The 144,179-nt window shown below is 40.3% G+C and overlaps 9 protein-coding genes and 2 pseudogenes across 11 annotated transcripts; 2 read left to right on the forward strand and 9 right to left on the reverse strand.

The window, feature by feature from the left end:
* The first annotated feature begins 787 nt into the window (after positions 1-787).
* Positions 788-1,705, forward strand: LOC308643238 (olfactory receptor 7A5-like; annotated as a pseudogene). The gene has a single exon. The product of its transcript is annotated as an olfactory receptor 7A5-like (transcript).
* An 11,607-nt stretch (positions 1,706-13,312) lies between these two features.
* Positions 13,313-24,827, reverse strand: LOC308643239 (olfactory receptor 7A17-like; the record flags this gene model as incomplete). The annotated part of the gene is made up of 2 exons (XM_081283149.1): positions 13,313-14,077; positions 24,624-24,827. The coding sequence occupies 2 exons, from the start codon at positions 24,825-24,827 to the stop codon at positions 13,313-13,315; spliced, it is 969 nt and encodes a 322-aa protein (XP_081139275.1).
* A 9,925-nt stretch (positions 24,828-34,752) lies between these two features.
* On the reverse strand, positions 34,753-40,951 carry LOC308643240 (olfactory receptor 7A10-like; the record flags this gene model as incomplete). Its single annotated transcript, XM_081283150.1, has 2 exons — positions 34,753-35,469; positions 40,712-40,951. 2 exons carry the CDS (start codon positions 40,949-40,951, stop codon positions 34,753-34,755), a joined length of 957 nt encoding a protein of 318 aa, XP_081139276.1.
* An 8,825-nt stretch (positions 40,952-49,776) lies between these two features.
* Positions 49,777-50,733, reverse strand: LOC308643241 (olfactory receptor 7A10-like; the record flags this gene model as incomplete). Its single annotated transcript, XM_081283151.1, has 1 exon — positions 49,777-50,733. The coding sequence occupies one exon, from the start codon at positions 50,731-50,733 to the stop codon at positions 49,777-49,779; it is 957 nt and encodes a 318-aa protein (XP_081139277.1).
* An 8,981-nt stretch (positions 50,734-59,714) lies between these two features.
* LOC308643242 (olfactory receptor 7A10-like) lies at positions 59,715-60,671 on the reverse strand (the record flags this gene model as incomplete). Its single annotated transcript, XM_081283152.1, has 1 exon — positions 59,715-60,671. One exon carries the CDS (start codon positions 60,669-60,671, stop codon positions 59,715-59,717), a length of 957 nt encoding a protein of 318 aa, XP_081139278.1.
* An 8,932-nt stretch (positions 60,672-69,603) lies between these two features.
* On the reverse strand, positions 69,604-70,560 carry LOC308643243 (olfactory receptor 7A10-like; the record flags this gene model as incomplete). The annotated part of the gene is made up of 1 exon (XM_081283153.1): positions 69,604-70,560. The coding sequence occupies one exon, from the start codon at positions 70,558-70,560 to the stop codon at positions 69,604-69,606; it is 957 nt and encodes a 318-aa protein (XP_081139279.1).
* An 8,927-nt stretch (positions 70,561-79,487) lies between these two features.
* Positions 79,488-80,499, reverse strand: LOC308643244 (olfactory receptor 7A10-like; annotated as a pseudogene). The gene has a single exon. The product of its transcript is annotated as an olfactory receptor 7A10-like (transcript).
* Positions 80,500-98,801: 18,302 nt separating this feature from the next.
* Positions 98,802-99,821, forward strand: LOC308643245 (olfactory receptor 7A17-like; the record flags this gene model as incomplete). The annotated part of the gene is made up of 1 exon (XM_081283154.1): positions 98,802-99,821. One exon carries the CDS (start codon positions 98,802-98,804, stop codon positions 99,819-99,821), a length of 1,020 nt encoding a protein of 339 aa, XP_081139280.1.
* Positions 99,822-110,779: 10,958 nt separating this feature from the next.
* On the reverse strand, positions 110,780-111,706 carry LOC308644080 (olfactory receptor 7A17-like; the record flags this gene model as incomplete). The annotated part of the gene is made up of 1 exon (XM_081284775.1): positions 110,780-111,706. One exon carries the CDS (start codon positions 111,704-111,706, stop codon positions 110,780-110,782), a length of 927 nt encoding a protein of 308 aa, XP_081140901.1.
* Positions 111,707-134,273: 22,567 nt separating this feature from the next.
* LOC308644070 (olfactory receptor 7C2-like) lies at positions 134,274-135,233 on the reverse strand (the record flags this gene model as incomplete). The annotated part of the gene is made up of 1 exon (XM_081284764.1): positions 134,274-135,233. One exon carries the CDS (start codon positions 135,231-135,233, stop codon positions 134,274-134,276), a length of 960 nt encoding a protein of 319 aa, XP_081140890.1.
* Positions 135,234-142,362: 7,129 nt separating this feature from the next.
* Positions 142,363-143,301, reverse strand: LOC308643246 (olfactory receptor 7C2-like; the record flags this gene model as incomplete). The annotated part of the gene is made up of 1 exon (XM_081283155.1): positions 142,363-143,301. One exon carries the CDS (start codon positions 143,299-143,301, stop codon positions 142,363-142,365), a length of 939 nt encoding a protein of 312 aa, XP_081139281.1.
* Positions 143,302-144,179: the final 878 nt, after the last annotated feature.

Raw genomic sequence — 144,179 nt, forward strand, 5'->3', positions numbered from 1 at the left:
GCTTAGTGGTCATAGATTCTTCTAGTTTTTGCTTTCTTAGAAGTTTTTTTTTTAAAGTTTCATCTTCAATTATAAGATTGGTTTTGCTGGATATAGCAGGCTTGATTGGCACTCATTGTCTTTCAATGCTTGGTATATATTATTGCAAGCCCTTCTGGCTTTTAAAGTCTGTACTAAGAAATTTGTAGAAAGTCTAATAGGATTACATTTCAATATGATCTGCCATTTTTTTTCTTTTGTGATGTTAAAAAGTTTATCCTCATTTGGTATATTAGACACTTTAATTATAATGTATCTTGTAGTCAATATTTTATGATCTTGTCTATTTAGGGTTCTTAAAGTTTCTGTTTTGGATTTTCATCTCGTTCCCAAATTTTGAGAACTTTCTGGTAGTATTTCATTGAAAAGATTATAAATTCCTTTAGTTTGTATCCTTGTGCCTTCTCCTTTGTAAATAATTTTTTTTAAATATCTGGTCAAGGATATTTGCCTTTCTGAACTGTTCATACATTATGAGTTCCTGGACCAAGGTTTACATTCAATTTTCAGTCTTCAAATATATGAAGGAATTTATAATTATAGGATACCTGACCTCTTGAGGAAAAGACAGAAATTGAAAGGAATTTGTAATTGTAAATGACAGGATGATCCATTAGAGGGGACAAGATTCATTCAGGAAATATAAAAATAATTTCTTTATCGTAAAATACTAATTCAACATTTCTGAAAGGTTATTAATATATGTCTTTCTATCTTTTTCTATCATTTGGGTAGCTATAGCAGCCACATGGAACCAAGGAATGGTACACACATTTCAGAATTTATTCTTCTGGGATTTTCAGAGCAACCTGGATGGCAACCCTTCCTCTTTGGGATTTTCCTGTCCATGTACCTAATCACTGTGTGTGTAAACCTGCTCATCATCCTGGCCATCACCTCAGACTCCCACCTGCACACACCCATGTACTTCTTCCTCAGCAACCTGTCTTTTTCCGATATCTGCCTTACCTCCACTACTGTCCCAAAGATGCTGGTGAACCTGCAGACACAGAGCAAGGCCATAAGCTTTGAAGGCTGCATCATGCAGATGCACTTTTTCATAGTCTTGACTGGCTTTGAAAACTTCCTTTTGGCCGTGATGGCTTATGACTGCTTCGTGGCCATCTGTCACCCCCTGCACTACACGGTAATCATGAAAACCCGGCTCTGCATGTTGTTGGTTCTGGTGTGCTGGATGCTGAGTGTCCTGCATGCCCTGTTGCAAAGCTTAATGGTGTTGTGACTGTCCTTCTGCACAGACTTGGAAATACCCCACTTCTTCTGTGAACTGAATCAGGTGGTCCACCGTGCCTGTTCTGACACTTTCCCTAATGACATGGTAATGTACTTTACGTCTGTGCTGCTGGGTGGTGGCCCTCTGGCTGGTATCTTTTATTCTTATTCTAAGATAGTGTCCTCCATAAGTTGAATCTCATCAGCTCAGGGGAAGTACAAAGCATTTTCTACCTGTGCATCTCACCTCTCCGTGGTCTCCTTATTTTACTTTATGATCCTAGGAGTGTACTTCAGTGCTGCTGCAACCCATAATTCACATTCGAGTGCAACAGCCTCGGTGATGTATAGTGTGGTCACCCCCATGCTGAACCCCTTCATCTACAGTCTGAGGAACAAAGACATCAAGAGGGATCTGAAAAGATACCTGTGAGAAAAAGTATAAAAGGGCCATTTTTTTCCTTTTCCTGCAGTACTAGGGATTGATCTCAGGGCCTCACACATGCCAGGCAAGTGCTTTACCATTGAGCCATACCTCCAGCCCCAAAGGCCCAGTGTTCACGGTGCCTCTTTAATTGCAGGGTTCTAATCCCCAAAGGTAGTAATTGTGATTTCATAATTAGACCATGGAAGTAGGTCTTTCTCCTTCCATTATATTCCTAATGTTTTGGTTTCCATGATTTCAACTTCTTTTGTGTTTTAAATAATTCCATTTACTTAAGATTTCTGCTCTTTCTGCTATTCAATGGCTTTTTTCTTTGGTCATTTTCTTACTTTCCCCAAATTTTTAACAGATTATATTAGAAAAATATTTGAGACTTCTATTTGTCTGATATAATGATGAATTGTACTAAGGTGGTATAAGCTACACTAGGCAGTTGAGGTCATTTGTATAACTTTATAATAGGAGACAATCTGAAACTACAGTTTTTTACTTTTGCTTTCTTTATTCCTTGTGCAGTCTCTACAGTAACTACTCTCTCTGGTAGCACAGACCTGAACATACTAATAGATCTCACAGTGTTGTGGTATTTTATTTTCCTCATCATGGTGTTATTTCTTATTCAGATCAGAGTCCATAGTGCATCCTATGTTACCCTCATAGTGATGAAAGGCAAAGAGTATTTATCAAATACATTTTCCAAATGCAATGTACACTTGAAGACATTTTCATTTATTGGTTGACCTAAGAACCTGGGATGAGCTTAAATGATATGGAGCAAAAATTCAATGATACACTGAATTACTCTGAAAGACTTATTTTTGATGATGTATGTGTATATATGTGTATATATATATATATATATATATATATATATATATATATATATATTTAAAAAAACTGTCCCCTGTGTATGAAAACCAGCCCCCAAATGCTGTGAGATTGAAAAAAGAGAGGCAGAGAGATCCAGATTACACAGGGTATAATTTATTGGAAATTGGCGTACTGGCAGAAGCATGTTCCCGGGCCACAGCAAGACCACGTGGATCCCTGTAATTTGGGTCAGAAGAAGGAGTACATTTAGTGGTTAGGACAATGACTTCACCTGAGCCAGAATGTAGCTGGTTTAGCTTAAGCTAAGAATCAGGTGCATCCCTGAGCCAGTTCCTATTGTAAAACTCCACATACCACTCTAATAATCTTGTTTATTTATAGTTTCCTTGGCAACTAGGCAGGATAATCCAACCAGACTTACTCTGGAGCAGCCATGGAGGTTACAACTCAATATGGCTGTGGTCTCGTCAAGCTTCATCCATCCACACAGCCAGTGTTGAAGTGTGGAAGCTTCATCTCTGCACCATGGGGGTTTATTTGTTATACTGAAGGATTTGGTGTGATTTTCTTATTTCATTGGCTCACTTTTTCATCTATGCTTAAAAAATTCTAGGCATATTTGTACTGTCTACAAATATAACTCCTTCCATCATTAAAAATCAAAATAACTCCTCCTCCTATTTTTTTGCCATAGTCATTAAAATGCAGGATGAATAAATAACCTAAACATTGTTTATCATGGATTTCTCTCTCTATATTATGCACTAAATTCACTTAAATCCTAAGATCAAAGGGTGACTCATCTGAGACATTCAATAACAGGCCCAGTCAGGCCTCCGGGGATGAACATGTGGTTCAGGCATATGAGATATGCCTGAAAAAAATTAATAATGTGTGTTCTTACAATATCTCCCTGTTGCTTAGAAGGGATTCTCAATGGTAGTTTTTTTCAATATAGTTATGTGAAAAAAACATGAAAATCAAGGTTATTATGAATGCTATATCCAAATATCAGGAAAAAGTCACAAAAGAATCATCAAATTATTCTAAATAAACTCACTGTATCAGTGAGCTTTTGCTGCATAAAGGACTATTCAGAAGGCAAACAGTTTAAGGTCATGTTTTTCTAATCTCATAGACGTCTCTGTTGTTGGGATGTCTTCTGGTCTCTATGGATGTCTTCATGGATCTGGGGTCATCTATGAGTCAACTCTAGGTGCTTTGACAGTCTTGTCTGAATTCTCTCACATTTGAGGGCAGGATGGTTGTAGGCTGGGATCTGAAGCCATGGTCAGGCCACCTAAGCTCCCTCCCACAGATCCTCTCCTCCAACAATGGGCCCTGAAAAACTTCTTCTTTTTTTTTTTTTTGCAAACCCTCAGTCTTTTATTCATTGATGTTTGTATACTGATAAGGGCAGGAATGTTTTGTTTCTCTTTTTTTTTACCCTCAAATTTATATTCAGTACAATTGGCTTTTTTACTGTGCAGTTTTATCAACTATAACACATTTAACACTTGAGTAACTAATACCACAATCAAGATGCCAAATATATTTCAGAAACTTTTTTCTTGTTCTGCCTCTTTGTAGTCCAGTCATTCTACCATCCCTACACTTGAGAACCACTGATTTGTTCTCCCTTCCTGTAGCTTTGCCTTTTTCAGAGTCCTATGCATAGAATCATATAAATCAACTTTTAGAGGACTGGCCTCTTTTGCTTAGTACAGTGCCTTCGAGATTCATTCAGTTTAGTATATCCAGTTTGTTCCTTTTTATTGATAAATGGTATTCCATTGTAAAGGTTTATTACAGTTTGTTTTTCCATTGAACAACATTTGGGTCATTTCCAGGGTTTTTTGTATGCTTATTTTGCATTAATGAATATAGCTGCTATCATAGGTTTTGTGTGAGCATGACTTTCTGATTCTTTAAGGTAAATATTCAGGAGTTGCATTGCTAGATCATATGATCAGTATAAGTAGAACTGTATCAGAACCTGTCAAATCCTTGTCAACTCTTGATGTTGTCACTAATTTTTAAAAATAAATAGGTATGTAGTAGTAGCCCATTGTGATTTTAATTTGCATTTCCCTAATGATTAATGGTATTGATTGTCTTTTTATGTGCTTATTTGCTGTCTCTGTTCTTTGATTGAGTCTTTTCAAATCAATTGCCCAATAAAAATGGTTAGTTATTAAAACAATTATAGTTGTTTTTTATTGTTAAAGTTGAAGTTGTGATTTTCCTGGTTCTTGGTTTGATGAGTGATTTTAAAAACTGTCTCCTGCACTTTGGAATATTATGTTAAGAATCTTGATCTTATTTAAATCTTTTATTTTAACATGCTACTGATGGCATCATGACTCATGACATCATAAGGGTCACCTTATTAGTATTAGAAAGCCGTGGGAATCTAACCTCCTAATTTGACTTTTGCTGATAGTGCATTGAAGGGAGACTGAAGAGGTTTCAACTTGTTGTAGGTAGAGGTCTAGGATTCTTATTCTGTTTTCATTAACTTGGAGTGCAGGACTTCTAATTGTTTTCCCCCAGTGTTTATGGCTGGATTAGGGTAGATCAACAAGTTTTCTTTCTGGCTTATCTGATTTTTTTATTGGTTGTTCACAACATTACAAAGCTCTTGACATATCATATTTCATACATTAGATTGAAGTGGGTTATGAACCCCCAATTTTACCCCAAATGCAGATTGCAGAATCATGTCGGTTACACATCCACAATTTTACATACTGCCATATTAGTGACTGTTGTATTCTGCTACCTTTCCTATCCCCTATTATCCCCCCTCCCCTTCCCTCACATCTTCTCTCTCTACCCTACCTACTGTAATTCATTTCTCTCCTTGTTTATTTTCCCATTCCCCTCACAACCTCTTATATATAATTTTGTATAGCAATGAGGGTCTCCCTTCATTTCCATGCAATTTCCCTTTTCTCTCTCTTTCCCTCCCATCTCATGTCTCTGTTTAAAGTTAATCTTTTCTTCCTGCTCTTCCTCCCTACTCTGTTCATAGTTGCTCTCATTATATCAAATAAGACATTTGGTATTTGTTTTTAGGGATTGGCTAGCTTCACTAAGCATAATCTGCTCTAGTGCCATCCATTTCCCTGCAAATTCCATAATTTTGTCATTTTTTAGTGCTGCGTAATATTCCATGTTGTATAAATGCCACATTTTTTTTATCCATTCATCTATTGAAGGGCATCTGGGTTGGTTCCACAGTCTAGCTATTGTGAATTGTGCTGCTATGAACATCGATGTGGCAGTATCCCTGTAGCATGCTTTTTTACGGTCTTCAGGGAATAGTCCAAGAAGGGCAATAGCAGGGTCAAATGGTGGTTCCATTCCCAGCTTTCCCAGGAATCTCCAAACTGCTTTCCAAATTGGCCGCACCAATTTGCAGTCCCACCAGCAATGTACAAGTATACCCTTTTCTCCACATCCTCGCCAGCACTTGATGTTGTTTGACTTCATAATGGCTGCCAATCTTACTGGAGTGAGATGGTATCTTAGGGTGGTTTTGATTCGCATTTCTCTGACTGCTAGAGATGGTGAGCATTTTTTCATGTATTTGTTGATTGATTGTATATCCTCCTCTGAGAAGTGTCTGTTCAGGTCCTTGGCCCATTTGTTGATTGGGTTATTTGTTATCTTATTGTCTAATTTTTTGAGTTCTTTGTATACTCTGGATATTAGGGCTCTATCTGAAGTGTGAGGAGTAAAAATTTGTTCCCAGGATGTAGGCTCCCTATTTACCTCTCTTATTGTTTCTCTTGCTGAGAAAAAACTTTTTAGTTTAAGTAAGTCCCATTTGTTGATTCTTGTTATTAACTCTTGTGCTATGGGTGTCCTATTAAGGAATTTGGAGCCTGACCCCACAATATGTAGATCTGAGCCAACTTTTTCTTCTATCAGACGCAGAGTCTCTGATTTGATATCAAGCTCCTTGATCCATTTTGAGTTAACTTTTGTGCATGGCGAGAGAAAGGGATTCAGTTTCATTTTGTTGCATATGGATTTCCAGTTTTCCCAACACCATTTGTTGAAGATGCTATCATTCCTCTATTGCATGCTTTTAGCCCCTTTATCAAATATAAGATAGTTGTAACTTTGTGGATTAGTCTCTGTGTCCTCTATTCTATACCATTGGTCCACCCACCTGTTTTGGTACCAGTACCATGCTGTTTTTGTCACTATTGCTCTGTAATATAGTTTAAAATCTGGTATCGCTATACCGCCTGATTCACACTTCCTGCTTAGAATTGCTTTTGCTATTCTGGGTCTTTTATTTTTCCATATGAAATTCATGATTGCTTTATCTATTTCTACAAAAAATGCCTTTGGGATTTTGATTGGCATTGCATTAAACCTATAGAGAACTTTTAGTAATATCGCCATTTTGATAATGTTAGTTCTGCCTATTCATGAACAGGGTATATTTTTCCATCTTCTAAGATCTTCTTCTACTTTTCTCTTTAGGGTTCTGTAGTTTTCATTGTATAAATCTTTCACCTCTTTTGTTAGGTTGATTCCCAAGTATTTTATTTTTTTTGAGGATATTGTGAATGGAGTATTTTTCCTCATTTCCGTTTGAGAAGTTTTGTCGCTGATATACAAAAATGCCTTTGATTTATGCGTGTTGATTTTATATCCTGCCACTATGCTGAATTCATTTATTAGTTCTAGTAGTTTCTTTGTAGATCCTTTTGGGTCTTCTAGGTATAGAATCATGTCATCCGCAAATAGTGATAATTTAAGTTCTTCTTTTCCTATTTTTATGCCTTTAATTTCTTTTGTCTGTCTAATTGCTCTGGCTAGTATTTCAAGGACTAAATTAAATAGAAGTGGTGAGAGAGGGCATCCCTGTCTTGTTCCAGATTTTAGAGGGAATGCCTTCAACTTTTGTCCATTCAGAATGATGCTAGCCTGAGGCTTAGCATAAATAGCTTTTACAATGTCAAGGTCAGTTCCTGTTATCCCTAGTTTTTCTAATGTTTTGAACATAAAGGGATGCTGTACTTTGTCGAATGCTTTCTCTGCGTCTATCGAGATGATCATATGGTTCTTATCTTTAAGTCTATTGATGTGGTGAATAACATTTATTGATTTCCATATATTGAACCATCCTTGCATCCCAGGGATGAATCCTACTTGATCATGGTGTACAATTTTTTGATGTGTTTTTGTATTCGATTCGCCAGAATTTTATTGAGGATTTTTGCATCTAGGTTCATTAGAGATATTGGTCTGTAGTTTTCTTTCTTTGAGGTGTCTTTGTCTGGTTTCGGAATCAGGGTGGTGTTGGCCTCATAGAATGAATTTGGAAGAGCTCCCTCTTTTTCTATTTCCTGAAATAACTTGAAAAGTATTGGTATTAATTCTTCTTTAAAGGTTTTGTAAAACTCCACTGTATACCCATCCAGTCCTGGGCTTTTCTTGGTTGGTAGTCTTTTGATGGCTTCTTCAATTTCATCCATTGATATTGGTCTGTTCAAATTGTGTGTATCCTCCTGACTCAGTCTGGGCAAATCATATGACTTAAGAAATTTATCGATGTCTTCACTATCTTCTATTTTATTGGAATATAGGTTTTCAAAATAATTTCTAATTGTCTTCTGTATTTCTGTAGCATCTGTTGTGATATTGCCTTTTTCATCCTGTATGTTAGTAATTTGAGTTCTCTCTCTTCTTCTCTTCATTAGCATGGCTAAAGGTCTGTCGATCTTATTTATTTTTTCGAAGAACCAACTTTTAGTTTTGTTAATTTTTTCAATAGTTTCTTTTGTTTCAATTTCATTGATTTCCGCTCTGATTTTAATTATTTCTTGCCTTCTGCTACATTTGCTGTTGTTTTGCTCTTCCTTTTCTAGGGCTTTGAGATGAAGTGTGAGCTCATTTATTTGTTGGTTTTTTCTTTTTTTGAGGAATGACCACCAGGCGATGAATTTCCCTCTTAAAACTGCTTTCATTGTGTCCCATAGATTCCGATATGTTCTGTCTGTATTTTCATTTATCTCTAATAATTTTTTGATTTCCTCCTTTATGTCTTCTGTAACCCATTGATAATTCAGTAACATATTGTTCATTTTCCATGTGATGTAGGATTTTTCCTTCCTTCTTTTATCATCGATTTCCGGTTTCATTCCATTATGATCAGATAAAATGCATGGTATTATCTCCACCCCTTTTACTGAGGCTTGCCCTATGGCATAATATATGGTCTATTTTTGAGAAGGATCCATGTGCTGCTGAGAAAAAAGTATATCCATTTGATGATGGTTGATATATTCTATATATGTCAGTTAAGTCTAGGTTATTGATTGTGGTATTGAGTTCTATAGTTTCTTTATTCAACTTTTGTTTGGAGGATCTGTCCAATGGTGAGAGAGGTGTGTTGAAGTCACCCATAATTATTGTGTTGTGGTCTATTTGATTCTTGAACTTGAGGAGAAATTGTTTTATGAATGTCGCAGCACCATTATTTGGTGCATAAATATTGATAATTATTATGTCTTGTTGGTGAATGGTTCCTTTTAACAGTATATAATGTCCTTCCTTATCCCTTTTGATTAACTTAGTCTTGAAGTCGATTTTATTTGATATGAGGATGGCCACCCCTGCTTGCTTACGAGGACCGTGTGCGTGGTATATTTTTTCCCATCCTTTCACCTTCAGCCTGTGTATGTCTTTTCCAATCAGATGTGTCTCCTGGAGGCAGCATATTGTTGGATTTTTTTTTAATCCATGATACCAGCCTATGTCGCTTTATTGGAGAGTTTAAGCTATTAACATTCAGAGTTACTATTGATATATGGTTTTTACTTCCAGCCATGTTTGATTATTTATCCTTTTTTTAAAAAATTTAGTTTGTTTCTCCATGATTATTTTTCCCCTCGCCCTCTGTATTTACCAAGGCACTTCGCACTGATGGTTTTGGTTATTGTTTTTCATTTCTTCCTCGTGTAGTGTTTTGCTCAAAATGCTTTGCAATGCTGGTTTTCTGGCTGCAAATTCTTTTAACTTTTGTTTATCATGAAAGATTTTTATTTCGTTGTCATACCTGAAGCTTAATTTTGCTGGATACAAAATTCTTGGTTGGCATCCATTGTCTTTCAGTGTTTGAAATACGTTGTTCCAGGATCTTCTCGCTTTCAGCGTTTGTGATGAAAAATCTGTTGTTAACCTTATTGGCCCTTAAGGTTTCCCCGATGTGTGGAGAGGGAAGGCTAGGGAATTACACACCTGTAGCCACAGGTTTCAATGAAGTAATCTCCTCCGCCGCAGTCTGGTGACGTCAGTTCTCTGCCATGGTGGTATCTCTTGCAAATGGCGACAGTTCGTTTCCCTTTGCCGGGTGACCAATGCAACGGGTGGGTCCTTACTGTCTCTCCCAAGCCCCGTTTCAAACCTGTGGCCACTACCTATGAAGGCTTGGTTGGCATTTACCTCCGTAGGAACAGAAGGGCCGACCAGTTGTTTCAGCCGGATGGATTAGTGCTGAGTCACAGCTGTTTGTCTGCGGGAAGCAGGCGAACGGGAGCTTGAATTCAGCCGATCTGGGCTCAGTGTGTGTTCTGAGAGGCCCAGACTGATTGCCCCAGATCCACGTCAGTTCAGCATTGCCTAGTGATCCTGAGCAAACAGAATTTAGATTGTTTACGACTCCCTATGCTTGCACAGCTGAAGAGGTCAGAGACTTGATCTCTCTGTGCCCGCCGCCATGTTGGAATCCCCCCCTGAAAAATGTCTAACCCTTGACTTTCTGAATTTGGCTTATTTCACTTAGCATGATTTTCTCCATTTCCATCCACTTACTGACAAATGCCATTTTTTCACCTTTATAGCTGAATAATTGTGTGTATCTATCACATTTTCTTGATCCAGTCATCTTGACAGGCATCTGGATTCATCGCACAACTTGACTATTGTGAATTGTACTGCTATAAACATTGACATGGCTGTATCACTATGGTATATGCTGATTTTAGTTCTTTTGGATAAATACTAAGGAGTGGGCTAGCTGGATCATATGGTGGTTCCATTTCTAATTTTCTGAGGAATCTCCACATTGCTTTTCAGAGTGGTTGTGTACCAATTTGCAGTCCCACCATCAATGAATGAGTGTACATTTTTCTCCATGTCCTTGCCAACATTTTTTATTGTTTGTGTTCTTGATGATTGCCATTGTGGCTAGAATGAGATGAAATGTTAGTGTAATTTTGATTTGCATTTCCCTGGTTGGTAGAGATGTTGAATTTTTTTTCATATATTTGTTGATCATTTGTGTTACTTATTTGGAGAAAGTTATGTTTAGTTCTTTTGCCCATTTATTGATTGAGTTATTTGTCTTTTTGGTGTAGAGTTTTTTTGACTTCTTTATATATTGTAGGTATTAACCCCCTATCAGAGAAGTAGCTGGCAAATGTTTTTTTTCCCCTTATTCCATAATCAGAAACTTAAATCTGAAAGTCATGTTATGTTAAGCTAATATTTAGATATTCATTAAATGTCTGATGGGCAAATGTGGTAGACATTTCTCAAAAAAAGAAATATAAATAGACAATAATATGGGAAACATATTCAACATCTCCATCAATAGGGCAAGTGCAAATCAAAACTATACTGAGGTTTTGTCTCACTCCAGTGAGAATGGCAATCACCAAGAATACAAATAATAATAAATGCTGGTGAGGATGTGGGGATTTGTTCCCATGGCAGACACAGGGCTACAAAAGAGAGAGCAACAGAAAATGCCAGAGTCCTTGGAGGGACACTTTCACTTCCATCACATTCATTTGACCAGAGTAGTTAAGAAATCCTAATTCTATTGCCTGAAATAGTTACCTTTTATCTTTGGTGGTCGGTGCACCCAAACTCTGATTTCTTAGCAGAGTTACAGTGTGTGGTATAGTGATATTAACCATGGTCCTCAGCAGACATCCAGACTTATTCAGCCTACACAGCTCTGTGCACCTTGACCCGTGTCTCCTCAATCTCCAAGCCCATAACCTCCTAGTCCCTCCTGATAACCACAGTTCTGCTCTCTGAGTCTATATACATTCTTCTTGTATCTATGAAACCAGATCCCTCACCCCCCTGCCATTTTGGAGCACTGACTCTGCACAACTAGAATAGGTGTTTCTCCAGGTGGTCACCCTCACTTTGGCTTGAATAAACTTGGTTCTCACGTTTGGTTCCTCAACTTGCCTTTTAGTTGACAAGAGCAATGCAGGGAGCCATATTTGTAGACAGCACCAGGAGTGTGTGTGTGTGTGTGTGTGTGTGTGTGTGTGTTAAACATAAACAGGAATATAGGTCAATAATTTTAAAAAATGGACATGTCACTCTAAGCCTGACTCCCAATGAGCAAGCCCCTCACACATGGACAACAATCTTTCAAACTTCAACAGGTAGATTATGACATATAAAAGAAATGTTTCACATTATAATGGAAGATATTAAATGTGTGATGTAAGAACTTGCTTTGTCCAGTTTAAAGTCATCTGTCACTCACAGGACACATCAGGTGGGGCTTCTTGTTCTAATTTTTCTTTTGTGCCAGCTCCACTTGGAGACACGTCATTGATTGTTTCTGCCAGTGACTGTGGAAAGCCCTGTGGACATGGTGCTCAATAAAAGCACAGCACCCTCACAAGGAATAAAACTCCATGACCAGTCTTGAAGTGTGCTGTTATGCTAAGGTCTGCATTTCAGGAAGAGCAGTTAAGGGAGCAATGTAGAAAATCATGATAGAAGTGCATGTGGAAAAGCTGGCCTCAGATTTTCTTGTATCGTGAAATTACATAAGTGTTAACCAAGTGCAGATTTTTCCCCATAGATGTAGTAAAATTCAAATATTCCTATAGTAACACCCAAGAAAAAATTATACACCATATGCTATATCAGAAGAAATTATTCTTAAGAAATTCGTGTTTTTCTATTATTGAGCTATGTAGGCCAGGAAGGCATGGTGATTCCAGATATCTGTTGTTTCTTATTTTCATTATATAAAGTTTTCTTTAGTAGAATATTAACACTTTTACGACTTTCAGACTTTATTCTTCTCAGCCATAGAATGATGATTGGCTGAATCAATCAATCAATCAGTTTATAAATAAAAAAATTTCCACTAGTCCTTGAAAAAAAGAAATTCATGTTGCATTATGACATGAATGGAAATTTCCACATACTTCTTTCCCAAGGCTGAGAATATTTTGGGAAAATAAGAAAATGACAAAGGAAAAAACTTTTACATATCAGAAAAGATGGAAAGCCCTAGTTTGAAAAGCCTAGTTTGGAACAACCTACTATATGTTTTATGGAGAAATAAAGGAGAGGATTTTAAAGGCTCCAAACACACACATCCACACACACACACACATGCACACATATACATGTACACATATACACATGCACGCATGCACACACACATACATACACACTCACATATGATAAGGAGATGGAAAGGCTAATTATCCTGATTTGATTATTATATGTTGAATTACCATTCTGTACCCCATAACTATGTATAAATTATTAGGTGTCAATAAAAAGAAAAATATAAAGTTAAAGATAGGAGAAAATACCATAGGATATATTGGGAAGTTGATACACAAATTACCTTTCTGGAAAAATGAGTTAATTAAATTATATAGAGAAGGAAACACATAGAAGGAGCAATTTTGCTTGCCCAATCTAATCACAGAATCATAATTATTGTCTCCAAAAGATGGAGCCCTGCAATCATGGGCACTTCTTCAGTCTCAGTACAATTGGCACTTTTAGAGTCTCCTTCCCTAAGAGTGATTTCAGAGAGCTCTTGATGTCCTTGTTCCTCAGACTGTAGATGAAGGGGTTCAGCATGGGGGTGACCACCATGTACATCACAGAGGCTGTTGCAGTTGGGCGTGAGTTTTGGGTCACAGCAGAACTGAGGTATACACCAATGCAGGTGCAATAAAACAAGGAGACCACAGAGAGGTGAGACGCACAGGTGGAGAAGGCTTTGTACTTGCCCTGAGCTGATGAGATTGCACGGATGGAGGACACGATCTTGGAGTAGGAGTACACGATGCCAGCCAGGGGGCCAATAGCCAGAAGCACAGCTGCAAAATATATCACCATGTCATTAAGAAAGGTGTCAGAGCAGGCACGGTGGACCACCTGATTCAATTCACAGAAAAAGTGTGGGATTTCCATGTCTGTGCAGAAGGACAGCTGCAATACCATTAAGCTTTGTAACAGGGAATGCAGGGCACTGATGATGCTGGACACCAGCACCATCAACATGCAGAGCCTGGGATTCATGATGACAGTATAGTGCAAGGGGTGACAGATGGCCACAAAGCGGTCATAGGCCATCACAGCCAGGAGGAAGTCATCTAACCCTGCAAAAAACAATAAAAAGTACATCTGTGTGATGCAGCCTGAGTAGGTAATGACCTTGCTCTGAGTCTGGATGTTCACCAGCATCTTTGGAATGCTTGTGGAGGTGAAGCAGATGTCCACAAAAGACAAGATTGAGAGGAAGAAGTACATGGGCGTGTGCAGGTGGGAGTCTGAGATGGTGGCCAGGATAATGAGCAGGTTCCCCAGCACAGTGACCAGGTACATGGAGAGGAAAAGCCAAAACAGGAGAGGTTGAAGTTCCAAGTCCTCTGAAAATCCCAGCAGTAGAAATTCTGACATTTGTGTATTATTTCTGGGTTCCATCTGGTGGAAAGAGAAAAATGATGAATGCTGGAAATAAGGAGGGATATATTGAGTTTGAAGGATGTGACTACGGTTAAAGAGAATAATGACATATCTAATATTCAAGATAGATAGATAATTAGAACCATAGAAATGCCATGATTTGCATTTTGCGATCAAGACATTGGTTTGTGTATTTCATGTAGGACCTGGTCCCCTTTGGAAGATTCCCCATCTTATGCATTTTCTCCTGTCCATCCTCACCATCCTCAGCCAGGAAGTCCCTCTCCTACAGTGCTGTGGAGACAGTCCATTGGCAAAATTGAGAAGCATGTACTTAGAGCCCACTACCTTCCTGGGGCCATTTAGGGAATGGGTAGAGGTGCTGAAATACAAGAATTCCTACAGTCTGATGATGGGGGACAAATACAAGCACGTAAAGAAACAGCCACATAACTTTCAGATGGAGATACGTGTGCTAAAGAAAACACCATCCATAGAAGGAAGGGGAGGATGGTGGGTGCTAATTTTATGGGGGCCAGGCAAGAGCAGTAATCGGGTAACATTTGAACCCAGACCTCAGACAGAACAGGATCCATAGGTAAACTGAGGAAGTGTGTCTCCCGCAGGAGGATCAGACAGTGCAAAGACCCCGAGAAAGGTGCTTGTGCCAGGTGCTCAAGTCTGAAAAGGAAGCCAGTGTGATGAGAGGGATGAGCCAGGGAGAGTGATGAGAGAGGGTGCCAGGGCACTGAGGAAGAGGTGATCTCACTGCTGATGAAACATCACCATGCAGGGGCTCCTCTTTCACATGCTGTGCCTTGCACTTGATCTTGTTTCAAAGGCATCCTTCAATCTAAATACATCCCTCCATATTTATGTCATCTGGTTCACATTTGGACATCTGTAGATGAGTTAGATTATGGGATATGAAACTTCAAGCCACCTCATTCTTAGGACTGGTCACTCCCCACAAGACACACACACACACACACATACACACACACACACCACCTTCCACGGTGCATACTAAGTCGATGCTACTGCACATTTTCTCAGTCTCTGCCATACTGATTAGAAGAAGGACGGATTGCAAGGCAGCTGTCAACATCGGAATATATTTCCCCTTAAAATAGAGACAGAGTCCTCAAATTCCAGATGGTATGCAAATCATGATATGACCATTTTGTGCCCTGGATTTAGGGAGACATAAGCCAACAATCTGCTCAGTAGACAGAGAGTGCTGAGAGGGGCGTAAGGGATGAGGAGTACTCACCACACCCAGGGTCCCCAGAGTCTCTGGTGAAGGAGGGCGTCCTTGGTGCTGGAGGTTTGCTTTTCTCTTCTTCATGCACAGAATGAGCAGAGAGGCAGCAAAGCCCAAGTTATCTGAAAGCGAGAGGAGAGATACCAGCACATTGCAAAAACGAGAGAAGGGACTCAACCGAAAATCCACAATAGAAATACACAAAGTGTAACAGTGGTAGGGATGAAATGAGAAAGGGATTTTATGCATAATATTAAATATGGAACTTCCAGAATCAGATAACCAGGTTTTAAATATTGTATGGATCAAATAGTAGCTACTGGAACTTGAAGCCAACAGAGGGATTATAAATGTTAGTCTATTCACTGGTGCATTGGGGATAGTAGGTTTCTAATTCATGAAGTCAACCTCACAGAAGTAGAGGGTCGGATAGTGATCTTTAGAGGCTCAGAAGTGGGAGGTAAGAAACACAGAGGAAGGCTAGAGAACAGGTACACAGCTATGGTTAGAGAGGGGGAGCGAGTCCTAATGTTCTGCAGCACATTAGGCTCGTGGCTACACTTTGCTGCAGAAGGTTACGTGTTTTATAAAGACTGGAAAACAGCAGTTTGAAAACTCCCAACATGACAAAGAGATAAATGTTAAAGGTTGATGCATTCTCCCCAACTAGGTCTATAAATACAAAGAATGCAAAATAGTGAACAGCAAGGTTGGCTAAAAAACAACCAATCAACCAATCAACCAACCAACGAACCTTCCAGTTTTTATGTTTGAAAGAATCCAATCATCCATTGGAATAAAAACCTGCACATCTACCACACAAGAGCAAAGAGTTTGCACAGACCTCTTTTTTAGACCTCATATCTAACAAACCCACAATATATGCAGCCTCATGAGAAAGGGAAAACTTTCAAAGAAAAGCTCATAATTATATGCTTTTCACCTATTAGATATTCTTTGCACCAGCATATGCAGCAACACAATTTGAGAAAAAAAAAAAAACGCAGAGTGTGTCATTCATCAACGGGTCCTAAAGCAGAATCAGCAAGCCACACATTGACCAGATATTTTTAATGACAAAAATATACCCAATGCTCCCAATATTAAGAAATTAGTTTTGCAACATCTTCATATACCTCCTTCTTGCTCAATTTTCCTCCCCCCTTAACCAAAAAACTTGAATATGGCCCAGTTTTGGTAACAGTTCCCAGTGCTTCCCATTCCCTCCACAGTCCACCATTTGGACTTCTGTTCCCATTACTGACCTGTGAATAATCATTCCGGTGTTGCTGAGTCTTACATATATTTTTTTATTTTAGCCTATGAATAAATTAATGATGATTCGTTAGTCAACCAAGCAGACAGGCACAGCCATTTCTTGTCATTGGACTAAGCTGGATTTGACCTTAGGTGATCTCACGTTGATTCTCTCTAAACCTTTCCTGCTGAGAATGCCCAGGCTCACCTGGATGGGGGTTTCTGAGAAGAAGGTCTCTGTTTGAAGCTTCAGTCCTACCCTGGGTGGTTGGTGATGGAGACGGAAGCTCTGTCCCCAAACAAGACAGAAGGAAGAAGTGAAGTATTGGAGGCCATACCAGATTTAGGACATCAAAAGCAACCACAAGGTCTTGTCCATCCCCAGGTTGCACACGCTGAGGGACTATTGTCCCTCAAGCAGAAGAGATATTTACAGCTCCCTATATCTACTCATTAAGCCCATTTATCTCTTGTTATTCCAGTTCTGAGTATGATTTCCCTGTTGGGCATTGGTCTGGGCAGAAAGAAAATCATTCTTGTGAATTTTCTCTTCCCTTGTGACCAGGTTAGAAGTCAAATGAATCATTTTTATTACTACTTCTCTGTAAGCTCTCTTGACTTCCAGAGGAATCTCCTGCACACCGGGGAGGGGGTTTGGAGCACAGGGGATGCTGCCCACCACATGGAGATCTGGCCCTGAATCTCAGCAGTGCTGAGGCTGAGAAGTTCCAAGTTAAAAAAAATTCTATATTTTCCAAATTTATAACCATCTCCAGATGTTTTCCCCCAAAACTTATGATGTTTCTAGCAAATTTAGCATCCACCTTGGGCAACTATTTAAAAAGTTCCAAACTAGTAATGTGACAGGTTTAAATTTTTTTTTTCCAGTCCAGAAAGTTTGAAGGACAATTTAGTTGTTTTCTTAAAATTCTACTGATTTGGAGCAAGTATCCAAAAATCTGGTCACTATTTTTATTGGCTGATTATTTCTATATACCTGTTTTAATACAGTCTTCAGAATTTCTCAACAGATATTTACAGATGGTTATTCTTCTGTAGTCTTTTGAAAAAAATAATTCTGTCCATAATTTAAAACATCTTCTATGTTACATAGATGTCTATCTTCTTTCTTCTGAGTTTCTTTCCTAAGTTTTAAGATGGTTTGTACACAGGTAGACTTATATGTTGCTTTCTGCAGATTTAGTTAAAAATATATTTTTTACAATTCAGTGCAGGTTTAGTCCCTTATATTTTTAAGAAATAAGATGTGTGTATTTATGGGATAAATGTGATGTGTTGATCTATATATACATCAGAAAAAGACTCATTTAAGCTAATGATCTACCAATGGTCAATTCTTCATTCATTTTATTTCAAAATTATTATTCTTAACACATGTCAATCATGCACATTGGGGGGGGGGTCACTGTGACATTCCCATGCAGGCATACATTGTGCATTGAGCATGCCTAGCCACACTTCTTCCACCAGTGATCTCTTCACCTTGCCTCCTGCACTCTCCCCAGTCCTAGGAATCCTTCTTCCATGACCATTTTTTTTTTTAGTTTGACACCATCCCTTTTATTGATTCTTGATTTTATTTCTTGTGCTTTAGGGGTATTGTAGAGGAATTTGGTTCCTAGGCTGACATGGTAGAGATTTGGGCCTGCTGTTTCTTCTAGCAGGTGCAGGGTTTCTGGTCTAATGCCTAAGCCCTTGATCCACTTTGGGATGAGTTTTGTGCAGGATGAGAGACAGGGATTTAATTTCATTTTGCCACATATGGATTTCCAGTTTTCCCAGCACCTTTTGTTGAAGAGGCTACCTTTTCTCCAAAATATGTTTTTTGTGCCTTTTTCTAGTATGAGATAACTGTATTTATTTGGAATTGTCTGTGGGTCTTCTATTATGTACCATTGTCTTCATGCTAATACCATGCTGTTTTTTTTATTACTATAGCTCTGTAGTATAACTCAAGGTCTGGTATTATGATGCCCCCTGCTTCACTGTTCTTGCTAAGGATTACTTTGGCTATTCTGGGCCTCTTATTTTTGCAAATGAATTTCATGACTGTTTTTTTCTATTTCTATGAAGAATGTCATTGGAATTTTAATAGGAATTGCATCAAATATTTATTTCACTTTTCGTAGTATGGCCATTTGAACAATATTAATTCTGCCTATTCAAAGACATGGGAGATCTTTCCTGGAATGGAACCACCATTTGACTCAGTCCAGCAGGCAGATTCCTGTACTGGATCTGTTCTTCCAGTGGACAAAGACCTCCCTAGACCATATTCTGTAAAATTCTGTATACACCATGATATATCTATCCTTCAAAACTGATAACATTTTTTATATATTTATCCTTGAAGACAGTAACTAGGCACACAATGGATATAAACCATTCCTAGGTTTATACCCAAAACACTCAAGATCAGCGTACTACAGTGATGTAGCCACATCAATGCTTGTAACAGCTTAATTCACAATAGCTAAGATATGGAACCAACCTAGGTACCCTTTAATAGATGAATGAATAAAAAAATAAGGTATATATACACAATGGAATAATACTTAGCCACAAAGAAAAATGAAATTATGGCATTTGCCAATAAATGGATGAAACTGGAAACTATCATGTTAAATGAAATAAATTAATCCAAAAAAACCAATGGTCAAAGTTTTTGTCTGATATGTGGATGCTAACTCACAATAAGTGTGGGCTTGGAAGAATAGAAATTCATTGGATTAGACAAAGAGGAATAAAGAGATTTTAGGAGGAATGGGAACAGCAGACAGTAGAATGAATTGGACATAACTTTCCTATGTTCATTTATGAATACAGCATCAGTGAAACTCCATATGATGTACAACAGCAATAATTGGAAGTTCTCCTCCATGTATGTATAATATGTTGAAATACACTATACTGTCATGTATAACTAAAAAGAACATTATTTTAGTTTATATATATGAGAAGGAGGACCCAATACTTGTCACTTGCCTTAATTTGCCTGATTTATTTTTCTCAGCATGGTATCCTCCAGCTTCATTCATTTTGCTGCAAATGACAGTATTTTTTCTTCTTTATGGCTGAATAATACTTTCCTGTGTGTATATATGCCACATTTTCTTTATCCATTCATCTGTTGGTGGACATTGAAGCACTGTATTAACCTGATGTCTTCCCCTGCCATGATGTTTATTGGAAAACTTCTTTACTATTTTATACATAGTGTGCATATCTTTACAAAGTTTTTTTGGTAAAAATACAAGTGTCAATAAAGCTGTTGAAGTCCCTCTCATCCTGGAGAATAGAGAGAACAATGGAGCCATCATGTGCCTGGTCACTGTCTTCAAGGATAAATATACAAAAAATGTTATCAGTTTTGAAGGATAGAGATATCATGGTGTATATAGAATTTTACAGAATATGGTCCTAGGAGGTCTTTGTGCACTGGAAGAAGAACAGATCCAGTACTGGAGTCTGCTTGCTCGATTTGTCAAAAAGGAGGTTGTGTTATGGTGTGGCCTGATCACTATAAGCAAGTAGGTTAATATAGATATAGATAAGGTTGGATTAGCATAGCAAGTTGATCTTGTAGTCTAGCATGGAATAAAGGACATAAGGTTTATAGATATTAGTAAAATGATACACGAAAATGATAATGATACATGAAAGTTGCAATTAAAATAAAAAGGATAGAGGAAACAGGAGCTGCCTTATCTTCTATTGGATCATATAAAAAACTACTTGGTCAAATAAATATGAGATAAGCACAAAAAAAGCCCAAGTTCTATGCTTTCTTATATAAGTAATGCATAGCTTTTGTTGCTTTTTTGTATATTTAATTGTTTTAAAAATTTTAGTTTTATTCTTTTTTTTTGATCTTGAAATGTTCAATCTGTAAATGTCTTGATCTAAAAAAAGATATCATTGCATTTGTCTTCTGCATACGTTTATTTTCATTCTTTCATGATTTCTTCTTACCATCAAGATGATATGATTTTGGTTGGAATGTATCAGGAAATTAGGAAACCTTCTGTTGCTTATAGTGTCTCAGGGAATACCTGAGTTTATTAGTCCTTCCTATCCCAATATGGTCTAATTAATTCCTTTCTATTGTTTATTAATCAGAGTTTTAAAAGTTGGTTTTAAAAAATATGGCAGAAAATGGCCACAGAAGATGGAATCCAAATTCACTCATACATAAGAGATGTAGGAACCCGAATTTCTGGGTACCATTTATGCATTCTTTAAGGGAAAGAGAGCCTTCTAGTGGTGGAAGTGAGAGTCATATGCAGTGTGTGTGTGTGTGTGTGTGTGTGTGTGTGTGTGTGTGTGATTAAGTATGAGAACAAGTTTCACAGAAAGGGGACCTGGGTTCAATATATTCCAGGAGGTGACTCAGGCCAGCTCAAGATAACAAATGGAGTCAGGGAAGGGTGTCTTTCACTTGATTGGACACATTTATAACCATCCTAATAAAGTGTCAATGCAATAACACCTGGCCTGAGGGACTCCCTGAATCCTCATCATACAAAGAGGCAGCCTTGACATTCAGCCTTCTCTGTCACCATCTCTCATCACCCTCCTCTTGCTCACCCCTCTCACAACACTGGCTGCCTTTGTGAAACATTCATTATAATTGATATTACTATTATAATTATTATTAAAGTGCAGGGTTTGCATTAGGGTCTGCTCTCTAAGCTGTACTCTCTTTGGCTTTTGACAAATGTACAGTGACATTTATTCACCATTACAGTGTCATGTGAAATACCTTCACTATACCAAAATTCTCATTTACACCTATTTATCTCTCCCTATTTTCCCCAAATCCCTGGCAAACACTGATTTTATTTTAAAGATCTCTACAGTTATGTCTTTTCCAGAATGTCCTAAGTTTTGGTTTTTTTATTCCGTGTGTTTGCTTGTTGTTGTTGTTGTTATTTTTGTAGTGTTTGAGAGAGCACCAGAGCCTTTGTGTGCAAGGCAAACTCTCTACCTCTGATCAGCACCAACAACCATGTGCCATGCGATTAGAATCACTTGCCATGTAGCCTCTTGAGATTGGCTTCTTTCCTTAGCAATGAAAATTTAAGATTCCCCCAGTTCTTTCTGAGACTCAAGAGCTCATTTCTTTCTTTTTTCTGAAGAATGACTTTTCCAGTGTATGGATGCACCCCAGTTTGATTATCCATTTACCTATGAAAGGCATTTTGTCTGCTTCCAAGTTTAGACAATTATGAATAAAACCACTATAGTATTTGTGTGCAGGTAATTAGTAATAAACAGAGGTCCCTGTTGGTCCAAATCATTGTCAGCCTTTAGGGGTTTTCTCCAGCATGCGGTTCCATTCAGTCACGATGGCATTGTACTGAAGCAGTTGGTTTTAAGAGGGGTGGATGTGTAGCGGTAGCTGATAACTGTGTAGTTAAGGGGGTGACACTGAAGCCATAACATAATCAAACAGAAGAAACCCTTGGTAATTGTCTGCTGCTACTTGCTCTAGCATTGCTTCTTGTGTGTGAAGACAGCATTCACAACTGCTCTGCCTTCCAAGTCTACTTCAGATAACTGTATTAAAAAGTGAATACTGGGGTTATGGCTCACTTGTCTGGCAAGTGTGAGGCACTGGGTTCAATCTTCCATACCACATAAAAATAAATAAATGAAATAAAGTTATTATGTCTATCTACAATTAAAAAAAATATTTTTTAAAAAGTGATTACACTGAGATCCCCTTCAGAGCAACCAGTAGGTGTGTGAGGAAAAATGTGGGGCCCTGATTTGCATGACTGAGCAGGAACTGGGGCACTTTTGTGAGCCACTCTGTGATCGTGAAGACTAAAGAAAATACTGAGCACAAAGAAGGTTGACAATAGATGATGTTGTTCTTTATCTCACCTTTTAATGGTTGTGGTAAAATTTAGGAAAGTGAAATATTCAATTTGGTGCAATGGAAGGAGTCACATTTGTGGGCAGTATCAAAATGTTCAAGGAGAAATAAGTAAATTAATAATAAAACAAAAGATAATTGGGCATGGAGGTGTACGTCTGCATTCCCAGTGACTCAGGAGGCTGAGGCAGGAGAATTGCAAGTTTGAGACCAACCTCAGCAACCTAGTGAGATCTTGTCTCAAGATAAAAACTAAAAAGGGCTGGGGATATACTGGGGATATGATTCAGTGGTTAAGTGCCCCTGGGTGCAAGCCCCAGTATACCCCCAAAAAACTATAAAAGATGCCACCTGTCTTTCCTTCCAATGAACAAACCCCTTTCCACAGAAATGCCAATCTTTCAAGCATCAGTGAGTCAATGTAAAGCTTGCAAAAGAAATCTTTCACAGAGTAATACAGTGCATGACTTGAAATTTGCTTCATTGCATTCATCTCTGACTTTAAGTCTACAATGATTCAACTTATTTGTTCAGATTTGTCTTTACCCATAGAATCCCACTAGAGTCATACCTTGATAATTAATTTTTACCAGTGAAGATTGTTGACACTGTGGACAGTGAGTTAAAAACAAACCATCATCCTATGGGAAGAACAAAACCCAATGACTATTTCTAAAACCTGCTAGGATGTTAAAAATCTATATTCCTTAAAAGGTAAGTTAAAGTAGTGGTCATCAAACGAATAACAGACATTTCCATAAATTTCAGAAATAGCCTTAGTTGCCAAGTGTGTTTTTCTGATAGGAGTAAATAAAACTCATGACTATCTAAAATCAAAACTAAAAAAATCTTGGTATGATATATGCCACTTGTGAAGACATTATTCTTAAGAAATACAGGTTGACCCATGACATACAAAAATATAAATATTTATAATGATATCATGGGAAATTTTGAGAAGTAGAAAAATGACAAAGGGAAATATCTAGGCTACTAGGGAGAGGCAATCCTTCATAAGAAATTTATTTATGTTGCATAGAGGAAATTAACTAAATTTAGTTTGAAATTAGTTAAAGAGCATAAATTTCCACAGCCAAATAGAAAGGATGAATTCTACTTCTATACTTTGATAAAAGAATCACAATTACTGGCTCTGAGTCTTTGACCTTCAACTACGGGCATTTGTCCAGCCCTGGGCCAAATGTCCCTTTTATTGTCACCCTTTCAATGAGTCTCATCAGAGCGCTCTTGATGTCTTTATTCCTCAGACTGTAGATGAAGGGGTTCAGCATGGGGGTGACCACAGTGTACATCACAGAGGCTGTTGCATTGGAGTGTGAGTTGTGTGTGACAGTAGAGCTAAGATACACACCCAGGCCTGTGCCATAGAACAAGGAGACCACGGAGAGGTGAGACGCACAGGTGGAGAAGGCTCTGTACTTGCCCTGAGCTGATGAGATTGCACGGATGGAGGACATGATCTTGGAGTAGGAGTAAAGGATACCAGCAAAGGCACAACCAGCCAGCAGCACAGCTGCCAGGTACATCACCAGATCATTAAGAAAAGTGTCAGAGCAGGCAAGGTGGACCACCTGGATAATTTCACAGAAAAAGTGGGGGATTTCCAAGTTTGAACAAAAGGACAACTGCAACACCATCAAGCTTTGTAATAAGGAATTCAGGGCACTCGTGATCCAGGATGCCAGCACCAGCAAGCCACAGAGATGGGGGTTCATGATAACTGTGTAATTCAAGGGGTGACAGATGGCCACAAAGCGGTCATAGGCCATCACAGCCAGGAGGAAGTTGTCCAACACTACAAATAATGTAAAAAAATAAATCTGAGTGATGCAACCTGCATAGGTCATGGCCTTGCTCTGTGTCTGGATGTTCACCAGCATCTTGGGGATGATGGTGGAGGTGAAGCAGATGTCCACAAAGGACAGGTTGGAGAGGAAGAAGTACATGGGCGTGTGCAGGTGGGAGTCTGAGATGGTGGCCAGGATGATGAGCAGGTTCCCCAGCACAGTGACCAGGTACATGGACAGGAAAAGGCCAAAGATGAGGGGCTGCAGTTCTGGGTCCTCTGAAAATCCCAGAAGAAGGAAGTCTGAAAGTTGTGTGTCATTCTCTGGACCCATTTGGTTGATGAAACTAACAAGAAAAGAAAAAAATGGACATGACACAATTATGCAATTTGAACCTGGAAGAAATGCTGTCCTTCATGTTCTATAGGCAAGATGTAGATTTCTGTTCTCTGTGTGACTCTGCTCTCCTTCACAGGACCCTTGTCCACTCTGAACTGGAACAATTGTCTGACTCTCAGCTTTTCTCCCAAGAGGTTATGGATTTGAATTTCTTTAGTGCATTTGAGAAATAAAATGTAGTGATGATCACGTTGCAGGCACTGTTCCGACAGTGAATGATCAGTGCTGAAAAAAGAAGTGTTCTTAAATCTAAAAAGGGAGGAACAATACAAGCCAATGAAAGCAAAGGTAAATAGGGGAAGGAAACCCTCGTGTGACGTGTCATGCATTAATAGTTACTATGAAGGAAAATCAAAAGCATGTTTGAAGGAGAAAGTAGAGAAGGAGCATTATTTTGTCCTGGAGCTTCAGGCAAGACAAGAGGCGACATTTGCAAAGAAACCCCAAGGAAGACAGTGTGTAGAAATGTGTGCCTGGCAAGAGGGGTACACAGGTGAAGGCCCCGGGGGAGGTGCTGGATTCAGATGTTCAGGGTCAGCGGCAGCCAGTGTGAATGAGCAGGATGAGCAAGAGGGAGAGGGACATGAGTGGGTGTCAGAGAATAATGAAGAACAGAGGGGCCTTGGTGCTGTTGAGGTTCAGAACAGCAGGAGACTCAGATGTTGTTGTTTTGTGGTTTAACTCATCTGCCCCTTGCAATAATACTGAGCCCAGGTCCCTCTTGGTCAAACCTCTTCTGAGCCCTAAGGACAAACATACATAAACACACACACACACACACACAAACACACACACACACACACACACACACACCACCCTGCTTTAAACACACAACATACTTTGTTTTTCTCACTCTCAGTCACATTATTAGAAAGGAATGGGCCTTGTTTAAGCTGTTGATATCAAATCATCTTTCTTTACATAGGTGTGCAAAGGTACCCAAAAGTTCCAGCTTGTGAATATCCCTGACACATGACCAATTTGAGCTTCCTTTTGCTAGAGCTATTTTCTACTCTGTGTTTAGATGATGTGGGTCAGAGAAAGTTGTCCAACACTACAAATAAATTAAAATCATATAAATCTGTATGATGCAGTCTTCATAGATAATGACCTTGATCTGTGTCTGGAGGTTCTCCAGCATCTTTGGGATGATGGTGGAGATTAAGCAGATGTCCACATAGGACAGATTGGCAGGAAGGAGTACATGGTCACCCAAGGAATTTTCAGGAAGCAGGTTTATTGACTGCCATAGTCCTAGAGGGCTCTTGCCTAAAACATTCTCTGGACAAAGATTTTAGAAATTCTTTGAACTTTATTCCAAGGTCTTGGACGTTTTGAATGACAAGTGCTTTTGTTCCATCCTCTAAACCAGAGGTTCCACAAGTTTTTTTTTTCTGCAAACCTGGTATTTACAAAAAGAGGAAATTATTAAGCACAATATCCTCTGCATGCAGAAAGTTTTCCCTGACATCCTGTGTAAGAAGCTTTCTGCAAATAAGAGGAACTTACATGTCACAAATATGGTGGGGGTTTCTGCTTAATTATGGTAAGGGTCCCTGCATGGGGGTCTTTGGCTTGCTTTATAGAGAAATACCAAAACAGAACAAAAACACATCAGGCATCAGATGAAGCTCAGTGGTGGAGCACTTGATTCATCTGCGTGACAGCCTGGGTTCAATCCCAGCATAGCAAGAAGAGAGAAAGGAGAAAATACAGAAAATCTTGTCAAATAACAGAAAATAAATGCATGAAGAACAACGAATGTGCAGTTTTTGTATGAAATAGTAGATGGCATATTTTCCTGTGCCATTACATATTGAGTTGACTAATTGGGGTGTTTGTATTTCATTTCATCTTTCATTGACACATAATAATTACAGAAGTTTGTGGGGTAAAATGAGAAGTTCCAATATATGTACACATCCTGTAACAATCAATTCAGGGCCATGTGTATATCCACCACCTCAATACTTCAATTTCATTGTGCTTAGATTATTCAAAACCCTCTCTTGTAGCTGTTTGGAGATATATGATGTATCATTGTTAACTATGTGATAAAATTGCCAAATTTATTTCTCCTGGCTGCCCAGACTCCCCATTTTTGTATCCTTTCTCTCCCCAATCTCTGGAAATGATGATTCTATTCTCTCCTTCTATGAGATCAATTCTTTAGATCTCACAGTGAAAACCAGTTGGTATTTGTTGATCTGTGAAATAAGCCAGACCCAGAAGGACTCCAGTTGCCCGTGAGGCAGAAGCGCCCCTCCCTTCCATTTTCTTATGTGGAATCTTTTCTGGATTATTCCTTGGCTTTCAGTGTTGAACTCTGAGCAAATCCAGTGGGCCCGCCTAGTCCTGGTTGTGACCTTCCCCTGACCAAGGCTGCCCCAGGTGACAGTCTATAAACCCCCCACACTCTACAAGGAGTCTGTGCTTTGGCACGGAGTCCAATCCTGCCTGTGTGTCATGCTGAGGGCATTCTGTAACACACACATTGACCACATTGATGCAAGGTTGAAATGAGACTAACCGGCTTGGTTCACCTCTTTCTTTTTACAGCCGTATGCGGATATGTCTGCATTATCTTCAACAAAATGAAAGAAGAGGCGGAGTTGTGAAATAAAATGCATATCAGGAGAATAAAACCAGGTTAAATTTAGTGTTTTCTAAAACAACTGAATTAAACAAAATTGAGTTCAGCATCAAGGGAAAGAAGATCTATAAAACCAACATTTTAATGCTGTCATGATAGATGTAAAGTTATATTGGTGAAGAGCTAAACATAAGAGAATATAAAAGAATATTCCCTGAATATTGAGGCATGTACAGATATTTAGTTGCTCTTTGTTGAATGAACAAGGAATCCTGCCTCTGTGTATAAGAACATTCAGCACAGGATAAGATTATATTTCAATTTTGTTGGAAAATCTTGACTAGTTGAATGAAAGTCGGCGTAAATGACTATTTAGCTGGAAGAAAAAGAGGTTGGTCCATTACCTCACATACCTTACAAAAATTCAGAGGAATTGAAGACCACAATATGTAATTAAAGAGCACAGTTTAGGGGGACACCAAGAATACTATACATAAAGTTTAAAATCATCTTGTACAAGTCAAGAAACTCAGAAATAGATGATAGGAATTTGTCACTAAATAAAATTTTAAAAATGATTATGGCTGAAATATATCACTCTCAAAGACAAAAGAACAACACCAAACAGGAAAATTCCATTGAAATTCTGGTAACCGTAAAAACGGGCAGGAGATAATCAGATGCCAAACAAAATGATGCCCCATCACAGAGATGAAAGTGCCTTCGCTATTCTCTCTCTCTACAGGTAGCGCACTCTTCTCTTTTCCACCTAATGGGCACATACTCTACTTACACTGAAAACCACTTCAGTCCACTCATTCCTACTTCTAACACGGCTTCTGGGGCCATCACCTCACTGTCTACAATGACCTTTGCATTGCTGAGTTCAGGGCTCACTTCTCTGTTTTGCATGGTGAATAAATATATCAACCAGTTAATCAGACAAACCAGTAAGCAACCTCCCCAGCCTCTCAGTGCTGGGCTGGGCTGGCTGTCAGCCACCTTAGGTAAATGTTCTTGGCTTCCAGTCTCTCAGCATATTCCTGCAGCACCTTCTGGGAACCAAGACTCACCTGGATGTGTTTTCTCAATGGAATTTGTCACTACCTGTGTGGAAATTCAAATTCCTCCCTGCATGGTTGGCCATGGAGCCTGAAGCCCTGTGGAAGGACAAGGCAGCAGGGAGGGTTCAAGCAGCAGTCCCAGAGCCCAATACAGGACTCCAAGACAAACAGCCACCTTCCATCCAGAACAAGGTCACACACGCCAAGGGACAAAGGATGGGGCAATATTTACAGCTCTGTGTGTCTGCTCATTAGGCACATTTCTCTCTTGTTCCAACCCTGAGCACATTATTTCCCTGTGGGAATTTTCTTGCTGATTCTGTGTTCTCAAGACAAACAAATTGTATCTCAGGGGGATCAGGCTTTGTTATGATTCTCCATGAACTCTTCTGCCTTCCAGAGAGCTAAACTCCTAACACCAATTTCAGCCCTGACTTGACATTTTCTCTAAGGTCTAATTTGGATGATGCTGTCTTGATTAGGTAACCTGGGTCCCTAAACCCATGTGACACGTATGGGGACGACCAGGCCTGATATCTCTATTCACTTTCTTACTCCTCTCTTCAACTAGGGAGTGAACTGTGATCCCTAAACACAAAACCATGACTTCTGCAATCCTTGGCTTTGTGATATCTCCCTCCAAAACAAGCAAAGATATCATGTTTATAACATGAGTCAAATCTGTCATTTGGTCATGTATTTATTCAGCATTTGGTAATTCAAAGAGACATCTTTAGATCATTTAATGCACATTGTCCTAAGATTAGTGACTTACAAAATTCATTTCAATTTTTATTACAGGCCATTCTTTGTGTTCACGCTATTAAGAACCTTATTCTACAATCATGCAGTTGGGGCTTAGAATGATTAAGTGATCTCATTGGGAGTTAGGACTTCCATGTAAGAATTTTAGAGGAGACAGACACATTAAGTCCATAACAGAATAGAAATTGCACAAGGGCAGGGTCTCCCTGCCTTGAACAAAGGTGCTTAATAGATATTTTGGCTTGACATGCAAGGAAAGTATAAATGTTTAAGGAGAAGGAAGTGCTAGCAACCCTCATTTGATCACTGCACATAAATTTTCTCTACACCCCATACATATAGATCTTTGTGTCAGCTAAAAATAAACTCTAAAATATATCATTGCAAATGGGTAATTTGACTTCCTCTTTTTCCAATCAGGATGTCCTGATTATTTCTGTTTTCTACTTGCTCTGGCTGGAACTTTCTGTACTAGGATGAATGAGTAGTCAGAGGAGGTATTCTTTTCTTGTTTCAGGTCCTAGAGGAAAAGTTTTCAACTTCTGCCCAATTGGAATGATGTCAGCTTGGCTCTGTAATACATAGCTTTCATTGTGTTGAGGAATGTTCCTTCTATACCAATTGGTTGAGAATTTTTACTACAAAGGCATGTTGAGATTTGTCCAATGCTCTTTTTGCATCCATTGAGTTGATGAGATAGTTTTGTCCTTCATTCTGTTGAGGTGATTTTCACATTTGTTGATTTGCATATGTTGAACCATCCTCACATCCCTGGGATAAATCTCACACAATTGTGTGGTAGAATCTTTTTGATGTACTGTTGGATTTTGTTTGCTGGTATTTTATTGAGGATTTTCACATGTACATTCACCAGGGATATCGCCCTATAGTTTTCTATGTCTTTATCTGTTTTTGGTGTCAGAATGATGATGGCCACGTAAAATGAGTTTGGAGGAGTTCCTGTGTCTTCAACTTTTCGTAAAAGTCTGAGCAGACTTGCTATTAGTTCTTCAAATGTTTGCTAGGAGTTATCAGTGAAGATATTGGGTTCTGAGCTTTTCTTCTTTAGGAGACTTCTATTCTCAGTCATTATCAGGCATATTTGTTTTCTATTTCTTTCTGATTCAGCAATGGGAAATTCTATGCATCTAGGGATTTATTAATTTTTTTAAAAATTTTCCAGTTTGTGGGCAAATATTTATTGATCATAGTTTTCTTATGATTCATTGTATGTGGTGCCATTAGTAATTTCTCCACATTAATTTCTTTTTAATATCTTTTTTAGTACATGTTATACATGATATTTGGATTCATTTTGTCATAATTATACATACATGGAAGTTTATTTGCTGTACTTCAGTCTCCACTATTTTCCTTTCCCTCCCCTCCTTCTCCTTACCATACTCTACTGGTCTACTTTCTATTTATTTATTGTTTTAAAAATTGATGCTTTGTTGGTACACATAAAGGTGAGATTCACTGTGACATGTTCATAAACATTCATAGTGTCACTTGGTCAATTCCATTCCACCCTTCCTCTCCTTTCCCATTGCACCTTCCTCCTCCACCCACAGTCCACAGATCTTCTTTCTATTATAATGAAGTCACCTGTTTCAATTAGTCATTTTGCAGCTATAACCAAAAGACCTGACAAGAACAATTTTAGAGGAGGAAAAGTTCACTTGGAGCTCATGATTTCATTTGTCTCAGTCCATGGATGGTTGACTCCATTAACTCTTGGGCCTGAGGAGAGGCAGAACATCATGGTGGAAGAGTGGGATGGAAGAAAGCAACTCAGGACATGACAATCAGGAAGCAGAGAGTGTCTTCCTCACCAGGGACAAAATATACACCCTGAAGGAGGGTGGTGACTCACCCTCCACTCACATCCTACCTGCCTACAGTTACTGCCCGTTAATCCCTAATTAGGCATTAGGCTAAGGATCTCACAACCTAAACATTTCTCCTCTAATTTTTTTTGCTTTGTTTAGTATGTGAGCTTTCAAAGGACACTTAAAATATAAACTATAGTATCACCCCTCCTTTTCTCTTCTCCGTTTGCTCTAAATTCTGCATAAGAGAGAGAACAATTGACCCTTGACTGTCTGTCTGTCTGCATCTGGCTTATTTCCCTCAGCATGATGTTCTCCAGTTCCATCCATTTGCCAAAAAGTGTCATAATTTCATTCCTCTTCATTGCAGACTAAAACCCCATCATGTTTTATTTATCCATTAGTCTGTTGACAGGTTCCTGGTAACTAGGTTATTGTGAATTACATTGCTATGAACATTGATGTACTTATATCACTATAGTATGCTGATTTTAGTTCTTTTGGATAAATATCATGGAGAACTAAGTCATATAGTGTTTCCATTCCTAGTCTTGAGGAATTGCCATACTGATTTACAGAGTGATTGTACTAAGTTGCAATCTCACCAACACCATATGAGTGTACGTTTTCCCCACACCCTCACCAGCTTTTATTTTTTATTGATAATTGCCATTCTGACTGGAGATGAAACCTCAGTGTAGTTTTGGTGTGCATTTCCCTAATTGCTAGGGAAGTTGAACTGTTTTTCACATATTTCTTGGCCCTTTGTATTTCTTATTTTGAGAAGATATCACATTATCTTTATAATAATGTTCTACTATGCAATAGAACATGAGAACTCCTTTCTCCTATCCAACTATAACTTAGTACTCATTGGCCAACCTTCCCCCATGCCTGAAACCCATTTACTCTTCTCAGTCTCTGGGAACCATCATTTTCTCTGTGCTTCTGAGATCAACTTTTGTAGATTCTATTCATTTGCTTGAGATCCTATAGTACTTGTCTTTCTGTGCCTGGCTTATTTCACTTAACACAATGACCTCCAGTTCTAGCCACAGGATGGATCAAGGACATCAGATTTTAAAAATTATATAGCAAGACATTTAAACCTTATTGAGCACTTTATTGAATTGCACACAAATGCAATCATGCTGTGCATAATCTTCATTGTTGTGGAGCTCTTGTATCTCAGAAAATTTAACACTGTATAGGTTATTATATGTCATTTATTCTCTAATAAATTAGCTAAAAAAATCAAGCAGTGTATATATCTCAGGTTACAATGTAGGGCACATAAGGCTAGTCACACTTAATGATAAGGGTGGGACTGTCTTTTTTAACTGGGATGAAAGGAAAGGGTCACATAAAGCTACAGGAACAGTAGAATTACATTTAATTAGTTTACATTAATAAATTAAGTTTTTTCCTTGTAAACTAGGAGATTAACCCTACATGTACAAATGGAGTACACTGACTCTCAATTATTTCTACACAGAGCTGCACTGTACTTGACCACCACATCACAAGTGAGCTTTGGAAATACAATGCAGACTTCATAGCGGAGTACAGACTCAGAGGACGAGCCAAGCTCAGGGCGGCCTTCCATCCTCCACCCTCCATCCTCCACCCTCCACCCGCCACCCTCCATCCTCTATCCTGTGCTTCCACTTGATGAGCATGGTGTTATTTAAAAAAATTATATATATATATATATATATATATATATATATATATATGTGTGTGTGTGTGTGTGTGTGTGTGTGTGTGTGTGTGTGTAGTTGGACACAATGCCGATATTCTATTTATTTATTTTTATGTGGTGCTGAGGATCGAACTCAGGGCCTCACACATGCCAGATGAGCTGTCTATCACTGAGCCACAACCCCATCCCGAGCATGGTGTTATTTTAAACCATTTGGCTTTAGGATGACTTTAACATAGAAATAGATACCTAATGCAATGATCCAAGGGGCAAAGGACTTGCTATTTTCAATTTTAACTTGTGCTCTGACACTTGATGACATCATTCATAATTAATGTGTTATGCAAGTTGGTTTCACACACTGTATTAAAAAGTGCCTCCAATGAGGTTCCAGCTGATTAAGAGATGTGGAGGACATGTGCCTTTGAATGGGAATATGGTTGATTCTGTATCACATAATTGGACTGGAGATCAGGCTCTCCTGTGCAAAAGATCATCAAGGTCAAATTGATGCCTGAGGGTAAAGGGGATGATATGGGATGATATCATTCATTCATGGTTATGGTAAAACTTAGAAAATGGGAAGCCCCTTGGAGCCACAGGAAGAGTGGTATAGGTAGACAGTGTTAGAGGATTCTAAGTAGCAACAGGAAGATAATTCAATGAAACAGAGTAAAGTCCATCAACCCCTCCAGAAACCCAGTGCATAAACCCTCCCACACATGGAAGAAAACCTCCCACACATAAATGAGTGGAGCCAGAACATGCCAAGAAATATTTTCCATGGCAATAAAATTTACCTCATTTAAGATTATGCTTTAACATATTTAAGGTATTCCCTGACACTCAGGCCATACTGAATCAATCTGTTTGTCCAGTTTGTCCTCCACATAGACTACTTTGAAACACATTGAATAATTTTTTTCCAGATGGTAGACAGTGTGTGGAGCTGAATAGAGAACAGGATCCTAATGAGGGAATACCACCCAGTGACCAGTTAGAGAGCAGCCTGCTGTGTTGACGTCCCAGGAAGAACAGTGAAGGTCGTGATGTGGGAAACAGGGATGGGAGCCAGGCCGCAGCTCCCAGTGGAGCGGATGTTTACCCTGCACAAGGCCATGGGCTGCAGGGGAAAAGGAAGAGAGGAAGGAAGAAAAAGGAAAAGAAGGAAGAAAGAAGGAACAGAAAAGAATGACTTGAGCACAGTGAGAAGCCGAGGTCTCAGAGTTCATATTTTATACAATGGAGGGTGCGAACGGCTCTCGTTTCTAAGTGGAGTGTTTCACTGATGTCATAAGACTCACAGGCATTTCTTTAGAAAAAGACAAGAAAAACTATGTGTTGTGCTGTTATTTGAAAATAATTTATTCTTAAGGGCTGGGAAACTCTCTCAGTGATGGTGAGTGCTTGCCTGGTGTGCACGAGTCCCTGGGTTCCATTCCCAGCACTAGGAGAAAAAGAGAAAAGAAAGAAAAAGAAAAAAAAAATAATCCCACTAACATCCATCCCCAAGAATGGGATCCTAACTAGATTAAGATGTATTCCATGTTGGTGTATTTATATCAAAACGGATTCTGCTGACATGTATAATTAAAAAAAGAGAGAGAGAAAATTATTCCTCAAGGTCATGTTGTCCCATGATATGATATGAGTCAGAATTTCCAAATGCTTTCAACTGAAGGGTGGGAATAGGTTTGGGAAAGGAGGAAGTGACCAATGAAAACCAATTTGAGAGACCACAAAGTACAAAAAGCCTAGTAAAACAGTTAATTTAATTGTACAGGGCAATTGATGCCAAAGCAATGGAGATTACACTAAAAGGATCAACATTTTATTATATCTTCTGGTTAAAGAATAATGGTTTTTGGCTCCAAAACTTGGAGCCTTGAACTCACCGGTGACTCTACTGGGGTGGACCAACTGGTCCCTTTCCAGGTGTCCTCGAAAGGAGTCTTCTCAGAGCGCTCTTGATGTCCTTGTTCCTCAGACTGTAGATGAAGGGGTTCAGCATGGGGGTGACCACAGTGTACATCACTGAGGCTGTTGCAATTGAGCGTGAGTTTTGGGTCACAGCAGAACTGAGGTACACTCCCAGGCTTGTGCCATAAAATAAGGAGACCACAGAGAGGTGAGATGCACAGGTGGAGAAGGCTTTGTACTTGCCCTGAGCTGATGAGATTGCACGGATGGAGGACACTATCTTGCAGTAAGAGTAAAGGATGCCAGTGAGAGGGCCACCTCCTAGGAAGAAAGCAGAAAAATATATCACCACCTCATTGAGAAAGGTGTCAGAGCAGGCACAGTGAACCACCTGGTTAAGTTCACAGAAAAAGTGTGGGATTTCCAAGTTTGAACAAAAGGTCAACCGCAACACCATCAAGCTTTGTAATAAGGAATTCAGGGCACTTGTGATCCAGGATGCCAGTGCCAGCAAGCCACAGAGATATGGGTTCATGATAAAAATGTAGTGCAGGAGGTGACAGATGGCCACATACCTGTCATAGGCCATAACGTCCAGGAGGAAGTTGTCCAACACTATAAATAATGTAAAAAAATAAATCTGTACAATGCAGCCTTCATATCTTATGGCCTTGCTCTGTGTCTGGATATTCACCAGCATCTTTGGGACAGTGTTGGAGGTGAAGCAGATGTCCACAAAGGACAGGTTGGAGAGGAAGAAGTACATGGGTGTGTGCAGGTGGGAGTCTGAAATGGTGGCCAGGATGATGAGCAGGTTCCCCAGCACAGTGAGTAGGTACATGGACAGGAAAAGCCCAAAGAGGAGGGGCTGCATTTCTGGGTCATCTGAAATTCCCTGGAGAAGAAATTCTGAAATTTTTGTGTTATTTTTTGATTCCATGTGCTGTATGTAAATACTAAAAAAGAGAAAAATGTCATGACTAATTTTTGTACCTGTTCCTCCACAGGATTCCATGAGCCATCTCTGACTCAGAATTCAAGTCTCTCTCTTGAAGGACTTATGAATAGTACATATTCAATAATTTTAATAAGCACTTTTTCATGCCCTGCAGGAATGCACACAGAGATCCCCCATATTCCTGGCACTGTCTAGCCAATGTGGATGGTTGCTGAAATATGAATATCCCTATGATTCAGTAATGCCGAATGAAGTAGATAAATTATTTTTGACATTGAAGCTAGATTATTTTAAGTATTTCACTATAAAGGAATGCTACATATTTTGGAGAATTATTTGAACATTATAAAACACCTACATATATTAAGCCTCACAAGGCACACCACAAATGTGTCACTCTATTGTTACGTGTGCCACATTTCCTTTATTCATTCATCTGTTGAAAGACACTTAAGTAGAATCCAGATTTTGATTTTTTTAAATAATGCTACAAAGAATATGGAAGTACAAATATCTCTTTGAAATACTGATTTCATTTGCTTTGGATGACTACCCGGTGGTGGGTTTGTCAGATCACATGGTGGTTTCATTATTGACCACTGAGGATGTTGTCCTGCATCAGAGTTAAGACCAGGCATTTCGAGGCCTTCTCCACCATGAAGGCCTCCATCAGCCCTGTTCTGATCTTAGGTGGTCAGATGTGGACTCAGCTCAGCTTCTGCCTAGACAAGTTGACACTGGCCTCTTCTATATGTCCTCCATAACAGGAAATCAAATGTACAGACCTTGGCTCCTTATATACAAACTGGGTAGATTCCCCTTCTTCATGGAGTTTCTATGTGAACTAAGCCGTAGGTTGAATCTCACAGGAAATGACCTGCCCAGAGCAGATGCTCCACAGATAGCAGACATTGTGACCATCACCTTGTTTCTCATTGGCTCAGGTCACTGTGACATCACAAGGGTTTCCTGGCATAGGAAGTGAGTCTAGCACTGAGCTACTCCTAGGAGACAGGGAGGTGGTGGAGCGGACCCAGGCAGGCAGCTCAGAGCCTGAGTCCACCACCCTGTGCTGTGTTGGACTCATGGGAACTGTCTCTGACCCACACAAAATGGCACCAAATAGGCCCAGTAAGGGTTTTCAGTCTCTTCTAAGCCGCTTCACTATGTTTCACTCTCGGGAAGATCTGCAAAGCTGATGTCTCTGGTTGTGCCAAATTATTTCTCCCCCCCCCAACTCCTTCTTGCAAATCCAGAGAACATGACTCACAAATTTTGATGTCATCAGAAAGGTCTTATCTTTTCTCTTTCTTCCCTGAGAGCATTTGTTTTATGCCTCACAAATTCTTATTGCTCCTGCTTTCTCTAGGAAGAGTGCGTCATTCCACCCAACTACTTGGGGCCTGGACAGAGTCTCATCTGATCCACATGAATGTCCTTAGATGGCCTCTAAACTCTGGTGAGTGGATGATTAAATTTGGGTGCCACCTTGACTGGTTTGAGGGATTTTGAGGGTTGGTAAATTCCTTCCAATTGTGTCTGGAAGGCTCTTTCCAGAGAGGAGTGTTGAGGGGTCTGCAAACTGAGTGGGAAAGATCTTCCCTGAATGTGAGCCACGCTATGTAAACATCTGAGGCCAGGATGGGACAGGAAAGTGGAAGAAGGGGGGAGACTCTCTCTGTTCTTCCTCTGGAAACAGGGCTGGTTCTCTCCTGCTGCTTATTTCAAACATCAGACTTTCATTTCTTTTTTGGCATGTGGGACTCACACCAAGAAGCGTCTGGAGCTCTTGGGCTTTGAGCCTTATGGCTGGGGGTTGAACTATTGTTCTGTTTGGTTCTGAGAGTTCCATCCTTTTGTACTGAGTAACCTGATTTGCTTCTCTGGTATGCAGCTTGCAGAGGACATTATAGAAATACTCATCCTCTGGAACTTTGTGAGTCAATCCTGTCTCTATAGTCATATCTCTGTCTTGGCCATCTGTCCATCCATCTACCTTCTGTCAGTGTGCTGGTTTGGTTTCTCTGGAGAACCCTGACTGATACACGTGACATACATTAATTTACAGAATCTGGGTAGACACGCCTTGTAGAGGTATCCTGAGAGTCTGAAACTTTCACCCTCCACCCTCCCTCTACCCTCCCTCCACCCTTTACCCTCCACCCTCCACCCTCCACCCTTCACTCTCCACCCCTACCCTATTCTTCCACTTGATGAGCATGGTGCTATTTTTTTAAAAAAATTATTTTTTAGGTGTAGTTGGACACAATGCCTTTTTTTATTTACTAATTTTTATGTGATGATGGGAATCGAACCCAGGGCTTCACACATGCCAGACGAGCAGTCTACCACTGAGCCACAACTATGGAGGTCACATAGAAACTCCATGAAGAAGGGGGTATCTACCCAGTTTGTATATAAGGAGCCAAGGTCTGTACATTTGATTTCCTGTTATGGAGGACGTATAGAAGAGGCCAGTGTCAACTTGTCTTCAAGGTGGAGAAAGCCTCAAAATGCCTGGTCTTAACTCTGATGCGGGACAACATCCTCAGCCCAAGCATGGTGTTATTTTAAGCCATTTGGCTTTAGGATGACTTTAACGTTGCAATAGCTACCTAATGCAATGATTCAAGGGGCAAAGGACTTGCTACTTTCAATTGTAAATTTTGTTCTGACACTTGATGACATCATTCATAATTAATCATTTATGTAAGTTGGTTTCACACAACTGTATTAAAAAGTGCCTCCAATGAGGTTCCAGCTAATTAAGAGATGTGGAGGACATGTGCCTTTGAATGGGAATATGGTTGACTCTGAATCACATGACTGGGCTGGAGTTCAGGCTCTCCTGTGCAAAAGATCATCAAGGTCAAATTGATTCCTGTGGGTAAAGGGGATGATATGGGATGATATCATTCATTCATGGTTATGATAAAACTTAGAAAATGGGAAGCCCCTTGGTGCAACAGGAGGAGTGGTATTGGTAGACAGTGTTAGAGGATTCTAAGTACCAACAGGAAGATAATTCAATGAAACAGAGTAAAGTCCATCAACCCCTCCAGAAACCCAATGGTTAAACCCTCCCACACATGGAAGAAAACCTCCCACACATAAATGAGTGGAGCCAGAACATGCCAAGAAATATTTTCCATGGCAATAAAATTTACCTCATTTAAGATTATGCTTTAACATATTTAAGGTATTCCCTGACACTCAGGCCATACTGAATCAATCTGTTTGTCCAGTGTGTCTCTCCACATAGACTACTTTGAAACACATTGAATAATTTTTTTTCCAGACGGTAGACAGTGTGTGGAGCTGAATAGAGAACAGGATCCTGAAGAGGGAACACCATCCAGTGACCAGTTAGAGAGCAGCCTGCTGTGTTGACGTCCCAGGAAGAACAGTGAAGGTCGTGATGTGGGAAACAGGGATGGGAGCCAGGCCGCAGCTCCCAGTGGAGCGGATGTTTACCCTGCACAAGGCCATGGGCTGCAGGGGAAAAGGAAGAGAGGAAGGAAGAAAAAGGAAAAGAAGGAAGAAAGAAGGAACAGAAAAGAATGACATGAGCACAGTGAGAAGCCGAGGTCTCAGAGTTCATATTTTATACAATGGAGGGTGCGAACGTCTCTCGTTTCTAAGTGGAGTGTTATAAGACTCACAGGCATTTTTTTTTTTAGAAAAAGAGAAGAAAAACTATGTGTTGCACGGTTATTTCAAAATAATTTATTCTTAAGGGCTGGGAACCTCTCTCAGTGATGGTGAGTGCTTGCCTGGTGTGCACGGGGCCTGGGTTCCATTCCCAGCACTAGGAGAAAAAGAGAAAAGAAAGAAAAAGAAAAAAAAAATAATCCCACTATCATCCATCCCCAAGAATGGGATCTTAACTAGATTAAGATGTATTCCATGTTGGTGTAATTATATCAAAATGGATTCTGCTGTCATGTGTAACCAAAAGAAAAAAAGAGAGAGAAAATTATTCCTCAAGTTCATGTTGTCCCATGATATGATATTAGTGGGAATTTCCAAATACTTTCAACTGAAGGGTGGGAATAGGTTTGGGAAAGGAGGAAGTGACCAATGAAAACCAATTTGAGAGACCACAAAGTACAAAAAGCCTAGTAAAACAGTTAATTTAATTGTATAGGGAAATTGATTCCAAAGCAATGGAGATTACACTAAAAGGATCAACATTTTATTATACCGTCTGGTTAAAGAATAATGGTTTTTGGCTCCAAAACTTGGAGCCCTGAACTCACAGGTGACTCTACTGGGGTGGACCAACTGGTCCCTTTCCAGGTGTCCTCCAAAGGAGTCTCCTCAGAGCGCTCTTGATGTCCTTGTTCCTCAGACTGTAGATGAAGGGGTTCAGCATGGGGGTGACCACAGTGTACATTACTGAAGCTGTTGCAATGGAGTGTGAGTTTTGGGCCACAGCAGAACTGAGGTACACTCCCAGGCTTGTGCCATAAAATAAGGAGACCACAGAGAGGTGAGATGCACAGGTGGAGAAGGCTTTGTACTTGCCCTGAGCTGATGAGATTGCACGGAGAGAGGACACGATCTTGCAGTAAGAGTAAAGGATGCCAGTGAGGGGGCTACCAGCCAGTATCACAGTTGCAAGACACATCACCAGATCATTAAGAAAGGTGTCTGAACAGGCATGGTGGACCACCTGATTTAGTTCACAGAAAAAGTGTGGGATTTCCAAGTTTGAACAAAAGGACAACCTCAGTACCATCAAGCTTTGTAATAAGGAATTCAGGGCACTTGTGATCCAGGAAGCCAGCGTCACCAAGCCACAGAGATATGGGTTCAGGATAACCATGTAATGCAGGGGGTGACAGATGGCCACATACCTGTCATAGGCCATCACGGCCAGGAGAAAGTTGTCCAACACTATAAATAATGTAAAAAAATAAATCTGTACGATGCAGCCCTCATATCTTATGGCCTTGCTCTGTGTCTGGATGTTCACCAGCATCTTAGGGATAATGGTGGAGGTGAAGCAGATGTCCACAAAGGACAGGTTGGAGAGGAAGAAGTACATGGGCGTGTGCAGGTGGGAGTCTGAGATGGTGGCCAGGATGATGAGCAGGTTCCCCAGCACAGTGACCAGGTACATGGAGAGAAATAGCCCAAAGATGAGGGGCTGCAGTTCTGGGTCCTCTGAAATTCCCTGGAGAAGAAATTCTGAAATTTTTGTGTCATTTTTTGATTCCATGTGTTGCATGTAATTACTAAAAAAGAGAAAAATATTATGACTAATTTTTGTACCTGGTCCTACACAGAACATTTTATGTGCCATCTCTGACTCAGAATTCAAGTCTCTCTCTTGAAGGACTTATGAATACTACATATACAATACTTTTAATAAGCATTTTTTCAAGCCCTGCAGGAATACACACAGCATTCTCCCATATTCCTGGCACTGTCTAGCCAAAGTGGATGATTGCTGAAATATGAATATACCTATGATTCAGTAATGCCAAAAGAAGTGGATAAATTATTTTTGACATTGGAGCTAGATTATTTTAAATGTTTCACCATAAAGGAATGCCACATGTTTTAAAGAATTATTTGAACATTATAAAACACCGACATATATTAAGAGCTCACACAGCACACCACAAATGTGCACAATTTTCATATATTATTTAAAAATGGAAAATAAATGACGCTATAACATATCTGATAGTTATAATTGCAATGAAGAAAACATGGGCAGTTAAAAGGAGAGTAGATGAGGTGCTGTTTTTATAAGGGTCCTGTCAAGACAAGATGGTATTTGAACATAGACCTCAAACAACAGCAGGGAAGCCACAAGGTTAACTGCAGAAGCGGGTGTCTGGCAGAAGAGGTGAGCAGCACAAAATTCCTGAGACTGGTGCTAGCTGCACAAGTCACTGTTCACAAGGGAGCCACTGGCAGCCAGAACGAGCAAGATGGAGATGGAGGAGAGGTTATGTCGAAGGATGGTGAGGAAGGTGGACTCCCTGAGATGGTTGAAATTTGAGGATTGTCAAAATGCAGAGGGTCACTTGCTACGTATTGTCCCTAGTACTTTTGTTTTAACCTGATTTATTGCAGTGTAGTTACATTGTATACCTATATGACATATACGATCTGATGAATGCAGACATATGTAAATCCAGGTGATCCCATCGCAACAAGGAAAGTCAGAGACACATCCATCTCCTCCCATGGCATGCCTTTGTTTTTTCTGTTTCTTCTGAGGTGAGAATACTGAAAATGAGATCTGTCCTCATAGCAAATTGTCAAATGCAGTATATCACTTGCTAGCACTAGGCACTAAGTTGCATAGCAGAGGTCTGGACATTAGACATCTTACATAACTGTCACTTGACATCTGTTAATCCCCTGCCCATGCTTTCCTCTTCTTTCCTGCGTGGACACTACTGTTCTGCTCTAAGCATCTGCGTTTGACATTATTAGATATCTCAGGTACATGTGAGGAAGCAGAATTTTGATTTCAGAGTCCTCCCAGGGATCCAGGTGGAGTTCTCATTGTTGATTAGCTTTTGGGCACAATTTGACTAGATGAGGATAGTATAAGAAAAATTACATACCATGACAGAGTATAATTAAAATTTATTTACCACCAACTTTATTATTTTAGGTAAATTCACAGATAATAGAATTTCTGGGTAAAGAGACACGTGAGTCTGCTAGTTTTTAATTTTATTGATTTACTTATTTGGAGGTGCTGGGGTCTAACCCTGGGACTCATGCACACTAGCCAAGTCCCTTGTCACTGAGCCACATCCCCAGGTGAATCTGCTAGTTTTCAATGCATATTTCAAGGTGGCTATTCAGAAATTTGGTGATGTGTAAAGCTGACAAATCTACACTAAGATTCCCCTTTCCTCAAACCCTTGCCAAAAATAAACACATATGTTTTAGTTTTGCCATAATTTTCCTATCATGACTCTGATGATGAATCATGATTAAATATTCTCAAAGCTCCCCTTATGAGTTCTTACCATGCACATGGACTAGATGCACCACGGGCATTGACTCACTGATTTCTGACAGGAACTCCATGATGCTTATTATTTATATAGAATTGCCTTGTACAAAAAGGGGATGTCCTTAAATATAATGAAGTTTCTAGGTGAAAAACATATTTATGAGAAAGAGAAAGGCAATCTTAGGATGACTGCAAAAGAATATGTGTTAGAAGATGATTGCTACTTGTAAAAATACAACTGATCCCCAAAAGCAAAAAGTTCTAATAAGAGAAAACAGATCTGCCATAGGCTGGCAAAAGGTACCCACAGGACACCAATTAAAAAAAATAAAAATAAAAAGGAAACTGTAAATGGATCCAAGAGGGATCAGTGGAGTGGGGGCAGGGTGGGGACAGCACTGGGAGCTGAATTGGGGTGGTGGTGTTCTAGGCTTTGTGATATTGTCAAGGTGTACCTTGGTGTTGTATATAACTGAAAAAATAAATTAAAGAACCTGCCAAAGAAAAAGTTATGAAAGGCAATTGACTCTACTAACCAAGCAGAGGAAATTAAAAAATTAAATTAAATTCAATCATTAAAAATTCTTAATGAAATTTAAAAAGCAATTGGACATTTGGATCTGCAATATGATTAAAACAAATTTGTCCTCAAAATTTCAACTTTGACTTATACTCTCCATCAAATACATCTATGAATTTATAGAAACACTAAATGGTAAGCAACAAACTTAGGAGGAAAAAGGAACCTCCAACTCATTTTATTTTGGAAAAAATGAAATCACAAAATAAAACACTAAGATCTGATAAAAAACAATAAACTTGAATAAGTAATTTGGAATTGCAAAGAGTAAGAAAATAAATTTTATTCAGCCTCAGCAATAATGAAAGCATTGCAGCAAAATGTAGTTTAGTTTTTCCTTTCACCTATCAAATAAAATTCATTTTGGTTATGTGTATACCCAGCCCAAGAGAAAAGACTGTGAGATGCCTGTCTCACAAGGTGTTGTTGCAAGGTTAATATTGTTAAGCAACCCATTAGTCCAATCCTGTAATGAATGAAGAAACAGGATCAAATACACTTCACAATAAAAAGACTTCCCTGCATGTCACTCTATACCTAATACTCAATTTTCTATTTGCCTACTTGTAAAACTCTTTGGATATGTTTGAATTTTATGTGAGATTGTTTATACCACTTTGTCATTCAGTCTCATCCAGTTAGCCTTCCATCATAGAATTTTCTAGTATGATCTATGTATGCATTGCAGAGCCTAAAAATTACCAATTAGGTAGGGAAACAAACACAGTAACTCTCTGTTGTGGGATGGGCTGGGTTGGTTCTCCGGTGACCTCCCATAAATTCCATTCTCAGTGAGTCTTGCCTACAGAACCTGCTGGGGTCTTAGACTTACCTGGATGGGGCCTCTGGGAAGAAAGTCTCCATGTGGAAGTCTGAATTCTGGTCTGGATGGCTAGTGATGGACAACAAAGCTCTGTCCCTAGACAAGACAGGAGGAAGGAGTAAAGCACTGGTTTACTCTCTGTGGGATATCACCCGAGCATCTATTTGTAGCTCCCTGTTCTGCTCATCAGGTACAATTCTTCTTGTTACTCCATTCCCTGATCTCCTGATTTCCCTGTGGACTTTTGTCTGCACAGAAGGGAAAATTTATCTGCTCATTCCATATTCCCAAGAGATCAGGTTAGAAACTATGGTGAATTTTGTCTTCTTAACTCTTTCTCTGGGAAGCCTCCTGCCCACTGAAAGTCTAACCTCCTTAGCATTTCTGCCATGTCCTAGTTACAAAATCCTCCACAGTCTGAGGTTCCCCATTCATTGGAACTCCAAAGCCCTGCCTTGTAGAGGGGCAATTACAGCTCCTGGTAACTTCAGAAATTTTCCATCCCCTCTTCAAGGGAGAGAACCATATTCATTTGGTATAAGACGATGAGAAATGGCTACAACTCTTGGCTTCATCATGCTTTTGGCAAAGCAGTTATGATATTCATGTTTGGAACACAAATTAAGCATTGTCATTAACTCATTTGTGAAACATTTAGAGATTGTAAGAGATAAACTTGTTATTTTTGTTTACTCTGTTCTAAAGTTAGAATCTTGCAATCCTTGCAAACAAATCCTTGCAATTTCATTTTTACACCTGTCCATTATATGAGGTCTATAGTATTAGGGACCTATTTTACATTTGCACAAATAGGACAGAGATGAATTAAGTGATCTTCCCAAATGTTGTGAACTGAGTAAGGATGAATATTACCCAAGGTGTTCCCAGTTCTCCTGTTTCAGGGCAGTGGCTCTCCACCAGGGGTGATCGTGTACCCAGGAGACATTGGTGATGTCTGGAGAAATTGTGGGTTGTTAAACTGGGGAGTTGGTGCTGCACCTGGTAGGCTGAAGTCAGGGTTGGCACTCAGCTTTGTGCAAAGTAGTAACACATAGTAGTATCTAGGTCCAAGGTCAACAGTGGGGCATTTGAAAAATACTTTTCCAGACCAGAACTTCTCCAATATCAGTCAGGGATCTGGTTTGAATGTAGATTATGGTTTAGGTAGTCAGGGTGTCAGAAATTGAACATTTGTAACCAATGGCCAGTTAATATTGATCACCTTTTTAAAAGTAGATAAAATTGTATTCATTATGACATAAATCATAATCTTTTGATGTGGTTATGTATATTGGAATGAATAAATATAGCTCATTAACATACACATTACTTCACAAAGTTTCCATTTTTGTCGTAAGGACACTCAATATTCACTCTTGGTACTTTTCAAGATTCAACATATTGTTACCTGTGCTTACCATGGTGTGCAGTAGTAGATCTCTCCTCATTTATCCCTCCTAACTAAATACTGTATCCTTCAACCAACATCTTCACAAACTTCCCTTCCCCAATCCACCCAACCCTCCTCACTACTATTCTAACCTTCAGTTATATAGAATCAAATATTTTAGTTTCTGACAGATCCAATGGCATGCAGCTGTAATCTTAGTGACTTCAGAGGTTGAAAAGGAGGATTATAAGTTTGACCCCAGCCTAGGCAATTTAGTGAGGCCCTAAGCAACTTAGTGAAATCATGTCTAAAAAGAAAAAACAAAAAGGCTGGGGATGTGGGTCAGTTGTAAAACACCTCTGTGTTCAACCTAGTACCTCCCCTGCCAAAAAAAAAATTAGATTCTGCATAGTGAGTTCATATGGCAGTTGTCTTCCTATATCTGCCTAATTTCATGTAATAAAAAAGTTCCATGTATTTTGTTGAATGTGACAGGATTTTATCCATTTTTATGCCTGGATCATATTTCATTGTTACGTGTGCCAAATTTCCTTTATTCATTCATCTGTTGATCTACACTTAGGTAGAATCCAGATTTTGCTTTTAAAAATAATGCTTCAAAGAATATGGAAGTACAAATATCTCTTTGAAATACTGATTTCATTTGCTTTGGATGACTACCCGGTGGTGGGTTTGTCAGATCACATGGTGGTTCCATTATTGACCACTGAGGCTGTTGTCCAGCATCAGAGTTAAGACCAGGCATTTCGAGGCCTTCTCCACCATGAAGGCCTCCATCAGCTCTGTTCTGATCTTAGGTGGTCAGATGTGGACTCAGCTCAGCTTCTGCCTAGACAAGTTGACACTGGCCTCTTCTATATGTCCTCCATAACAGGAAATCAAATGTACAGACCTTGGCTCCTTATATACAAACTGGGTAGATTCCCCCGTCTTCATGGAGTTTCTATGTGAACTAAGCCGTAGGTTGAAGCCCACAGGAAATGACCTGCCCAGAGCAGATGCTCCACAGATAGCAGACATTGTGACCATCACCTTGTTTCTCATTGGCTCAGGTCACTGTGACATCACAAGGGTTTCCTGGCACAGGAAGTGAGTCTAGCACTGAGCTACTCCCAGGAGACAGGGAGGGTGGTGGAGCGGACCCAGGGAGGCAGCTCAGAGCCTGAGTCCACCACCCTGTGCTGTGTTGGACTCATGGAAACTGTCTCTGACCCACACAAAATGGCACCAAATAGGCACAGTAAAGGTTTTCAGTCTCTTCTAAGCTGCTTCACTGTGTTTCACTCTTGGGAAGATCTGCAAAGCCGATGTCTCTGGTTGTGCCAAATTATTTCCCCCCTCCCAACTCCTTCTTGCAAATCCAGAGAACATGACTCACAAATTTTGAGGTCATCAGAAAGGTCTTATCTTTTCTCTTTCTGCCCTGAGAACATTTGTTTTATGCCTCACAATTGCTTATTGCTCCTGCTTTCTCTAGGAAGAGTGCGTCATTCCACCCAACTACTTGGGGCCTGGACAGAGTCTCATCTGATCCACATGAATGTTCCCAGAGGGCCTCTAAACTCTGGTGAGTGGATGATTAAATTTGGGTGCCACCTTGACTGGCTTGAGGGATGTTGAGGATTGGTAATTTCCTTTCAAGTGTGTCTGGAAGGCTATTTTCAGAGAGGAGTGTTGTGGGGTCTGCAAACTGAGTGGGAAAGATCTTCCCTGAATGTGAGCCACAGTATGTACATGTTTGAGGCCAGGATGGGACAGGAAAATGGAAGAAGGGGGAGACTCTCTCTGTTCTTCCTCTGGAAACAGGGCTCGTTTTCTCCTGCTGCTTCTGTTAAACATCAGACTTTCATTTCTACAGTATTTGGCATGTGGGACTTGCACCAAGTGGCGTCTGGAGCTCTTGGGCTTTTAGCCTTATGGCTGGGGGCTGAACTATTGTTCTGTGTGGTTCTGAGAGTTCCAGATTTTTGGAATGAGTAACCTGGTTTGCTTCTCTGCTCTCCAGCTTGCAGAAGCCATTGTAGAAATACTCATCCTCTGGAATTGTTCAGTCAATCCTGTCTCTATAACCATATCTCTATCCATCAGTCATCTGTCCATCCAACTACCCTTTGTCAGTGTGCTGGTTTGGTTTCTCTGGAGAACCTTGACTGATACATGTGACATACATTAATTTACAGAATGTGGGGAGACACACCTTACAGAGGTATCATGAGAGTCTCCACCCTTCACACTCCACCCTCCCTCTACCCTCCCTCCACCCTTTACCCTCCACCCTCCACCCTCCCTCCACCCTCCACCGTCCCTCCACCCTCCACTCTCCACCCTCTACCCTTTGCTTCCAATTGATGAGCATAGTGTTATTTTTTAAAAAAATATTTAATTTTTAGGTGTACATGGACTTATTTATTTTTTATTTTTTTGGTGTTGATGATCGAACCAGGGCCTCACACATGCCAGATGAGCAGTCTACCGCTGAGCCACAACCCCAGCCCAAACATGCTGTTATTTAAACCATTCAGCTTTAGGATGACTTTAACATAGAAATAGCTACCTAATGCAATGATCCAAGGGAAAAAGGACTTGCTACTTTTAATTTTCACTTGTGTTATGACACTTAATGACAACATTCATAATTAATCTGTTGTGCAAGTTGGTTTCACACAACTATATTTAAAAGTGACTCAAATGAGGTTCTAGCTGATTAAGAGATGTGGAGGACATGTGCCTTTGAATGGGAATATGGTTGACTCTGAATCACATGACTGGGCTGGAGTTGAGTCTCTCCTGTGCAAAAGATCATAAAGGTCAAATTGATGCCTGAGGGTAAAGGAGATGATATGGGATGATATTATTCATTAAAGGGCCCCAGAATGGTTATGGTAAAACTTAGAAAATGGGAAGCCCCTTGGAGCCACAGGAAGAGTCATTTTGTAGACAGTGTTAGAGGATTCTAAGTAGCAACAGGAAGATAATTCAATGAAAAAACATAAAGTCTATCAACCCCTCCAGAAATCCAGTGCATAAACCCTCTCACACATGGAAGAAAACCTCCCACTCTTCAATGAGTGGAGCCAGAACATGCCAAGTAATATTTTCCATGGCAATAAAATTTACCTCATTTAAGATTATGCTTTAACATATTTAAGGTATTCCCTGACACTCAGGCCATACTGAATAAATTTGTTTGTCCAATTTGTCCTCCACATAGACTACTTTGAAACACATTGAATAATTTTTTTCCAGATAGTAGACAGTATGTGGAGCTGAATAGAGAACAGGATCCTAAAGAGGGAACACCACCCAGTGACCAGTTAGAGAGCAGCCTGCTGTGTTGACGTCCCAGGAAGAACAGTGAAGGTCGTGATGTGGGAAACAGGGATGGGAGCCAGGACGCAGCTCCCAGTGGAGCGGATGTTTAGCCTGCACAAGGCCTTGGGCTGCAGGGGGAAAGCAAGAGAGGAAGGAAGAAAAAGGAAAATAAGGAAGAAAGAAGGAACACTAAAGAATGACTTGAGCACAGTGAGAAGACAAGGTGTCAGAGTTCATATGCTATACAATGGAGGGTGCAAAAGGCTCCAGTATCTAAGTGGAGTGTTTCACTGATGTTATAAGACTCACGGGCATTTCTTTAGAAAAAGACAAGAAAAACTATGTGTTGTGCTGTTATTTGAAAATAATTTATTCTTAAGGGCTGGGAACCTCGCTCAGTGATGGTGAGTGCTTGCCTGGTGTGCACGAGTCCCTGGGTTCCATTCCCAGCACTAGGAGAAAAAGAGAAAAGAAAGAAAAAGAAAAAAAAAATAATCCCACTATCATCCATCCCCAAGAATGGGATCTTAACTAGATTAAGATGTATTCCATGTTGGTGTAATTATATCAAAATGGATTCTGCTGTCATGTGTAACCAAAAGAAAAAAAGAGAGAGAAACTTATTCCTCAAGGTCATGTTGTCCCATGATATGATATGAGTCGGAATTTCCAAATGCTTTCAACTGAAGGGTGGGAATAGGTTTGGGAAAGGAGGAAGTGACCAAGAAAAACCAAAAAGTAGGAAATTAGGAAGTGACCAAGAGACCACAAAGTACAAAAAGCCTAGTATAACAGTTACTTTAATTGTACAGGGAAATTGATGCCAAAGCAATGGAGATTACACTAAAAGGATCAACATTTTATTATACCGTCTGGTTAAAGAATAATGGTTTTTGGCTCCAAAACTTGGAGCCCTGAACTCACAGGTGACTCTACTGGGGTGGACCAACTGGTCCCTTTCCAGGTGTCCTCCAAAGGAGTCTCCTCAGAGCGCTCTTGATGTCCTTGTTCCTCAGACTGTAGATGAAGGGGTTCAGCATGGGGGTGACCACACTGTACATCACTGAGGCCGTTGTAGTAGAGTGTGAGTTTGGGGTCACAGCAGAACTGAGGTACACACCCAGGCTTGTGCCATAAAATAAGGAGACCACAGAGAGGTGAGATGCACAGGTAGAGAAGGCTTTGTACCTGCCCTGAGCTGATGAGATTGCACGGATGGAGGACACGATCTTGCTGTAAGAGTAAAGGATGCCTGTGAGGGGGCCACCTCCTAGGAAGACAACAGCAACATATAACACCACCTCATTGAGAAAGGTGTCAGAGCAGGCACGCTGAAACACCTGGTTAATTTCACAGAAAAAGTGTGGGATTTCCAAGTTTGAACAAACGGACAACCGCAACACCATCAAGCTTTGTAATAAGGAATTCAGGGCACTTGTGATCCAGGAAGCCAGCGTCAGCAAGCCACAGAGATATGGGTTCATGATAACCATGTAATGCAGGGGGTGACAGATGGCCACATACCTGTCATAGGCCATAACGTCCAGGAGGAAGTTGTCCAACACTATAAATAATGTAAAAAAATAAATCTGTACGATGCAGCCCTTATATCTTATGGCCTTGCTCTGTGTCTGGATGTTCACCAGCATCTTGGGGATGGTGGTGGAGATGAACCAGATGTCCACAAAGGACAGGTTGGAGAGGAAGAAGTACATGGGCGTGTGCAGGTGGGAGTCTGAGATGGTGGCCAGGATGATGAGCAGGTTCCCCAGCACAGTGACCAGGTACATGGACAGGAAAAGACCAAAGATGAGGGGCTTCAGTTCTAGGTCCTCTGAAATTCCCTGGAGAAGAAATTCTAAAATTTTTGTGTCATTTTTTGATTCCATGTGCTGTACGTAACTACTAAAAAAGAGAAAAATGTCATGACTAATTTTTGTACGTGGTCCTCCACAGGACATTCCATGTGCCATCTCTGACTCAGAATTCAAGTCTCTTTCTTGAAGGATTTATAAATACTATATATTCAATAATTTTAGTAAGTATTTTTCATGCCCTGCAGGAATGCGTACAGAGATCCCCCATATTCCTGGCACTGTCTAGCCAATGTGGACGGTTGCTGAAATATGAATATCCCTATGATTCAGTAATGCCCTAAGAAGTGGATAAATTATTTTTGACATTGGAGCTAGATTATTTTAAATGTTTTACCATAAAGGAATGCCACATGTTTTTGGAGAATTATTTGAACAGTATAAAACACCTACATATATTAAGACCTCACAAGGCACAGCACAAGTGTGCACAATTTTCATATATTATTTAAAAATGGAAAATAAATGATCCTATAATATATCAGATGGTTATAATTGCAATGAAGGAAACATGGGCACGTAAAAGGGAGAGTGATGGGGTGCTGTTTTTATAGGGGTCCTGGGAAGACAAGGTGGTATTTGAATACAGACCTCCAACAACAGCAGGGAAGCCACAAGGTTAACTGCAGAAGCAGGTGTCTGGCAGAAGAGGTGAGCAGCACAAAGGCCCTGAGACTGTTGATTGCTGCACATGTCAGTATTCACAAGGGAACCACTGGCAGCCAGAATGAGCAAGAGGGAGATGGAGGAGAGGTTGTGTCTAAGGATGGTGAGGAAGGTGGACTCCCTAAGATGGTTGAAATTTGGAGACTGTCCAAATGCACAGGGTCACTTTCCACGTATTGTCCATAGTACTTTTGTTTTAACCTGCTTTATTGTAGTGTAGTTACATTTTATACATATATGACATATGCAACCTGATGAGTGCAGACATATGTAAATCCTGGTGGTCCCATCACTACAATGAAAGTCAGAGACTTTCTCCTCCCATGGCATGCCTTTGTTTTTCTGTTTCTTCTGAGGTGAGAATACTGAAAATGAGATCTGTCCTCATAGCAAATTGTCAAGTGCATAATATCACCTGCTAGCCCTAGGCACTAAGTTGCATAGTAGAGGTCTGGACATTAGACATCTTACATAACTGTCACTTGACATCTGTAATCTCCTACCCATGCTTTCCTCTCCTTCCTTTCCTGGAAACCACTGTTCTGCTTCAAGCATCAGAGTTTGACATTATTTTAAATTTCAGGTACATGCGAGGATGCATAATTTTGATTTCAGAGTTATCCCAGGAGTCCAGGTGGATTTCTCTTTGTTTATTAGCTTTAGGGCACAATATGACTAGATGAGGATACTATAAGAAAAATTACATACCATGACAGAGTATAATTTAAATTTATTTACCACCCACTTTATTATTTTATAAAGCACTAGATAATTTATTTTGTAAAACTCTAGATAATAGAGATTCTGAGTAAAGGGATATGTGAATCTGCTAGTTTTTAATTTTATTGATTTATTTATTTGGAGGTGCTGGGGTCTAACCCTAGGCTCAAGTACACTAGCCAAGCCCCTTCTCACTGAGCCACATTGCCAGCTGAATCTGCTGGTTTTCAATGCATATTTCAGGGTGGCTATTCAGGAAGTTGGTGCTGTGTAAAGATGACACCTCTACAGGAAGGTGCCCCTTTCTTCAAACTCTTGCCCAAAATAAACACATATGTTTTGGTTTTGCCATAATTTTGTTATCATTACTGATGATGAATCGTGATTAAACTATTATCAAAACTCCATTTATGAGTTCTTACCATGCACATGGGTTAGAGGCACTATGGGCATTGACTCACTGATTTCTGACAGGAACCCCATGATGCTTATTATTTATACAGAATTCCTTTTTATAAAAGGGGATGTCCATAAATATAATGAAGCTTCTAGGTATAAAACATATTCATGAGAAAGACAAAGGCAATCTTTGGCTGAATGCAAAAGATATTGTTTCACAAGAGGGCAGAAGATGATGGCTATTTTAAAAATAGAACCAATCCCCAAAAGCAAAATAAGAGAAATTAGATCTGCCATAGGATGGCAAATGGTATCCACAGGACACCAATTAAAAAAAGGAAACCATAAATGGATCCAAGAGGAATCAGTGGAGTGGGGGCAGGGTGGGCACAGCACTGGGGACTGAATTGGAGCAGTAGTATTCCACACTTTGTGATATTGTCAAAGTGTATCCTGGTGTTGTATATAACTGAAAATAATAAGTTAAAAAAATCTGTGAAAGAAAAAGTTATAAATGGCAATTGACTACTACTAATAACCATTGTTATAAATGGCAATTGACTACTACTACTAACTATTTCTCATGGTTTTATACCAAATGAACATGGTTCTCTCCCTTGAAGAGGGGATAGAAAATTTCTGAAGTTACCAGGAGCTGTAAGTTATCCCTCTACAAGACAGGGCTTTGGAGTTCCAATGAATAGGGAACCTCAGACTGTGCTCTTTTACTTTGGGTAGTTCCTCTGGGAAGGAACTACCCAAATTTAAAAAAAGCAATTGGACATTTGGGTCTGCAATATGATTGAACAGATTTGTCCACAAAATTTCTAAACTTTGACTTATATGCTCTGTCAAATATATTTATGAATTTATAGAAACAGTAAACTTAGGAGGAAAAAGAAACCTCCAACTCATTTTATTTTGAAAACAAATGAAATCACAAAATAAACACTAAGATCTGATAAAAATAATAAACTTGCATAAGCAATTTGGAATTGCAAAGAGTAATAAAATAAACTTTATTCAGCCTCAGCAATAATGAAAACATTGTAGCAAAATGTAGTTTAGTTTTCCCTTTGACGTATCAAATAAAATTCATTTTGGTTATGTGAATACGGAGCCCAAGAGAAAAGACTGTGAAATGCCTGTCTCACAAGCTATTGTTGCAAGGTTAATATTGGTAAGCAACCCAGTAGTCTGATCCTGTAATGAATAAAGAAACAGGATCAAATACACATCACAATAAAAAGATTTTCCTGCACATCTCTCCAAACCACATACTCAATTTTCTAATTCCATATAGGAAAAACTCTTTGGATATGTTTAAATTTTATGTGATATTGTTTACACCACTTCTTCATTCAGTCTCATCCAGTTAGCTGTCCATCATTGAATCGTTGACAATGATCTGTGCATGCATTACAGAGTCTAAATATTACCAATTAGGTAGGGAAACAAACACAGTAACTCTGTGCTGTGGGCTGGTCTGGGTTGGTTCTCTGGTGACCTCCCATAAATTTGTTGGCTTCCCTTCTCACTGAGGCTTGCCTACAGAACCTGCTGGGGTCTTAGACTTACCTGGATGGGGCCTCTGGGAAGAAAGTCTCCATGTGGAAGTCTGAATTCTGGTCTGGATGGCTAGTGATGGACAACAAAGCTCTGTCCCTAGACAAGACAGGAGGAAGGAGTAAAGCACTGGTTTACTCTCTGTGGGATATCACCCGAGCATCTATTTGTAGCTCCCTGTTGTGCTCATCAGGTACAATTCTTCTTGTTACTCCATTCCCTGATCTCCTGATTTCCCTGTGGACTTTTGTCTGCACAGAAGGGAAAATTTATCTGCTCATTCCATATTCCCAAGAGATCAGGTTAGAAACTATGGTGAATTTTGTCTTCTTAACTCTTTCTCTGGGAAGCCTCCTGCCCACTGAAAGTCTAACCTCCTTAGCATTTCTGCCATTTCCTAGTTACAAAATCCTCCACAGTCTGAGGTTCCCCATTCATTGGAACTCCAAAGCCCTGCCTTGTAGAGGGGCAATTACAGCTCCTGGTAACTTCAGAAATTTTCCATCCCCTCTTCAAGGGAGAGAACCATATTCATTTGGTATAAGACGATGAGAAATGGCTACAACTCTTGGCTTCATCATGCTTTTGGCAAAGCAGTTATGATATTCATGTTTGGAACACAAATTAAGCATTGTCATTAACTCATTTGTGAAACATTTAGAGATTGTAAGAGATAAACTTGTTATTTTTGTTTACTCTGTTCTAAAGTTAGAATCTTGCAATCCTTGCAAACAAATCCTTGCAATTTCATTTTTACACCTGTCCATTATATGAGGTCTATAGTATTAGGGACCTATTTTACATTTGCACAAATAGGACAGAGATGAATTAAGTGATCTTCCCAAATGTTGTGAACTGAGTAAGGATGAATATTACCCAAGGTGTTCCCAGTTCTCCTGTTTCAGGGCAGTGGCTCTCCACCAGGGGTGATCGTGTACCCAGGAGACATTGGTGATATCTGGAGAAATTGTGGGTTGTTAAACTGGGGAGTTGGTGCTGCACCTAGTCAGAGATGGCACTCAGCATCCTGCAAAGTAGTAAAACAGAGTAGTATCTAGGTCCAAGGTCAACAGTGGGGCGTTTGAAAAATACTTTTCCAGACCAGAACTTCTCCAATATCATTCAGGGATCTGGTTTGAATGTAGATTATGGTTTGGGTGGTCAGGGTGTCAGAAATTGAACATTTGTAACCAATGGCCAGTTAATATTGATCACCTTTTTAAAAGTAGATAATATTGTATTCATTATGACATAAATCATAATCTGATATGGTTATGTATATTGGAATGAATAAATATAGCTCTTTAACATACACATTTTTTCAAATAGTTTCTATTTTTGTGGTAAGACCACTCAATATTCACTCTTGGTACTTTTCAAGATTCAAAATATTGTTACCTGTGCTTACCATGGTTTGCAGTAGTAGATCTCTCCTCATTTATCCCTCCTAACTAAATATTGTATCCTTCAACCAACATCTTTGCAAACTTCCCTTCCCCAATCCACCTAACCCTCTTCACTACTATTCTAACCTTCAGTTCTATACAATCCAATATTTTAGATTCTGACAGATCCAATGGCACACACCTGTAATCTTAGTGACTAGAGAGGTTGAGGAGGAGGATTATAAGTTTGACTCCAGCCTCCCCAATTTAGTGAGGCCCTAAACAACTTAGTGAATTCATGTCTAAAAAGAAAAAAAACAAAAAGGGCTGGGGATGTGGATCAGTGGTAAAACACTTGTGTGTTCAATCTAGTACCTCCCCCGCCGAAAAAAAAAATTAGATTCTGCAGAGTGAGGTCATATGGCAGTTGTCTTCCTGCATCTGCCTAATTTCATGTAACAAAAAGAGTTCCATGTATTTTGTTGAATGTGAAGGATTTAATCCATTATTATGGCTGTATCATATTCCATTGTTTGTGTGCCAAATTTCCTTTATTCATTCATCTGTTGATGGACACTTAGGTAGAATCCAGATCTTGCTTTTTAAAATAATGCTTCAAAAATATGGAAGTACAAATATCTCTTTGGAATACTAATTTCATTTGCGTTGGACGTCTACCCAGGGGTAGGATTGCCAGATCACACGGTGGTTCCATTATTGACCACTGAGGCTGTTGTCCAGCATCAGAGTTAAGCCAGGCATTTCGAGGCCTTCTCCACCATGAAGGCCTCCATCAGCTCTGTTCTTATCTTAGGTGGTCAGATGTGGACTCAGCTCAGCTTCTGCCTAGACAAGTTGACACTGGCCTCTTCTATATGTCCTCCATAACAGGAAATCAAATGTACAGACCTTGGCTCCTTATATACAAACTGGGTAGATTCCCCCTTCTTCATGGAATTTCTATGTGAACTAAGCCGTAGGTTGAAGCCCACAGGAAATGACCTGCCCAGAGCAGATGCTCCACAGATAGCAGACATTGTGACCATCACCTTGTTTCTCATTGGCTCAGGTCACTGTGACATCACAAGGGTTTCCTGGCACAGGAAGTGAGTCTAGCACTGAGCCACTCCCAGGAGTCAGGGAGGGTGGTGGAGCGGACCCAGGGAGGCAGCTCAGAGCCTGAGTCCACAACCCTGTGCTGTGTTGGACTCATGGGAACTGTCTCTGACCCACACAAAATGGCACCAAGTAGGCCCAGTAAGGGTTTTCAATCTCTTCTAAGCTGCTACACTGTGTTTCACTCTCGGGAAGATCTGCAAAGCCGATGTCTCTGGTTGTGCCAAATTATTTCTCCCCCCCCAACTCCTTCTTGCAAATCCAGAGAACATGACTCACAAATTTTGATGTCGTCAGAAAGGTCTTATCTTTTCTCTTTCTGCACTGAGAGCATTTGTTTTATGCCTCACAAATTCTTATTGCTCCTGCTTTCTCTAAGAACAGTGCGTCATTCCACCCAACTGCTTCGGGCCTGTACAGAGTCTCATCTGATCAACATGAATGTTCCCAGAGGGCCTCTAAACTCTGGTGAGTGGATGATTAAATTTGGGTGCCACCTTGACTGGCTCGAGGGATGTTGAGGATTGGTAATTTCCTTTCAAGTGTGTCTGGAAGGCTATTTTCAGAGAGGAGTGTTGTGGGGTCTGCAAACTGAGTGGGAAAGATCTTCCCTGAATGTGAGCCACAGTATGTACATGTTTGAGGCCAGGATGGGACAGGAAAATGGAAGAAGGGGGAGACTCTCTCTGTTCTTCCTCTGGAAACAGGGCTCGTTCTCTCCTGCTGCTTATGTCAAACATCAGACTTTCGTTTCTTCAGTATTTGGCATGTGGGACTTGCACCAAGTGGCGTCTGGAGCTCTTGGGCTTTGAGCCTTATGGCTGGGGGCTGAACTATTGTTCTGTGTGGTTCTGAGAGTTCCAGATTTTTGGAGTGAGTAACCTGGTTTGCTTCTCTGGTCTCCAGCTTGCAGAAGCCATTGTAGAAATACTCATCCTCTGGAATTGTTCAGTCAATCCTGTCTCTATAACCATATCTCTATCCATCAGTCATCTGTCCATCCAACTACCCTTTGTCAGTGTGCTGGTTTGGTTTCTCTGGAGAACCTTGACTGATACATGTGACATACATTAATTTACAGAATGTGGGGAGACACACCTTACAGAGGTATCATGAGAGTCTCCACCCTTCACACTCCACCCTCCGTCTACCCTCCCTCCACCCTTTACCCTTCACCCTCCACCCTCCCTCCACCCTCCACCCTCCCTCCACCCTCCACTCTCCACCCTCTACCCTTTGCTTCCAATTGATGAGCATAGTGTTATTTTTTAAAAAAATATTTATTTTTTAGGTGTACATGGACTTATTTATTTTTTATTTTTTTGGTGTTGATGATCGAACCAGGGCCTCACACATGCCAGATGAGCAGTCTACCGCTGAGCCACAACCCCAGCCCAAACATGCTGTTATTTAAACCATTCAGCTTTAGGATGACTTTAACATAGAAATAGCTACCTAATGCAATGATCCAAGGGAAAAAGGACTTGCTACTTTTAATTTTCACTTGTGTTTTGACACTTGATGACATCATTCATAATTAATCTGTTGTGCAAGTTGGTTTCACACAAGTGTATTAAAAAGTGCCTCCAATGAGGTTCTAGCTGATTAAGAGATGTGGAGGACATGTGCCTTTGAATGGGAATATGGTTGACTCTGAATCACATGACTGGGCTGGAGTTCAGTCTCTCCTGTGCAAAACATCATCAAGGTCAAATTGATGCCTGAGGGTAAAGGAGATGATATGGGATGATATTATTCATTAATGGGCCCCAGAATGGTTATGGTAAAACTTAGAAAATGGGAAGCCCCTTGGAGCCACAGGAAGAGTGGTATTGCTAGACAGTGTTAGAGGATTCTAAGTAGCAACAGGAAGATAATTCAATGAAAAAACATAAAGTCTATCAACCCATCCAGAAACCCAGTGTATAAACCCTCTCACACATGGGAGAAAACCTCCCACTCTTCAATGAGTGGAGCCAGAACATGCCAAGTAATATTTTCCATGGCAATAAAATTTACCTCATTTAAGATTATGCTTTAACATATTTAAGGTATTCCCTGACACTCAGGCGATACTGAATAAATTTGTTTGTCCAGTTTGTCCTCCACATAGACTGCTTTGAAACACATTGAATAATTTTTTTCCAGACGGTAGACAGTGTGTGGAGCTGAATAGAGAACATGATCCTAAAGAGGGAACACCACCCAGTGACCAGTTAGAGAGAAGCCTGCTGTGTTGACGTCCCAGGAAGAACAGTGAAGGTCGTGATGTGGGAAACAGGGATGGGAGCCAGGACGCAGCTCCCAGTGGAGCGGATGTTTACCCTGCACAAGGCCTTGGGCTGCATGGGAAAGGGAAGAGAGGAAGGAAGAAAAAGGAAAATAAGGAAGAAAGAAGGAACACTAAAGAATGACATGAGCACAGTGAGAAGACAAGGTGTCAGAGTTCATATGCTATACAATGGAGGGTGCAAACGGCTCTCGTATCTAAGTGGAGTGTTTCACTGATGTCATAAGACTCACGGACATTGCTTTAAAAAAAGAGAAGAAAAACTATGTGTTGTGCTGTTATTTGAAAATAATTTATTCTTAAGGGCTGGGAACCTCGCTCAGTGATGGTGAGTGCTTGCCTGGTGTGCATGAGGCCTGGGTTCCATTCCCAGCACTAGGAGAAAAAGAGAAAAGAAAGAAAAAGAAAAAAAATAATCCCACTAACATCCATCCCCAAGAATGGGATCTTAACTAGATTAAGATGTATTCCATGTTGGTGTAATTATATCAAAATGGATTCTGCTGTCATGTGTAACCAAAAGAAAAAAAGAGAGAGAAAATTATTCCTCAAGTTCATGTTGTCCCATGATATGATATGAGTCGGAATTTCCAAATGCTTTCAACTGAAGGGTGGGAATAGGTTTGGGAAAGTAGGAAGTGACCAAGAAAAACCAAAAAGTAGGAAATTAGGAAGTGACCAAGAGAGACCACAAAGTACAAAAAGCCCAGTGTAACAGTTACTTTAATTGTACAGGGAAATTGATGCCAAAGCAATGGAGATTACACTAAAAGGATCAACATTTTATTATATCGTCTGGTTAAAAATAATGGTTTCCAGCTCTAAAACTTGGAGCCTTGAACTCACAGGTGACTCTACTGGGGTGGACCAACTGGTCCCTTTCCAGGTGTCCTCCAAAGGAGTCTCCTCAGAGCACTCTTGATGTCCTTGTTCCTCAGACTGTAGATGAAGGGGTTCAGCATGGGGGTGACCACAGTGTACATCACTGAGGCTGTCGCAATGGAGTGTGAGTTTTGGGTCACAGCAGAACTGAAGTACACACCTAGGCTTGTGCCATAAAATAAGGAGACCACAGAGAGGTGAGATGCACAGGTGGAGAAGGCTTTGTACTTGCCCTGAGCTGATGAGATTGCACGGATGGAGGACACTATCCTGGAGTAAGAGTAAAGGATGCCAGTGAGGGGGCCACCTCCTAGGAAGACAACAGCAACATATAACACCACCTCATTGAGAAAGGTGTCAGAGCAGGCACGCTGAAACACCTGGTTAATTTCACAGAAAAAGTGTGGGATTTCCAAGTTTGAACAAACGGACAACCGCAACACCATCAAGCTTTGTAATAAGGAATTCAGGGCACTTGTGATCCAGGAAGCCAGCGTCAGCAAGCCACAGAGATATGGGTTCATGATAACCATGTAATGCAGGGGGTGACAGATGGCCACATACCTGTCATAGGCCATCACAGCCAGGAGGAAGTTGTCCAACACTATAAATAATGTAAAAAAATAAATCTGTACGATGCAGCCCTCATATCTTATGGCCTTGCTCTGTGTCTGGATGTTCACCAGCATCTTGGGGATGGTGGTGGAGATGAACCAGATGTCCACAAAGGACAGGTTGGAGAGGAAGAAGTACATGGGCGTGTGCAGGTGGGAGTCTGAGATGGTGGCCAGGATGATGAGCAGGTTCCCCAGCACAGTGACCAGGTACATGGACAGGAAAAGCCCAAAGATGAGGGGCTTCAGTTCTAGGTCCTCTGAAATTCCCTGGAGAAGAAATTCTAAAATTTTTGTGTCATTTTTTGATTCCATGTGCTGTACGTAACTACTAAAAAAGAGAAAAATGTCATGACTAATTTTTGTACGTGGTCCTCCACAGGACATTCCATGTGCCATCTCTGACTCAGAATTCAAGTCTCTCTCTTGAAGGATTTATAAATACTATATATTCAATAATTTTAGTAAGTATTTTTCATGCCCTACAGCAATGCACACAGAGATCCCCCATATTCCTGGCACTGTCTAGCCAATGTGGATGGTTGCTGAAATATGAATATCCCTATGATTCAGTAATTCCGTAAGAAGTGGATAAATTATTTTTGACATTGGAGCTAGATTATTTTAAATGTTTCACCATAAAGTAATGCTACATGTTTTTGGAGAATTATTTGAACAGTATAAAACACCTACATATATTAAGACCTCACATGGCACAGCACAAGTGTGCACAATTTTCATATTTTATTTAAAAATGGAAAATAAATGATCCTATAATATATCAGATGGTTATAATTGCAATGAAGGAAACATGGGCATGTAAAAGGGAGAGTAGATGGGGTGCTGTTTTTATAGGGGTCCTGGGAAGACAAGGTGGTATTTGAATACAGACCTCCAACAACAGCAGGGAAGCCACAAGGTTAACTGCAGAAGCAGGTGTCTGGCAGAAGAGGTGAGCAGCACAAAGGCCCTGAGACTGTTGATTGCTGCACATGTCAGTATTCACAAGGGAGCCACTGGCAGCCAGAATGAGCAAGAGGGAGATGGAGGAGAGGTTGTGTCTAAGGATGGTGAGGAAGGTGGACTCCCTAAGATGGTTGAAATTTGAAGACTGTCCAAATGCACAGGGTCACTTTCCACGTATTGTCCATAGTACTTTTGTTTTAACCTGCTTTATTGTAGTGTAGTTACATTTTATACATATATGACATATGCAACCTGATGAGTGCAGACATATGTAAATCCTGGTGGTCCCATCACTACAATGAAAGTCAGAGACTTTCTCCTCCCATGGCATGCCTTTGTTTTTCTGTTTCTTCTGAGGTGAGAATACTGAAAATGAGATCTGTCCTCATAGCAAATTGTCAAGTGCATAATATCACCTGCTAGCCCTAGGTACTAAGTTGCATAGTAGAGGTCTGGACATTAGACATTTTACATAACTGTCACTTGACATCTGTAATCTCCTACCCATGCTTTCCTCTCCTTCCTTGCCTGGAAACCACTGTTCTGCTTCAAGCATCAGAGTTTGACATTATTTTAAATTTCAGGTACATGCGAGGATGCATAATTTTGATTTCAGAGTTATCCCAGGGGTCCAGGTGGATTTCTCTTTGTTTATTAGCTTTAGGGCACAATATGACTAGATGAGGATACTATAAGAAAAATTACATACCATGACAGAGTATAATTTAAATTTATTTACCACCCACTTTATTATTTTATAAAACACTAGATAATTTATTTTGTAAAACTCTAGATAATAGAGTTTCTGAGTAAAGGGATATGTGAATCTGCTAGTTTTTAATTTTATTGATTTATTTATTTGGAGGTGCTGGGGTCTAACCCTAGGCTCAAGTACACTAGCCAAGTCCCTTCTCACTGAGCCACATTGCCAGCTGAATCTGCTGGTTTTCAATGCATATTTCAGGGTGGCTATTCAGGAAGTTGGTGCTGTGTAAAGATGACACCTCTACAGGAAGGTGCCCCTTTCTTCAAACTCTTGCCCAAAATAAACACATATGTTTTGGTTTTGCCATAATTTTGTTATCATTACTGATGATGAATCGTGATTAAACTATTATCAAAACTCCATTTATGAGTTCTTACCATGCACATGGGTTAGAGGCACTATGGGCATTGACTCACTGATTTCTGACAGGAACCCCATGATGCTTATTATTTATACAGAATTCCTTTTTATAAAAGGGGATGTCCATAAATATAATGAAGCTTCTAGGTATAAAACATATTTATGAGAAAGACAAAGGCAATCTTTGGCTGAATGCAGAAGATATTGTTTCACAAGAGGGCAGAAGATGATGGCTATTTTAAAAATAGAACCAATCCGCAAAAGCAAAATAAGAGAAATTAGATCTTCCATAGGATGGCAAATGGTATCCACAGGACACCAATTAAAAAAAGGAAACCATAAATGGATCCAAGAGGGATCAGGGGAGTGGGGACAGGGTGGGCACAGCACTGGGGACTGAATTGGAGCAGTAGTATTCCACACTTTGTGATATTGTCAAAGTGTATCTGGTGTTGTATATAACTGAAAATAATAAGTTAAAAAAATCTGTAAAAGAAAAAGTTATAAATGGCAATTGACTACTACTACTAACCATTTCTCATGGTTTTATACCAAATGAACATGGTTCTCTCCCTTGAAGAGGGGATAGAAAATTTCTGAAGTTACCAGGAGCTGTAAGTTATCCCTCTACAAGACAGGGCTTTGGAGTTCCAATGAATAGGGAACCTCAGACTGTGGTCTTTTAATTTGGGTAGTTCCTCTGGGAAGGAACTACCCAAATTTAAAGAAAGCAATTGGACATTTGGGTCTGCAATATGATTGAACAGATTTGTCCACAAATATTCTAAACTTTGACTTATATGCTCTGTCAAATATATTTATGAATTTATAGAAACAGTAAACTTAGGAGGAAAAAGAAACCTCCAACTCATTTTATTTTGAAAACAAATGAAATCACAAAATAAACACTAAGATCTGATAAAAATAATAAACTTGTATAAGCAATTTGGAATTGCAAAGAGTAATAAAATAAACTTTATTCAGCCTCAGCAATAATGAAAACATTGTAGCAAAATGTAGTTTAGTTTTCCCTTTGACGTATCAAATAAAATTCATGTTGTTATGTGAATACCTAGCCCAAGAGAAAAGACTGTGAAATGCCTGTCTCACAAGCTATTGTTGCAAGGTTAATATTGGTAAGCAACCCAGTAGTCTGATCCTGTAATGAATAAAGAAACAGGATCAAATACACATCACAATAAAAAGATTTTCCTGCACATCTCTCCAAACCACATACTCAATTTTCTAATTCCATATAGGAAAAACTCTTTGGATATGTTTAAATTTTATGTGATATTGTTTACACCACTTCTTCATTCAGTCTCATCCAGTTAGCTTTCCATCATTGAATCGTCGACAATGATCTATGCATGCATTACAGAGTCTAAAAATTACCAATTAGGTAGGGAAACAAACACAGTAACTCTCTGTTGTGGGATGGGCTGGGTTGGTTCTCCGGTGACCTCCCATAAATTCCATTCTCAGTGAGTCTTGCCTACAGAACCTGCTGGGGTCTTAGACTTACCTGGATGGGGCCTCTGGGAAGAAAGTCTCCATGTGGAAGTCTGAATTCTGGTCTGGATGGCTAGTGATGGAAAACAAAGCTCTGTCCCTAGACAAGACAGGAGGAAGGAGTAAAGCACTGGTTTACTCTCTGTGGGATATCACCCGAGCATCTATTTGTAGCTCCCTGTTCTGCTCATCAGGTACAATTCTTCTTGTTACTCCATTCCCTGGTCTCCTGATTTCCCTGTGGACTTTTGTCTGCACAGAAGGGAAAATTTATCTACTCATTCCATATTCCCAAGAGACAAGGTTAGAAATTATGGCGAATTTTGTCTTCTTAACTCTTTCTCTGGGAAGCCTCCTGCCCACTGAAAGTCTAACCTCCTTAGCATTTCTGCCATTTCCTAGTTACAAAATCCTCCACAGTCTGAGGTTCCCCATTCTTTGGAACTCCAAAGCCCTGCCTTGTAGAGGGGCAATTACAGCTCCTGGTAACTTCAGAAATTTTCCATCCCCTCTTCAAGGGAGAGAACCATATTCATTTGGTATAAGACGATGAGAAATGGCTACAACTCTTGACTTCATCATGCTTTTGGCAAAGCAGTTATGATATTCATGTATGGAACACAAATTAAGCATTGTCATTAACTCATTTGTGAAACATTTAGAGATTGTAAGAGATAAACTTGTTATTTTTTTTACTCTGTTCTAAAGTTAGAATCTTGCAATCCTTGCAAACAAATCCTTGCAATTTCATTTTTACACCTGTCCATTATATGAGGTCTATAGTATTAGGGACCTATTTTACATTTGCACAAATAGGACAGAGATGAATTAAGTGATCTTCCCAAATGTTGTGAACTGAGTAAGGATGAATATTACCCAAGGTGTTCCCAGTTCTCCTGTTCCAGGGAAGTGGCTCTCCACCAGGGGTGATCGTGTACCCAGGAGACATTGGTGATGTCTGGAGAAATTGTGGGTTGTTAAACTGGGGAGTTGGTGCTGCACCTGGTAGGCTGAAGTCAGGGATGGCACTCAGCATCCTGCAAAGTAGTAACACATAGTAGTATCTAGCTCCAAGTTCAACAGTGGGGCATTTGAAAAATACTTTTCCAGACCAGAACTTCTCCAATATCATTCAGGGATCTGGTTTGAATGTAGATTATGGTTTGGGTGGTCAGGGTGTCAGAAATTGAACATTTGTAACCAATGGCCAGTTAATATTGATCACCTTTTTAAAAGTAGATAAAATTGTATTCATTATGACATAAATCATAATCTTTTGATGTGGTTATGTATATTGGAATGAATAAATATAGCTCATTAACATACACATTACTTCACATAGTTTCCATTTTTGTGGTAAGGACACTCAATATTCACTCTTGGTACTTTTCAAGATTCAACATATTGTTACCTGTGCTTACCATGGTGTGCAGTAGTAGATCTCTCCTCATTTATCCCTCCTAACTAAATACTGTATCCTTCAACCAACATCTTCACAAACTTCCCTTCCCCAATCCACCCAACCCTCCTCACTACTATTCTAACCTTCAGTTATGTAGAATCAAATATTTTAGTTTCTGACAGATCCAATGGCATGCAGCTGTAATCTTAGTGACTTCAGAGGTTGAAAAGGAGGATTATAAGTTTGACCCCAGCCTAGGCAATTTAGTGAGGCCCTAAGCAACTTAGTGAAATCATGTCTAAAAAGAAAAAACAAAAAGGCTGGGGATGTGGGTCAGTTGTAAAACACCTCTGTGTTCAACCTAGTACTTCCCCTGCCAAAAAAAAAAAAATTAGATTCTGCATAGTGAGTTCATATGGCAGTTGTCTTCCTATATCTGCCTAATTTCATGTAATAAAAAAGTTCCATGTATTTTGTTGAATGTGACAGGATTTTATCCATTTTTATGCCTGGATCATATTTCATTGTTACGTGTGCCAAATTTCCTTTATTCATTCATCTGTTGATCTACACTTAGGTAGAATCCAGATTTTGCTTTTAAAAATAATGCTTCAAAGAATATGGAAGTACAAATATCTCTTTGAAATACTGATTTCATTTGCTTTGGATGACTACCCGGTGGTGGGTTTGTCAGATCACATGGTGGTTCCATTATTGACCACTGAGGCTGTTGTCCAGCATCAGAGTTAAGACCAGGCATTTCGAGGCCTTCTCCACCATGAAGGCCTCCATCAGCTCTGTTCTGATCTTAGGTGGTCAGATGTGGACTCAGCTCAGCTTCTGCCTAGACAAGTTGACACTGGCCTCTTCTATATGTCCTCCATAACAGGAAATCAAATGTACAGACCTTGGCTCCTTATATACAAACTGGGTAGATTCCCCCGTCTTCATGGAGTTTCTATGTGAACTAAGCCGTAGGTTGAAGCCCACAGGAAACGACCTGCCCAGAGCAGATGCTCCACAGATAGCAGACATTGTGACCATCACCTTGTTTCTCATTGGCTCAGGTCACTGTGACATCACAAGGGTTTCCTGGCACAGGAAGTGAGTCTAGCACTGAGCTACTCCCAGGAGACAGGGAGGGTGGTGGAACGGACCCAGGGAGGCAGCTCAGAGCCTGAGTCCACCACCCTGTGCTGTGTTGGACTCATGGAAACTGTCTCTGACCCACACAAAATGGCACCAAATAGGCACAGTAAAGGTTTTCAGTCTCTTCTAAGCTGCTTCACTGTGTTTCACTCTTGGGAAGATCTGCAAAGCCAATGTCTCTGGTTGTGCCAAATTATTTTCCCCCTCCCAACTCCTTCTTGCAAATCCAGAGAACATGACTCACAAATTTTGATGTCATCAGAAAGGTCTTATCTTTTCTCTTTCTGCCCTGAGAACATTTGTTTTATGCCTCACAATTGCTTATTGCTCCTGCTTTCTCTAGGAAGAGTGCGTCATTCCACCCAACTACTTGGGGCCTGGACAGAGTCTCATCTGATCCACATGAATGTTCCCAGAGGGCCTCTAAACTCTGGTGACTGGATGATTAAATTTGGGTGCCACCTTGACTGGCTTGAGGGATGTTGAGGATTGGTAATTTCCTTTCAAGTGTGTCTGGAAGGCTATTTTCAGAGAGGAGTGTTGTGGGGTCTGCAAACTGAGTGGGAAAGATCTTCCCTGAATGTGAGCCACAGTATGTAAATGTTTGAGGTCAGGATGGGACAGGAAAATGGAAGAAGGGGGAGACTCTCTCTGTTCTTCCTCTGGAAACAGGGCTCGTTTTCTCCTGCTGCTTCTGTTAAACATCAGACTTTCATTTCTTCAGTATTTGGCATGTGGGACTTGCACCAAGTGGCGTCTGGAGCTCTTGGGCTTTTAGCCTTATGGCTGGGGGCTGAACTATTGTTCTGTGTGGTTCTGAGAGTTCCAGATTTTTGGAATGAGTAACCTGGTTTGCTTCTCTGCTCTCCAGCTTGCAGAAGCCATTGTAGAAATACTCATCCTCTGGAATTGTTCAGTCAATCCTGTCTCTATAACCATATCTCTATCCATCAGTCATCTGTCCATCCAACTACCCTTTGTCAGTGTGCTGGTTTGGTTTCTCTGGAGAACCCTGACTGATACATGTGACATACATTAATTTACAGAATGTGGGGAGACACACCTTACAGAGGTATCATGAGAGTCTCCACCCTTCACACTCCACCTTCCCTCTACCCTCCCTCCACCCTTTACCCTCCACCCTCCACCATCCCTCCACCCTCCACTCTCCACCCTCTACCCTTTGCTTCCAATTGATGAGCATAGTGTTATTTTTTAAAAAAATATTTATTTTTTAGGTGTACATGGACTTATTTATTTTTTATTTTTTTGGTGTTGATGATCGAACCAGGGCCTCACACATGCCAGATGAGCAGTCTACCGCTGAGCCACAACCCCAGCCCAAACATGCTGTTATTTAAACCATTCAGCTTTAGGATGACTTTAACATAGAAATAGCTACCTAATGCAATGATCCAAGGGAAAAAGGACTTGCTACTTTTAATTTTCACTTGTGTTATGACACTTGATGACAACATTCATAATTAATCTGTTGTGCAAGTTGGTTTCACACAACTATATTTAAAAGTGACTCAAATGAGGTTCTAGCTGATTAAGAGATGTGGAGGACATGTGCCTTTGAATGGGAATATGGTTGACTCTGAATCACATGACTGGGCTGGAGTTGAGTCTCTCCTGTGCAAAAGATCATAAAGGTCAAATTGATGCCTGAGGGTAAAGGAGATGATATGGGATGATATTATTCATTAATGGGCCCCAGAATGGTTATGGTAAAACTTAGAAAATGGGAAGCCCCTTGGAGCCACAGGAAGAGTCATTTTGTAGACAGTGTTAGAGGATTCTAAGTAGCAACAGGAAGATAATTCAATGAAAAAACATAAAGTCTATCAACCCCTCCAGAAATCCAGTGCATAAACCCTCTCACACATGGGAGAAAACCTCCCACTCTTCAATGAGTGGAGCCAGAACATGCCAAGTAATATTTTCTATGGCAATAAAATTTACCTCATTTAAGATTATGCTTTAACATATTTAAGGTATTCCCTGACACTCAGGCCATACTGAATAAATTTGTTTGTCCAATTTGTCCTCCACATAGACTACTTTGAAACACATTGAATAATTTTTTTCCAGATAGTAGACAGTGTGTGGAGCTGAATAGAGAACAGGATCCTAAAGAGGGAACACCACCCAGTGACCAGTTAGAGAGCAGCCTGCTGTGTTGACGTCCCAGGAAGAACAGTGAAGGTCGTGATGTGGGAAACAGGGATGGGAGCCAGGACGCAGCTCCCAGTGGAGCGGATGTTTAGCCTGCACAAGGCCTTGGGCTGCAGGGGGAAAGCAAGAGAGGAAGGAAGAAAAAGGAAAATAAGGAAGAAAGAAGGAACACTAAAGAATGACTTGAGCACAGTGAGAAGACAAGGTGTCAGAGTTCATATGCTATACAATGGAGGGTGCAAAAGGCTCCAGTATCTAAGTGGAGTGTTTCACTGATGTTATAAGACTCACGGGCATTTCTTTAGAAAAAGACAAGAAAAACTATGTGTTGTGCTGTTATTTGAAAATAATTTATTCTTAAGGGCTGGGAACCTCGCTCAGTGATGGTGAGTGCTTGCCTGGTGTGCACGAGTCCCTGGGTTCCATTCCCAGCACTAGGAGAAAAAGAGAAAAGAAAGAAAAAGAAAAAAAAAATAATCCCACTATCATCCATCCCCAAGAATGGGATCTTAACTAGATTAAGATGTATTCCATGTTGGTGTAATTATATCAAAATGGATTCTGCTGTCATGTGTAACCAAAAGAAAAAAAGAGAGAGAAACTTATTCCTCAAGGTCATGTTGTCCCATGATATGATATGAGTCGGAATTTCCAAATGCTTTCAACTGAAGGGTGGGAATAGGTTTGGGAAAGGAGGAAGTGACCAAGAAAAACCAAAAAGTAGGAAATTAGGAAGTGACCAAGAGACCACAAAGTACAAAAAGCCTAGTATAACAGTTACTTTAATTGTACAGGGAAATTGATGCCAAAGCAATGGAGATTACACTAAAAGGATCAACATTTTATTATACCGTCTGGTTAAAGAATAATGGTTTTTGGCTCCAAAACTTGGAGCCCTGAACTCACAGGTGACTCTACTGGGGTGGACCAACTGGTCCCTTTCCAGGTGTCCTCCAAAGGAGTCTCCTCAGAGCGCTCTTGATGTCCTTGTTCCTCAGACTGTAGATGAAGGGGTTCAGCATGGGGGTGACCACACTGTACATCACTGAGGCCGTTGTAGTAGAGTGTGAGTTTGGGGTCACAGCAGAACTGAGGTACACACCCAGGCTTGTGCCATAAAATAAGGAGACCACAGAGAGGTGAGATGCACAGGTAGAGAAGGCTTTGTACCTGCCCTGAGCTGATGAGATTGCACGGATGGAGGACACGATCTTGCTGTAAGAGTAAAGGATGCCTGTGAGGGGGCCACCTCCTAGGAAGACAACAGCAACATATAACACCACCTCATTGAGAAAGGTGTCAGAGCAGGCACGCTGAAACACCTGGTTAATTTCACAGAAAAAGTGTGGGATTTCCAAGTTTGAACAAACGGACAACCGCAACACCATCAAGCTTTGTAATAAGGAATTCAGGGCACTTGTGATCCAGGAAGCCAGCGTCAGCAAGCCACAGAGATATGGGTTCATGATAACCATGTAATGCAGGGGGTGACAGATGGCCACATACCTGTCATAGGCCATAACGTCCAGGAGGAAGTTGTCCAACACTATAAATAATGTAAAAAAATAAATCTGTACGATGCAGCCCTTATATCTTATGGCCTTGCTCTGTGTCTGGATGTTCACCAGCATCTTGGGGATGGTGGTGGAGATGAACCAGATGTCCACAAAGGACAGGTTGGAGAGGAAGAAGTACATGGGCGTGTGCAGGTGGGAGTCTGAGATGGTGGCCAGGATGATGAGCAGGTTCCCCAGCACAGTGACCAGGTACATGGACAGGAAAAGACCAAAGATGAGGGGCTTCAGTTCTAGGTCCTCTGAAATTCCGTGGAGAAGAAATTTTAAAATTTTTGTGTCATTTTTTGATTCCATGTGCTGTACGTAACTACTAAAAAAGAGAAAAATGTCATGACTAATTTTTGTACGTGGTCCTCCACAGGACATTCCATGTGCCATCTCTGACTCAGAATTCAAGTCTCTTTCTTGAAGGATTTATAAATACTATATATTCAATAATTTTAGTAAGTATTTTTCATGCCCTGCAGGAATGCGTACAGAGATCCCCCATATTCCTGGCACTGTCTAGCCAATGTGGACGGTTGCTGAAATATGAATATCCCTATGATTCAGTAATGCCCTAAGAAGTGGATAAATTATTTTTGACATTGGAGCTAGATTATTTTAAATGTTTTACCATAAAGGAATGCCACATGTTTTTGGAGAATTATTTGAACAGTATAAAACACCTACATATATTAAGACCTCACAAGGCACAGCACAAGTGTGCACAATTTTCATATATTATTTAAAAATGGAAAATAAATGATCCTATAATATATCAGATGGTTATAATTGCAATGAAGGAAACATGGGCACGTAAAAGGGAGAGTGATGGGGTGCTGTTTTTATAGGGGTCCTGGGAAGACAAGGTGGTATTTGAATACAGACCTCCAACAACAGCAGGGAAGCCACAAGGTTAACTGCAGAAGCAGGTGTCTGGCAGAAGAGGTGAGCAGCACAAAGGCCCTGAGACTGTTGATTGCTGCACATGTCAGTATTCACAAGGGAACCACTGGCAGCCAGAATGAGCAAGAGGGAGATGGAGGAGAGGTTGTGTCTAAGGATGGTGAGGAAGGTGGACTCCCTAAGATGGTTGAAATTTGGAGACTGTCCAAATGCACAGGGTCACTTTCCACGTATTGTCCATAGTACTTTTGTTTTAACCTGCTTTATTGTAGTGTAGTTACATTTTATACATATATGACATATGCAACCTGATGAGTGCAGACATATGTAAATCCTGGTGGTCCCATCACTACAATGAAAGTCAGAGACTTTCTCCTCCCATGGCATGCCTTTGTTTTTCTGTTTCTTCTGAGGTGAGAATACTGAAAATGAGATCTGTCCTCATAGCAAATTGTCAAGTGCATAATATCACCTGCTAGCCCTAGGCACTAAGTTGCATAGTAGAGGTCTGGACATTAGACATCTTACATAACTGTCACTTGACATCTGTAATCTCCTACCCATGCTTTCCTCTCCTTCCTTTCCTGGAAACCACTGTTCTGCTTCAAGCATCAGAGTTTGACATTATTTTAAATTTCAGGTACATGCGAGGATGCATAATTTTGATTTCAGAGTTATCCCAGGAGTCCAGGTGGATTTCTCTTTGTTTATTAGCTTTAGGGCACAATATGACTAGATGAGGATACTATAAGAAAAATTACATACCATGACAGAGTATAATTTAAATTTATTTACCACCCACTTTATTATTTTATAAAGCACTAGATAATTTATTTTGTAAAACTCTAGATAATAGAGATTCTGAGTAAAGGGATATGTGAATCTGCTAGTTTTTAATTTTATTGATTTATTTATTTGGAGGTGCTGGGGTCTAACCCTAGGCTCAAGTACACTAGCCAAGCCCCTTCTCACTGAGCCACATTGCCAGCTGAATCTGCTGGTTTTCAATGCATATTTCAGGGTGGCTATTCAGGAAGTTGGTGCTGTGTAAAGATGACACCTCTACAGGAAGGTGCCCCTTTCTTCAAACTCTTGCCCAAAATAAACACATATGTTTTGGTTTTGCCATAATTTTGTTATCATTACTGATGATGAATCGTGATTAAACTATTATCAAAACTCCATTTATGAGTTCTTACCATGCACATGGGTTAGAGGCACTATGGGCATTGACTCACTGATTTCTGACAGGAACCCCATGATGCTTATTATTTATACAGAATTCCTTTTTATAAAAGGGGATGTCCATAAATATAATGAAGCTTCTAGGTATAAAACATATTCATGAGAAAGACAAAGGCAATCTTTGGCTGAATGCAAAAGATATTGTTTCACAAGAGGGCAGAAGATGATGGCTATTTTAAAAATAGAACCAATCCCCAAAAGCAAAATAAGAGAAATTAGATCTGCCATAGGATGGCAAATGGTATCCACAGGACACCAATTAAAAAAAGGAAACCATAAATGGATCCAAGAGGAATCAGTGGAGTGGGGGCAGGGTGGGCACAGCACTGGGGACTGAATTGGAGCAGTAGTATTCCACACTTTGTGATATTGTCAAAGTGTATCCTGGTGTTGTATATAACTGAAAATAATAAGTTAAAAAAATCTGTGAAAGAAAAAGTTATAAATGGCAATTGACTACTACTAATAACCATTGTTATAAATGGCAATTGACTACTACTACTAACTATTTCTCATGGTTTTATACCAAATGAACATGGTTCTCTCCCTTGAAGAGGGGATAGAAAATTTCTGAAGTTACCAGGAGCTGTAAGTTATCCCTCTACAAGACAGGGCTTTGGAGTTCCAATGAATAGGGAACCTCAGACTGTGGTCTTTTAATTTGGGTAGTTCCTCTGGGAAGGAACTACCCAAATTTAAAGAAAGCAATTGGACATTTGGGTCTGCAATATGATTGAACAGATTTGTCCACAAATATTCTAAACTTTGACTTATATGCTCTGTCAAATATATTTATGAATTTATAGAAACAGTAAACTTAGGAGGAAAAAGAAACCTCCAACTCATTTTATTTTGAAAACAAATGAAATCACAAAATAAACACTAAGATCTGATAAAAATAATAAACTTGCATAAGCAATTTGGAATTGCAAAGAGTAATAAAATAAACTTTATTCAGCCTCAGCAATAATGAAAACATTGTAGCAAAATGTAGTTTAGTTTTCCCTTTGACGTATCAAATAAAATTCATTTTGGTTATGTGAATACGGAGCCCAAGAGAAAAGACTGTGAAATGCCTGTCTCACAAGCTATTGTTGCAAGGTTAACATTGGTAAGCAACCCAGTAGTCTGATCCTGTAATGAATAAAGAAACAGGATCATATACACATCACAATAAAAAGATATTCCTGCACATCTCTCCAAACCACATACTCAATTTTCTAATTCCATATAGGAAAAACTCTTTGGATATGTTTAAATTTTATGTGATATTGTTTACACCACTTCTTCATTCAGTCTCATCCAGTTAGCTGTCCATCATTGAATCGTTGACAATGATCTGTGCATGCATTACAGAGTCTAAATATTACCAATTAGGTAGGGAAACAAACACAGTAACTCTGTGCTGTGGGCTGGTCTGGGTTGGTTCTCTGGTGACCTCCCATAAATTTGTTGGCTTCCCTTCTCACTGAGGCTTGCCTACAGAACCTGCTGGGGTCTTAGACTTACCTGGATGGGGCCTCTGGGAAGAAAGTCTCCATGTGGAAGTCTGAATTCTGGTCTGGATGGCTAGTGATGGACAACAAAGCTCTGTCCCTAGACAAGACAGGAGGAAGGAGTAAAGCACTGGTTTACTCTCTGTGGGATATCACCCGAGCATCTATTTGTAGCTCCCTGTTCTGCTCATCAGGTACAATTCTTCTTGTTACTCCATTCCCTGATCTCCTGATTTCCCTGTGGACTTTTGTCTGCACAGAAGGGAAAATTTATCTGCTCATTCCATATTCCCAAGAGATCAGGTTAGAAACTATGGTGAATTTTGTCTTCTTAACTCTTTCTCTGGGAAGCCTCCTGCCCACTGAAAGTCTAACCTCCTTAGCATTTCTGCCATTTCCTAGTTACAAAATCCTCCACAGTCTGAGGTTCCCCATTCATTGGAACTCCAAAGCCCTGCCTTGTAGAGGGGCAATTACAGCTCCTGGTAACTTCAGAAATTTTCCATCCCCTCTTCAAGGGAGAGAACCATATTCATTTGGTATAAGACGATGAGAAATGGCTACAACTCTTGGCTTCATCATGCTTTTGGCAAAGCAGTTATGATATTCATGTTTGGAACACAAATTAAGCATTGTCATTAACTCATTTGTGAAACATTTAGAGATTGTAAGAGATAAACTTGTTATTTTTGTTTACTCTGTTCTAAAGTTAGAATCTTGCAATCCTTGCAAACAAATCCTTGCAATTTCATTTTTACACCTGTCCATTATATGAGGTCTATAGTATTAGGGACCTATTTTACATTTGCACAAATAGGACAGAGATGAATTAAGTGATCTTCCCAAATGTTGTGAACTGAGTAAGGATGAATATTACCCAAGGTGTTCCCAGTTCTCCTGTTTCAGGGCAGTGGCTCTCCACCAGGGGTGATCGTGTACCCAGGAGACATTGGTGATGTCTGGAGAAATTGTGGGTTGTTAAACTGGGGAGTTGGTGCTGCACCTAGTCAGAGATGGCACTCAGCATCCTGCAAAGTAGTAAAACACAGTAGTATCTAGGTCCAAGGTCAACAGTGGGGCGTTTGAAAAATACTTTTCCAGACCAGAACTTCTCCAATATCATTCAGGGATCTGGTTTGAATGTAGATTATGGTTTGGGTGGTCAGGGTGTCAGAAATTGAACATTTGTAACCAATGGCCAGTTAATATTGATCACCTTTTTAAAAGTAGATAATATTGTATTCATTATGACATAAATCATAATCTGATATGGTTATGTATATTGGAATGAATAAATATAGCTCTTTAACATACACATTTTTTCAAATAGTTTCTATTTTTGTGGTAAGACCACTCAATATTCACTCTTGGTACTTTTCAAGATTCAAAATATTGTTACCTGTGCTTACCATGGTTTGCAGTAGTAGATCTCTCCTCATTTATCCCTCCTAACTAAATATTGTATCCTTCAACCAACATCTTTGCAAACTTCCCTTCCCCAATCCACCTAACCCTCTTCACTACTATTCTAACCTTCAGTTCTATACAATCCAATATTTTAGATTCTGACAGATCCAATGGCACACACCTGTAATCTTAGTGACTAGAGAGGTTGAGGAGGAGGATTATAAGTTTGACTCCAGCCTCCCCAATTTAGTGAGGCCCTAAACAACTTAGTGAATTCATGTCTAAAAAGAAAAAAAACAAAAAGGGCTGGGGATGTGGATCAGTGGTAAAACACTTGTGTGTTCAATCTAGTACCTCCCCCGCCGAAAAAAAAAAATTAGATTCTGCAGAGTGAGGTCATATGGCAGTTGTCTTCCTGCATCTGCCTAATTTCATGTAACAAAAAGAGTTCCATGTATTTTGTTGAATGTGAAGGATTTAATCCATTATTATGGCTGTATCATATTCCATTGTTTGTGTGCCAAATTTCCTTTATTCATTCATCTGTTGATGGACACTTAGGTAGAATCCAGATCTTGCTTTTTAAAATAATGCTTCAAAAATATGGAAGTACAAATATCTCTTTGGAATACTAATTTCATTTGCGTTGGACGTCTACCCAGGGGTAGGATTGCCAGATCACACGGTGGTTCCATTATTGACCACTGAGGCTGTTGTCCAGCATCAGAGTTAAGCCAGGCATTTCGAGGCCTTCTCCACCATGAAGGCCTCCATCAGCTCTGTTCTTATCTTAGGTGGTCAGATGTGGACTCAGCTCAGCTTCTGCCTAGACAAGTTGACACTGGCCTCTTCTATATGTCCTCCATAACAGGAAATCAAATGTACAGACCTTGGCTCCTTATATACAAACTGGGTAGATTCCCCCTTCTTCATGGAATTTCTATGTGAACTAAGCCGTAGGTTGAAGCCCACAGGAAATGACCTGCCCAGAGCAGATGCTCCACAGATAGCAGACATTGTGACCATCACCTTGTTTCTCATTGGCTCAGGTCACTGTGACATCACAAGGGTTTCCTGGCACAGGAAGTGAGTCTAGCACTGAGCCACTCCCAGGAGTCAGGGAGGGTGGTGGAGCGGACCCAGGGAGGCAGCTCAGAGCCTGAGTCCACAACCCTGTGCTGTGTTGGACTCATGGGAACTGTCTCTGACCCACACAAAATGGCACCAAGTAGGCCCAGTAAGGGTTTTCAATCTCTTCTAAGCTGCTACACTGTGTTTCACTCTCGGGAAGATCTGCAAAGCCGATGTCTCTGGTTGTGCCAAATTATTTCTCCCCCCCCAACTCCTTCTTGCAAATCCAGAGAACATGACTCACAAATTTTGATGTCGTCAGAAAGGTCTTATCTTTTCTCTTTCTGCACTGAGAGCATTTGTTTTATGCCTCACAAATTCTTATTGCTCCTGCTTTCTCTAAGAACAGTGCGTCATTCCACCCAACTGCTTCGGGCCTGTACAGAGTCTCATCTGATCAACATGAATGTTCCCAGAGGGCCTCTAAACTCTGGTGAGTGGATGATTAAATTTGGGTGCCACCTTGACTGGCTCGAGGGATGTTGAGGATTGGTAATTTCCTTTCAAGTGTGTCTGGAAGGCTATTTTCAGAGAGGAGTGTTGTGGGGTCTGCAAACTGAGTGGGAAAGATCTTCCCTGAATGTGAGCCACAGTATGTACATGTTTGAGGCCAGGATGGGACAGGAAAATGGAAGAAGGGGGAGACTCTCTCTGTTCTTCCTCTGGAAACAGGGCTCGTTCTCTCCTGCTGCTTATGTCAAACATCAGACTTTCGTTTCTTCAGTATTTGGCATGTGGGACTTGCACCAAGTGGCGTCTGGAGCTCTTGGGCTTTGAGCCTTATGGCTGGGGGCTGAACTATTGTTCTGTGTGGTTCTGAGAGTTCCAGATTTTTGGAGTGAGTAACCTGGTTTGCTTCTCTGGTCTCCAGCTTGCAGAAGCCATTGTAGAAATACTCATCCTCTGGAATTGTTCAGTCAATCCTGTCTCTATAACCATATCTCTATCCATCAGTCATCTGTCCATCCAACTACCCTTTGTCAGTGTGCTGGTTTGGTTTCTCTGGAGAACCTTGACTGATACATGTGACATACATTAATTTACAGAATGTGGGGAGACACACCTTACAGAGGTATCATGAGAGTCTCCACCCTTCACACTCCACCCTCCGTCTACCCTCCCTCCACCCTTTACCCTTCACCCTCCACCCTCCCTCCACCCTCCACCCTCCCTCCACCCTCCACTCTCCACCCTCTACCCTTTGCTTCCAATTGATGAGCATAGTGTTATTTTTTAAAAAAATATTTATTTTTTAGGTGTACATGGACTTATTTATTTTTTATTTTTTTGGTGTTGATGATCGAACCAGGGCCTCACACATGCCAGATGAGCAGTCTACCGCTGAGCCACAACCCCAGCCCAAACATGCTGTTATTTAAACCATTCAGCTTTAGGATGACTTTAACATAGAAATAGCTACCTAATGCAATGATCCAAGGGAAAAAGGACTTGCTACTTTTAATTTTCACTTGTGTTTTGACACTTGATGACATCATTCATAATTAATCTGTTGTGCAAGTTGGTTTCACACAAGTGTATTAAAAAGTGCCTCCAATGAGGTTCTAGCTGATTAAGAGATGTGGAGGACATGTGCCTTTGAATGGGAATATGGTTGACTCTGAATCACATGACTGGGCTGGAGTTCAGTCTCTCCTGTGCAAAACATCATCAAGGTCAAATTGATGCCTGAGGGTAAAGGAGATGATATGGGATGATATTATTCATTAATGGGCCCCAGAATGGTTATGGTAAAACTTAGAAAATGGGAAGCCCCTTGGAGCCACAGGAAGAGTGGTATTGCTAGACAGTGTTAGAGGATTCTAAGTAGCAACAGGAAGATAATTCAATGAAAAAACATAAAGTCTATCAACCCATCCAGAAACCCAGTGTATAAACCCTCTCACACATGGGAGAAAACCTCCCACTCTTCAATGAGTGGAGCCAGAACATGCCAAGTAATATTTTCCATGGCAATAAAATTTACCTCATTTAAGATTATGCTTTAACATATTTAAGGTATTCCCTGACACTCAGGCGATACTGAATAAATTTGTTTGTCCAGTTTGTCCTCCACATAGACTGCTTTGAAACACATTGAATAATTTTTTTCCAGACGGTAGACAGTGTGTGGAGCTGAATAGAGAACATGATCCTAAAGAGGGAACACCACCCAGTGACCAGTTAGAGAGAAGCCTGCTGTGTTGACGTCCCAGGAAGAACAGTGAAGGTCGTGATGTGGGAAACAGGGATGGGAGCCAGGACGCAGCTCCCAGTGGAGCGGATGTTTACCCTGCACAAGGCCTTGGGCTGCATGGGAAAGGGAAGAGAGGAAGGAAGAAAAAGGAAAATAAGGAAGAAAGAAGGAACACTAAAGAATGACATGAGCACAGTGAGAAGACAAGGTGTCAGAGTTCATATGCTATACAATGGAGGGTGCAAACGGCTCTCGTATCTAAGTGGAGTGTTTCACTGATGTCATAAGACTCACGGACATTGCTTTAAAAAAAGAGAAGAAAAACTATGTGTTGTGCTGTTATTTGAAAATAATTTATTCTTAAGGGCTGGGAACCTCGCTCAGTGATGGTGAGTGCTTGCCTGGTGTGCATGAGGCCTGGGTTCCATTCCCAGCACTAGGAGAAAAAGAGAAAAGAAAGAAAAAGAAAAAAAATAATCCCACTAACATCCATCCCCAAGAATGGGATCTTAACTAGATTAAGATGTATTCCATGTTGGTGTAATTATATCAAAATGGATTCTGCTGTCATGTGTAACCAAAAGAAAAAAAGAGAGAGAAAATTATTCCTCAAGTTCATGTTGTCCCATGATATGATATGAGTCGGAATTTCCAAATGCTTTCAACTGAAGGGTGGGAATAGGTTTGGGAAAGTAGGAAGTGACCAAGAAAAACCAAAAAGTAGGAAATTAGGAAGTGACCAAGAGAGACCACAAAGTACAAAAAGCCCAGTGTAACAGTTACTTTAATTGTACAGGGAAATTGATGCCAAAGCAATGGAGATTACACTAAAAGGATCAACATTTTATTATATCGTCTGGTTAAAAATAATGGTTTCCAGCTCTAAAACTTGGAGCCTTGAACTCACAGGTGACTCTACTGGGGTGGACCAACTGGTCCCTTTCCAGGTGTCCTCCAAAGGAGTCTCCTCAGAGCACTCTTGATGTCCTTGTTCCTCAGACTGTAGATGAAGGGGTTCAGCATGGGGGTGACCACAGTGTACATCACTGAGGCTGTCGCAATGGAGTGTGAGTTTTGGGTCACAGCAGAACTGAAGTACACACCTAGGCTTGTGCCATAAAATAAGGAGACCACAGAGAGGTGAGATGCACAGGTGGAGAAGGCTTTGTACTTGCCCTGAGCTGATGAGATTGCACGGATGGAGGACACTATCCTGGAGTAAGAGTAAAGGATGCCAGTGAGGGGGCCACCTCCTAGGAAGACAACAGCAACATATAACACCACCTCATTGAGAAAGGTGTCAGAGCAGGCACGCTGAAACACCTGGTTAATTTCACAGAAAAAGTGTGGGATTTCCAAGTTTGAACAAACGGACAACCGCAACACCATCAAGCTTTGTAATAAGGAATTCAGGGCACTTGTGATCCAGGAAGCCAGCGTCAGCAAGCCACAGAGATATGGGTTCATGATAACCATGTAATGCAGGGGGTGACAGATGGCCACATACCTGTCATAGGCCATCACAGCCAGGAGGAAGTTGTCCAACACTATAAATAATGTAAAAAAATAAATCTGTACGATGCAGCCCTCATATCTTATGGCCTTGCTCTGTGTCTGGATGTTCACCAGCATCTTGGGGATGGTGGTGGAGATGAACCAGATGTCCACAAAGGACAGGTTGGAGAGGAAGAAGTACATGGGCGTGTGCAGGTGGGAGTCTGAGATGGTGGCCAGGATGATGAGCAGGTTCCCCAGCACAGTGACCAGGTACATGGACAGGAAAAGCCCAAAGATGAGGGGCTTCAGTTCTAGGTCCTCTGAAATTCCCTGGAGAAGAAATTCTAAAATTTTTGTGTCATTTTTTGATTCCATGTGCTGTACGTAACTACTAAAAAAGAGAAAAATGTCATGACTAATTTTTGTACGTGGTCCTCCACAGGACATTCCATGTGCCATCTCTGACTCAGAATTCAAGTCTCTCTCTTGAAGGATTTATAAATACTATATATTCAATAATTTTAGTAAGTATTTTTCATGCCCTACAGCAATGCACACAGAGATCCCCCATATTCCTGGCACTGTCTAGCCAATGTGGATGGTTGCTGAAATATGAATATCCCTATGATTCAGTAATTCCGTAAGAAGTGGATAAATTATTTTTGACATTGGAGCTAGATTATTTTAAATGTTTCACCATAAAGTAATGCTACATGTTTTTGGAGAATTATTTGAACAGTATAAAACACCTACATATATTAAGACCTCACATGGCACAGCACAAGTGTGCACAATTTTCATATTTTATTTAAAAATGGAAAATAAATGATCCTATAATATATCAGATGGTTATAATTGCAATGAAGGAAACATGGGCATGTAAAAGGGAGAGTAGATGGGGTGCTGTTTTTATAGGGGTCCTGGGAAGACAAGGTGGTATTTGAATACAGACCTCCAACAACAGCAGGGAAGCCACAAGGTTAACTGCAGAAGCAGGTGTCTGGCAGAAGAGGTGAGCAGCACAAAGGCCCTGAGACTGTTGATTGCTGCACATGTCAGTATTCACAAGGGAGCCACTGGCAGCCAGAATGAGCAAGAGGGAGATGGAGGAGAGGTTGTGTCTAAGGATGGTGAGGAAGGTGGACTCCCTAAGATGGTTGAAATTTGAAGACTGTCCAAATGCACAGGGTCACTTTCCACGTATTGTCCATAGTACTTTTGTTTTAACCTGCTTTATTGTAGTGTAGTTACATTTTATACATATATGACATATGCAACCTGATGAGTGCAGACATATGTAAATCCTGGTGGTCCCATCACTACAATGAAAGTCAGAGACTTTCTCCTCCCATGGCATGCCTTTGTTTTTCTGTTTCTTCTGAGGTGAGAATACTGAAAATGAGATCTGTCCTCATAGCAAATTGTCAAGTGCATAATATCACCTGCTAGCCCTAGGTACTAAGTTGCATAGTAGAGGTCTGGACATTAGACATTTTACATAACTGTCACTTGACATCTGTAATCTCCTACCCATGCTTTCCTCTCCTTCCTTGCCTGGAAACCACTGTTCTGCTTCAAGCATCAGAGTTTGACATTATTTTAAATTTCAGATACATGCGAGGATGCATAATTTTGATTTCAGAGTTATCCCAGGGGTCCAGGTGGATTTCTCTTTGTTTATTAGCTTTAGGGCACAATATGACTAGATGAGGATACTATAAGAAAAATTACATACCATGACAGAGTATAATTTAAATTTATTTACCACCCACTTTATTATTTTATAAAACACTAGATAATTTATTTTGTAAAACTCTAGATAATAGAGTTTCTGAGTAAAGGGATATGTGAATCTGCTAGTTTTTAATTTTATTGATTTATTTATTTGGAGGTGCTGGGGTCTAACCCTAGGCTCAAGTACACTAGCCAAGTCCCTTCTCACTGAGCCACATTGCCAGCTGAATCTGCTGGTTTTCAATGCATATTTCAGGGTGGCTATTCAGGAAGTTGGTGCTGTGTAAAGATGACACCTCTACAGGAAGGTGCCCCTTTCTTCAAACTCTTGCCCAAAATAAACACATATGTTTTGGTTTTGCCATAATTTTGTTATCATTACTGATGATGAATCGTGATTAAACTATTATCAAAACTCCATTTATGAGTTCTTACCATGCACATGGGTTAGAGGCACTATGGGCATTGACTCACTGATTTCTGACAGGAACCCCATGATGCTTATTATTTATACAGAATTCCTTTTTATAAAAGGGGATGTCCATAAATATAATGAAGCTTCTAGGTATAAAACATATTTATGAGAAAGACAAAGGCAATCTTTGGCTGAATGCAGAAGATATTGTTTCACAAGAGGGCAGAAGATGATGGCTATTTTAAAAATAGAACCAATCCGCAAAAGCAAAATAAGAGAAATTAGATCTTCCATAGGATGGCAAATGGTATCCACAGGACACCAATTAAAAAAAGGAAACCATAAATGGATCCAAGAGGGATCAGGGGAGTGGGGACAGGGTGGGCACAGCACTGGGGACTGAATTGGAGCAGTAGTATTCCACACTTTGTGATATTGTCAAAGTGTATCCTGGTGTTGTATATAACTGAAAATAATAAGTTAAAAAAATCTGTAAAAGAAAAAGTTATAAATGGCAATTGACTACTACTACTAACCATTTCTCATGGTTTTATACCAAATGAACATGGTTCTCTCCCTTGAAGAGGGGATAGAAAATTTCTGAAGTTACCAGGAGCTGTAAGTTACCCCTCTACAAGACAGGGCTTTGGAGTTCCAATGAATAGGGAACCTCAGACTGTGGTCTTTTAATTTGGGTAGTTCCTCTGGGAAGGAACTACCCAAATTTAAAGAAAGCAATTGGACATTTGGGTCTGCAATATGATTGAACAGATTTGTCCACAAATATTCTAAACTTTGACTTATATGCTCTGTCAAATATATTTATGAATTTATAGAAACAGTAAACTTAGGAGGAAAAAGAAACCTCCAACTCATTTTATTTTGAAAACAAATGAAATCACAAAATAAACACTAAGATCTGATAAAAATAATAAACTTGTATAAGCAATTTGGAATTGCAAAGAGTAATAAAATAAACTTTATTCAGCCTCAGCAATAATGAAAACATTGTAGCAAAATGTAGTTTAGTTTTCCCTTTGACGTATCAAATAAAATTCATTTTGTTATGTGAATACCTAGCCCAAGAGAAAAGACTGTGAAATGCCTGTCTCACAAGCTATTGTTGCAAGGTTAATATTGGTAAGCAACCCAGTAGTCTGATCCTGTAATGAATAAAGAAACAGGATCAAATACACATCACAATAAAAAGATTTTCCTGCACATCTCTCCAAACCACATACTCAATTTTCTAATTCCATATAGGAAAAACTCTTTGGATATGTTTAAATTTTATGTGATATTGTTTACACCACTTCTTCATTCAGTCTCATCCAGTTAGCTTTCCATCATTGAATCGTCGACAATGATCTATGCATGCATTACAGAGTCTAAAAATTACCAATTAGGTAGGGAAACAAACACAGTAACTCTCTGTTGTGGGATGGGCTGGGTTGGTTCTCCGGTGACCTCCCATAAATTCCATTCTCAGTGAGTCTTGCCTACAGAACCTGCTGGGGTCTTAGACTTACCTGGATGGGGCCTCTGGGAAGAAAGTCTCCATGTGGAAGTCTGAATTCTGGTCTGGATGGCTAGTGATGGAAAACAAAGCTCTGTCCCTAGACAAGACAGGAGGAAGGAGTAAAGCACTGGTTTACTCTCTGTGGGATATCACCCGAGCATCTATTTGTAGCTCCCTGTTCTGCTCATCAGGTACAATTCTTCTTGTTACTCCATTCCCTGATCTCCTGATTTCCCTGTGGACTTTTGTCTGCACAGAAGGGAAAATTTATCTACTCATTCCATATTCCCAAGAGACAAGGTTAGAAATTATGGCGAATTTTGTCTTCTTAACTCTTTCTCTGGGAAGCCTCCTGCCCACTGAAAGTCTAACCTCCTTAGCATTTCTGCCATGTCCTAGTTACAAAATCCTCCACAGTCTGAGGTTCCCCATTCATTGGAACTCCAAAGTCCTGCCTTGTAGAGGGGCAATTACAGCTCCTGGTAACTTCAGAAATTTTCCATCCCCTCTTCAAGGGAGAGAACCATATTCATTTGGTATAAGATGATGAGAAATGGCTACAACTCTTGACTTCATCATGCTTTTGGCAAAGCAGTTATGATATTCATGTTTGGAACACAAACTAAGCATTGTCATTAACTCATTTGTGAAACATTTAGAGATTGTAAGAGATAAACTTGTTATTTTTGTTTACTCTGTTCTAAAGTTAGAATCTTGCAATCCTAGCAAACAAATCCTTGCAATTTCATTTTTACACCTGTCCATTATATGAGGTCTATAGTATTAGGGACCTATTTTACATTTGCACAAATAGGACAGAGATGAATTAAGTGATCTTCCCAAATGTTGTGAACTGAGTAAGGATGAATATTACCCAAGGTGTTCCCAGTTCTCCTGTTCCAGGGAAGTGGCTCTCCACCAGGGGTGATCGTGTACCCAGGAGACATTGGTGATGTCTGGAGAAATTGTGGGTTGTTAAACTGGGGAGTTGGTGCTGCACCTGGTAGGCTGAAGTCAGGGATGGCACTCAGCATCCTGCAAAGTAGTAACACATAGTAGTATCTAGGTCCAAGGTCAACAGTGGGGCATTTGAAAAATACTTTTCCAGACCAGAACTTCTCCAATATCATTCAGGGATCTGGTTTGAATGTAGATTATGGTTTGGGTGGTCAGGGTGTCAGAAATTGAACATTTGTAACCAATGGCCAGTTAATATTGATCACCTTTTTAAAAGTAGATAAAATTGTATTAATTATGACATAAATCATAATCTTTTGATGTGGTTATGTATATTGGAATGAATAAATATAGCTCATTAACATACACATTACTTCACATAGTTTCCATTTTTGTGGTAAGGACACTCAATATTCACTCTTGGTACTTTTCAAGATTCAACATATTGTTACCTGTGCTTACCATGGTGTGCAGTAGTAGATCTCTCCTCATTTATCCCTCCTAACTAAATACTGTATCCTTCAACCAACATCTTCACAAACTTCCCTTCCCCAATCCACCCAACCCTCCTCACTACTATTCTAACCTTCAGTTATATAGAATCAAATATTTTAGTTTCTGACAGATCCAATGGCATTCAGCTGTAATCTTAGTGACTTCAGAGGTTGAAAAGGAGGATTATAAGTTTGACCCCAGCCTCAGCAATTTAGTGAGGCCCTAAGCAACTTAGTGAAATCATGTCTAAAAAGAAAAAACAAAAAGGCTGGGCATGTGGGTCAGTTGTAAAACACCTCTGTGTTCAACCTAGTACCTCCCCTGCCAAAAAAAAAAAAAAAATTAGATTCTGCAGAGTGAGGTCATATGGAAGTTGTCTTCCTATATCTGCCTAATTTCATGTAATAAAAAAGTTCTATGTATTTTGTTGAATGTGACAGGATTTTATCCATTTTTATGCCTGGATCATATTTCATTGTTACGTGTGCCAAATTTCCTTTATTCATTCATCTGTTGAAAGACACTTAAGTAGAATCCAGATTTTGCTTTTAAAAATAATGCTTCAAAGAATATGGAAGTACAAATATCTCTTTGAAATACTGATTTCATTTGCTTTGGATGACTACCCGGTGGTGGGTTTGTCAGATCACATGGTGGTTCCATTATTGACCAGTGAGGCTGTTGTCCAGCATCAGAGTTAAGCCCGGCATTTTGAGGCCTTCTCCACCATGAAGGCCTCCATCAGCTCTGTTCTGATCTTAGGTGGTCAGATGTGGACTCAGCTCAGCTTCTGCCTAGACAAGTTGACACTGGCCTCTTCTATATGTCCTCCATAACAGGAAATCAAATGTACAGACCTTGGCTCCTTATATACAAACTGGGTAGATTCCTCCTTCTTCATGGAGTTTCTATGTGAACTAAGCCATAGGTTGAAGCCCACAGGAAATGACCTGCCCAGAGCAGATGCTCCACAGATAGCAGACATTGTGACCATCACCTTGTTTCTCATTGGCTCAGGTCACTGTGACATCACAAGGGTTTCCTGGCACAGGAAGTGAGTCTAGCATTGAGCTACTCCCAGGAGACAGGGAGGGTTTGGAGCGGACCCAGGGAGGCAGCTCAGAGCCTGAGTCCACCACCCTGAGCTGTGTTGGACTCATGGAAACTGTCTTTGACCCACACGAAATGGCACCAAATAGGCCCAGTAAGGGTTTTCTATCTCTTCTAAGCTGCTTCACTGTGTTTCACTCTCGGGAAGATCTGCAAAGCTGATGTCTCTGGTTGTGTCAAATGATTTCTTGCCTCCTCCTCCTCCTCCTTCTTGCAAATCCAGAGAACATGACTCACAAATTTTGATGTCATCAGAAATGTCTTATCTTTTCTCCTTCTGCCCTGATAGTATTTATTTTATGCCTCACAATTGCTTATTGCTCCTGCTTTCTCTAAGAAAAGTGTATCACTCCACCCAACTGCTTTGGGCTTGGACAGAGTCTCAACTGATCCAGCTGAATGTCCTCAGATGGCCTCTAGACACTGATGACTGGATGATTAAATTTGGGTGCCACCTTGACTGGTTTGAGGGATGTTGAGGGTTGGTAAATTCCTTCCAAGTATTTCTGGAAGGCTCTTTCCAGAGAGGAGTATTGTGGTGTCTGCAAACTGAATGGGAAAGATCTGCCCTGAATGTGAGCCATGCTATGTAAATGTCTGAGGCCAGGATGGGACAGGAAAGTGTAAGAAGGGGGAGACTCTCTCTCTTCTTCCTCTGGAACCAGGGCTGGTTGTCTTCTGTTGCTTCTGTAAAGCATCAGACTTTCATTTCTTCAGTATTTGGCATGTCGGACTCACACCAGAATCTTCTGAAGCTCTTGGGCTTTGAGCCTTAGGGCTGGGGCCTGAAATATTGTTCTGTCTGGTTCTGAGAGTTCCAGCTTTTTGTACTGAGTAACCTGATTTGCTTCTCTGGTGTTCAGCTTGCAGAGGACATTATAGAAATACTCATCCTCTGGAATTGTGTGAGTCAATCCTGTGCCTATAGCCATATCTCTATCCATCGGTCATCTGTCCATCCATCTGCCCTCTGTCAGTGTGCTGGTTCAGTTTCTCTGGAGAACCCTGACTGATACATGTGACATACATTAATTTACAGAATGTGGGGAGACACACCTTACAGAGGTATCATGAGAGTCTTCACTTCCCCTGTCTTTCTGTCTGTTAGGATGATGTGCACCTCTTGCCTAGAATGGTTCCTCAGCTGTGATCCCTGAATGATGATGCACATGGAGCAGAGCATGGCCTGGGCAGAGCCACACAGTCTGCCGCCTACATGCAATGTGGTAGAGACTCCTCTCTCTTTATATGCAAGTGTTGGGATCTGAGGTGTTGTTTGTTATCAAAGCAAAGTTGAGCCACTCACCGCTTTATGGTGCTTAAATTATTTAACAAACAGGTCAGGTGGACACACAGTGTACATGCTTGTTTGTGGCTTGTACATGGGAATTAAAACCAGGCTGGAAGTGGTGGTCGGATAAAATGGGCACCCAAACACCGTTAAACAGAATATGTGCTAGTTTCCTATAGTGCCATGGGACTCCTGTGATTTTTAAGAATCTATTATATAATTTATAAATAGCTAGAAGTGCAGAGCTTGAAGGTTCCAGACACAAAGTAATGATAAGGGCATGGAAATCTCACTGATTTTACCAGTACGTGTTATATACTGAGAAATCAAACTATACCCTGTAAATATGCACAAATTTAATGTATTATCAAAAAAAATGGAAGATGGAAATGGTAACCAGCCTGATTAGATAATTGCAAGCTGTATACATATGGATACACACTATGACCTTTGAATTTTTACAAGTAAAATGGTAACCTATATGAGAATGTCCCATTTCCCTTTTCCTATCCTTCAATAAACTTTCAAAGGGAAAGAGTGGGTCCCCTCATAGAAGAGAGAAACAGAGTGCCTCTCCTGCTTTCCAGTTTTATTGGGGATCCCAGAGAGGTTTCCGTAGATTCCTGCTCATGTCCACTTCTTGCATTTGATTGACAACAGGAAGACATCAGAATTACATGTCCATATTGTCATGACAACTCTAGGTTACCTTGGCCCATGCTGACAGGTTCTAATTGGATACGTAGCCACAAATTCTTATAGATTCATGATTAGAAGGCATTACCTGTACCTCCCTGAGTTTCAAGATCTGGTTTATGAAAAGGCTCACAAAATGTCCCCCTTAAGTTTCTCTTATTGACATTATTTTGGGCCTGTATTTCTCCTGCATATAACACATAGTTTGCTGAGGAATGTGACATATTCTGTCCACTTAGCCCAGGCAGGATAAATTGCTCCTTGGAAAAGAAAGCAGGTGGGGATCAGTAGAGTGGGCCCATTTTATAGAATTATTCCCTTAACCTTGTGCATCTGTCTGTTTCCTATCAAGATGAAACTGGATTTTCCCCTTCTCTTGATAGAGGGGTTTGGGCAGACTGCAGGCTTTTCCAATTCCCTTTTGGGTTCTTGTCTCACAAATTTAAAGAATAAATGGAAGGTAAGAACCAACCAAGTAGGATTTACTTGAGTGAGAGCAGAAGAGAACTCCTGCAATGCAGGAGGGGACCTGAGAGCAGGAAAACAGTTTTGGTTGCTAGACTAGGGGATAGTATGGTTTTTGGTCTGAGCATTGACCAAAATCTATGTTAAACAGTCATTGAAAAAATACCAGAACTATTGTCTGTGTCCTTCAGCCTTTGAGTTTTAACCCTTACAGTAATTCCCATCAGGGTCATCTTTACCTTCTATTTTCCCCCAGTCTGGGGCAAAGGAGTTGGAAAGTTCCCAAGGGTAAGTCTCATGGTCTTTACAGTTGAAAAAAGCCTCAGGGGGCCCATTAGTGTTTCCTAAAATTAGTTTCCTGGTGTGGTCTTCACATTCAAGAAGACCTTCATGGAGGCCCATTACCCTGATTGCCTGACCATTGACTATTCTTATAGTTGTTATAAAAAGAGCAAAGTAGTGGCACCAACTGTCATGAAGACCAGTGGCAGTGGAGAGAAGACACAGAGACAAACCCGTAGATGGAGTCATCTGACCCTTGACAAAGTGTTGCAAGAAGACAGCTCTCCCACATTTTATGTTGGTGCATTATAGCTGTACATAGGTGGGATTTGTTGTTACATATTCATACATGCACATAATTTAACCATAGCATTTGTCCCATTTCACTCCCCTGTATTTCCCTTTTCCCTTCCCTCCTCTCACCCTCCCAAGAATCAATAAGTGGGGTTGAATTTTAATCAAATTAAAAATCATTTGCACAGCAAAGTAAACAAAGAGTTTGTTGAGAGAATCTACAGAATGGGAGAAGATCTTGGCCACTTGCAGCTCAGACTGGGGATTAATATCCACAACATATAAAGAGCTCAAAAAACTTAACACCAAAAAAAAATTAAGAAATGGGCAAAAGAACTAAACAGATGTTTGTCAAAAGAATAAATATAAATGGACAAGAAATTTAAGAAAAAAGTCTCAACATCTCCACCAACCAGGGAAATGCAAATTTAAATTATATTGAGATTTCATCTCACTCCAATCAGAATGATAAGTATCAAGAATATAAAAAACAATAAATGCTGGCAAAGATGTGGGGGAAAGATACACTTACATGTTGTTGGAGGGAGTGTAAGTAAGCACAACCACCCTGGAAAGAAGTATGGAGATTCTTGAGAAAACTAAGAATGGAACCATCACACTATCCAGCTGTCCTACTCCTTAGTATATATCTAAAAGATCTAAAATCAGTATTGTAAGGGTTCTGTGTTTGGGATTGTGGTCTCTGATGACCTCATGGCTGTGGCAAGTTTGGTGGCTGCGGAAGTTTCTGTAAAAAAATACAGGATGCCTAGCTGCTAGGAAAGTTGCTGTGCAGACACAGGATGCCTAACTGCTGTAGCAATCCCCTCCATGAGGAGGCTCTGTGCTAGAGTCTTATCAGCCTCAACCTCAGGCACACAGGTCCTTTAAACAAAGGACTTTCTTGAGAGCTACACAGAGCTCCTAACATTGCACATTGTATGTAACTGAGGAATAAGCTGCATAATTTTGCCAACTCTGTAACCTGCATAAGGACACAATGAACAATAATGTACTACTGATGCCAGTGACCTAATGAAACCTATTGGTATAAATAAAGCTGCCAGCTTGGGCAAGAGGCCATTCTGCCTCTGCAACACCTTCTGTCTCCTTTTGATTTCTTTACAAAGTATTCTACAATGACAAGGCCACATCGATGTTTATAGCAGATAATTCACATTAGCCAAGCTATAGAACCAGCCTAGATGCCTGTAAACAGATGAATGGATAAAGAAAATGTGGTATTTACACACAGTGGAGTTTTACTCAAATGAATGATCTAGAGAACATCAGGCTAAGTGAAAAAAAAGCAAGACCCAGATGTCAAGAGTGGAATTTTTTTTTTCTCTCATTTGCAAAAACTAGAGCAAAATAAGGAAAAAAAGGAGGGAGGGGATTCCCTGAAAATGGGAGGGAGATCAGTGAAGGAGATAAACAGGTTTGAGGGGGAGAGAAGAGGGCGGAATGGTGGAATAAAATTAAAGAAACTATGCTAGGTACATACATGAATATACCACAGTGAATTTCAATTTCTATATATCTATAAAACATTAATTATAAACAACATAAATAAATGTAAGTAAGACCAATAGAGCAGAGAAGTGGAACAGGAGAGGGAGGAGGGCTAGATGGTGACTGAGTGGAGCAAATTATATTCTATGCTTATGTGATTGTGTCCAAGTGAACCCCGATAATGCACAGATAAAGACAGAAAACATTTTTTTAAAGACAAAATTTGGACTTTATCAAAATTGTGTAAGTTTGCTCCTCAAATGACTCAATGAGTAGAGTGGAAAAGGAAGCCATTGACTAAAAAAAAAAAAAAGATATACACATGCACACGTATCTGGTAAAGAATTTGCATCCTCCTAAAAATGGAAGAGGAAAAAAATGCAAAATCGGCAAAAGACTTGAAGACCATCTTCAAAAAATATTTGGAAAAGGCCAATAAGCACGGTAAGCAAAATGTCTGCACTGGAGCCCAGCCAGGAACGGCAGAGTCCACACCGTGAAGCACCGTGTTCCATCACCTTTGATCACACTTGTCTAGGCACAGCATCAGTATCACTGTCACCCTAAGGTCAGAAGGCTGCACAGAGGTGTTCCCAGTGCCCTCTTCATGTCCCTGTGCCTCAGGCTGTAGATGAAGGGGTTCACCATGGGGGTGACCAGGGTATACAGGGTGGAGGCCAACACCCCTGTCCAGGAGGTGCGTGTCCCTGTGGAGCTGAGGTAGACCCCCAGGCAGGCTCCATAGAACAGGGAGACAACTGAGAGGTGAGAACCGCAGGTGGAAAGGGGTTTATACTCCCCTCCTGCTGTTGAGATCCTCAGGACAGAAGCCATAATTTGTGCATTAGAGAAAAGGATCCCAGCAAGAGGATAAAAGCCCTTGACACATGTCACAATGTTACTGTTGAAGGACACATAACAGGAAAGATGAGCACCTGAGCAGTTCAGAGAAATAGTGCAGGATGCCCACGTCTGTGCAGGAGAAAAGCTGTCTCACAGTCAGACTCTCAGGAAGGGCTCCCAGCACACTGAGGAGCAGGTTGGGCACAGAACCTGGGGCTCGTGAGGACAGGGTGGTGCAGGGAGTGGCAGATGGCCACCAAGTGCTCATAGGCTATGACAGTAATACCTAAATCATCCAGGTGTTCCAAAACTGAAAAAAAAGAAAAAAAATACTCCAATGATTTGGAACGCCTAGGTCATGACCCTTCTGTGCACCTGGATGTTCACTAGCATCGTTGGGACCATGATGGAAGTGTAACAGATGTCAGCAAGATTGAAACAGGAAGAAATAGAAAATCTGAAATAGAAGAAAATCTGAATGGCCTGATAAGGAGTGAGGAGAATGAGTCAGTACTAAGACATGTCCCCTCTGAGAAGATGCAGGTGTCACTTCTGAATTCTCCAAAACATTTGAAGAGCTAGTAGCAAGCCTTCTTAAACCTTTCCAAAATAAATCAAAGACCCAACCCCAGTGTATAAGGTCAACATTACCCCCATGTCAAAACCATAAAAGGACCCAGAAAACGTCAGGGTGATATCCATGATGAAGATACATGCCAAAGTCCTCAATAAAAATGCCAGCAAACCAAGCCCACCAGAACATCAAAAAGATTCTAGAGCATGTTCCAGGGAAACGTATCACAGGAAGGCAAGGATGGTTCAACATATCAAATCAATAAATGTAGAATCTCCTATCAACAGAAGGAAGGGCAAAAACTGTCAGGTAAGCTCGATAGATTCAGAAATAACATAAAACTCAACACCCCATTTACAGTAAAATGCAACAAATTAGGTAAAAAAGGAACATTTCTCAACAATAAAGATTACAATGACAGACCTACAGGTAACACTATTCTGAATGGGGAAAGGATGGAGACTTTTCCTCTAACATCTGGATTAAGGAAAAGGGCCCACTGATTCCTATTCACCATAATACTGGAAGTCAGAGCAAAAGCAGGCAGACCAGAGAAATAATAAGGGAATCCAAACTGAAAAAGGAGAAAAGAAATTCCCCTTTGCATATGACATGTTTTGAAGATTATATTTAGTTGACTTATTTTATACATTTATAGGTACTGTGATAATACAAGATGTATATATCATGTACAATGATCAAACCAGGGTGTTAGTATCCCATCTCCTTAAACATTTTTCATTTTCTCTGTGTGGAGCCCAAATATTTATTGATCATCTATTATGTTCCAGGCACCTGGTCCTTGTCCTTGTTGCCTTTCCATTCTATTTGTGAACTGAATATTTCTGTCTCCTCTAAAATTCGCTTGTTGAGCTCCTAATTCTCTGTGGGCCCAGTTGGGCAGATGAGTTAACCATTCGAAGCTCCCCAGGTATGAATGTGGCATGAGGACTGATCACAATGAATGAACTTTTGGAAAGAAACTTTAAATATATTACTACTTTACAGACAATATTATCACATACATAGAAAACCCTAACGTTGTCTTAAACTGTTAGAAATAATAAATTCTGCAAAGCCACAGAATACAAAATCAATATACAAAAAATAGTGGCATTTCTATACAACTAGCTAAAAAAAAGAAAGAAACAAAACAATCCCATTTATATTGCAACAAAAACCAAGTAAATAAAATACTTATAAATTAACTAAATTAACTATGCAGTGAAAATTATTGAAGATTGGTAAAGGGAATTAAAGAATTTGAAGATAAATGGAAAGAGACTTGGTATTTGTAGATTGGAATAATTGATATTATTAAAATGCCCATATTAGACAAAGTAATCTATACACTTAAAACAATCCCTATATTCTTTTTTAAAAATTTTATTCATTTAAATAATTAATTTTAAATTTTTTCTTTTGGTACTGGGGATTGAATACAGGAGCACCCTTCATGAGCTAAATCCCATTTCATTTTATTTTTAAATTTTGAGACAGAGTCTAAGTTGCTGAGAGCATCAGTAAGTTCTTCAGGTTGCCCTTGAATTTACAATTCTCCTTCCTCAGCCTGGCTAGTCTCTGGGATTACAGGTATGTTGCTGGCACCTCTGTTAAAATTCTAATACTACTCTTTTATTTTTTATTTGTTCTTTTCAATTACATATGACAATAGAATGTACTTTGACATATCGTACATACAGGGAGTATAACTTCCTGTTCTTGTTACACTGGTTACATATTCATATAGGAACATAAGAGAGTTATGTTCGATTCAGGAATAAACTTTTATTTAAAAATTGATAATAGTATATTCTTATAAGTTGTAAATCACAAGGCAGTGTGCATAAAAATATCTAAGTATATGGTTTTGAATTATCAAGTGTCCTATATATACATGGTTACGTGACAGCTCTTAACTCAGGTTATAAACATGACAATTTCAGTTGTTTTAGTTTCATGAAGCCAACGATTCTAGTAGTCTTTGCTTTTTATCAAGAGATCACAATTCACCCCCTTGTTGAAGACAGAAATAGTAAATTTTCTGGAGATATCAGGGACTGTGTCACAAACACAAGTCAGGCTTCAGGGACCCATGAGACAGGGCAGGCTTGTCCCTTTAGACTTCAGAGAAAACTTTAGGTTTGGTCGTGGATAAGGTGTTAGGAGCCTAGATCTCTGGAAGGCAGAAGCTTTTGTGAGAAAAAGAAATAAAGACTAGTCCCCTGACGTGTACCCTGTATATATTGGGAAGACAGAATTTGTAATAAAAATTGCTTTTGGTGCACAGCAACATCCTAAAGGGAAATGATGTGTTTGGGGTTGGAAATGTGCCTAATGAGCAGACACCCTGAGCTGTTAAGTATCTCCCCTACCCTCATTCCCCAGCCTGTGCAGCCTTGGACTGGAGGAGATGTGGTTGCTTTCTCAGGAGTCTTGCATCTGGCTGGGGACTGCTGATTGACTCCTTCCAGATGTCTTGTCTTGAAACAGCCTCTGTCTCTCTCATCAAACATTCAGAGAGGAATCAGGATCCATCAGGAGACCATCCATCCAGAACCCACCCAGGTGAGTCTGAGAGCCGAGCAGGTGCTGCAGGAAGGCATCAGAGAATCTGGAAGCCAAGAACGAGTACCTAAGGTCACCTGAGAGCCAATCTGGGAAAGTGCCCTCGCCCAGAGCTGAGAGGTTGCTGAGATTGTTTGCTAAATTATTTGATTAATTCATTGATGTGTTTATTTATTGTGCTAAAAAGAGGAGTGAATAGAGAGCTCAGCAATGCCAGGCAAGTCCTTGATGACCATGGGGTGAGGGCAAAGGCAGCCCCCTCAGAAGAGGGCGTGGAGGCTCAGAGTGGTTTCAGTGTAAGTAGAGCATGTGTCCCAGGACCTTTGCAACCAATTTGGTGGAAAACAAAAGATGCATTGCTGAGGAGGGACACAGAATGAAGGGCAGCAATTCTTACTTCTGAGATGGAGCAGAATTTTGATGAGCTTATTGTTATCAAATGTCCATGTTCTACAGTTATCAGTATTTCAATGGATTTTTCTAACTTGATGTTTCTCCTTTGAGTTTTGGAGGGGTGCATCTGGCCATAAAAAGTTTTACTTTTTATTTAGTGAATAATCTATCTTATTACTTCTGATTTTCTTGCCTTATTTAAAGTAATTTTAGCTATGAACTTTTATGACACTTTTTTTTTTTTGGTATTAGGGATTGAACTGAGGGGCACCTGACCACTGTGCCACATTTCCAGCCCTAATTGCAATTTTGTATTTTATTTAGAGTCTGGGTCTCATTGAGTTGCTTAGTGCCTCCCTTTTGCTGAGGCTGGCTTTGAATTCTTGATCCTCTCACCTCCTGCTTGACCCCTCCCTGATGTCTTGTCTTGAAACAGCTTCTTTCTCTCACATCAAATAGCCAGGGAGGAATTTGGTTCCAGGAGGAGACCTTCCATTTGGAACCCACCCATGTGAGTCTGAGAGCCCAGGAGGTGCTGCAGAAAGCATCAGAGAATCTGGAAGCCAAGTACGTGTACCTAAGGTCACCTGAGAGCCAATCCAGTCTCACCCAGAGCTGGGATTACAGGCATGCACCACACTATATGACACTTTCTGGATGTTCTTATCAAACATATTGCTAACTTTCATATTGAGGTCTTTAATTCCTCTTAATTTTTAGTAAGATGTGTGAGCTAGGGGATCACCTTCATTTCTTCCAGGTAGAGAGCCAACTATGTCATTATTTAACTATACAAGGATCTCTTAAAAAAAAACAAAACAGAAATATGACTGTCTTTTATTCCACCTAAAGAGTGAGGCAGAATTCCCTGTTCGTTCAACAAATCTACTAACTTAGCATCTGAGGAATGTTCCTCATTATGTTCTTTTACAACTAAGTCTTTGCGAATTTAATTATGAAATTATTGGTAATATTATCTTCATTCACTGAATGTTTGAGGCTCTGTTCAATTTTTAAATACAGTTGTTTTGCAGTCACTCAGTTTAACCTTGCTCTGCCCCCTGCTATCTTTTGTTTACTCCACAACTTCTGCTTTTCTGTAATTTTATTCTATATCTTGAACGCCTATTCACATACTGCTATGAACACAGACACTCAAACAAATCTGGTGCAGTCTGTTCCTGTGGGTATTGATCCTCAGTCCTGGACAATGTGATGGAAGAAAGGTGTGCATGATGTAATGCTCTCAGGGATAAGCTTTAGCCAGGGTGTTATTCAATGTAAAAGATAGAATTTTCATGTGTGGAAGATTTTATAACATACTCTTAAGAGCTCTTTGTTGGATGAAGACCACAACAAGACTGAGTTGTGCTCATTGGTTTTGTCTTAAGAGTTCAAAACTGAAAGACTGTGAATCAAATGGAAAATATACCACACGAGAAATCAAGAAAGGGGCCTGTCTTGTCTGCCACTGTGCACATAAAACCCGACTCCATAGTTCCTTTCTGGGTCTAGCTTTTTCCCCATCAGTGACAAATGTTTTTCACTCTCACAGGAGTGGAGAGAAGAAGAGAAGTTTCCAGAGTTGGGGGGTGGTACAAAGGGGAACAAGAAGGAGGCAAAGTTGACTAATGGATACAAAGTTACAGGTAGATAAGTGGAGTAAATAATGTTGGTATTCTATCCGCAGCAGCATGACTCTGAGTAATTCCAAGTACCTATAAGGGAGGGTTTTCAGTAATCTTAGCATAATAAAATTATAAAATACTTGAGTTAATTATGGACATGGATATCCTGTTTTGTTCATTATACAGTATATAGGTATTGAAATTCCATATTCTATACATTAAATATGTACTATTCCTGTGTCAGTAAACAATGAAATGAAAGAAAACTCCAGTCAGTCAAATCAATATCGAATGGCACAGGAATGCTTCATATCAATCTGTGCAAATTTTCTTGTCCTTTATATATTTTTTATTAATTTTTTTTCTCCCCTTTGCCCTTGGTTTTTGTATATCTGCTTATTATACAGGTGTCGTGGTGTCAAAAATATGTGATAACACTTGCCTTTTGAGACTCTTGTTGATCTTTTGCTTTTTAAATTTTATTTATTTGTAGTCCTCAAGAAAGCAGGCAGGACTTGAAATGACAGAATTGGGGAGTCGTTTTCTCCCCATCACCTCTGGGGGACCACAGAGGTTACGAGCCTTCTTCCTTCTCAGAGCCACTTCACGTCTCAGTTTATTGAGCAGATTTTTATATTCCTTCCTTTCTCTTTCTCTCCTTTTCTTTTTTCCTTTGCAGCCCTGGGGATTGAGCCCAGGGACTCCTGCACGCCAGGCAAGTGCTCTACCACTGAGCCACTCTCCGCCTGGTGTTTTGTATCGCTTTATGCCCAGGGGTTCAAAATGGCCACACTGAAAGGAAACTCCAAGTTTTCATGTGTATGAAATATTCACAAACTGGAATTTCTGGGTACCACCAGTGCATCTATTTGAAGAAAGATCATTTGGCATTGACAGCTTTCCTGGTGTCCATTCCTTTCTAACAGAGTGGCTGGAGGTGAGAATGGCATTAACATGGTCCCAGGAGACCCAGCATATGGCTTACCTTTAAGTGGGGTGTGTGTGTGTGTGTGTGTGTGTGTGTGTGTGTGTGTGTGTGTGTCTTTAGGGGTTAGAGGAGAATTAACAGAAAGGGGACCTGGACTCAATACATTCTAAGAGGTAACTCAAAGTGCAGAGGCCAGATCAAAAACCAGGGTGCCTTCCCACCTGCCTTGGCAGACAACTTAAAATTGTTATTGAACACAACAACGTCTGGACAGTCTCCCTGTGTCCTGAGCAGCACCGAGGCCACTCTGTTCTTCTCAAACCTGCTTGGGTCCCTCTCTCTTGCTCATCCTGCTTGTCACATGGGTTCCCTGTTGACTCTGTCTGACCCTCCACGGGTCCTTTGCACTGGAGCACACTTCTACAGATATTTTGTGGCTTCCTCCCCCTCTTCCTGGGGGTCTCTTTGCAAGTATCACCTATCTGCTTGTCTTGCCTGAGCACTCCCTCTCTGCTTTCTCCCTCACAGCTGCGTTTATTTTCCCTTCCAATTTATGTTACCCTATGGTATGCCACATGATTAGTTCTCTACCTCATATATTGGCTTGTGCTATTTCTCCCTCATCAGACTTAGGAACATTTGATTTTTTTTAAAAAAATTATTTCTTTATTTATTGGCTGTGCACTTTCATCACCTAGAAAGTTCCTGGAATATGATCAAAACTAAATTTTACTCCTCCAATGCATGAAAAAAATTCAAAATTTTGAATAAACTCCTGGGGAAAAGCTAAAAGTGATATAGGAATTCTCAATCATAGTGGCAAGGGGATCCCTGGAGGGGAGCAGATTCATACATGAAACAAAAATTTGCATGTTGACTGTAGAATATAAATGATAGCCTGTATGTCAGGGTACTATTGCATAATCATATCATGTTCCTTTCTCATCTTTTTTTTTTTAGTTACATCAACTAAATGGGTCCAGAAAACGACACACAAATTACAGAGTTTCTTCTTCTGGGATTTTCAGAGGACCCAGAACTGCAGCCCCTCATCTTTGGGCTGTTCCTGTACATGTACCTGGTCACTGTGCTGGGGAACCTGCTCATCATCCTGGCCACCATCTCAGACTCCCACCTGCACATGCCCATGTACTTCTTCCTCTCCAACCTGGCCTTTGTGGACATCTGCTTCACCTCCAACACTGTCCCAAAGATGCTGGTGAACATCCAGACACAGAGCAAGGCCATTACCTACGCAGGCTGCATCACCCAGATGCAATTTTCCATACTCTTTGCAGGACTGGACATCTGTCTTCTGACTGTGATGGCCTATGACCGGTATGTGGCCATCTGCCACCCCCTGCACTACATGGTCATCATGAACTCCCAGCGATGTGGGTTGCTGGTTCTGGTGTCCTGGATCATGAGTGCTCTTCATTCCTTGTTACAAGGTTTAATGATGTTGAGACTGTCCTTCTGCACAGATTTGGAAATCTCCCACTTTTTCTGTGAACTTAATCACCTGGTCCACCTTGCCTGCTCTGACACCTTTCTCAATGAGGTGGTGATATATTTTGCTGCTGTCTTGCTGGCTGGTGGCCCTCTCGCTGGCATCCTTTACTCTTACTGCAAGATAGTCTCCTCCATCCGTGCAATCTCTTCAGCTCAGGGCAAGTACAAAGCCTTCTCCACCTGTGCATCTCACCTCTCTGTGGTCTCCTTATTTTATTGTACAAGCCTGGGTGTGTACCTTAGTTCTGCTGTGGCCCAAAACTCACACTCCACTGCAACGGCCTCGGTGATGTACAGCGTGGTCACCCCCATGCTGAACCCCTTCATCTACAGTCTGAGGAACAAGGACATCAAGAGTGCTCTGAGAAGACTCTGTGAGAGAGAAACTGTGAAAGCAACAGTTGTGCTGAGACTGAAGAAGTGCCGTGATTGCAGGGCTCAGAGCCTCAGAGCTAGAAACTGGCGTCTCACCAGAAGGTAGAAGCAGAACTTGGTCCTTCTATTTTATCCCTGAAGTTTCTGTTTCCTGATTTCAACTTCTGCATGCAATTCCATTCCATGTGTCCCTTTATTGTACTCTCCATTCTCTGACACCCAATCCTCTCCTCTCCATTGTGCTGCTTTCTAATTTTCCCAAAATAATTTTCATCTTAGTATCAGAAATACTTAGAAATTCTTATTTAGCCCAAGGGACATATTTTTAAGAATAATTTCATTTCAAGTGACATAAATTATACCAAATGATTTTACTAATATTGGACTAGAAATGAACATATGTTTTACTCCCAATGGAAAAATCCCACATTTGACAACCCAGGCTATGTGCGTAATGTACAGTGGAATAAAGTGTGGTGACACTTTCTCATCTCTGTGTGTCTGCTTCCTGTGTGGCTCCCTCCGCACTTGTCCTGACAATGTGGCTTCACACCCAGCCTGTTCCTAGCTAGCCATGGGCTGCGTGCTCATGATCAGAACCTGCCTCTGCTCAGCTCGGTGTCCACAGTGCCTGCTGCAGTCGGGGAAATCAGACCCCAGGGCACTGCATCCAGCATTTTCTCATTAGGTTATTTCATATTCTAGACAGCATTTCTCCAGGACAGTGAGATAGAAATGTGAATGGATGCGAGGTCCTGGGAGTCAGGCACCAGGGAGGGAGGTAGGTGGATGTGGCTGCAGAGGGAATACAGTATCCTTGAGTTGATGGAATGATTTGATCTTTTTGTGTCTGACTAGCAGTTTGGGGTGCCCATGTTACTGCGTATGCACACAGTGTCATTATTTGCATACAGCCTCTGTTACCCACCCTTTGCCCATTCCCTTCCAAACTTTCAGCAGTAGCTATTCTAGTTTCAAGTAGACTGTTTATTTTGGACTTCAGCCTATCCTGGGGAACATGCAGCATGTGTCTTTCTCTGTTAGGCTTATTTCACCTGCTCACTGTTCCATGCACGTTGCTAAAAATGAAAGGATTTCATTTTTCATTTTTTTTTTTTGGTATCAGGGACTGAACTCAGGGGCATTTAACCATGGAGCCAGACACCCCCAGCCTTTTTTTTTGGTATTTTATTTAAAGACAGGGTCTCATAGAGTGGCTTAGAGCCTTGCTAAGTTGCTGAGGCTGGCTTTGAACTCACGATCCTTCCGCCTCAGCCCCTGAGCTGCTGAGATTAGAGGCATGCCCTACCACATCCGGCAAGATTTCACTGTTTTTGTGGCCAAATAGTACCTCATTGTGTATGTTTGCCCCATTTTCTTTATCGGGGAGGTGATAGGCACTTAGGCTGATTCCAGGCCTTAGCTACCATGAAGCGAGTCAGGAGAAACACAGGCACGCAGGTATCCCGTTGGGCAGCTGACTTGATTTCCTCGTTGCCAGTGTTAACATCCTGGCTGAGGTGCGATCCATGGTTGATCTCGACGTTACCATTGTGGAGACTGAGCGGAGGGCCCATGGATCTCTGCATCCTTTCCCACTACTGAGTGTTAATCAGCAACTCATCTTGAGATTTTTAAAGGTCCTACAGGAAAGAAGTCGTAGTTATCTAATATAGCTGATTGCGAGGAGTCTGAATGTCCACCTTTTCCTTTTCCCCTTGGGATCGTGACTTCTTTTTCCTCCCCCGTATGGTTGCATGCTGTCTCTAGCCCTCCTGCACTTCCAGGGACCCTTATGAACATTCTGCTAATGAAAACAATCAAACCAAAGAGGCTGCATCCAGCCCATAGTGTGAATGTCTCTGCGTCATTCTAGACGGGCTGGGATGGTGGAGGTTTGCAGCAGACCTGGAGAAGCTTGTTTTCCAGGTCAATGCAAAAAGTTAGCTAATGGAATCAACAGACCTGGGACAGTAAGGAGCGCTGAGATACAGCCTTCCATGGTTATTGCCCCGTCTTCTGTCGACAGGTTTAGAGAGACGGCAGCACAGATGGAAACATAACCTAGAAATATGGCTTTTACATCAGTGAACACATTCTAACTTCCACACAACTTTGGAAATCCCACAGTTTTGTGATCCTCCCAAAGTCTTGAGCTTCCCAGTTCAGACAACCTCAACAGTAACATCAATGTGCTTAGTTTTAGTCACACGATGTATTTCGCCTCTTACTGAGACTCTCTTCTCTTATTTGAGATTTTCACCTCCACCCTGAGAATCTCATCTTCCAGGGGAGAGACCAAAGCCTTTTCCCTTGTGGGTCTCACCTCTTGGTGGTCTCCTTATGCTTTGGCACTGGCAGAATGAGTTCACTTTCCATTAACCAAATGCCTGAGGAAATTCATTTATAAAGATAAGGGTTTATTGGGGCTCATAGTTTTAGGGGTTCCTGTCCCTGATGGGTTGGCCCCATGGTTTTGCACCTGTGATAAAGGTCACATCGTTAAGGGTGGGAGCATTTGGAAGAGCAAAATGGCTCACCTTGTGGGCAGGAGTGAAAACAGAAAAGGAAGTGACAGGGGTCCCCTGTTCCCTTTCAAGGCACACCCCTAATTACCGGGGACTTCACACTTGGACCCACATCTTACAGTTTTTCCACTGCCTCACAGCACAGACTCACCTTTCACACTGAGGCCTTGGGGGACCCATAGGCTCAAATTGTAGCAGTGGCCTGGAAGTCTATCTCAGTTCTGCAGCCACTCTCTCCTCCATGCCAAGTCTGAAGGCCTCTGTGATGTGCACCATGGTCACCCCCATGATGAGTCCCTCCATCTACAGTCTGAGGGTCAGGGGTGTGAAAGTTGCGCTGGGGACACTCCTCAGGAAGTTTCTCAGTGAAGGTCCATTGCAATAGCCATGAGAGAAATGTGAATGACCCTGAGGGCCAGAGAGCCTGGCCTCCTCCATCCACTCCTTGACTATTTCTGCTAATACAAAATTTAAAGCAACTCTTTTCTCCGGACTTCCTTTGGGGTCTTTCTTGTACTATTAAATGTTCATAAAGTTATGGACTGAAAAGCTGGGTGAATTTTCGTTGAATGGAGTGCAAATTCAGACAGGGGTGGTTGAATATAGAGTCTTAATTGGAAAAGTATAAATGAATTAAGAAGAGACTTTGAAATAGAAAAAGAATCCAGACTCAGTGACACTCATCCTTGAAGGTAACAGCAACATGGAGAAAATGAAATCAAAACAGAGAAGAGACAATGGCCCCACCATTTTATCAGGACACTTCCCCTTGTTCATGTGTGGAACCAGCCTTGGTTCCCAACGGTGGATGGAGGGATAAGAAAAACATGGTGTACACAGACACAGTGGGATACTAGTCATGAGGAAAAATGGAATTCTGTATTTGCAGAAAAATGTAATGATTTGGGTATGATGTCCCTTGAAATCACACAGAAATTCCATAAGTATTTTCTTCCCCATGGAATCTAAGCTACAGCTGTGTTGAATTATAATAGAGATACCTAGAGGCTGGGAATGTTGGCAGGGAAGATGGTAGATTGGATAACGGGAAGCTCAATCCAGGGAGATAGATGAGATAGGGTTTTATTTTATAAATCATGAGGATCCATCTGGGAGTCGTTTAAGGACTACAAGCATAAAGAAATGATGTGGAATGGCAATGGTCATTACCCTGATTTGATCAGTGCATGCTCTCTGCCTGGGCTGACATAGCACACATTAGCACATGCAATCATTAGATGTCATTAAACATTTTAAACTCAGCATTTGCTAGCACTGCTGAACCATCTTATACACATGGTCTCTGAACATTCCTAGTCACTCCTTCATGAGGAAGAAGATGATTCTGGTAACTTGCCAACAAGCTCGAGGTCACAGATAGGATGAAGAGGCTCCCGCCCACCACTGGGTAAACCAAGCCACGCTCTCATGCCTGAAGTTAGGTCGGCTCTAGAGAATCTTTATGATTGTGGTAAAGCTCAGTGGAAGTAGAAGCTTCTGATACAAACTCCTGCTTCTGGGATTCTGTCTTCAAAAGAAGGGCTCTGTCTCTGGGTGCTGCAGTCTTAGGAATATAGCAGACACCAAGGTAAGGTTTCCACAGCTTGCCTTGACATTTCAATGTGATTTTCTTTGTACATTCATGAGCTGGAGCACATTTTCATGTTTATGAGTCACTCACATTTGTTCTTCTAAATCTGTGGTTCACACACTGGGGTCATTTTTGTTGTCTTTTGTTATAATTGGTTTGAAACAATATGTGTCTACCTGTTTGATATTTTGGATTTAATTTTATTTTTAAAATAAAGTTTATTTTGCATATATGAGGCTTATATCATGTTCTCAGCTACATATAGATAGAAAATGGTTGCTATGATGAGGCAGATTTCCAAAATATACCACATATTACATATTTACCCCAGTTTTTCATTTGCTTTTTATTTTGTAACAATGTTTCTGATGTAAAATTTAAAAATGTTTTATTTAAAAAAATATGATCATTGTACTAATTTATGAGGTAAGATATGATAATTATATATAGGTGTGTGTAATATATACATATATTATAAATGGTGTATTTGTCAAATTAGGATAGTTAGTATATCTATTGCCTTAAGCAATTTTTATAATTTTTGAATAACATGTAATAATTTTACATATTTGTTGGGTGCAGTGGAATATTTCAATACATGTAAAACACAGACACTGATCTCATGAGGAAATTAACATTTCCTTCTCATCATTGCTGGTTGTTTGGAGACTTAAATAACTTTCCTGTTTATTCATAAAATATATAATGAGTTCCTGTGAACTGGAGCCACCCCACTGTTCTGGAAATCAACAGAACATCTTCCTTTTTCCTAACTTTGGATACTGAGTGCTGGGCCCTAAACTTTGACCTTCCCCCATTGTCAATTAGTCCTGCATGGAGGAAACAGTCAACAGCAAAACTCTGGGAAACAGTGAATCTATAGCTCCCTCTCTCCACTCATTAGCTGCATCTCCTCTTGTTTGTGCAACGCCTGTGCACCTGATGTCCCTCTGGGACGTTGGTCATAGCAGAAAGGATACTTGTCCTGCCTGTTCTCTGTTTTCATGAGAGAAGTTTAGAAATCAGGGGGATCCAGTCATTATTGCTCTGTATCCACGAAGTCTCCTGCCCCCCCCGAAATCTAACCTCCACAGCAGTTTTGCCCAATCCTTAGTTAATAATTTCCCCCAAAGTCCAAGATACCTGACTTTGCTGGATTACTTGGAACGCCAAAGCCCTGGCTTATGAGGGAACACAGCTCCTGATTTTCTGATGTCTTCATAAAATTTCTTTTCCCTTTCATCAAGAGAGAGATTTGTATTTACTTATTATAAAACCATGAGAAGTTTCTAAAACTCTTAGCTTCATTTCTAGAAAGCACTTAGGAGGTTCATGCTTGGATCACAAATTAAGCATTGTCATTTCCTCTTTCCTTTATGAAACATTTGATATATCTAAGAGGTACACTTGATGTTTTAAGGCATCATGGACTGAAGGTGGAATCTACTATAGTCTCATTTAATTTTTATAGGTGTCCATGATAACTCATTACTATTAGGGGCTCATTTTACCTTTGTGGAAATGTGGCTCAAAATGCTGATCCATCTGCCCTGAGTTGAGCTTTGGTGGGAACTCCTTCAAGAAGTTCCCAGTTCTGCTCCAGGTCAGTGAGCTCCACCATGGGTAATTATACCTTCAGGAGACACTTGATAATGTCTGGAGAAACTTTGGAATGTAACAGCTTGGGAGTTGGTACTGAACCTAGCAGGCTGAAGCAAGGGATGCTGCTCCACGCCCTGTTTGAGACAGGACACCACATCACAAGATATTATCTAGCACAAAAGTCCACAAGGGAGAGGTTGAGGATACAAGACCAGAACTTCTCCATCTTTGATGTGCATGTGAATTGCTTGGGAGTCTTGTTCAAATACAGACTGTGATTTGTGATTTGGCAGGTCTAGGGTCACCCAGAAACTCTGAATTTTTTAATAACACTTAATGTTGATGTAGCCTATCCTAGTCTGTGCACCACACTTGGGATCATGGATGGTATGGTGTGGAATAAGAATTAGGTTTAGACATTTTGAGGATTTCTGCACCATGAACACCTCCATCAGCTCTGTTCCAATTTTATGTGGTCAGATGTGGACTCCATAGCTCAGATTTTGCCAAAACAAGTTGATGCTTCTTGATACCTCTATACTTCCTTCATGATAGTGTAAGGGTCCGGTGAAATGTAAGAGACCACAAGAGACTGTCTTATGCAACAGCAGAAGGGAGGGTTTATTTGGAGACCAGCATGCTAGGGCCCAGAGCTCTCTATAGCAAAGAGAGAGCCCTGAGAACAGCTTGAGCAGAGCTTATATACTTTCCCTGGAGAGGGCAGGGAGAGAAGTTACATTTTGTAGTTTGGCAGTTGGGGACAGCTCATTCTGGGAACAAGATTAGCAGACAGTCCACAGTTGGGGACAGCACATTCTGGGAACAAGATTAGCAGACAGTTCTTAAGATTTCAACAGTGTTTTGTTAAGCATGTAGAGAAATGGAGTGACAAGTACCTATTTTATTAAACTTTCAATAGGAAATAAAACATACTGACCTTGGCTCCTCATATATAAAGTTATAAAATGCCCCTTTCTTCATAGAGTTTCTGTGTGAACTAAACCATATGCTCATGGGAAGTGACCTCCCCACAGCAGATGCTCCACAGAGAGCTGCCATTGTGACCATTACCTTGCTTCTCATCGGCTCAGGTCACTGTGATATCATAAGGGTTTCCTTGGACAGGAAGTGAGTCCAGCATTGAGCTGCTCCTGGGATACATGGAGGGGTGGTGGAGGGGATGTCCTCTCAGGACCCAGGAAGGCAGCTTAGGTCCTGGGTCCTGAGTCCACCTTCCTGTGCAGTGTTGGATGCATAGGTGCCATTCCTGGCCCACTTATGATGGCTCCAAGTAGGCACAGTAAGGGTTTTCAGACTTTTTTATTTATTTACTTATTTATTTTTTGGGGGATTGAACTCAGGGGCACTTGAGCATCGAGCCACATCCCCAGCTCTGTTTTATATTTTTTTAGAGACAGGGTCTTACTGAGTTACTTAGCTGGCTTTGAACTCTTGATTGATGAGGCTGGCTTTGAACTTGCAACCCTCCTGTCTCAGCCTCCAGAGCTGCTAGGCATGTGCCACCGCACCCAGCTTTAAGCAGTTTTACTATATCCCACTCTTGGAAAAATCTATAAACCTGGTTTCTTGGTGCATCAAATTATTTCTCCCTTGATTAGCATCTTTCCTCATTCAAATCCATAGAATATAATCCATAAACTTTTGATGCCACTGGAAATATAAAATGTTTGCCTCTCTCATTCTGCCCCACAGAAAAATTATATTTATGACTAGATATTACTCCATTTTCTGCAGGAGACTGTCCAACCCTACCCACTTCTTTGGGTCTTGGCCCTGCCTTGCCTGATATGAATGCACATCCCTCTTGTGGGACTTTGGATATGGTCAAGTGGTGGCTAATTTGGGGTATCTCTTTGAGTGCATCAAGGGATGCTAGGAGAACTGGTAAGTTTTATTTCTCTGTCTCTGCCCCAGGAGAGTGTTTCCAGAGATGATTGTCATTGAGTCACTGGACAGAGTGATGAATCTCCCTCCCCACGAGCAACTCCATCCAGACGTCTGGCCCTGCACTGAACAGAAAGACAGAACAAGGGGAAGCTCCCTGCTGGTTCTTCCCTCTGGAGCAGGCGTGTTCTCTCCTGCTGCTGGACATCTGACCCCAGTTCCTAGAGCCTCTGGACTCTGGCACTGGCCCCAGCAGCCCTCTGGGTCCTGACGTCTCTCCTCCTGGTCTGGCTGCTGCACCTTTGTCCTCCCTGGTTCTGAGGCCTCTGGCTTCTTGGACTGAGTCACACAATTGGCTTCTCTGGCTCTCCAGCTGCAGACACCATTGTGGAAACACTCAGCCTATATGATCACGGGAGTCCATTGCATATCTGAACCTGTGTTTCCATCTGTCACCTGTCCACTTCCTCTGGAGAAGCCTAATGCCAAAGTGACCTGCCTCAGGTGATAGGATGTGGGCAGACATGACCTGCTCCATGGGAAGAAGCTGTAAGGGCCTGGGAGATTCCGCCACGCCCTTCTCTTCCTCTGTGTTGGAAGGGTGGGCTCCTCTCACGTGGGGGCCTTTTCCTCAGCCACCCTCCCAGAATGATGACACACCTGGGGCAAACACAGCTGGGTCAGAGCCACACACCTTGAGGTCTGTAATGAAGGGGCCCAGGTTTTGCCAAAGGGAAAACACTCTGACTTGGAGGGTGGTTTGTTTTCTGCAGATGACAGCAACACAGTCCCAGGTGATCTTAGGTGCCTCCAAATCCACCCTGGATGTAGCATGTGTCAGAAGGTCCTTTCTGCTCCTGGCTGACTGACCTTCTGTCCTGAGTACACAGTGTTGTGCTTATGCAGGTGTCTGTTGATGGTCACCTTTTTTTCCTCACCTTTTTGCTACTGTGAGTACTGTTGCTATTGACCTTGGTGTTCAAGTCTCTTTTGAGACCCTGTTTTCCCTTCTATTGTGTGTATACACACAAGGTGGAATTGCTAGGTCATACGACACTTCTATGTCTAACCTGAGAAGTTGCCAAACTCTTTTCTGCAGTAGCTATAACATTTACATTCCTAGGAGTAATGGATGGGGATTCCAAATTATTAAGTCACCAACATTGCTATTTTCCTTTTAAAAATTTTTATTACTTTTAAAATTTTTTATTTTATTGTTATTGACCCATTATTGTATATATTTTGGGGTATACAATATGATATTGGATAAATGTGGACTTTGTGTAATGATTAATGAAGATAATTACATATTTTCACCTGCAACATCTATCATTTCTTTCTGATGAGATCAAAATCTTTTCTTCTAGCTTTTTAAAGATACATATGATATACTATTAATTTTTGTCACCCTAGTATACAGCAGAACACCAGAATTCTTCCTGCCATCTAACATATCCGTTGACTAACTTCTCCCCTTTATCCCTCTTGCCTCTCCCGTCCAGACCCTGCTAATACTTTCAGCTTCCATGAGATCTGCTTTTTCAGATTCCACCTGTCAGTGAAATCACATTGATTAGTTTTCCTATGTTCATTTGAAGAGGTGTGAAGTGCATCTCACTGTGGTTTTGATTTGCATCAAGTCTAACTTTTGGTCTCCAGAAGTAAAGTTTTAAAGTTTGGAGTCAGTCACACCTGCTCATCTGTGTGTTGTCTGTGATGGCTGCCACCCTCATGACAGAGCTGAGTCAGTATGAGAGACCATCTGGCCTGTGAAGTTCAAGACATTTATTATCTTCCCCTTCACAGAAGTTTGCTGGCCACTCCATTCAAGTAAGTAGGCAAGGTGGGAACCATGTTAGTGAATGTTTCTCAATCTCTCTCTCTCTCTCTCTCTCTCTCTCTCTCTCTCTCTGTGTGTGTGTGTGTGTGTGTGTGTGTGTGTGTGTGTGTGTTTGTGTGTATGAGCTTTCCTAGGTAAGAGCTCCTTGGTGTATGGTAGATATGATAGATGACAGTCCAGCACAGGTGTCCAAGTGCTCATCCTTGCAACCTGTAACTGTGTTACCTGACCTTTAGCATAAAACTGTGAATGATGTCTTTAAAGATTATAGTGAATGCCAAAAATTGAAATAGCTGTTTATTATAAATGCCCTCTGTTCTGTTTCTTTTATTTATTGTGATGGTTAGATATTGTTGCATAACAAACATTTCTAAATGCTGACAGTTTCATGTAATGGCTTTATTCAAATGGGACCTGATGGGAGACTTATTCTGAGCTTGATTCAGTAAAAGTATATGCGTGTTTGTGCAGGAGATCTGTGGCCTGCTATCACAATACTATGTAAGAATCCAGGATTGTTTGCAAGTTATGCTCTGGTTGGGATGATTGACATGATTCTTGAGTATGAAGGATATTTATAATGGATGATATTGACATTGCTCATCCACTACCCTTTTAGTTGTTGTGAAAAAATTCAGAAAGTTGTGGATAGTTCACTTAGAACAACAGAAGGATTCATTTTTTTTTCTAGACAGCACTAGAAATTTTCAAGTAGAAATGGAAAATAAGAATTCCTCACCAATATTCAGTGAGCAAAACCCTTACACATGGAGAGTACTTTTCCATCGTTAGTGATTACTTACAGTATGAAAAGTCATATTTGCATAGCAATACAATATGCAATGTACAAGTCTATCTCATCACATTTAAGATCCTCTCTGATTCTGAAGTGAGATAAATCAACCTATTATTTCTCATTTACTTTCTGTTGTAGCCCTCTCTTGGAGATGGAGATTACATAACTGGTTTTTCCTGTGGTAATGGTAGATACAGCAGACACCAAGCTGCATAAGAAAATAGAATCCCAATAAAGAGAAGAAAAGCTTCTGCCAGTTACAATAAATAAATAAATAAATAGGTTAAAAACTCACATTCTTAGGAAGAGCAGACAAGGACAGTGAAATACAAATTAATGATGACTCCAAAATAAAACTATGCAAATGACCTTCATTGTCAAGTGTGGGATTTTTCCACCTGAGGAGCACAGCACATAGCAAAGTATTTTCCTACAGTCAAACCAAAGTTAACTTGGTATGATCTATGTCCTTAAAAGAAAATATTCTTCAGAAATTCATGTTGTCCCATACATAAATGGGATTTTCCAATCTTTCCAACCCATGATGGAAAACAAATTTGAGGGAGTGTGCAACCAGTTAACAGTGAATGCTGTGTAGATGTCAGAGCAGAAATCTCATAAGGTGATTTAGATACCTTACATTTTTTTTGGAGAAGTTAAAATCAAAGAAAGGGAGATTCCAGAAAGTAAATAGCAGACAGGTCTCATTTCACAATCTGGTCAAAATATTGTAATTTCTTGCTCTGAGGCTTCAAACCTTGCAATCAGCAGTAGTTTTGAAGGTCCAGGATAATGGGAGCTTTTATAGTTTCTCAAAGAGTATTTTCAGAGCGCTCTTGATGTCCTTATTCCTCAGACTGTAGATGAAGGGGTTCAGCATGGGGGTGACCACAGTGTACATCACAGAGGCTGTGGCAGTTGAGTGTGCATTTTGGGCAATAGAAGAACTAAGATACACTCCCAGGAGTGTGCAATAGAACAAGGAGACCATGGAGAGGTGAGATGCACAGGTGGACAAGGCTTTGTACTTGCCCTGAGCTGATGAGATGGCACGGATGGAGGACACGATCTTGGAGTAGGAGTAAAGGATACCACCGAGGGGGCCACCAGCCAGCAGCACAGCTGCAACATATATCACCAGGTCATTAAGGAAAGTGTCAGAACAGGCTCGGTGGACTACCTGATTAGGTTCACAGAAAAAGTGGGGGATTTCCAAGCCTGTGCCAAAGGACAGTCGCAACACCATTAAGCTGTGCAATAAGGAATGGAGAGCACTCGTGACCCAGGATGCCAGCACCAGAAATCCACAGAGCCTGGGGCTCATGATGAGCGTGTAGTGCAGGGGGTGACAGATGGCCACAAACCGGTCATAGGCCATCACAGCCAGGAGGAAATTGTCCAGTCCTACAAATAATGCAAAAAAGTAAATCTGTATAATGCAGCCTGCATAGGTAATGACTTTACTTTGCATTTGGATGTTCACCAGCATCTTTGGGACCGTGGTAGAGGTGAAGCAGATGTCTACAAAGGACAGGTTGGAGAGGAAGAAGTACATGGGCGTGTGCAGGTGGGGGTCTGAGATGGTGGCCAGGATGATGAGCAGATTCCCTGTTACCGTGATCAGGTACATGGAGAAGAAAAGCCCAAAGATGAGGGGCTGCAGCTCTGGTTCCTCTGAAATTCCCAGAAGAAGAAATTCTGAAATTTTTGTGTCATTTTGTGCTTCCATGTGCTTTGATTGACACCAGGAAAGAGAAAATTAACATCACTAATTTTTCTATCTGGTTCCCTTTAAGGCATCCCCCATGCCATCTCTAATTAGGAATTCCAGTCCCTGTCCACTTTTCACCAATGGATCATATACTATACAGTTTTATTAACTACACTTTTTTGAAAGTATGGGATATAAGTTGGGTCCAACCATAATCCTTGCACTTTCTAGGCAGTAAGCTTTTAAAATAAAATATTTTTGCAGAAAAAATACAAGTATGTAAGGAAATGAATAAAAATCAGGAGCTGAAGGAAGATTTTGAGAATTTTCACCATAAAGAAATGATACATATTTGAGCAGATAGATTTTAACTTTATATAATGTCTACATGTATTAAAACAACACATGGCATCCCCTAAATACATAGAGTTTCACTTTATCAGTTAAAATATTAAAAACATATGGTGAATTCCACATTTGTATATACCTATAATGTACCAATTTACAAAACAATAAATAGAAGGGGGTAAGGCTGGCATTTTCCAGCAAGGTGAAAGGGGAAGGAGAAGAGACTAGGAACTGAAATGGAACAAACTATTTTCCATGCAAGTGTGATTATGTCAAAATGAACCTCATTGTTATGTATAGCTGTAAGGCACTAATACAAACATTAAAAATATTTCAAGAAAGAAATGATCCTATAACATGTCAGATGGTAATAGTTGTCATAAAGAAATCATTGACAGGTAAAAAGAGTGGATGGAAGTGCTATTATTTATGGGACACAGGCAAGACAGGTGAATAAGATGATATTTAAGTAGAGATCTCAAGATGGAATGATGAGATTGTATACAGAGGTGTGTGCCTGTCTGGAGGAGTGAGCAGTGCAAAGGTCCTGTGGGTGATGCTCTTTCAAAACCAAGCGATGCTGTCAACCAGAACAAACAGGAGGAGATCAGTGAAGGACCCAGTATGAGAACAGGGAGGAAGGAGGTGGCCTCCTTGACACTGCTGAAAGTTTGTGATTTCAAGATGCAGAGGGTCCTTTATCCACATGTTGTTCTTATCTTCTGTTTTAAGAACATTTACTGAAGGGTAGTTATATCTGAAGAGCTGCGTGTATGTAATATGTACAATCTGATGAGTTCAGACACACGGAGCCCTGGTGCCTCTTATGCAATCAGTGCTAGAGACACACACATCACCTTGCAGAGTGTCCTTTTCAATTTTGTTTTGTTGTTTTCTGTGGTAAAAACGATTAGCCCCAGATCTATCCTCATAGCAGGACTTCAAGTGTAGAGACATTTGTTACTGCCTGGCCCTGTGTTGCATGGCAGGTGTCTGGAAATGAATGATCTTATATAGCACTGACTATATACCCATGAAATCAGCCCGCATATTCCTTCCTGCCCTCCCAGACACCGCACTGTCCTATGCATTCATGAGATTGACAGCTTTACAGATCATGCACATGGAATCATGTAGTATTTTGATTTAAAAGGCATCCTGTGGATCCCTCCCAATTTCTCTCAGTTATTTAGGATTCAGATGGCTGTGTTATAATAGTCACATGTAGGCCAGACAACAACTATACAAAAAACTAAAAGGTTTCATCCTTAATAAACATAGATGTAAAAATCCCCTACAAAATACAAGCAAAATGAACTCATCAGCATGTAGGAAGATTATTCCCAGTTTGGAATACATGAGCTCAAGGGCCCTGGCTCTGAGGTCTGCTCACTGTATATGAATCTCTACAAAAGTCCACACCTGCCATGGCCCTCCATCCTCCTCTTCCTGTGATGTACTCTTGTGGACATTCTACCACAGATGCACTTATTCCCCTGCACTCTTCCTTTGTCACTATAATATAAGGTGCAAATGAGTAAAAATCTTACCTGCTTTGTTCACTTACATTATTTTCATAAGGGTTAAAAAAATTAGAACACCTAGAAAAGATTTTGAAGTTAAAGGTCTTCAGAATAAAGAATGACAGGTGAATAAATGAATTCAAAACAACTGCATTAAATGAAATGAAAATTTAAAATAAATTTTAATAAAAAGATCTGAAGTATAAATCATGTAATCCCACCAACATGAGTCAACATTGCATTGGCAAACCCTTGGAAATAAAATAATAAAAATAGGTACTTCTTTAGGACCATTGGAAGAAATAATATCCAGCGTTATTATCACATCCTATATAAAAACAAATGCACCCAGATGTGCTTATGACCACAGATGCAATGGCAAGAATAATGAAATTAAGTCACATCTGTGATTGAAATATTCTCAGAGCTCCCTTTAGGGGTCTCACCATGCATTGAGCTGCGTCCATTACATGTATTATCTCACTTATTCCTCAACTAAAAGAATGAATATTTATACCTATCATACAGAAAGGGAAACTCCATAAACATAATGGAGCTTTTATGTGTAAAATGTGAGCTCCAAGAAAGATTCAGGCAAGCTTCAGTTGAGTGAAAAATATACAGTCCACAGGATTGCAGAAGATGATTGCTGCTCGTCCAAATAGAAGTAATCACCCAAGGCAGAAAGGCAGTGATCAGGAAAAACATAAGCAAGAAGATGGAAAAAGGCACAGGAGGTAATTGATGACTACTAGTCATGCAGAAGAGGAAAAAAGTCTGCAATATGCCTGGCTCATAGATTTCACCAAAGTTTATATATCATTTCCCCCAAATATTTGTATACCTAAGTAAAAGAAATGGCAAACAGCAAACTTAGAAAAAATCTCCAATTTTTCCTTCAAAAGAATGACAGAAAGCTATGACAACAACTTTCATACAAGCAAATATTTTGCATAAGCAATTTGGAATTGCAGAGGAAGGAAAGAACAACCCACTCAAAAATATATTCAATTTCAGCAGAAGAAAAAGGAGATATAAGGTAAAGTTCCTTTGCTTCTTTTGACCTATCAAAACTTCTTTTCATGTGAATGCCATGAATGAGAGAAGATATTGTGCAATGAATGTCTCAAAAACTGTTGTTGTAAGATTGTATTTGTAAGCTAAGCAGTAGTCAGATACTAGAAACGAATATGGAAAACAGGCTCAAATATACTCCATGTTTAAAATTAAAGAAATAATACCCTCACTTCACTGCACTTCTCCCCCATCCTGATACTCCTTTCTACTTCCTTATTGACAGTCTCCTTGGCTATGGTCTAATTCTATGGGAATGCTTCCTACTACTTATTCATGAGTCTCACCCCATTGGACTTCTATGCTCACCACATAATTGTCCGCAGGATCTATGCACCGCAGAGTCTAAAAGACACTTCTCTTGTTAACACAGTGAATGAATTGAAATCAGTCCAGTAAGGAAACACAGAGTCCCTGAGCTCTGGGCTGAGCTGGCTTGGTTCTCAAGTGACCTCTGGTCCATTTTGTCAGGTTCCATCCTTGCTGACCCTTTCCTACAGTACCTGTCAGTGTCTCAGGCTCACCTGGACGGGGTGTCTAGAGAGAAGAGCTCGGTGGAAGTCTGGATTCCTCCCTGGTTGGTTGGTGATGGAGACGGACAGGCAGCAGAAGGAGTGAAGCCCTGGTCCCCTAAACAGACCTCAGACACCAAAAGAAACCACCTGGTTCTGTCCAGTGCCTCTCGAGGGACAGCATCCAGGCTCTATTTATATGAAGTACATACAGTTCCTCTTGTTAACTCCAACCCCTGAGTAGTACATGATGTCCCTGTGGGATATTGGTCTGAGCAGAAAAAAATCCCTGATTGTTCTCTGTTACCAAGACACGAGAATAGAAACTGGGTGAATCTGGTCTTTATTACTCTTTGTCCATGAATTTCCCTTCCATCTAGAAGTCTAACCTCCTTACACTTTTGCCCAATCCTTACTTATAATTCTCTCTAAAGTCTGAGTTATCTGAATTTGCTAGATTCCTCAGAACTCCTAATCACTGGCTTGTAAAGGGGACACCGATCCTGACATCTTTTGAAAATTGCTATTCCCACTTCATAGAAGGAGAGAACTGTGTCCGCTTTTTAAATAAAATTTGTGATAAGTAGCTACAGCTCTTGGCTTCATGGTGGTTTTTTTTTAATTATTATTATTGTTTTTTATTGGTTGTTCACAACATTACAAAGCTCTTGACATATCATATTTCATACATTAGATTGAAGTGGGTTATGAACTCCCAATTTTACCCCAAATGCAGATTGCAGAATCACGTCGGTTACACATCCACAATTTTACATAATGCCCTATTAGTAACTGTTGTATTCTGCTACCTTTCCTATCCCCTACTATCCCCCCTCCCCTTCCCTCACATCTTCTCTCTCTACCCCATCTACTGTAATTCATTTCTCTCCTTGTTTATTTTCCCATCCCCCTCACAACCTCTTATATGTAATTTTGTATAGCAATGAGGGTCTCCCTTCATTTCCAGCTTCATGGTGGTTTTTACAAAGCATGTAGAAGTTTCATTCTTGGAGCAAAAAAATTTTCATAGATTCCTTCATTTATAAAACTTTTGGTAATTATAAGAGATATTTTATATTTTTATGCACCTTGGATTGATGTTAGAATATTACAAGGGTAATCTCATTTAATTTCTACACGTACATTATAAGAAGTCAGTACTATTAGGGACCCACTTTACTTTTGCAGAAATGAGCTCAGAGAAGTTAAGTGATCTGCCTAAAGTTACAACTTGAGTTAAGAATGAGCTTGACTCAGAATGTTCCTGTTCTACTCCAGGGCAGTGGTCCTCCACCAGGGTGAGGTCTCCTGGAGACACTGGTGATGTCCAGAGAAATTTTGGGTCTGTAAACTGAGGAGTTGGTGCTGCACCTGGAGTTGGATGAACTGTACTTTGACCAAAGAGATAGGGAGCTATAAATATAGCCTGGGTGTTCACAATTCAATGTTATTAATTGTAGTCACTATGTTGTGCAGTAGATCTCATGAAGATATTCCTCCTATCTCATAGAAATATATATTCTCTGACAGCATTTTCTCAAATTTCCCTCCCCTAAACCACATCATCCCTGGTCACTACCATTCAATTCTTTAGTTCCATGAAATTGAAATTAATTTCTCTTAACATTATGACCTCTAGTCCCATCTATTTTGTTGCACAGGACAGGACTTCATCTATTTTTATGGCTGAATCATGTTCCATTGTGTATATGTGCTGCATTTTCTTTATCCATTCATCAGTTGATGGGTACTTAGGTAGATTCCATGTCTTGGCTATTTTGAATAATGAATGCTCTGACAAATGTAGAAGTGCAGATGTCTCTTTGAGATATTCACTTTTTTGCATGAATACTGTTATGGTTTAGATATGAGGTGTGTCCCAGAAGCTGATGTGTTAAACAGCACAGACATTCAGAGGTGAAATGGTTTGGTTATGAGAGACTTCACCTGATCAGTGCATTCACCCACTGATAGGGATTTACTGGGTCGTAACTGTGGGCAGGTAGGGTGTGGCTGGAAGCATGAAGTCACTGGGGTCATGACTTTGGGATTTATACTTTGGTCATGATGAGTGGAGCTCTCTCTGCTTCCTGATTGCCATGCCCTGAGCTGCTTTCCTTCTCTAAACCCTTGTGCCATGGTGTTCTGCCTCATCTCAGGACCAGAGCAACAGAGTCAGCCATCTATGTACTGGGACCTCAGAAAACATGAGCCCCAAGTCAACTTTCCCTCCTCTATGTGATCCTTGTCAGGTCTTTTGATCACAGCAGTGAAAAGGCTGACTAAAACCTATAGCAGAGGTGGGATTTCCAGATCATCACATGGTGGTTCCATGACTGAGCACAGAGTGTGGTCCAGTGTCAGAGTCAGCTTCTGCCTAAACAAGTCGGCACTTGCCTGCAGAATCTCACAGAAGCAGGGAGTAGAATAGTGGTCACTGGAGCCTGGGAAGTGAGAGGGGGAAATGTGGATCACCAGGTACCAGGTTACAGTTCCATGCCTGGTGTCAGTTTTGGTATTGAGTCACACAGTAGGGGCAACTCTAGTTACCAATAATGTATTGCATACTTTAAATTACCCATAGGGAGCATTTCAATAATCTCAGCACAACAACATTATAAATAAATAAATTACAAATATTTGATGTGATGGACATGCTACTTACCCCAATAGGTGCATTACAGAATGTTTACATGTAATGAAACTTCACATCTCACCCCCATAAATACCTACAATCAGTGTTTTTGAACAATTATTGTGTTGATTAAAAATTCAACATAAACCCCAATTTGTCTTCTCAGTATGAAATGTCACAGAAATGTCTTTTCATATTCTATATAGTAATGTACAAATTTTCTCATCCTTTGTGTATTACCCCTCAGAGTTCTCATTGTTTTTCTTTTCTTTTCTTTTTCTTTTTTTTTTTTTTGCTCTTATTTTTTTCCCATATGGATGATCCTTGCAGGTATCTTGGCATCAAAAACATATGATTGCTTTTGATGTTGAGAAATTTTTAATTTATTAAAATTATTTGTGCTCTTCCTCAAGGAGATATGATTGAAGATGAAATGCCACCAGAAACTAAGAATGTTCCCAGGACCCAGGCAGGCGACACAGAGCCTGATTCCACCACCCTGTGCAGTGTTGGGCTCATGGGCGCCGTGTTTGACCTGCTCTTTATGGCTCCAAGTAGGCCCAGAAGGATTGTTAGATTCTTTTCTACTATTTTACACTCTTAGCAATATCAATGCAGCTCGTGGTTCTTGATGCATTAAATAATTTCTCCTTCTCTTCTAATCCTCCTTTTTTGCAAATCTAAAACACACAATTAGTAAACATTTGATGTTTGTAGGAGGGTGAAATGCCTCACCTGTTTTCCATTTCACAGTTGGTTGTCACTCTTGTGTTGTCTACAGGAAGACTGCACCACCCCACCCACTACCTGGGTCTAGACAGTGCCTCACATGAAAGAGCGCATGTCCCTTCTTTCTGCCTTTTGAGTTGGACAACATGATGACTGACTTGGGATATGAAATTTATTGCCTGGAGGGATTCCTTCTGAGTGTGACTGGGAGGGCGTTTCCAGAGGAGAGCTGTATGTGGGTCAGTGGGTGGGTGAGGACTACCCACCCTGAATGTGTGTAGTGAGGGAAATCTCCATTGTCAAGGGGGTGGATGTGACAGGAAGGGAGAACAAGGGGAAACTCTTGCTGGGTTTTCCTTCTGGAGCAGAGCAGGTTTTCTGCTACTGCCATCCCTTCATGTCAGACTAATTTTTTCAGTCTTTGGACTATTGGACCAGCACCATCAGCCCTCGGGGGTCTTGTTAGCCTTTATTTGGACCAGGAGCTGCACCTTTGACCTCCATGGCTCTGTAGCTTTCTTGGATAGAGTCACAAGATTGGCTCTTCTGGCCCCCGATTATAGAGAGTCATTATGGAAATACTCAGCCTTTGTGATTTTGTGGGTCAACTTTCTATCTATATCTGCATCTCTATCATCCTGTGAATCACTCTCGAGTCTTGTCTTTGTTATTTTTCTCTGGAAACCCTGACTAAAAAAACAAAGGACCTGCTTTAGTTGATAGAACATGTGCTGATATGATGAGCTCAGAGATTAAGAAGTTGCAAAAAAATAAAGAAAAAAGAAAAAAAAGAAGTTGTAAGAGGCTTATGAAATTCTACTGCTTCTCCTTTCCTCCCTTGTTAGGAAAACGGGCACTTCTCACTTAAGGGCTGTTTCTGTGGCCACATTCCCAGATTGATGCCACCTGTGGAGCAAAGAACACAGGACAGGGCAACGTGCCCTGAATCCCACAAGCAATGTCACTGGGACTCCTCTTTCTTCATATGAAAGCATGGGAATTTGAGGCACTGTTTGTTATGAGAGAAAACATGAACCATACCACCCTTTTATTGTGTTGAAAAATATTTAATTGTTAACTACCAGCCAGCTGGACACTGCAGTTACAAGCTTGTTCTAGTCTGCATTGCTGGGTGTCATGCAAATGCGAGTTAAAAATTGACTGTGAAAATGGGAAGAGGAGGTGGATAATCAGTATCAAGTTTCCTGCAGCACAGTCTGGTGACTATTGTCCTCAAAACCCTAACATATATTTTATGTACAAACTAGAAGTGAGCAGCTTGGGGACTCCAAACACGTGTTAATTACCCTGACTTGTTCAGTACATAATATATGCATGTGTTGAAATATCAGACCACACCTAATATGTGCAACTTTAATATTTTAGTCAAAACTTAAAAACTTTGAAGGAGATTAAAATATTAAATGCTCTGAATAACAAGTACATACTGAATACATGCACTAAATTACACACTCTATCCCATAAATGTGTACAATTAAAGTTATAATTTATTTAAAAAGTTAAAGATTAAGTCTTTGAATACATTTTTAAATGCAATCATGGTCACTGTCTTATGTTCTCTAATGATTTATTTAAAAGCCCATAAAATGCTACTCATACTAATTATTAGTGTTACCAATTGGTTGAGGGTTCTTTTGTTCAATTTGGAGAGAAATGACAGAGGCAAAAAGCAGCTCTCTTAGTGTTAGTAGCTCTGAGCTTTGAATATCAGCAGCTCTCAGGTACCTCACTGCTCCATAGTGGCTCAAGGTAGCAGCTCTTGGCAGTTCAAAGGAGTTCTATGTTGCTCACTGGCTACTACTAGCTGCTCTCAGTGTTATTAGTACCAGCTACTGGCTAGTTGGAGTGTGAGCAGTCTTTAGTGTCACTTGATCTTAGAGCAAACTTTTTTTTTCACTTTACTTGAGACAGATATAAAGAGTAAGCAAAATGAAGCATCTGAAAGAAGCTCTATTAGAACCCATGCTGCAGCATAAGGGAAAGGAATACATGGACTGACCCAGTAATGCTAGAGGAAGGTCAGTTGTATAGATAAAGAGGTCAGGCTCATGCGTAGGCACAGTGTCCAGCTGGCTCAAACCAGATTTTCTGCTCATAGGTAGGGAAGGCAGTTCTCTGGATAGGAGTGGGGAGACGTGAAGCAGCTGAAGAGGGGAGGAGTCATCTAGAGAGGCTGTAGACAGAGACATCTGTGAGGGTCAGTGGTGTCCATACCTCCAGCCAGGCACAGGCTTCTGCAGATGGTGGCTCCCATCCTGTCTTCCTGGAGGTCTCTTTTCAAATACCACTTATTGGCCTGTCTTGCCTGGACACCCTGTACAAAATCAGACTATGTCTTGATATTCTCATTCATAGTTGCTTTTTTCCCCTAATAGTAACTGTCACCATTTGGCTTGCCACATGATGATTTCTTCCCCCCCTTATGTGTGCTTGTATTATTTATCCTATTGAAGTGTTAGGAATACTTGCTTTCTTAGTCCTGGTCCATGATTCAGTAGATATTGCCTGGAACATGATCACCACTGAATTAAACTTCTTAAATTCATAAAATAAATTCAAAATTGAATACATAATCTATTGGGTAAAGGTGAGGATAGGACTGGGATTCTAAATCAGAGATGCTTAAAAATATGTGGTGCTGATGAAAAACATTTCTCCATACCTTGATATTAAAAAAATAACTCATCCAATACATTTTTTTTGTTGTAAACATGAATTTGCAGGTGAGTGAACTGTGTGAACATTTACTGTACCCTTATTTTCATTTCATCTTTTATGTCCTAAAAAGTGCTCATGAGCAAAGGATGACTTGAGAAATAACTTGAATCCTGCCCTGTTGAGCCTTGGCAAGAAGGTTTTGCACAGAGTGTGAGGGATTCCCCTACAATATGCATGTTCTCCCCATCTCCCTGCTCACCTGGAATGGAAACTCACTAGTGGTCACTTTCTAATATACCACAGTGAATCACATATATGTGGTTACACAATATAAATCATATTAGAGGACAGGTCAGTAGAATAGAATAGCCCATGAGGGAAGGTAGAGTGGAGAGAAAAGGAAGGTACTGGGAATAAACTTGATTGGATCAGGTTCCGTGCATATCTGAATATCTCCTAACATATCCCAACATCATGTATAATTTTAGTGCATAACAAAAAATAAAATTTATCTATACACACTGGAATATTACCCAGCCTTTAGAAATAAGAGAGAGCTGTCATGTGCAAAATGTGAAAGGACACACCGGGGACACTCTGCAGAGAAATAAGCAGGCACAGAAAGACCAACACTGCATGGTGTCACTTAGGTGTGGAGACTAAAGGAGTCAACCCTGTAGAAAAAGAGCAGAAAGGAGTTTCCTGAGGGAGTCATGGGAGAGAAGTTCCACTTGGGGTATCATGGGGTTAAATCTTTGAAAGGCGGAAGAGGGCGTGAGATGGAGTAACAGGATGAATTTTCCTGACATTAACCCCATCTCTTGGGAATAGAGAATCTGATGGAAAAAGAAATGTCCTTTCCTGTCACAGAAGCAGAGTGTGGCATAGAGACCCTGATTAGCTGACAGGCAATGAGGAGGGAGGGCAGAGGGAGGTTGAATAATGTGTCAGACAGGAGAAAATTCTAGACTTCTAGAGCAAGCAAGGTAATGACAGTTTATAATGGTTCACTATGTATTTTCTAAAACACTAGAAGGGAGAAGTTGAAACATGCTCAACAGAAGAAATGGTAAATGTAAGAGGAACTCAATTTGCCATATATCCTGCGTGGGTTAGTACACATTTTATGCATGCATTGAATTCCTTACCACATTGTGCTTCATAAATATGTATAATCATTACATGACAATTAAAATGTCAGAAGAAAGCAAACTTTGGTCAATATACTGATGGTTCTCCTAAATAAATGCGAAATCTCTGTGCAACACATTTACCAGAGTCTTACCCAATTTGGGGAAAGAAAAATCAGAAATATCCAGCTTCTTGTCTCACCTAGCATGAAGAGAGCTGAGAACACTTGCAAAGAACAGAGTCCAGGTAACAAAAGACATGAACCAGATCTTTAAAAGACGCAATTTACCAAAACTCACAGCATGAGAACTAACAATCAGTAGAAAGTTGAACAACCCTGAAAAGTCTTTGGGAAAGTACCTGTGGGTTCCGTGACCTTCCCATCAAAGACTTTGCTCTGTGTGTCTACACTCACCAGCATCTTTCAAGGTAATGGAATCAAAACATGTCAGAAAAAGCACAGGTTGGAGAAAAAGAAGTTCAAGAGTATGTAGAGGTGGGACTCCACGAGTAGAGCAAGCATTGGGATACTCTATCAGTTACCTCTTCCACAAGGATTACTCTCACTGGTTTGCAGTGAATAATATTAATATAATAGCTCATCAGGAAAAATAGGAAAATTAAAAACCAATGAGGGAGCTGTGTTTAACTCACTGATAGGTATGTGTCAGGATGGGGCCTGAACCTGCTGAGAGTCCCCTCTGTCACTGAGCTACATCCCAGCCCCTGGCAGAGTTTACCACACAAAGCACATCACTGTTTACATTTCCCCATAGATACATGTATACGAACATTTTTTAAAAAGGCAAACAGGAAGTGGATAGGAAAAAACATTCTTTTTTGAAGCCTTGCAATCAAAACCTGGAATAAAAGCTGCCCAAATTCACTTTACTAAAGGAAGGAAAGAAAGGTCTTGTACAGAAAATTGGAATATGGAAATTAGCTGATGAGAAAACGTACAAGTACATTCAGTGTTTGTAGTGAGGAAATTCTGGCTGAGTGATGTTCTTCAGCACCCTCATTTCAACTGTTCAGTTCATATTTTCCCACGAATATCTGGCACGAGAGATGATGTAATGGAATGTGTGGCTCACAAATCACTGCTGAAAGGTTGCCACCATTCCTTGTCTGGATCATTCTCACCAACAAGGAAATCAACCCCATAGAACAATGGCACAAAATGTCCATGAATTGGTTCAGGACAAAAGAGCATCACGGCCTCACACAGCATCATGGCTGAACCCTAGAATCACAATGCAGAGACTCTCAGAAGAAGGTTCTCAGGAGAAAGTACTGATGAACCCTCGGAGCATAAACCCAGATGGAAGACAAAGAAATGGAACTGAGAACATCATGGATGTATTCATGCATGTTGGGCAAGAAATAAGGAAAAAAACCCTGGAACCATAGAGAACATATTTAGAACATATAAGACAATAAACCAAAGCAAAACAGATTTTTAAAATAATTAAAATGGCAATATTTAATAGAAGGTGAGCCAAAATAGACAGGGAATAAAGGACAGGAATTCATGACACCATGTTTGAGTCTGTCAAGCGATCACACTGTCACCTGAATGTCTGCAATGTTGTCAGTTAAACTTCAATAAAGCAGGAATGGAGAAGGATCACAGCTACATGAAAGCATCCACCATCAAAGGAAGTGGAAGTAGAAGGCAGTTGTGCCCTGCTAGGTGGCCTTTGGCCCCTTGCTGGCTACACATGTGACTTCCACTTCATTGGACAAATATTTACTGAGCATAAATTACTTACCAAGAACCATACTGGGCCCTGGGACTGTAGCTTAGTGGCTTGGCTACCACGTGTGGGACACCAGGTACAATCCTGAGCACCACATAAAAAAAATAAATGGATAAAGCTGTGGGTGGTGGTGCACGCCTGTAACTCCAGCCACTGGGAGGCTGAGGCATGAGGATCACAGTTCAAAGCCAGCCTCAGCAAAAGTGAGGTCCTGAGCAACTCAGCGAGATGCTGCCTCTAAATAAAATACAAAATAGGATTGGGGATGTGGCCCAGTGGTCGAGTGCCCCTGAGTTCAATCCTGAGTACCAAAACAAACAAACATAAAACTAAAACAAATCAAATGAAGGCATGCAGTCCATCTACAACTACAATAAATAAATAAATAGGGCTTTTGTAGGCTTCTGTCCTGCATCCAGAGCCTAGGTCTCTGTACTATGCTGAAGCTGAAAACAAACCACAGGGATAACGCTGAGAACCCTGAGAGCCAGGAAATGTCTCACACTTCAGAGTCACAGGTTGTTCTGCTGTGTAGGAACTGAGGATCCCAAGTAGCCCTACTCCTGAGAACCAGGCAATGGATCACTAGGCAATGCTGAGCTGATGTGGATCTGGGGCGAACAGTCTGGGCCTCTCAGAACACACACTGAGCCTGGATGGGCTGAATTCAAGCTCCCGTTCGCCTGCTTTCCGCAGACAAACAGCTGTGACTCAGCACTAATCCATCCGGCTGAAACAACTGGTCGGCCCTTCTGTTCCTACGGAGGTAAATGCCAACCGAGCCTTCATAGGTAGTGGCCACAGGTTTGAAACGGGGCTTGGGAGAGACAGTAAGGACCCACCCGTTGCATTGGTCACCCGGTAAAGGGAAACGAACTGTCGCCATTTGCAAGAGATACCACCATGGCAGAGAACTGACGTCATCAGACTGCGGCGGAGGAGATAACTTCATTGAAACCTGCGGTACAGGTGTGTAATTCCCTAACCTTCCCTCTCCACACATCGGGGAAACCTTAAGGGCCCCTCCCAGCTCTCCCGTAAGGGCCCCCCCCCCAGCTCTCCCGTGAGCACGATAGCCAGACTGAGGGAATCAGAGGTGGCGTGGGACCCGCAGCGGGAAACTCCCGGCTACCGCTCCCACCAGTGCTGACAACTGAGGTCTCTTGCACCAGCTACGGGGGCGGGGGAGCGTGGCTACCGGAAGGCAAGTAAAATTCACTGAGGATTCTCATCCCCAAGCTCTACAAACTTAGGGTCTGAGGGAATGGCAAACTGGGAGAGTGTGCCCAGTCGTTCATGAAAACAGGGCTCCCGGGAGCAGCAGACCTGGCGTGTAGCCAGTATTGTGGTGAGCGGCACCCGTGAGAGGGGCCTGGCTAGAGGAAAAGTGGGGAAGTGACTAGACACAAGAGGAGGCCCTAGGCACTCAGGATTGGAGACTCGCTGCACAGTGATTGGTTCCCGCATATTGACAGGAGAAACTTGGCCTGGTGGGCAGAGCGCCACCTACTGGAAGAGAAGTTAATCAAACTCTAAGACTGCATTTATTAGGTTTTTTTTTCTCTTTTTTTTTGATTTGGGTTTTTTCTTTCATTTTCATTTTTCTTTCTTGTTTTTTAAATTTTTTTTTACAATTTTTAAAAATTTTTTTTCTTCTAATTTTAATTTTAACTTTTTTATTATTATTATTATTTCTTTTTTTTTCTTTTTTATTTCCTATTTTTTTTCCTTTTGTCTTTTCATTTCTTTTCAATTTTCTTATTCCCCTTCCTTGAATTCTACTGCTTACTCTCATTCTCTTTAGTGACTTCTTCCTTTCCCTTCTAATACCTTTCCTGCCAAGCATCAAATAAATTTATAGGAGTAAACAGTAACTCAGCAGTCAAACAGAACAAGAAGTAACATGAGCAACTTGAAAAAGCAAGGAAGAAAAGGAGTACAAACAATGAAGGACAGCCTAAATATTCAGGAGGACCTAGAGTCATCAGAAAAATGGTCATATAAAGAACTCAAGGAACACCTTAGACAGATGGAATGGAACCTTAAAGAGGATAAGAGACAGCAAATTCAAGCAGCGAAAGAACACATTGAGAATGAATTGCATAAACAGATAAAAGAAGAAGTTAAGCATCTTTATCAGGAGATAGAGATTATAAAAAATAATCAAACAATAATTCTAGAAATGAAGGAAATGATAAACCAAATTAAAAACTCAATTGAGAGTATCACTAACAGAGTGGAGCAAGTAGAAGCCAGAACGGCAGATAATGAAGACAAAATATATCATCTTGAAAAGAGTCTAGCCAACTCAGAAAGGCTGGTAAAAAATCACGAGAAAAACATCCAAGAGTTATGGGATAACATAAAAAAACCAAACTTACGAGTCATCGGGATAGAAGAAGGTACAGAGATTCAAACCAAGGGAATGAGTAACCTGCTGAATGAAATAATTACAGAAAACTTTCCAGAAATAAAAAAGGAAACAGATATACAAATTGAAGATGCATACAGGACACCGAACACACAAAATCACAGTAGACCAACGCCAAGAACATTGTTATGAAGATATCCAATATACAGAACAAAGAGAAAATATTAAAAGCTACAAGAGAAAGGAGACAGATTACATTCTGGGGTAAACCAATAAGGTTAACAACGGATTTTTCATCACAGACGCTGAAAGCAAGAAGGTCATGGAACAATGTATTTCAAACACTGAAAGACAATGGATGCCAACCAAGAATTCTGTATCCAGCAAAATTAAGCTTCAGGTATGACAATGAAATAAAAATCTGTTGCAGTAATTCACTTGCAGGTCAGCATGGGAAAAGAAAGAAAAAGAAGAAGCAGAGCAAGCGAAGCAGCAGCAGAAAAAAAAAGTCCTTTATTGTGTACAAGCAATCTTTTTATAGTATTGTGAACAAAGAAGGCAGCCTTCCAACATCAATAAATTAGGTCTTTCAGCTAATTAAACATAGCATACAGAAGTTTTACTTTCTAATCAGAAGTGACCCGCTTCTCATGGCTTATCTATTTTCAGCCTGGAGTATGTTGAGCTCTGCTCTTTGTTAAGAACAGATAATAAAATTTTTCTCAGCGCACTCTTAGCCCACTTGGCAGAACATCTCGTTTGCAGGCAAGTTCTCCCAAGGACAGCAGACACCTCGTTTTCAAGCATGTCTGTTGTTACCTATCTAAACCTTGAAGGAGCCTCTCGTTTGCGAGCAGGCTCTCCCAAGGACAGCAAAAATCTCGTTTTCAAGCATGTCCGTGGTTGCCTTTCTATATCTTGACAGAATATCCTGTTTGCAGGTAAACTCCATCAAGGACAGTAATAGTAACACAGTTACATCTGATTCTCTACAAAAATCTTTCATGGTAAACAAAAGTTAAAAGAATTTGCAGCCAGAAAACCAGCATTGCAAAGCATTTTGAGCAAAACACTACACGAGGAAGAAATGAAAAACAATAACCAAAACCATCAGTGCGAAGTGCCCCGGTAAAGACAGAGGGTGAGGGGAAAGATAATCATGGAGAAACAAACTAATTTTTTTTTAAAAAAGGATAAATAATCAAACATGGCTGGAAGTACAATCCATATATCAATAGTAACTCTGAATGTTAATGGCTTAAACTCTCCAATAAAGCGACATAGGCTGGTATCATGGATTAAAAAAACAAATCCAACAATATGCTGCCTCCAGGAGACACATCTGATGATTGGAAAAGACATACACAGGCTGAAGGTGAAAGGATGGGAAAAAATATACCACGCACACAGTCCTCGTAAGCAAGCAGGGATGGCCATCCTCATATCGAATAAAATCGACTTCAAGACTAAGTTATTCAAAAGGGAGAAGGAAGGACATTATATACTGTTAAAAGGAACCATTCACCAACAAGACATAACAATTATCAATATTTATGCACCAAATAATGGTGCTGCGACATTCATAAAACAAATTCTCCTCAAGTTCAAGAATCAAATAGACCACAACACAATAATTATGGGTGACTTCAACACACCTCTCTCACCATTGGACAGATCCTCCAAACAAAAGTTGAATAAAGAAACTATAGAATTCAATACCACAATCAATAAACTAGACTTAACTGACATATATAGAATATATCAACCATCATCAAATGGATATACTTTTTTCTCAGCAGCACATGGATCCTTCTCAAATATAGACCATATATTATGCCATAGGGCAACCCTCAGTAAATATAAAGGGGTGGAGATAATATCATGCATTTTATCTGATCATAATGGAATGAAACTGGAAATCAATGATAAAAGAAGGAAGGAAAAATCCTACATCACATGGAAAATGAACAATATGTTACTGAATGATCAATGGGTTACAGAAGACATAAAGGAGGAAATAAAAAAGTTCTTAGAGATAAATGAAAATACAGACACAACATATCGGAATCTATGGGACACAATGAAAGCAGGTTTAAGAGGGAAATTCATCGCCTGGTGGTCATTCCTCAAAAAAAGAAAAAAACCAACAAATAAATGAGCTCACACTTCATCTCAAAGCCATAGAAAAGGAAGAGCAAACCAACAGCAAATGTAGCAGAAGGCAAGAAATAATTAAAATCAGAGTGGAAATCAATGAAATTGAAACAGAAGAAACTATTGAAAAAATTAACAAAACTAAAAGTTGATTCTTCGAAAAAATAAATAAGATCGACAGACCTTTAGCCATGCCAACAAAGAGAAGAAGAGAGAGAACTCAAATGACTAACGTATGGGATGAAAAAGGCAATATCACAACAGATGCTACAGAAATACAGAAGACAATTAGAAATTATTTTGAAAACCTATATTCCAATAAAATAGAAGATAGTGAAGACATCGATAAATTTCTTAAGTCATATGATTTGCCCAGACTGAGTCAGGAGGATACACACAATTTGAACAGACCAATATCAATGGATGAAATTGAAGAAGCAATCAAAAGTCTACCAACCAAGAAAAGCCCAGGACCGGATGGGTATACAGCAGCGTTTTACAAAACCTTTAAAGAAGAATTAATACCGTTTTTGTTACTATTGCTCTGTAGTATAGTTTGAAGTCTGGTATCGCTATACCACCTGATTCACACTTCCTGCTTAGCATTGTTTTTGCTATTCTGGGTCTTTTATTTTTCCATATGAATTTCATGATTGCTTTCTCTGTTTCTACAAGAAATGCCATTGGGATTTTGATTGTCATTGCATTAAACCTATAGAGAACTTTTGGTAATATCGCCATTTTGATAATGTTAGTTCTGCCTATCCATGAACAGGGTATATTTTTCCATCTTCTAAGATCTTCTTCTACTTCTCTCTTTAGGGTTCTGTAGTTTTCATTGTATAAATCTTTCACCTCTTTTGTTAGGTTGATTCCCAAGTATTTTATTATTTTTGAGGATATTGTGAATGAAGTGGTTGTCCTCATTTCCATTTCAGAGGGTTTGTTGCTGATATACAGGAATGCCTTTGATTTATGCATGTTGATTTTATTTCCTGCCACTTTGCTGAATTCATTTATTAGCTCTAATAGTTTCTTTGTAGACCCTTTTGGGTCTTCTAGGTATAGAATCATGTCATCTGCAAATAGTGATAATTTAAGTTCTTCTTTTCCTATTTTTATGCCTTTAATTTCTTTCGTCTGTCTAATTGCTCTGGCCAGTGTTTCGAGAACTATCTTGAACAGAAGTGGTGAGAGAGGGCATCCCTGTCTTGTTCCAGATTTTAGAGGGAATGCCTTCAATTTTTCTCCATTCAGACTGATGCTAGCCTGGGGCTTAGCGTAGATTGCTTTTACAATGTTGAGGTATGTTCCTGTTATCCCTAGTTTTTCTAATGTTTTGAACATAAAGGGATGCTGTACTTTGTCGAATGCTTTCTCTGCGTCTATCGAGATGATCATATGGTTCTTATCTTTAAGTCTATTGATGTGGTGAATAACATTTATTGATTTCCGTATATTGAACCAGCCTTGCATCCCAGGGATGAATCCTACTTGATCATGGTGTACAATTTTTTTGATATGTCAATATGTAAATCAGTGGAAGTGTAACTGATGTGACTCTGCAATCTGTATACGGGGTAAAAGTGGGAGTTCATAACCCACTTGAATCAAAGTGTGAAATATGATATATCAAGAACTATGTAATGTTTTGAACAACCAATGGAAAAAAACCATATACATGAAAAAAAATAAATTCAACCAGAAAAAAAGAATTAATACCAATACTTTTCAAGTTATTTCAGGAAATAGAAAAAGAGGGAGCTCTTCCAAATTCATTCTATGAGGCCAACATCACCCTGATTCTGAAACCAGACAAAGACACCTCAAAGAAAGAAAACTACAGACCAATATCTCTAATGAACCTAGATGCAAAAATCCTCAATAAAATTCTGGCGAATCGAATACAAAAACACATCAAAAAAATTGTGCACCATGATCAAGTAGGAATCATCCCTGGGATGCAAGGATGGTTCAATATACGGAAATCAATAAATGTTATTCACCACATCAATAGACTTAAAGATAAGAACCATATGATCATCTCGATAGACGCAGAGAAAGCATTCGACAAAGTACAGCATCCCTTTATGTTCAAAACATTAGAAAAACTAGGGATAACAGGAACATACCTCAACATTGTAAAAGCAATCTACGCTAAGCCTCAGGCTAGCATCATTCTGAATGGACAAAAGTTGAAGGCATTCCCTCTAAAATCTGGAACAAGACAGGGATGCCCTCTCTCACCACTTCTATTTAATTTAGTCCTTGAAATACTAGACAGAGTAATTAGACAGACAAAAGAAATTAAAGGCATAAAAATAGGAAAAGAAGAACTTAAATTATCACTATTTGCGGACGACATGATTCTATACCTAGAATACCCAAAAGGATCTACAAAGAAACTACTAGAACTAATAAATGAATTCAGCAAAGTGGCAGGATATAAAATCAACATGCATAAATCAAAGGCATTTCTGTATATCAGCGACAAAACTTCTGAAACGGAAATGCGGAAAAACACTCCATTCACAATATCCTCAAAAAAAAAAATAACATACTTGGGAATCAACCTAACAAAAGAGGTGAAAGATTTATACAATGAAATCTACAGAACCCTAAAGAGAGAAGTAGAAGAAGATCTTAGAAGATGGAAAAATATACCCTGTTCATGGATAGGCAGAACTAACATTATCAAAATGGCGATATTACCAAAATTTCTCTATAGGTTTAATGCAATGCCAATCAAAATCCCAATGGCATTTCTTGTAGAAACAGAGAAAGCAATCATGAAATTCATATGGAAAAATAAAAGACCCAGAATAGCAAAAGCAATTCTAAGCAGGAAGTGTGAATCAGGCAGTATAGCGATACCAGATTTCAAACTATATTACAGAGCAATAGTGACAAAAACAGCATGGTACTGGTACCAAACCAGGGGGGTGGACCAATGGTATAGAATAGAGGACACAGAGACTAATCCACAAAGTTACAACTATCTTATATTTGATAAAGGGGCTAAAAGCATGCAATGGAGGAAGGATAGCATCTTCAACAAATGGTGTTGGGAAAACTGGAAATCCATATGCAACAAAATGAAACTGAATCCCTTTCTCTCGCCATGCACAAAAGTTAACTCAAAATGGATCAAGGAGCTTGATATCAAATCAGAGACTCTGCGTCTGATAGAAGAAAAAGTTGGCTCAGATCTACATATTGTGGGGTCGGGCTCCAAATTCCTTAATAGGACACCCATAGCACAAGAGTTAATAACAAGAATCAACAAATGGGACTTACTTAAACTAAAAAGTTTTTTCTCAGCAAGAGAAACAATAAGAGAGGTAAATAGGGAGCCTACATCCTGGGAACAAATTTTTACTCCTCACACTTCAACTAGAGCCCTAATATCCAGAGTATACAAAGAACTCAAAAAATTAGACAATAAGATGACAAATAACCCAATCAACAAATGGGCCAAGGACCTGAACAGACCCTTCTCAGAGGAGGATATACAATCAATCAACAAGTACATGAAAATATGCTCTCCATCTCTAGCAGTCAGAGAAATGCAAATCAAAACCACCCTAAGATACCATCTCACTCCAGTAAGATTGGCAGCCACTATGAAGTCAAACAACAACAAGTGCTGGCGAGGATGTGGAGAAAAGTGTACACTTGTACATTTCTGGTGGGACTGCAAATTGGTGAGGCCAATTTGGAAAGCAGTTTGGAGATTCCTGGGAAAGCTGGGAATGGAACCACCATTTGACCCTGCTATTGCCCTTCTCGGACTATTCCCTGAAGACATTAAAAGAGCATGCTACAGGGATACTGCCACATCGATGTTCATAGCAGCACAATTCACAATAGCTAGACTGTGGAACCAACCCAGATGCCCTTCAATAGATGAATGGATAAAAAAAAGTGGCATTTATACACCATGGAATATTACACAGCACTAAAAAATGACAAAATCATGGAATTTGCAGGGAAATGGATGGCACTAGAGCATATTATGCTTAGTGAAGCTAGACAATCCCTAAAAAACAAATACCAAATGTCTTCTTTGATATAATGAGAGCAACTATGAACAGAGTAGGGAGGAAGAGCAGGAAGAAAAGATTAACTTTAAACAGAGACATGAGATGAGAGGGAAAGAGAGAGAAAAAGGAAATTGCATGGAAATGAAGGGAGACCCTCATTGCTATACAAAATTACATATATGAGGTTGTGAGGGGAATGGGAAAATAAACAAGGAGAGAAATGAATTACGGTAGATGGGGTAGAGAGAGAAGATGTGAGGGAAGGGGAGGGGGGATAGTAGGGGATAGGAAAGGTAGCAGAATACAACAGTTACTAATAGGGCAGTATGTAAAATTGTGGCTGTGTAACCGACGTGATTCTGCAATCTGCATTTGGGGTAAAATTGGGAGTTCATAACCCACTTCAATCTAATGTATGAAATATGATATGTCAAGAGCTTTGTAATGTTGTGAACAACCAATAAAAAAAAAGAAAAATAAATAAATAAATAGGAACCATACTAGGCATTGTAGTTGGAAGTTGGATAAGATACATCTTTGATACTCTATGAATCCATATTTTGGATGAGTCCATAAATTCAATAATATTGATTTGAACAAAAGGAAGAGGTTCATATAAAAGGAGAAAATCTTTGAGTTAAGTTTATTTGCATCACTTCAGAAATGTAAATGAGATGCCAGACAACATTTTTACAATACCATAGTTACACACCCCATCACTGCTGAGCATGTATGGCTGACACAGAAGATTTGATTCATAAATAAGCCCACAACAGGCCCAGGCATGGAGGCATATGCCTGCAATCCCACCTACTCAGGAGGTTGAGGCAGGAGGTTTGCAAGTTCAAGGCCAGTATGGGCAGCTTAATGAGAGCTGGTCTCCAAAAAAAGTGGTTGGGGATGTCGTTCCATGGAGCAGTATTGGTCTAGCACGTGTCAACCCCTGGGTTCCATCACCAGAACAGAAAAAAAAAATAAAGAAATCCAGGAAGACAAGCACAGCACATTCTTGCTCATGTGTTCAGCTAACAAAACGACTTCATAAACGTAGTTGCCAGGAGTTACAAAGGGTAGTGGGGGCAGTTGGATAGAGGGAGCTTAAGAAAGAGGATAAAATCCAGTTACACAAGAGAAGAATGTTCTAATGTTCCACATAACAGTGGGGCGACATAGTTCACAATAATTTAGTATACAATTTACAAAAAGCTAAAGGAAAAGGGTCCACATCTTGACAATAAAACAAAACAATGAAGTTAAGACGATGGAAATGTTAATGACCCTCTTTCTTATCATTATTCATGGGCACAAGTACTGATCATGACAGAGTACCTCATCAATATGTGCCATTATTCCCAATCAATAAGAAGCATACATAAATGAAAAAAACAAGTCAATATTGCTGATGACAGAAAATGTGCAGTTGAGTTCATACAAAGTTAAAATAACTGTTTAGTTAGTAAAAAAGGGTGGTACACTATAGAACATATTGAGCAATTCCTAGGGCAGGAAAATCCCAAAGGAAGATGCAAAGAATGAGTTTTTGCCTTGAAATGCACCAAGCACAGGTAGCCACAGCTAGGTGGAAGGGTTGAGGTCTCTGGTCTCCAATATGGCGCACACTGTGATTCAGGAGAGATGTGCATGGACCCTTTTTCTGTGAGGAACGATCTTGCTGAGGACTCTCCCCAGGGCCACCTTGATGTCCCTGTTCCTCAGACTGTAGATGAAAGGGTTCAGCATGGGGGTGACCATTGTGTATGTCACTGAGGCCATCAGAGTCATCCTAGAAGACTGTGTGGCTACAGAACTGAGGTAGACCCCAAGGCCAGTGCCATAGAACAAGGAGACCACCAGGAGGTGAGACCCACAGGTGGAGAAGGCTTTGTACTTGCCTCTGTCTGATGAGATCCTCAGGATGGAGGAGAAAATCTGAGAATAGGAGAGGAGGATGCCAGTGAGAGGGAAGATACCCAGGATGATGGTCTCGGAGTACAGCACTATGTTGTTGATGAGTGTGTCAGAGCAGGCGAGCTTGAGGACTGCAGGAAGATCACAGAAGAAGTGAGGGATTTCTATGTTGGTGCAAAACGAGAGCCTCAAGATGGTTAAGGTCCCAGGCAGGGCACCCAGGACACTGACCAACAAGGACCCCAGAGCCATGAGCAGACAGAGCCGTGGGCTCATGATGTCCACATAGTGCAGGGGGTGACAGATGGCCACAAAGCGGTCATAGGCCATCACTGTCAGGAGCAAGTTGTCCTGGCATCCAAACAAAAGAAAAAAGTAAACATGTGAGATGCAGCCTGCAAAGGTGATAAGTTTGCTGTGAGTCTGGATGTTCCTGAGAGCCTTGGGGATGGTAGTGGAGGTGAAGCCAATGTCAGCCAGGGACAGGTTGGAGAGGAAGAAGTACATGGGCATGTGCAGGTGGGAGTCTGAGATGACAGCCAGGATGATGAGCAGGTTGCCTGTGACTGTGACCAGGTACATGGCCAGAAGTAGGCCAAAGAAGAAGGACTGCAGGTCAGGGTCATCTGTGAATCCCAGGAGGATGAAGTTTCCAGTTCCTGTTTGGTTTCTTTCCATGGTGCTGGTGTGTTTTCCCAGGAGGAAGAGAAGGAACTTCAAATTCACCCCAGATACAGATTCCCCAGGATGAACCCAATGTCTATTATTGACACCCTGGGAACTCAAGAAATCATTTGTTTTGTCTTATCATCGGATCTCTTTGCTGACAAATTGTAGTTATTATTGTTACTTGATGAAACTGGCTCTAGATCATTGGTTCCCCAATGGGCATCACTTAGGAACTTGCTGGAAATGTGAATATTCTCTTTCACTCTGTGTTTTAACAAGCCCCTGGGGATTCGGAGGCTCACAACCATAGCAGGACTGCGGCTGCAGTGCCTGAGCCTCCCTAAGCAGTCCTCCCGCCCCAGCATCCCTGCTGGCTGCTCTGGGGTGTTCTGCCACAGACACATGGGATGAGAGCGTCCTATCCAGGCAGGTCTGTGAGGCATTGGAAGGCTTGTTGTTTTACTGTGCTGCTTTTCTGGAATTTCTACGTGTGTCTCCCGACCTTTGGTGGCATTCTGCTAACACACATAAAAAGTATTGCTATTATTAAGCATTGTTTCCATTTCCTCCTGATTACCACTTTTAAAAATAAATCCAACCAACAAGCATTTTTCTAAATAAAGAAATCCTAGCATTTCTAAATAGAAATGTGAATCTTATGGATATTTTCCATCATCTGATTCTCATCACATCCAATTATTCCACCACATGGAAATGGCTCTTCAAATCCTGCCCATTCTTTCTCAGTTTTCTTTATGACAAATACAGTTTGGATTAATTTTAATTTTATACTTCCTTCTCTTAAGATGTAAGTGGCCTCTGTCAGTTTTTAAAATTCAGGTATAATCTTTGTCACTTTCTTATAAATAAATGATTAAAAATGACCATTTATCAGGTTGTGAGATCTTTGGCCCCATGTTAAAAAAGTGCGTCTCTCTACCTAATGGAGAGGGATTATGGCAACTCATTTAGTATTGTTTCTACTGTCATCTTATTCCTCTTACCAGATTATACTCAAAGGTAAATTTCAGAATAACTAAGCTCTGTTGTAAGAGCAATGTGGCTGGAATTACATTAGAAATCTCCTCAAACTTATAAATTAATCTGGAAACAAATGACATCATACTGTGTTCAGATGATCATTCCAAGAACAGGAATTGACCTCTAGATATTTCCATTCTTTTATGGGAAAACTTTTCTGAACTTTTCTTCTAAAGAAAATTAGATTATGTCCATTTCTTATCAATAATATTGAGGGTAGATTTGATTTAACATTGTTAAGAATGATTATTCCCCACATTATATGTCCACCATTGCTATTATATGCAGAGATCTTTTTATTTTTCTTAATCGATGAAGTGTCATGCAATTTCTTGGCATTTTAGCATTAATTTTATCATGTTTTCTAAAAGTCTCCTTTGACTAAGGGATGTTAATTTTTAACATGTTATCTCTCATTTCAGTTTCATTATTTTGTTTCCAAAATCCAGATCCTTTGAAAGGTTTTTTTTTGTAAGATATGTAATTCTTATATTTTTTTCCTGTCTTTTAAGGGCATAACCCTAGAGTTTTGTCTTCTAATATGATGCTCATTATCATATTCCAGTGTTCATATTCAATATGTAATTTTAATTTCATTAACATGCATTTTTTAAAAATTTTAAAGACATCAATAAATGTGTCATGGTTAATTAACTATTTTGAAAACATAATGTTAAATCCAATTTGTATATCCTCAAATAAATTTCAAATATTTGATGTAGAACAAGCAACTATAGGAGCTAACTTAGGAAATCATAAGTATTTATATATATATATATATATATATATATATATATATATAGAGAGAGAGAGAGAGAGAGAGAGAGAGAGAGAGAGAGAGAGAGACATAAATTACCATTGAAAGTGGAAGCATTTCTGAATTATTATTATTTTTTGGTACAAGTAAGAAAAGTAAAGTTCAAAGACTGGACTGAAAACATGTGAAGGAGAAAAAGTGACATGCAGATAGTTAGGACATAAAAATAACTTGGTTAGTTAAAGTTAGTATCTTAGATTTATAAAGTCTTAATGATAAATTATAGAAAGACTAATGCATTTCTGGGAAAGGAGCAGAGAATATTAAAGATTCATAAAGGGGAATTTACAAAGAGTATTAAATGCTTGAGATTTTCATTCTTACCATTAATCTATGAAAGGGGAATGTATATAAGATGTCATTTTCTCTAAGAAGTAGTTGCTAAAAACAGAACCTGCAAAATTCCATCATGAGATAGAGAAGTAACAGTTGAGACACAGCTACGAGTGGTGGACACTTGGTCAGGCATCAGTGCTCTTCAAGGTCCAGGTGAAGCCACTCATGCCTGGCAGAGCTGAGCTGTGGGTGAGAGGATCATGAGGCATATTTACTATTTCCAGGCCTGGGAGGGTGAATTCTCCTGAATGCTCATTAAATTAATTGCTGCAGTGTTGTCTGTTCTCTGAGCAATTGAGTTTCCATGAATGAGGATCCAACACTAGAAAGGTAATTGTGCATGATGCTAGTGTTGCATCCCTGGGACCATCTTGTTTGCCAGCTATGTCTGTCCTTCCCCGGGGTTGTTGCCTCATGATGTCATTTTGTCCCTGGACTTGATCTCTACTGATGATTGTCCTTCCCCATGAGTATTTCCTCAATGTGAGATGGAGCTCCTTGGTCTCTCCCAGGCATGAGAAGGCAGTATCCAAGCCCATGTGAGTCCTGCACCTCAAGTGGGAGCTGTGCACAGGACACATCCAACTCCACACACAGCTCTTACAGTGACATTGCCCTTCCAATGACCTTGCCCAATGACCTCACCAATGCTTCTACGTTAAATTTTCAAGTTCAGTGCAGACAAAATTCCAGGCATCTGGTTAGGGAAGTGCATTGAGTGGTGGGTTGGCTGGTCAGGAAGGAGTCTCTAGGCAGCTGCATGTGTTTCTAAACACGCTGGTTGCATGGTCCTCAGTACTCCAGTGCAGAGAGTATGGACCATCTTTAATAATTCACAAGGCACTGACCTTTACATCCCAAATCAAACATTTTATATCTGCATTGAAAATTTTTATTAAAAACCCAATTCTAACCATTGAATTATTTTTAAAAAAACAATCTTTTTTGTAGTAGTCATTTTTTAAATTTTTTAAATCTTTATTTTATTTATTTATTTTTATGTGGTGCTGAGGATCGAACCCAGGGCCTTGCACTTGTGAGGCAAGCACTCTACTGCTGAGTCGTAACCAAGACCCATTGAATTACTTTTTAGAATTTTTTTTGTCTTTTGCTTATTCCATGTGGGCGTGTTTTTATGTAATATATAATGCATGATATAAATTATACCCATACAATGCTATATCCTGGAATACACACTTAAAATATAACAATTATTTTCTTATATTTCTATTTTTTTAGTTTACAAGTTTATTTTCTTTCATATATACTAGATCTTCAGGGACTACAGAATTCTGGAGAAACCATGTAGATTTCAAGGAAAAACATGACACACTTTTGAAGTTATACTAAGTTTCTGCAATTGTCTATATGATTACTTGATGTTATAACTAGTTAAAAAGATTCGGTATTCTTTTGCTTATGTGAAAGTCAGCTGCTATTATAACTTCTTCTTTCAGTAAATCAATAAAATAAAAACTCATATAATGTGATCAGTAAAATATTATGCCCCAAATCAAAAGCCTCTTGGTCTATTGATCATTTATTTATCTTAACAAGGACCTGGTCATTCAGCAGATAATTAAAGGAATCAATGGAACTGAACTTAGATAACCTAGAACTTTGTTCCCTGGTAAAATGTAATTCTTTAAATAGCATAATTTAAGAATTAAGAAATAATACATGTTATGCATTATTATTAAAATTTTACATGATTTTGCACTAATAATTTGTGACACACCTTCTTTACATCTTTAAATAGAATATTAGGATAAATATGGCTACTGATTTTACGATTTAAATACCAGTTGAATATGTGCCTCCATTTATGCATTTTGAAATCTGTTTCCCAAAGTGGTACAAAATTTCTACCAGAGAATTCAAATTCCTTGGTGAATGTGTGTTTTGTTTTGCTTTGTTTTTTATACTTAATTTTTATTTGCTGTTTTTTAGATATACATGGTAGTAGGGTGTGTTTTGACCTATTATACATACATTTTAAAAACAATTCCTGAAATTCATAACAGGAGGGCAGGCAGCATTCCTGTGGAGTGACTATGTTTAGCATGAAGGAGCAGGCAATGGGGTGAAGACTTCTCACCAGGGGGAGACCTACCACAGCAATTGAAAAGAAAACCAATGGAGAGCTTCACAGAGTACCATGTGCAGTGACGCCTGCTTGGGAACAAGATGGACAAGTGTTTTCATTGTCCATTATCAGGAAAGCTTGCTCTAGGGAGAACTCACATGTGCTTATTTTAGCAAAGTCCTGAGCATTGTGACACACAGACCCCCTTCTCCCTTCTGATGTTGTAGATCATAGGGCCAAATCTTTGGCTCCACCTTAGCAGCTGGGTAAGGACTTACGATCTATCACTGTCATGTGTGCACAAGATTTGGGTTAAAGAATTAAGATATGAGTCAGGATGGGAGGCAGGAACTTCTCAGGTAGACACTTAGGTGACTGGGGCGGATGTGACTTTTATTGCTGGTGATTCTGGGTTTTGAGTGGAGGAATAATTTGACACCCTTCTATTTCGTGAATGTCTCTCAGGCATGAGATCATCAAGGTGGTGTAACAGGAGACCCCAGCCTTCACTAGCTCACCTAAGCCAGGCAGAGTCTATTATCTATAAAGCAGGAAAGCTCAAGGAGGACCTAAGGGCCCATTAAGAAATGTGAGACACATCAATAAAGCAGAAAAAATAATGAACACCAATGTGAAAATGTGCCCATCTTCACTGGGTTCAAAGGAAGTGAAATGAAAATACAGTTTCACCCTGCATGGCGACATTTTCCACAACAACTAACCACACATGTGAGGGTCGTCTCTCCTGACATTGTCAGTCCCAGTGACACTGTAGCCATCGCACTTCCTGTAAGAGCCCTCAGTGGTGTCTGCACAAAGATGAGACTGACTAACAACACATTTCTCAGAACACAGCACCACCATTAAGGGATGCGGGACTGAATGACGGGCGAGTCAATAAACCTTTTCTTTAGGGCATGGTTTATTTCTAAGGCTGCAGTGTCCAGAGACAGAACTGTGTTTACTGGGAAGTGGAATTCTGGAAGTGGAAATTTAGGTCAAAGGACTCCCACTTCCTCTAAGTCTTAACTATTATCGTTATAAAAAAAATTCACTTGAAAGAACTAAGATCACACCTGTGCAAGAATTCTCATTTAGCCAGCCCTGGGGTTTAGTCTCATTACCACATCTGTGACCTTCAGCAAATGACCTGGCTGCTGTAACTCTTACTTCCTTATCTGAACACAGGAGAAAGTGCTTCTGATTGCATGCTATGGTTTGGGTGTGGTTGAAGTGTGTCTTCCTAAGCTTCATACGTTGAAAACTTTGTCCTCAGTGTGGTGATGTTGGCCAGGGGCAGAGTGGTTAAGAGGTGGAGTGCGGTACAGGGAAATTAGGTCATTGGGGTTGTTGCCCTTAGGAGTTATTAGTGCAGTTCTACTGATACCCTGGTTCTATAAAAGAGCAAGATTCCCCTCCAGGCTCTCTGGCTTCTATCTTCCCATGTGATCTCTTTTATTGTGCATGTGCTTTGGCCATGACTCCTACCATAATGATATGACTAGAGAGTCACTTGAAAGCTAGGGCTGTACTATTAGGAATTTCATCTTCTGAAATCAGGACCTATATCATCGTCTCTACTGTATAAAGTAGCCAGCCTCAGGTCCTTTGTTACAACAATGGAAAATTGACTAATACATCCCATAAAGGACTTATTGGAAAAAGTAATGTGACGATGTGTATAAAAGAGTGAAATAGTTGCTGGAACATCTTGAGTGTCATTATTATTAATATCAATATCACCAACTTCTAATTTCTTTTCTAGCTCGAAATCTAATACTCAACTTATATGTTTGTATGTTTTTGTCCAGATTCTACTTGATATTTAACCACCCACTCATCTGATTTTCTTTCCATTTGACAAAGATTTACTGAGCATCAATTTTTTACCAAGAACTCCATTAGGCATCTTGGTTGCAAAAGAGGATAAAATATCATTCTGATAGTCAAGGAATCCATATTGTGGTGAGTAGGAAAATCCAAGAGTTGACTGGTGTAATTGAGAGGAAAATGAGTCAGATCAAGAGCAGAAACACTGTGAGTTAGTTTTATTTTCTCCACCTCAGAAGACATCTCTGTAAATGAGTATGCAATCAGGGCAACATTTCCAAAATACTGTAGGTGTACATCCCTTCACTTCTGGGTTTATGCAAAGCTGTAACATTTAATGAGAAAACTACAAATATAACATATTTTGATTTATTTATAGTTAACATAATTTAGTTATTATAACATAGAAACTTATGAAGTTGATTCCACAGGAGTGGAGAGCTGAGTAGATGTTGCAAGAGGCTAGGAAGGAGAGAAAGGAAGGGCTGCAGGGTGGTTGAATAATGAGATCCCAGGTACAAGTAGACAGAGACAATAACTTCTAACGTTCTATAACATTGAAGGGTGAATATAGTCCAAAGATTTTTAAATATATTTTACAAAGAATAAGAGGAGCTCAATGCTTCCCAACTCAAACAATTTTGAAATATTTAAGGAGATGGAAAAAATCATAGATTTGATCATTACACATTAGTTATTTTGTCAAATTATCACACTGTACTTATAAATATGCCAATTGTTATGTGTCAATAAAAATTCAAAACAACCTCCTAGATGTTAGTGCACATGACTGAAGAAATGTCACATTGTATCACAGAATGTTAAGATTATAAGTTAGAAAGTGAAAAGGGTGTTCTAATATGTAAATATATGAATGGTTACCAGGGCCAGAAAGACCCAATAGGAAGACCCAAGGAAAAAGTTAAAAATAAAAGCAGAAGTAGAGTAAGTATTGGATGAAGGGGTCCAGGGTCTCTGGTCTTCAAAATCATGCACAACGTTGAGCAAGAGGTTCATGCAAAAGACTCTTAGTTGAGAGGCACCATCTTGCTGAGGACTCTCCCCAGGGCCACCTTGATGTCCCTGTTCCTCAGACTGTAGATGAAAGGGTTCAGCATGGGGGTGAGCATGGTGTAGAGCACTGAAGCCATGAGACTCATCCTAGAGGATGGTGTAGCAGCAGAACTGAGGTAGACCCCAAGGCCAGTGCCATAGAACAAGGAGACCACCAGGAGGTGAGACCCACAGGTGGAGAAGGCTTTGTACTTCCCCTCAGCTGATGAGATCCTCAGGATGGAGGAGAAAATCTGAGAGTAGGAGAAGAGGATGCCACTGAGAGGGAAGACAGCCAGGATGATGGTCACAGTGTACACCACTACATTGTTGATGAGTGTGTCAGAGCAGGCGAGCTTCAGAACTTCAGGAAGATCACAGAAAAAGTGAGGGATTTTCAATTTTGTGCAAAAGGAGAGCCTCAAGATGGTCAAGGTCTCTGGCAGGGAGCCCAGGACACTGACCAACCAGGACCCCAGAGCCATGAGCAGACAGAGCCGTGGGTTCATGATGACCACATAGTGCAGGGGGTGACAGATGGCCAAGAAGCGGTCATAGGCCATCACTGTCAGGAGCAAATTGTCCTGGCATCCAAACAAAACAAAAAAATATACCTGTGAGATGCAACCTGCAAAGGTGATTCCTTTACTGTGAGTGTGGATGTTCCTGAGAGCCTTGGGGATGGTGGTGGAGGTGAAGCCGATGTCAGCCAGGGACAGGTTGGAGAGGAGGAAGTACATGGGCGTGTGCAGGTGGGAGTCTGAGATGACAGCCAGGATGATGAGCAGGTTCCCTGTGACTGTGACCAGGTACATGGCCAGAAGCAGGCCAAAGAGGGGGGACTGCAGGTCAGGGTCGTCTGTGAATCCCAGGAGGATGAAATTGTCAGCTTCTGTTTGGTTTTCTCTTTCCATGTGGTTTCTGAGTTTCCAGAGAAGGAGAGAGAACAGGAACTCAAATTTTGCTCCCAATAGGTGTTCTGCAGGATTACCCCAATGTCTTTTATTTGGATCCAGGAAATTTAAGAAATTATGCATTTAGTCTAATCATTGAAATTTTTTTATAAGAAGCTGTAGTTACCATTCCAATCTGCAGCAAAATAAAATAAAACAAAGGAAAACAACCTGAAGGTCAGTGATCTCCAAAGGTGCTCTGTGGGACAACCACCTCAGCCTCATGGGAACTCCCTAGGTATGTGCATTTCCACGTCTGAATCACCTGGACCTGATGCCTGGTGTGGAGCTGCCATCTGCACTTTAACAAGTCTCTCTGCACAGTGATGCATTTGCTCTTTTGTGGACCACAGCTCCAGAATCTGCTGCTTCCCTCCACAGTCCTCCCTTCCCCAGCATCCAGGTGACCACAGCTCCAGCATCTGCTGTGTCCCTCCACAGTCCCCCCTTCCCCAGCATCCTGGTGCCCACAGCTCCAGAATCTGTTGCGTCCCTCCACAGTCCTCCCTTCCCCAGCATCATGGTGGCTGCTCTGGTGTGTTCTGCCCAACCCTGTGGAAATGGGAAGTCCCTAACTCTAGGCAGATTTAGTGACCACCGGAAGGCTCTTTGGTGCTGTCTTCCTGTAATGTCCGCACTTCACGTCCTCTGAACCTTGGGCACTTCTTATACTAAAAAATATGGGTAACCTCTGCTGTTATTATTTTATAGATTTCCCTTTAATTACTACTTTCTCTGTGTAAATCCAACCACCATGGAATTTCTAAATATAGAAATCCTAGAGTTTCTAAATGGAAGGATGAATCTTATGCACATTTTGCATCATCTGATTCCTATCC

Source organism: Spermophilus citellus (assembly GCF_964194105.1).
Source record: "Spermophilus citellus genome assembly, chromosome: 3".
NCBI lineage: Eukaryota > Metazoa > Chordata > Mammalia > Rodentia > Sciuridae > Spermophilus > Spermophilus citellus.